The sequence below is a fragment of the Saccopteryx bilineata genome, chromosome 1 (assembly GCF_036850765.1).
Source record: "Saccopteryx bilineata isolate mSacBil1 chromosome 1, mSacBil1_pri_phased_curated, whole genome shotgun sequence".
NCBI classification, from domain to species: Eukaryota; Metazoa; Chordata; class Mammalia; order Chiroptera; family Emballonuridae; genus Saccopteryx; species Saccopteryx bilineata.
Genome location: NC_089490.1, coordinates 108,631,698 through 108,773,869, shown reverse-complemented (window position 1 = coordinate 108,773,869; position 142,172 = coordinate 108,631,698). Strand labels below are relative to the sequence as shown.

Sequence of the window (142,172 nt, the reverse complement as noted above, 5' to 3'; positions counted from 1 at the left end):
ATCCCCAAAACAGGATTTTATTTAAAATATAGAAAAGAAGAATGTATTGGGATATGTAACAAATAGTGTCTGGTACAATGTTATTTCCAAAAGCTTTTAAAAATAGTGTATGTGCAGTGGCCAAGACATGGAAACAACCAAAAAGCCCTTCAATAGAAGACTGGATAAAGAAGATGTGGCACATATACACTATGGAATACTACTCAGCCATAAGAAATGATGACATCAGATCATTTACAGCAAAATGGTGGGATCTTGATAACATTATACGGAGTGAAATAAATAAATCAGAAAAAAACAAGAACTACATGATTCCATACATTGGTGGAACATAAAAACGAGACTAAGTGACATGGACAAGAGAGTGGTGGTTACCAGGGGTGGGGGGAGGGAGGATGCAGGAGGGAGGGAGGGAGAGAGTTAGGGGGAGGGGGAGGGGCACAGAGAAAACTAGACAGAGGGTGACGGAGGACAATCTGACTCTGGGTGAGGGGTATGCAACATAATTTAATGACAAGATAACCTAGACATGTTTTCTTTGAATATATGTACCCTGAAATATTAATGTCATCCCATTAACATTAATAAAAATTTATTAAAAAAAAAATTGGAAAAAAAAATAGTGTATGTGTATGTGTATGTGTGTGTGTGTGGGGGGGGTAATTTACTAATTGCAAGACACAAAGAAAGATGCAGCACCAATACTCCTCACACGCACTATAACAGAGTCATAAAAAGAAACCCTTTCTGCTCAGCTTCAGCTGAAGTATCAAAAGTTAACAGTAGGACTTGGCCGGTTGGCTCAGTGGTAGAGCATCGGCCTGGCATGCAGGAGTCCCGGGTTCGATTCCCAGTCAGGGCACACAGGAGAAGCGCCCATCTGCTTCTCCACCCCTCCCCCTCTCCTTCCTCTCTGTCTCTCTTCCCCACTTGCAGCCAAGGCTCCACTGGAGCAAAGTTGGCCCGGGTGCTGAGGATGGCTCCATGGCCTCTGCCTCAGGTGCTAGAATGGCTCTGGTTGCGACAGAGCAATGCCTCAGATGGGCAGAGCATCACCCCCTGGTAGGCATGCCAGGTGGATCCCAGTCGGGCATATGCGGGAGTCTGTCTGACTTCCTCCCCATTTCCAACTTCAGAAAAATACAAAAAAAAAAAAAAGTTAACAGTAATTCAGAAGTATCAAGCACCTCTATAGCCAGACGCTCTGTCACCTCTGCAGGAGTTGCTAAGAGACTATAAAATAAAGTTGATGTACTTGAATCCATGATTCTCATTATGAGTACAAAGATATTTAAGTAAAAAGTATAAAGTAAAATGTATTTGGAAAGAGTTGTCATTATGCTGTGCATCATCATTGTGATCCATGGTGAAGGTGGGAAACTGTTTCCCACTTATCTCCAAACAAGTGAGAAGAGCTCTGAAGAGACCACTCAATGGACACAAATATGCTTCCTGGAGTTTGAATGGAGTAGTGACCATTATCTGAGCTTACCTACGGAAGTGTAGACACTGCTTACAGAGTAACCTGAAGCGGCAGAGAAAAGAGATAAAGGACTGCAACGCGTTAACCTACTTTTACCAATCACAAAATGAAACCAGATGTGCGTCCCACCCAGGGAAACCAGGTTGGGTTGATTATAAAATGTATCTAATACGGATTTAATGTAGTCCTTATCAAAATGCCACCAGTGTTTTTTTATAAAAATATAAAAATCTATCTTAAAACTCATATGGAAACTTAAAGCCTCAAATAAACCAAACAACTTTGAGTAAAAATAACAAAGTTGGATGGTTCAAACTCTTTGATTTTAAAATTTATCATAAAGCTACAGTAATCAAAACAATGTGCTACTGGCATCAAGACAGACCTATTGGCCAATAAAATAAGATAGAACACCCAGAAATCAATCTTCCCCCATATGTTCAAGTGTTTTTAATATGAAGGTGAAGAACATTCATCAAGAAAATAACACTCTTTTCAACTAATGGTGTTGGGGAAACTAAATGTCTATATGCCAAAAATTGAAGTTGAATCCTTACCACACACTGTAAATAAAAATTAATTTAAAATAGATCAAAGACCTAAATGTAAGGACTAAAACTATAAAACATTTAGGGGGAAAGCTTCAGGAAGCTGGATTGGCAATGATTTCTTAGATATGACACTAAAACCTCAGGCAACAAAATTAAAAATAGTTGAACTATATAAAAAGGTTTTTTAATCTTATGCATTAAACAATATAATCAAAGAGTAAAAAAAGCAAATTATAAAATGGGAGACAGTATTTGCAAATCATATATAAGATAAGGTATTAAAATTTAGAATATATTCTTTAGAAACTTCTATATCTTAACAAGAAAAAAAAATCAAACCTTATTAAAAAATAATTAGCAAAAGACTTGAACAGATGTTTCTCCCAAGAAGACATATAAGTAATGAAAACTACATGAAAATATGCTCAACATCAGTATTTATGAGGGAACTACAAATCAAAACTGCAATGAGGTAAGACACTATTAAGACAGCCATTAAGATGGCTACTTTCAAAATATGGAAAATAACAAGTATTATGAGTGTAAAGCCAGAAACCAGGGCTACCACTATCAAAGCAGCCCGGCTCATGCAGGTTCGCATTGGATTTGGACAGTCGGTAAAGAAACAACAGAGCCAAAAACTGATGGGCTGTCATCTTTAATTCTAGCTTGCACCCGGTGGGCAAGTAAAACACACACTGGGCTCCAAAACCCACTCACATTCAGTGCTCACAAAGCTACTGACTTATCCAAGTTTCCTAGAATCAAAGGTTTCTAGCTCACCAGACTTTATTCACCTCTGTTCCCCATCTCCTTCCTTCTCCCTGCACAAACTGCACTAACTGGCTTCTCACTCAACACTTCGCCATCTTGGTTGCCTCTCCTGGCCTCCTCCACGTGGCCTTTCTCTGCTCTCTGCTCTGCTCTCTCCTCTAATGCTAATAATCCCAGGAACCGAGAGAGCAAGCTCTCGTTCTGCCCCTATTTTATAGTGTAGAAATCCAAACCTTTAATCCAATATACAAAATAGGGAAGTCTCTAATACAAAGTCACTTATCTGGGGCATGATGGGATTGTACCACCCCACATCAAAAAGGGTGGGAAAGGCTTAATCCCAAAACCAAGCCCCAGGCTACAAGGATTCTGCCTGCCCACAGCCAGCCCCCAACACACATTAATATCACCTAGGCAATGGCCTCCACGTGGGCAGTGTCATCTTTAACAAAGTGAGCATAATACACTTTATCTGCCCAACAGTGAGTATGTGGATAAATTAGAAACCTTGTGCACTATTGGTGAGAATGTAAAATAATACAGCTTTTATGGAAAACAGTATGGTGTTTTCTCAAACAATTAAACATTGAATTATTGTATGATCTAGCAAATCTACTTCTAAGGATATACCTTCAAAGAATTAAAAGCATGGTTTTGAAGAAATATTTGTAAACCTGTGTTCATAATATTTCTGTTTACAATAGCTAAGCTATGAAAGCAACCCAAGTATCCATTGATTGATGAATGGATAAACAAAATGTGGTATATACATATTGGGCAGATAAAATATATTATGCTCACTTTGTTAAAGATGACGCTGCCCACATGGAAGCTGTCACCCAGGTGATATTAATGTGTGTTGGGGGCGGGTTGTGGGCAGGCAGAATCCTTGAGGCCTGGGGCTTGGTTTTGGGGTTAAGCCTTTCCCACTCTTTTTGATGTGGGGTGGTACAATCCCATCATATCTCTGATAAGTGACTTTGTATTAGAGACTTCCCTATTTTGTATATTGGATTAAAGGTTTGGATTTCTATACTATAAAATAGGGGCAGAATAGGAGCTTGTGCTCTTGGTTCCTGAGATTAGCCTTAGAGAGCAGAGAGCAGAGAGAGGCCATGTGGAGGAGGCCAGGAGAAGCAGCCAAGGTGGCAGAGTGTTGACTGAGAAGACAGTTTGTGCAGAGTTTGTGCAGGGAGAAGGAAGGAGATGGGGAACAGAGGTGGATAAGTCTGGTGAGCTAGAAACCTTTGATTCTAGGAAACTCGGATAAGTCAGTAGCTTTGTGAGCACTGAATGTGAGTGGGTTTTGGAGCCCAGTATGAATTTTTTACTTGCCTGCCAGGTGCAAGCTAGGATTAAAATGATGACCCATCAGTTTGTGGCTCCATTGTTTCTTTTTTTTTTTTTTTTTTATTATAATTTTATTTTTTTAATGGGGCGACATCAATAAATCAGGTGACATATATTCAAAGATCAACAAGTCCAGGTTATCTTGTCTTTCAATTATGTTGCATACCCATCACCCAAAGTCAGATTGTCCTGTCACCTTCTATCTAGTTTTCTTTGTGCCCCTCCCCCTCCCTCTTTCCCTCTCCCTTTCCCCCCTCCCCCCGTAACCACCACACTCTTATCAATGTCTCTTAGTTTCACTTTTATGTCCCACCTACGTATGGAATAATGCAGTTCCTGTTTTTTTCTGATTTACTTATTTCACTCCGTATAATGTTATCAAGATCCCACCATTTTGCTGTAAATGATCCGATGTCATCATTTCTTATGGCTGAGTAGTATTCCATAGTGTATATGTGCCACATCTTCTTTATAAAGTCGTCTATTGACGGGCTTTTTGGTTGTTTCCATGTCCTGGCCACTGTGAACAATGCTGCAATGAACATGGGGCTGCATGTGTCTTTACGTATCAATGTTTCTGAGTTTTGGGGGTATATACCCAGTAGAGGGATTGCTGGGTCATAAGGTAGTTCTATTTTCAGTTTTTTGAGGAACCACCATACTTTCTTCCATAATGGTTGTACTACTTTACATTCCCACCAACAGTGGATGAGGGTTCCTTTTTCTCCACAGCCTCTCCAACATTTGCTATTACCTGTCTTGTTAATAATAGCTAATCTAACAGGTGTGAGGTGGTATCTCATTGCAGTTTTGATTTGCATTTCTTTAATAACTAAAGAAGATGAGCATCTTTTCATATATCTGTTGGCCATTTGTACTTCCTCCTGGAAAAAGTGTCTGTTCATGTCCTCTTCCCATTTTTTTATTGGATTGTTTGTTTGTTTGTTGTTGAGTTTTATGAGTTCTTTGTATATTTTGGATATTAGGCCCTTATCTGAGCTGTTGTTTGAAAATATCATTTCCCATTTAGTTGGCTTTCTGTTTATTTTGTTATCAGTTTCTCTTGCTGAGCAAAAACTTCTTAGTCTGATGTAGTCCCATTCATTAATTTTTGCCTTCACTTCTCTTGCCATTGGAGTCAAATTCATAAAATGCTCTTTAAAACCCAGGTCCATGAGTTGAGTACCTATGTCTTCTTCTGTGTACTTTATTGTTTCAGGTCTTATGTTTAGATCTTTGATCCATTTTGAGTTAATTTTAGTACAGGGGGACAAACTGTAGTCCAGTTTCATTCTTTTGCATGTGGCTTTCCAGTTTTCCCAGCACCATTTATTGAAGAGGCTTTCTTTTCTCCATTGTATGTTCTTGGCCCCTTTATCAAAAATTATTTGACTATATATATGTGGTTTTAGTTCTGGACTTTCTATTCTGTTCCATTGGTCTGAGTGTCTATTTTTCTGCCAATACCATGTTGTTTTGATTGTCGTGGCCCTATAATATAGTTTGAAGTCAGGTATTGTAATGCCCCCAGCTTCATTCTTTTTCTTTAGGATTGCTTTGGCTATTCAGGGTTTTTTATAGTTCCATATAAATCTGATGATTTTTGCTCTATTTCTTTAAAAAATGTCATTGGAATTTTGATGGGAATTGCATTAAATTTGTATATTGCTTTGGGTAATATAGCCATCTTGATTATATTTATTCTTCCTAACCAAGAACAAGGAATATTCTTCCATCTCATTATATCTTTCTCAATTTCTCTTAACAATGGTTTATAGTTTTCATTATAAATCCTTTACATTCTTTGTTATGTTTATTCCTAAGTATTTTATTTTTTTTTAGTTGCAATTGTGAAGGGGATTATTCTTTTGAGTTCATTCTCAATTGTTTCATTGTTGGCATACAGAAAGGCTATTGACTTCTGTATGTTAACTTTGTATCCTGCGACCTTACTGTATTGGCTTATTGTTTCTAGTAGTCTTTTTGTGGATTCTTTGGGGTTTTCGATGTATAGGATCATATCATCTGCAAAAAGTGATACCTTTACTTCTTCTTTTCCGATATGGATGCCTTTTATTTCTTTGTCTTGTCTGATTGCTCTGGCTAGAACCTCTAGTACCACATTAAATAACAGTGGAGAGAGTGGACAACCCTGTCTTGTTCCTGATTTAAGGGGGAAAGCCTTCAGTTTAGTGCCATTTAATATGATGTTAGCTGATGGTTTATCATATATGGCCTTTATCATGTTGAGATATTTTCCTTCTATACCCATTTTGTTGAGAGTCTTAAACATAAAATTGTGTTGTATTTTATCGAAAGCCTTTTCTGCGTCTATTGATAAGATCATGTGGTTTTTGTTCTTTGTTTTGTTGATATGGTGTATTATGTTAACCATTTTACGTATGTTGAACCATCCTTGAGATTCTGGGATGAATCCCACTTGATCGTGATGTATTATTTTTTTAATATGTTGTTGTATTCGATTTGCTAGTATTTTGTTTAGTATTTTAGTATCTGTATTCATTAGAGATATTGGTCTGTAGTTTTCTTTTTTTTGTGCCATCCTTGCCTGGTTTTGGTATGAGGGTTATGTTGGCCTCATAAAATGTGTTTGGAAGTATTGCTTCTTCTTCAATTTTTTGGAAGTCTTTTAGTAGAATAGGAACCAAGTCTTCTTTGAATGTTTGATAAAATTCGCTGGTATAGCCGTCAGGTCCTGGACTTTTATTTTTGGGGAGGTTTTTAATGGTTTTTTCTATTTCTTCTCTACTAATAGGTCTGTTAAGGCTTTCTGCTTCTTCTTGACTCAGTCTAGGAAGGTTGTATTGTTCTAGGAATTTATCCAGTTCTTCTAGATTGTTGAATTTAGTAGCATAAAGTTTTTCATAGTATTCTACAATAATTCTTTGTATATCTACGGTGTCCGTGGTGATTTCTCCTCTTTCATTTTGGATTTTGTTTATATGAATTCTTTCTCTTTTTTCCTTGGTAAGTCTTGCCAAGGGTTTGTCAATTTTATTGATCTTTTCAAAGAACCAGCTCTTTGTTCTATTAATTTTTTCTATAGTTTTACTGTTCTCTATTTCATTTATTTCTGCTCTGATTTTTATTATCTCCTTTCTTCGGCTAGTTTTGGGTTGTTTTTGTTCTTCTTTTTCTAGTTCCTTAAGGTGTGAAGTTAAGTGGTTCACTTGGGCTGTCTCTTGTTTGTTCATACATGCCTGAAGTGATATGAACTTCCCTCTTATCACTGCTTTTGCTGCATCCCATAGATTCTGATATGTCGTATTGTCATTTTCATTAGTCTGTATATATCTTTTGATCTCTGCACTTATTTCTTCTTTGACCCATTCATTTTTAAAAGTATGTTGTTTAGTTTCCACATTTTTGTGGGATTTTTTTCCTCCTTTTTGCAGTTGAATTCTAGTTTCAAGGCTTTATGATCAGAAAATATGCTTGGTACAACTTCGATTTTTCTGAATTTGCTGATGTTGTTTTTGTGGCCCAACATATGGTCAATTCTTGAGAATGATCCATGTACACTGGAGAAAAATGTTTACTCAGTCACTTTGGGATGAAATGTCCTATAGATGTCTATCATATCCAGGTGCTCTAGTGTTTTGTTTAAGGCCACTATATCTTTGTTGATTCTCTGTTTGGATGACCAATCTAGAGCCGTCAGCGGTGTATTGAGGTCTCCAAGTATGATTGTATTTTTGTCAGTTTTTGTTTTAAGGTGAATAAGTAGCTGTCTTATATATTTTGGTGCTCCTTGGTTTGGTGCATATATATTAAGAATTGTTATGTCTTCTTGATTCAGTGTCCCCTTAGCCATTATGAAATGGCCATTTTTGTCTCTCAGTACTTTTGTTGTCTTGTAGTCAGCATTATCAGATATGAGTATTGCTACGCCTGCTTTTTTTTGGATGTTATTTGCTTGGAGTATTGTTTTCCAGCCTTTCACTTTGAATTTGTTTTTATCCTTGTTACTTAGATGCGTTTCCTATAGGCAGCATACAGTTGGATTTTCTTTTTTAATCCATTTTGCTACTCTGTGTCTTTTTATTGGTGAGTTTAATCCGTTTACATTTAGTGTAATTATTGACACTTGTGAGTTCCCTATTGCCATTTTATAGATTGCTTTCTGTTAGTTTTGTGTCTTGTTTGATCCGTCTCTTTCGTTTTTCTATCTTTTGTTTTGATTTGGTTGTATTCCATACATCTTTCCACTGTTGCTATCTTTTTTATCTCATGTGCTTCTGTGGTGGTTTTTTCAATGGTGGTTACCTTTAGGTAATGAAAAGGGTTCCTACCCTGTTCATTGTAGCGCACTATTTTGTGAGTACTTTTGCACTCCATCGTCCTTTGCTACTGTTAATCTCCATCCTCCCCCCCCTTTCTTTTTGTTGTTGTCACAGTTTAAATTTGGTTTTATTGTGTTCTTCTTGGAGCTTTTACTTGTGGCTTTATTTTTTTTTGTTCTTTGTATCTGATTGGAGAACCCCCTTTAGTAATTCCTGGAGTGGGGGTTTTCTGATGATAAATTCCCTCATCTTTTCTGTATCTGTGAATGTTTTTATTTCTCCTTCATATTTGAAGAATAGCTTTGATGGGTATAGTATTCGTGGCTGAAAGTTCCTCTCTTTCAGGACTTTAAATATTGGGGTCCACTCTCTTCTAGCTTGTAGGGTTTCTGCTGAGAAATCTGATGATAGTCTAATGGGCCTTCCTTTATATGTTGTATTCTTCTTTTCCCTGGCTGCCTTGAGAATTTTTTCTTTGCCATTGGTTTGTGTCAATTTCATTATGATGTGCCTTGGAGTAGGTTTGTTGGGGTTAAGAAAACTCGGTGTTCTGTTTGCTTCATGAATTTGAAGCTTTAGTTCTTTCCACAGGCTTGGGAAGTTCTCATCTATTATTTGTTTAAGTATGTTCTCCATTCCATTTTCTCTCTCTTCTCCCTCTGATATACCTATTATTCTTATGTTATTCTTTCTGATGGTGTCAGATAATTCTTGTTGGGCTATCTCATTTTTTTTAATTTTTGAGTCTCTTTCTTCCTCTCTCTGTTGTGCCTCAAGTTGCTTGTCTTCTATTTCACTAATCCTCTCTTCTATCTGGCCTGTTCTATTAGCCAAGCTTGTTACCTCGTTTTTCAGCTCGTGAATTGAGTTTTTCATCTCTGTTTGATTTGTTTTTATAGTTTCAATTTCCTTGGACATACATTCTTTGTGTTCATTGAGTTGTTTTCTGAGCTCCCTAAATTGCCTTTCTGTGTTTTCTTGTATATCTCTGAGTATTTTTAGGATTTCTATCTTGAATTCTCTGTCATTTAACTCCAAGGTTTCCAATATATTAAATTTTTTCTCCATAGATTTTTCCTCTTCTATCTGTGTTACCTCTCTTTCTTTTGTATCCATGATATTCAATTTTCTCTTCCTTAATGGCATCTGAGGGTGGTTTTGTTGATAGTATTAATGAGATTTAATAAAAAATAAAAAGTTAAAAAATAAAAATTGAAAAAAGTTGTGTTTTTTTTAAAAAAATTAATAATGAAATAAAGAAAAATAAAATAAAATAAAAATTTAAAAAAAGGAAATTATTCCCCCCTCCTTTTTTTTCCTCTCCTCTCCTCTCCCCTCTTTCTTGAGAAAATCTTGTGGTGAACTGTGAATTATATTGTATTTAATAGAACAAACAATGCCTGTAATGGAGGGCCTGAATTGTGGAAAAGTAATAAAGGGGCAAGAAAAAATAAATAAATAAATAAAGGGGTGGTGGTATGGGCCCACAAAAAGCAAATAATGAAAAAATTTGGATCAAGAATAAAATGATTTGCGTTTAGGTTTTGGTTGATTAAGAGTTATGATGAGAGGAGTAAGAGGGAAACAGGAAAATGGGGGGACAAATTAAAAAATTACTATTGTATTTAGTGGAACAAGAGCTTGATAAAATGGAGAGCCAGGGATGGGAGCACTGCTAGTGAGTTAAAAAGGTGAAGTAAAAACCCCCCAAAATGCCACAAACATAAGTTTGAGTCCCAGATAAAATAATTAGTTTGTTATTGAGGTTTGAATGAGAGGAGATGTAAAGGAAAAAGGAAGAAACTAATATAGAGGGAGAAAAGAAGAGAGAGAGAGAAAAAAAAGAGGGAACCACTAAAAGAAGAAAAAAGAAAAAAGAGGAGAGAGAGAGAGAGACAGAGAGAGAGAGAGTTAAGGGTTTTGGAGTGCAACCCTCATAGAGAGAAAGGAAGAGGAAAGAAAAGATAATGGGAGATGTAACACTTATGGGTAGTGTAGTTCAAGGAGAGGAGAGAGTAAGACCAGTAGGGAGTTAAACGACCAAATTGGAGGAGGAAAAAAAAAAAAGAAAAAAGAAGAAAAAACAAATCAAGGATGAAGATAAGAGAAACAAACGAACAAATATAATAAAATGGGATAGGTTATAAAGTCTGCGGATTATTCTGATTTTGAGAGGTTATCTTCTTGCTTTTTCTTTTCTCTCCCTCTTCCTGGTCAGCGACTCTGTACCCCGGGTTCTGCCCCTTTGGCACGCTCAGGTAGAGGTTTGCAGTTGATAAGTCTCTATGGCGATGTCGTGTATTGTGCTTTAGTCTCGTTGGCAGTGAGGCTCATTAGCGTTTATAGGCTCCGACAGTGAGAGAGTCCGTGTTCCTGGAGCCTTTCTCCTAGTCTTTCCTTCCTCAATTAGTAGCCTGATAATCCAGCTATGGGGTTGCTGCTGCCTCTGCCTGGATAGTAAGAGGCTCAAAGAGCGGTCAACTCCCCACTCTTATTTCCACTCAGCACAGGGCTCTGGGTAAGGCTCAGTCAGTCAGAGCTGCTAGCATAATCAGCTGGGGTTTTCGCCTACTCAAAGACCTCTGGCTCTGTCACTCTGTCCGGTAACACGGGCGGGTCTGTGCGCGCAGACCAGGATGTTAGACCGGAAGTCTTGCCCTCTGAATGAAACGCCCCGCCCGCACTGAAAAGTTCCAATGTTGGAATTGGCTCTCGCTCGTTCCTGTGTGCCGCTCTTTCAAGGCGCTGGGGCAGCCCGTGACTCCGCCCTCGGCCCACACAATGGCCCCCGACTCTGCCCCTCTGTGGGACAACAGGGGCTCCCACTCCGGAGGTGCTGGGAGGAGTCTCCTTCCCACTCTCCATGCGCACAGACCAGGATGTGAGGTCGGAGTCTCGCCCTCTGAGTGAAACCTCCCGCCCGCACTGAAAAGTTCCAGTGTTGGAATTAGCTCTTGCTTCCTCCCCGTGTGCGGCTCTCCCCGGGTGCTGGGGCGGCCCGGAGGCTTTCGGCCCACACAAAGGCCTCTGACTCTGCCTCTCTGTGGAGTAACACGGGCGCACCCTCCGGGGGCTTTGGAAGGAATCTCTCACCCACTATGCGCCTACCAGGGGATCAGGTAAAATGGCTGCTCCGCTTGTCTTTCTTTGTCTGGGTTTGGCGCGAGTGTTAGCTGTATTGCCCAGGTTGCCACAGGAACAGTTTTTCCTCGGCTTGGATCTCTATGCCACAGCCTGGTTCGGCCATTTGTGCCGCAGCCTGGATCTATTCACCCCCTTTGCCCGCCTCAGTTTCTATATTCACAGTTACCAGAGAAAGCCGCCCTGTTTAGGTTAGTGAGGAAGGCGGAGCATTTCTTACTCCCTATTTCCTTCGGGGTTTGGTTATATATTTAGCCAATTTTTCGCTCGATCATACCTTTGGGTGTATTGCGAAACATCTGGAGGCTCCAAGTATAGGTTTTTCTGTTTCTGGTTGAAGATCTTGTTGAGGTTTGGGGGAGATTCATCAGTATCGCTTCCTACTCCGCCATTACTCTCTCCATTGTTTCTTTACTGACTGTCTGAATCCAGTGCGAACCTGCATGGGCCAGGCTGCTTTGATAGCGGCCATCGCCACTGGCTTTACAATACATAATACAGAATATTATTTGGACTTAAAAAGGAAGAAAATTCTGATGCACGTTATAGCATGGATGAATCTTTTTTTTTTTTTTAAGCAAGAGAGAGAGAGACAGACAGACAAAAAGAAAGAGAGAAATGAGAAGGATGAACTTGTAGTTGCATCACTTCAGTTGTTCATTGATTTCTTCTCATGTGTGACTTGTCTGGGGGCTGCAGGCAAGCCAGTGACCCCTTGCTCAAGCCAGCTCCCTTGGGCTCAAGCCAGTGACCATGGTCATATCTCTGATTTCACTCTCAAGCTTGCGATCCTGCACTAAACCTGGTGACCTTGGGTTTCAAACTTGGGTCATCAGCATCCCGGGTTTACGGTCTACCCACTGTGCCACCACTGGTCAGGCTAGCATAGATGAATCTTGAGGACATAATGCTAAGTGAAATAGGTCAATCACAAAAGAACACGGTATGATTTTACTTATATGTGATATCTAGGCTAGTCAAATTCATAGAGACAAAGTAGAATGATGGTTGGCAGGGTTTGTTTGGGGTTAGTGGGGAAGTTGTTACTTAATGGGTATAGAGTTTCAGTTTTGTTTTTAGACATTTTTTAACTTTCACTTTTTAAGATTTTATTCATTTTAGAGAAGAGAAAGAGAGAGAGAAGGGGGGAGGAGCAGGAAGCATCAACTCCCATACGTGCTTGGCCAGGCAAGCCCAGGGGTTTGAACTGGCGACCTCAGAGTTGAAGGTCGACACTTTAACAACTGCACCACCACAGGTCAGGCTAGAGTTTCAGTTTTATAACATGAGAAGAGTTCTGAAGATTGGATGCACAACAATGTGAAAGTACTTAAAATCACTGACTTATAAACATAAAAATGATCAAGATAGAAAATTTATGTATATCTTATCATAATTGTTTTTGAAAAAAACATATCCTAGGGGACTCTAGGCAATGAAACCCTGATAGTGAGTGTTGATAGAATCCCAAAAGCTGAGGAGGAATCAGTTCAAAAGAAGTTATCTCTGACAGGAAGTAAGTAGCAGTCTGATAGGGTGATTTCTGGAAATCCCACAAAATCACTCAGGAAACAGCTTACATCTGTGTTCTCTTCTTCCAGCTTTCTCTTCCCCATGTGGGGTCAGAAACAGAAGCTATTAAGTAGAGGCAGAGGCAGATTAAGGTCGGTTGAGGCCCCAGGCACAGAAGAAAATATCTTAAACAAAATGAGAGAAACAGGGAAAATAAAAATACATGTTAACCATATTTTTAAATAAATAAAAAATATTATGTACTATTAAAGTTAAAATTGCATATATGAAATCAAACTTGGGGTCATTAGAAAAAATTGTAAAGTTGGGATTTTGCGGGGCCCTTCAGAAGTCAGGGCCCAGTGAGCCCACCGTTAAATCCTCCTCTAAACAGAGGATTTGATACAGTTAAAGGAAGCAAGCAGAACATCCTGTAAGGTATTTTCCACCGAAGAAGAAAGCAGGACGTAGCCACCAAGTGTGGACTAGCAAAAGCTTTATTCAGAGCCGTCCCAGACGAGGTTCTCTGGTCCACAAGACAGGGGCCAGAGAAGTCGCACAGCCTCCCCTGCCCAGGGGTAATTTATAGCGTCAGTAGGGTGGTGGTGGGTTGATATGACGTGGCGAAATTTCATTGGCTGACAGACAGTTGCTCTTTTTCAAAGTGCTTCTGGGCTGTTTCTTTTGGTGAGCATGGATGTGGGTGGTTCCAGACCAAAGTCCCCAAACCTGATTCCTTATGTGACCTTCCCCCATTGCCAGCCGACCTCACACATCCCATCCTCTGAATGCTTCCAGATCTGAAATAGTTCATGTAAGAGGAGGGAAAAGGTTTTAAATTGAAGTTTTGGTTTGTATAGAAGAGCTTAGAGTTTTGATATTATGCTTGACATAAAATTCCTGAATGATACTGTTCTTGTTACTGAAAGGGACCGCAAAAGCAATGGTATTGACCCCCAACTATCCAGATGTATGAAAATATAAGTCTCAGAGTGAGTCTAATCAATGAAAGAATCAAATCAATTTCTTTGTGCACATACAGAGCTACAGTCCTTTCAAAACATCAGATTCATCTCTGTTTTTCCTATCCTCTGATGTCTGTCTATAAATTCCTCCCTTCTTACGTGGCTGAGGGTTGTGAATTAATAGTTTTATTTTGACCATAAACTTGGTGATATCAGTTTCTGTAAGGAGGTAGAGAGGAAAGGCAGAACATTAAGAAGTACAGTATATCTAATTTTGTATTGCAGATTTTTCGCTATATTGTGAGATTTTGAAGTATATAGGTATTTTTTCATATTTATTATTTTAATTATTTTTGCAGTAAAATGAGCATTTTCTAGCCTGAAAAATTGAAAACAATATAAAATGAGTGTGGGAAAGGTTAATAACAGTGTGGGAAAGGTCTATAACAGCGTGGAGAGGGTTTATAAAGCCTTAAAATATATATAAATAATAAAATAAATAAAAGGTCACTACTTTGTGGATTTTTGCCTATCGCGGGGGCTCTGAAACCTAACCCCCATAATAGATGAGGGACCACTGTATCTCAGTCATAGAAATAATATTTTAAATAAGTACAAAGTATACTTTTGGGTGAGTGGTCAGAATAAAACTTTCTTCTCATTAAAAAAGTTTTTGCTGCCTATACAATTTAGTCTTCATTTTTCAAACCAATTCATTCATGTATGTATAAGGTGGACAGGTTTAGCAAATTAAAACACAGAATTCCTCATTAAATTTGAATTTTAGATCAAACAAAAATGTTGCAAATATAATAAACAATAAACACAAACAATGCATGAGAAATACACTAAAATAAACATTTTTAATGTGAAATTTAAATTTAAATGTATTATTTTTAATTTTACCTGACAGCTCTGCCTGGGCCACAATAATTTTTTTTATCTTTTAAATTATTAAATGCATGTATATGGATTGATTTGGCATTTTTATCAATTTTCTGCTTACACTTCTCTATGAACCCTTAAGTAGTGATACAGCTCAGGGGCTGGGGACAGGAAAGGAATATGCAATGAAGGAAACATAGATTGCAGCCCTAAAAGGGTGGGAAGGACCCGGAAGAAGGGGAAGTAGCAAAGGATAACATGAGATACTTGGAAGCAGGACCTGAGGAATCCAGTGAAAGTAGTTTATTTGTAAGATGAAACACACTGTAGGAACGAGAATTGAGACAAGGTATGCTATCAAGCAAGTAACCACGGAGACTAACTACAGCTGAATTTAGCAGAGGACTTCTAAAAGCTAGTGTTAATACTGTCATAATGTTTTTCTGTCTTTCCCTCAAGAGTATAAAGTCTTTTTGTTTGTTTGTTTGTTTGTTTGGTGAGGGGAAGGAAGATAGTGAGGCAGACTCCCACAGCCAACCCAACTGGGATCCACCCAGCAACCCTAACTGGGCCAATGCTCAAGAACGAGCTATTTCTAGGACCTAAAGCTGACACATTCGGACCAACCAAGCTATCCTCAACACCCAGGCCCATGCTTGAACCAATTGAGCCACTGGCTGCAGGATGGGAAGAGGGAGAGAAGTGGAAGAGAAGCAGATGATCACTTTCCTGTGTGCCCTACCAGGAAGTCCATACGACGGGCCAACGCTCTGTCCTCTGAGCCATTGGCAGGGCTTCTTTTTATATATATTTAAATTTTGGACAGAGTAGAGGAGAATTAAGTGTGGGTAGGGGTAGAGCAGGAAGCATCAACTCTTAGTTGCTTCCCATATGTGCCTTGACTGAGCAAGCACAAGGCCTTGAATCGGTGACCTCAGCATTCCAAGTCGTTGCTACATCCACTGTGCCACCACAGGTCAGGGAAGAGTATAAAGTTTTTATTAAACTTAACCTGTGGCCTAAGAGGAAAAGTTTGCTGCTTTGTCCCAGTGACTCTTGTTTTATAAGGGAGAAATTTCCAGGTTGAACTTTATGTAAAGACTGCTGTTTATCCTCACCCACCCACCACTTGCAACATAAAAGAAACTTCATAAACTCTCCTATCCTGCTCTCAAACTTTCATATCTGATGAGGTTGGTAAAGTGCCTTCTAGTGGGTGTGATTTACCACTGTGTTTGCAACTCTCTAGAGTTGTGGGCTCTCATGCAAACCCACACTCTGCTTTCATCAACTTGTTAAAAACTTTAGCTGAATTTTTTTATAACAGCTTCTATGAGTTGTTATTTATTACCCTAGGTAAGCAAGTTTTCAAGTCCTGTCTCTCCTTGATGGTCTCTTTGTTTCCTTAGTTTGCAGTTTAGTTGACACCCTGTGACCTCAGAGTTCTGACGAGTTTAAGAAAAGTTATGGGCCCTGGCCGGTTGGCTCAGTGGTAGAGTGTCGGCCTGGCATGCAGAAGTCCCGGGTTCGATTCCCAGCCAGGGCACACAGGAGAAGCGCCCATCTGCTTCTCCACCCCTCCCCCTCTCCTTCCTCTCTGTCTCTCTCTTCCCCTCCTGCAGCCAAGGCTCCATTGGAGCAAAGATGGCCTGGGCGCTGGGGATGGCTCTGTGGCCTCTGCCTCAGGCGCTAGAGTGGCTCTGGTCACAACATAGCGACCCCCCCCATGGGCAGAGCATCGCCCCCTGGTGGGCGTGCCAGGTGGATCCCGGTCGGGCGCATGCGGGAGTCTGTCTGACTGTCTCTCCCTGTTTCCAGCTTCAGAAAAATACAAAAAAAAAAAAAAAGTTATGAACATGCAAATTATCTAGCTTTACTTTGTTGTAAAAGCAAGAATGATGTCCTGTCTAGTTTTCTACATGCTGAGTGAACCTGAGTCTTCCCTTCATGTGGCAGTGCACTCTGGAGCTCCAGCCATGCAACCCTTACACATTGACGGGTTGGCTCAACTAGAGAGGAATAAATGTCAGCCACTCTTTGGAGTCATGACTGGAATAAGAGAAAAGAACTAACTCATCCAATACTGATTTGCATCAGGGTTAGCACCTGTAATTTCCAAAGTAACTGGCTACAGTTGAGTGCTTAAGACAGTCAATGCCAATTGTGCTTCAGTGTGGTCTCAGCTGATAGGTTCTGACACATCCTACAGTTACAGATATAAGAAGTGGGGCTGGTCTTTTCTATGGTGAAAATGCTGAGGAAGCCACATAGAGGAGATGCAAGATTTCCCCATAATATAATATCATCACCAAATGCTTAGAATGCATCCCTTAATCCTGCCAGCAGAGAAGCTGCTGACCCTCCAGCCATGCATCTAACACAACCACTAGCAACATCAGAATTCCTCCCAAGTGTCTGACATACAGCCCTGCCAGATTGTGGGGCATTGCCCCAGAGTGTGATAGGTGAAAGGGTAGCTAAACAGCTGATATTGCTTCTGCATCTGTGATATCCTTTCCTAGTAAATGTTGTCTAAAAAAAAAAAACCAATGGGATTTCACTGTTTGACCATTAGTTCTTATATGTGTTCAGTAGATTGAATACAATAAGCAACAGGGAGACTTCCAGTTTTGGCCATTGACCTGTGGCTTATATCATAAAAAACACCCTACGAACAAAATTATAATAAAATTAGGACAAAATTCTAAAACAACTAAGAAGACAAAACTTGAAGGATGCCAAATGATCATGACTTTATGTGCCTGCAAGAAAATAAGTAATAACCTCTTTGTTGAAAGATATCATTTATAACCTTGATTGTTTTTATATGCAATACCTGGCATTTAATAAAAAATTATGAAGCAGCCTAAAAAACAAATAAATAAACAAAAACCAAATGGTAAAACACCAATGAACAATTCGAAGACTTCAGACACCAGTAATATCAAACAGGAAATTTAAAATAAAAATAATTGGCCCTGGCCGGTTGGCTCAGCGGTAGAGCGTCGGCCTAGCGTGCGGAGGACCCGGGTTCGATTCCCGGCCAGGGCACACAGGAGAAGCGCCCATTTGCTTCTCCACCCCTCCACCGTGCTTTCCTCTCTGTCTCTCTCTTCCCCTCCTGCAGCCAAGGCTCCATTGGAGCAAAGATGGCCCGGGCGCTGGGGATGGCTCTGTGGCCTCTGCCTCAGGCGCTAGAGTGGCTCTGGTCGCAATATGGCGACACCCAGGATGGGCAGAGCATCGCCCCCTGGTGGGCGTGCCGGGTGGATCCCGGTCGGGCGCATGCGGGAGTCTGTCTGACTGTCTCTCCCCGTTTCTAGCTTCAGAAAAATGAAAAAAAAAAAAAAAAATTAAAATAAAAATAATTCATGTGTTCAAATAAAAAGAGAAAACTCTAAAGAATTTCAACAACATGGATGTAATACAAGTCAAATAAGAGTTCTAGAACTGAAATGAAATAAACAGTTGAAATTAAAAATAATTTCATTAAGTGATGGCAAGATGGAATCCAAGAGATAAAAGTGTTGAAGAAGGAAGGAGTAGCCAATGGCATCAAATACTTCTAAGAGAGAACAGCTAAGCAAATGTTATTGCTTCTGCACCTATGATACTGTCCCCAACCAAATGCCCCAGAAAAACTACTTACCTGTAAGTTGAGAAATATTCAATGGATGCAGTGATAATATAGTCTTTTTTGGACTTGGTTTTAGACCCATTTTGTTCAGTGAAAAGAAGAATTCAGATTGGACTGGATTGATAATGAGACCCTACTATCTAGAGGGAGTGTGTGTGATACTTGAAAAACAGGAGAAAATGGCACTTTAAAAAAATAATTAGGACACTGATCCAGACACACATTTGTCTTTGTTACTGACAAAAACAATGCATCTGACAGCACTATTAGTCTTGGATTTATAAGACAATTTGTTAATTTCTGTGGTGTTCCTTATAATATGCCTTCTGACAAAGAAGTTCATTTTAAGGCAAAGGAAGTGGAACAATGAATAACACTTCACTGGATGTGTCCACCACCCAAAAGCAGCTAGCTTGGTGGAGTAGAGGAATAACATGAATGTTTTTTAAGACTCAAAATGTGTTTATAATCTGGGACACAATATTTTAGCAATGTATTACATATAATTTTGTTCAGTTTGCCACAGGTATATTTACTTTATTATATTTTGCCACATAAACAAATTTAACTATTATATTGTCAATTGTATCAATCTTTTTAAAAAAGATTTTATTTATTGATTTGAGAGACAGAGCGAGTGATGTGGGGGAGAAGCAGGAAACAGCAACTCATAGCTGCTAACCAGCGACCTCAGCCCAGTGTTTTCAACCGGTGACCTCGGCATCCCAGGTCAACCCTTTATCCACTACACCACCACAGGTCAGGCTGTATCAATCTTTTGAATGGCTTTTCTTGTCTTGTTTTTAAAGGTCTTTCAGACTAAAAGATAATAAAAATAAATAAATCCACCAATGTGCATTTTCTTCTAAAACGTCAATGTTTCCATTCTTTTTTTAAAAAAAAATTGTTAATTTTTCCATTAATTTGAGATAGAGAAAGAAAGGAAGGGAGAAAGAAAAGCATCAACTCTTTATTTCATGTTTATGTTCCATTTAGTTGTGCCTTATTGATCGCTTCTCATTGTTTTCATTCTTTATATACAAATATATGATCCACCAAGGAGGATAAGAAGAGCCAGTCATATCACAAGAGACATTTATTTTATGTGAGGCATTATTGCCCGTGTATATATACTTGAACTAGGCAGCTTGGGTGAGGTCTCAGTTCTACTTTTCATATGTGTGGTGTCTGATAAGGACATAGCCTCTCTATAGCTCATTTCTCCATCTGTAAAATAAGGGTAATAATAATAGTTCATAGAGCTGTAAAGATAAAACCAGCATTAACAAAGTGTTTAGGAAGAGATAGCTAAGCATTATATGTTTTGCATATCCTTTCCTTTAAATGTTGCTGGCAAGATGTTCACTGTTACATTTTTAGATGAATTTTGATAGGTTTTTATAAAATGAAAAGGGGGAAAAATTATTAATATTTTAAGTTGATATTGAATGTTTAAAAACATTTAGGAGAAGTGATTATTTTCATTTACAAGATCGATGCTTATAAATCAAAAGCATGTTTTCCTATTTTTAATTTTTTCTTTTGTTCAAGTGTTTTAAAGTTTTCTTCATTTTGGTTGTGCATATTTCTAATTATCTTTGTATCTCTGAGTTATTTTTTTTACTTCTTTAGTAGCTCTTGTAAGAGACATATTATTTTACTTTATTTTTACTGTCTACTAGTCCAACACACAATAAGGCAGTTAATTTTTTATTAAATACTTCAAACAAATCTTTACACTTTTTCTTCTGTAAAATAAATAAATAAATAACACCTATCCATTTTATGGCATTTATGTGTGGTAATACCAATACAAATTTTAAGGTGAGATTTGCTAATGAAAAGTAGAAAAAAGCCTGACCAGGAGGTGGCGCAGTGGATAGAGCCTTGGACTGGGATGCGGAGGATCCAGGTTTGAGACCCCGAGGTCACCAGCTTGAGCACGGGCTCATCTGGCTTGAGCAAAAAGCTCACCAGCTTGGACCCAAGGTCACTGGCTCGAGCAAGGGGATTACTTGGTCTACTGAAGGCCCACGGTCATGGCACATATGAGAAAGCAATCAATGAACAACTAAGGTGTTGCAACGAAAAACTGATGATTGATGCTTCTCTTCTCACTCCGTTCCTGTCTGCCTGTTCCTATTTCCTATCTATCCCTCTTTCTGACTCTCTCTCTGTCTCTGTAAAAAAAAAAAAAAAGTAGAAAAAAAATTCTCAAAAACAATCATTCCTCTTTCTTTTAATTTTTTATAACTTTTTAAAAAGACTTTATTAATTTTCCAGAGAGAGAGAGGGAAAGAGAAAGAGAGAGCGAGAGAGAGAAGAGGGAGGAACAGAAAGCATCAACTCCCATATGTACCTTGACCAGGCAAGCCCAGGGTTTCAAACCGGGGACCTCAGTGTTCCAGGTCGATGCTTTATCCACTGCGGAAAACAATCATTCCTCAACCCCAACCTCCACCTTGCATACTTAATCAAGAAAAGAACGAACCTCTGCCTCTTGAGAATGTTGCATCAAGCTTATCGGACACTTACCTGCATAACTCCGGAGACTCATTTCCTTCCTCCTTTTGCTGTTTAGCTGAGAGCTGGCTCAAAAAGATTGAGCCATTCTACAGAAAGACAGCAAAGCTGATCTCAGCTTTCTTGGTCTACAAAGCTATTTCTAGGGCCTTTGGTATACCAACCTTGGCCATCTGTATGCATACTACCTAGCGTGGTTCCTGGCTCCCAGTTGCCTTTGTATATTTCTTAATTACTAGATAAACAAAGTATTCCCTAACTCCTCCTTGACTAACCTGTACCCATGTAAGAAGGTGACAAGGTGGAGCTTTCTCTGGGAGTGCTTTTTGTGTATGTAGTTTCCTCATTATGGCAAACTCCCTCTACTAGAGCCTTTGCCGTGACATGTACAGAACTTCTATGCCAAGCCATTTCTGTAAAGTAGTGAGCGTTTGAAAATTGTGTCCTTTTTATCATTTCTCTGCTTGAAAGTTTGTCTCCAATAAATTCTGTTATATCAGCATCATGTTGCATTAGTGACTCATATCTCCTTGCACAACACTGAAAATGCTCAGACACAATTTTAAAAACTACTCTGTAGTTGGGACATACAGAGAAATAAGAAAAAGGAAGAGATAAGAGGAAGAAGGATATTTCTTCTTGTTTCATTTCAGTTCTCTGTTCTTACATACTCCACAGTAGGGCTGCTATTCATTTGCAGATGTGTGGGTGACTAGTACAGTAGATTTTAAAATAGAAGCTTAAACTTTAGTTTATAAACAGAATTCAAAATCACAGATTCTACTTAACATTCAACTGTTTGTTTACTTTAATCCTTTTTTTTTTGTCAAGCTTTCTTTTCATAGTCATCAATGTCTGAAGAACAAGTTACTTATGCAGAACTAAATTTCCAGGACTCCAGTCAGATACAAAATACTCAAGAGTTTGACCAAGTTGGTTTAAAAGGTAAGATTTTGAGCTATGGATGTTTTGTAAGATGCCAGAAGTGAAATGTAGAAGGTGATAGAAGTGTAAGGGTAGCAGCCCTGCCCCTGATCAGTAGGGAATTAATAATGATCTTTTAATTTGAATTTTAATTAAGTCACTCATTTTTTATCAAGTGTTTATATAAAATTGTTATAAAGAGTTTCTAACGGCACTGCCCTTTTTATGTTCTAATACATTCTTTCCCATCTCCTGTCCTATTAATCCATTTTATACTAAATTTCCATTTCAGAAATCTTTGACTCTCTAGAAATCATAAACCATGTCTTACTTCTGAATTTTGTCTAATTTTCTCATTGTCTAGCTTAAAGTCTACTCCATGTAATATGAACTTTATATTATGTAATATCTACCCTTACTATCCTGTATACATATATCTCTTAATGCACTGTATTTATCCTTGAAAAACTTCAATTGTGCTTTGATTCATAAGATTCTTTTGGCTATATGAGGTCTTTTATGGTTCTATGAAAATTTTAGCATGGTTTACTCTAATTCTGTGAAAAATGCCATTAGAATTTTGATCAGGATGGCATTGATTCTACATTTCACTTGAGCAGAATGGCCACTTTAACAATATTAATTCTTTCAATCCATGAGCACAAAATATCTTTCCACTTATTTGTGTTCTCAATTCTTTCTTTAATGCCTTATAGTCTTTAACATATAGGTTTTTACTTTCTTGGTTAAACTTGTTCTTAGATATTTTATTCTTTTTTATGCCATTGTAAAGAAGATCATTACTTTAATATCTCTTTCTGATAGTTCAAGTGTATAGAAATTCAACATATTTTTGAATAAAAGTGGCAAAAATGGGCATCCTTGTCTTGTTCCTGATTTTAGAGGAGAAGCTTTTAGATACTAATCATTAAGTAAAATGTTAGTTATGTACTTGTCATATATGGTCTTTTTAAAAAATATTTTATTTATTCATTTTAGAGAGGAAAGAGGGGGGGAGCAGGAAGCATCAATTCCCATACGTGCCTTGACCAGGCAAGCTCAGGGATTCAAACCAGCAACCTCAGTGTTCCATGTCGATGCTTTATCCACTTTGTCACCACAGATCAGGCCTGTTCTTTATTATATTGAGATACATTCCCTCTAAACCTACTTCATTGAGTTTTTTTTTATCATAAATCATTGTTGAATTTTGTAATATGCTTTTTCTGCATCATATAATGTTCATATGAGATGATCATATGATCATCCTTTTCTTGTTAATGTGTATCACAATGACTGAAATGTGGAAATTAAACTGTCTTTTGCATCTCTGGGATAATCCCCACTTGATTGTGGTATCTGATTTTTAAAATTATTGTCAAATTTAGTTTGCTGATATTTTGTTTGGGATTTTTGCATCTATGATCATCAGAAATATTTGCCAGCAATTTCTTTTCTTTTAGTAATCTTGTCTGCTTTCAGTATCATAGTAATGCTGGCCTCTTAAAGTGACTTTAGAAGTATTCTTCTTTTTCTATTTTTAGAAAGAGCTTGAGAAGGATTGGTGTTAATTTTTCTTTGAAGGTTTGGTAAAATTCTCCAGTAAAGCTAACTTGTCCTAGACTTTTGTTTCTTGAGAGATTTTTGATTACTGATTCAATCTTCTTACTAGTAATGTCTGTTCAAATTTTTTTTTTATTATAATTAAGTCTTGGTGGGTTGTATGGTTTTAGTAACTTATACATTTTTCTAGGTTGTCTAATTTGTTTGCATATTATTATTCCCAGCATTTTATTATGATCCTTTGTATCTCTGTGGTATCAGTGGTAACATCTCTTTCATTCTTGATTTTATTTAATATAATAACTTATACTATAAAGTCCATAAATCATGTTTTCTAAATAAGTAAATTGTCTGCTTTGGACTTTATTTATCAGTAAAAAGAAAGAATTCAATAAAAGTTTGTTGGTAAAAAACAATACAAAGTTTTTAAAGAGAAAATAATATAGATTTGGCCTAAGATCTGGCTGGCATAAGGACCACCAGAGATATTACCAGGAGACAGCCTATCATTTATGTTCCACAGCCATGATTTCCTGGAGAAAACATAATTAACTGAGATTATTTTCTTTGATATTCCACAATTGTCCACTCAAAGAAGGAATACTCAGATTGACCTCTCTGTTACCTGCTGCTACTCAGTTCCTCCAGTTTTTACAGAAATTTTTTGTGATATTGTATCCAGATTGATTGTTTTACTCACTTCTTGTGTGTGTGTGTGTGTGTGTGTGTGTGTGTGTGTGTGTGTGTGTGTTTCTGAAGCTGGAAATGGGGAGGCAGTCATACAGACTCCCACATGCGCCCAACCAGGATCCACCCGGCATGCCCACCAGGGGGCGATGCTCTGCCCATCCAGGGCGTCGCTCTGCCGCAATCAGAGCCATTCTAGCGCCTGAGGCAGAGGCCACAGAGCCATCCCCAGCGCCCGGGGCCAACCTTGCTCCAATGGATCCTTAGCTGCGGGAGGGGAAGAGAGAGACAGAGACTAAGGAGAGGGGGAGGGGTGGAGAAGCAGATGGGCGCTTCTCCTGTGTGCCCTGGCCGGAATCGAACCTGGGACTCCCGCATGCCAGGCTGACGCTCTACCACTGAGCCAATTGGCCAGGGCCACATCTCTTTTTTAAACTATTTTTTGCCTTTGTTTCTTAAATCAGCCTAGCAAGTGATAAACTCTCCTTGAAAATGTTTGCAAATTAATTAACACAAATATTTTTTACTTTTTCTTGACATATTCTTTAAAAACATTTTTGAATTTCATTCTTCTACCACGGACATGCTAGGAAACAAAAAAAATGCAAAATGAATGAATGAATGAATGCTTCAAATTAAGATGTATACTGTTCACAGGCCTCTGCTAATTTTGCTTTCCACAGCCCCTCCTGCTGCTTCCCATGTGTGGCGTCAAAGAACCTTGGCTCTGACTCTTCTGTGCCTTCTGCTGCTGATTGGACTGGGAGTCTTAGGGAGCATGTGTATGTATTATCCATATTTTGAATGAAAGGGAAGACACCTAGAAATGCATGAGTTGCACAAGGAAATTCACTCTGAATTGAGGCTTTGGAAGGATATAGGTGATATATCAACACAAAGAGGATTTGTAACTAAATCCTCACAGCATGGCAGTTAGTCTCTTTCCCTCACTCCTGTGAAATGAATGTTTTCCTATACCCTTAATATTCCTAACACCATTTCAGCAAAAAGGAGATGATGGTTATATTAAAGGATTAAAATTCTTTATCGTTTTTTCTTTTTTTGGATCTGGAGTTTACTTAACTTCAAAGACAGAAAAGGAAAAATTGAAAAAACTACAAAATTTCAAAAAAGAACTTCAAAGGAATGTGTCTCTACAACTGATGTATAATGTGGATAGTTTCGAGAAGATCAGGAACCTCTCTATCACACTGCAAGAATTGACCACCAAATTATGTTATGAGCTACACAAAAGAGAACCAGGTAATCCTATTGTTCTGTCTGTTAATTATTAGACAGTGAATTAAACCCACGAGTCACTTGAGAATCACTCTTTCCCTACAAAACCATTAATTCGGGGAAAGAATTAAATGTGGTTGACAGAGAACTTGATATTTCTATGCAGTTAAAAAACAACAGGAAAAGTAACAACATAAGCCTCTAAAATTACAAGAGAAGACAGTACTTTAATGAACATTAAACAATACACTTTCTCTAATCTGCCATTCATTAAGTTTTTGGGTACTGGGGTCAATAGAAGATAGGGAGAAAATGATCTCTCTTTATAGATGACCTCATTCCTAAATTTCAGTGAACTTTTAAATGAGCATCAAGAGAAAATCAAGTCAATAAACCTTATCCTTGGAATTGGGAGAAATTGGTCTTTTAATATTTCTAACACTTTCTGTAGCTTTTATAACTAAAATATGTTCTTTGTGTCTTTACAAAAGTCTCCCAAATACTCAACAAGTCAGAGCTAGAAATGGTCTAGTTGGAGAAGGCAGGATTGATGTAGGTTTGTGGGGTTGATTCTTACCACCCAATGTCTCTTGTGATTAGCCTTTATTACTGTGTAGTAATACAAAAAAAAAATTTACAAAGAGAGATGGAAATTAATCAATCATTATTCAGGGCTCCTGAGGTAGAAAAATATACTGGAATCTAAATGTTTAATTTGAAATGTGTTGTTCAAATTATGTTTTAGACATATCATGATTGTATATATATAGGGGCCTGGAACACATGATCCACTTTCTTTACCTTTGATGTAAAAAGAAGGAAGACAAATTTGGTTAATTTACCATACAGGACAATGGGAATAATAAGAATAATGATGATTTTCAGCATATATCAAATGAAACTACATTCTTCTTTCAGAGCACAAATGTAAACCTTGTCCAAAGGAGTGGATATGGCATGGAGACAGCTGTTACATAACATTTAACAATTATTCGACATGGCAAATGAGCCATATGACATGTTCTGTTCACAATGCCAGCCTGTTGAAGATTAAGAACAAAAGTGTATTGGTAAGGTATATGGACCTCTGCTTGTGAGGAAGAAAATCACTTTTCCCAAGACAGAATAAGGAGGAACGAAGCATGTTGGGGAAGAGTCATACTAATCCAGACATGATTCTGGCTTCTTCCAGTTTGGGTATGAGGTGACTGAGACTTAGCACATTGATCTCAGATAGCCAAGGAAAAGCATGGAAAGCTTTAGCCTAGGACGTGAGAATTGGTAGAATCCAAAGGGCTGGGCAGAAGTGTAGGTATGGGGCACCCAGAATCAGGTTTCTAAGCATTTCCAAGCATTAGGATCGACATTCAGAACACAGTCTATGAGCATTTACTGAAAAGCAGAAGATCTGGAAACTATTCCTGAGTTTTGCCAATTTCATGAAATTTACTAAGAGTAAATTCTTTATTTCCACCACTTTGCATCTATGTTAACTAAGAGAAAACCAACATATACTAGAATAAAAAGGTAGTTTGGATAAAATATGAATAAAAAGCGGTATCAAGATGAGATGGCAAAGGCAAGTGCCAAGTGGATATATTGCACAAATTCCCTGAGTCCAAGAAAAAGTGAGTTCTCTGAAAGATGTATTTATAATTGTATATTTTTATAACATCTATATAGTATTTCCATATTTTACTTATTACTCAGTATTTCTAGTACCTCAGATAATCATATACTTTTTTTTCTTTCTTTTTTTTTTCTTTTTGAAAGAGAGAGAGACAGAAGCACAAGGTGAGAGGGTGAGAAGCACAACTCATAGTTGCTTTCATTTTATTTTTTTCTTTTTATTATTATTATTATTAAGTTTAATGGGTGACATTGATAAATCAGGGTACATATGTTCAGAGAAAACATCTCCAGGTTATTTTGACATTTGATTATGTTGCATACCCATCACCCAAAGTCTAATTGTCTTCTGTCACCTTCTATCTACTTTTCTTTGTGCTCTTCCCCTCCCCATCTCCTCCCCCCCCCCCACCCTAGTAACCACCACCCTCTTGTCCATGTGTCTGAGTCTCATTTTTATGTCCCACCTATGTATGGAATCATATAGTTCTTAGTTTTTTCTGATTTACTTATTTCACTTAGTATAATGTTATCAAGGTCCATCCACATTGTTGCAAATGATTCCATGTCATCATTTCTTATGGCTGAGTAGTATTCCATAGTATATATGTACCAAGCTTTTTAATCCACTTGTCCACTGATGGACACTTGGGCTGTTTACAGATCTTCGCTACTGTGAACAATTCTGCCATAAACATGGGGGTGCATTTCTCCTTTTGAAACAGTGCTATGGTGTTCTTGGGGTATATTCCTAACAGTGGGATAGCTGGGTGAACAGGCAGTTCGATTTTTAATGTTTTGAGGAATCTCCATACTGTTTTCCACAGAGGCTGCACTAGTCTGCATTCCCCCCAGAAGTGCAGAAGGGTTCCCTTTTCTCCACATCCTCGCCAGCACTTATTCTGTGTTGTTTTGTTGATGAGCGCACATTCTGACTGGTGTGAGGTAATATCTCGTTGTGGGTTTTTTTTAATTTTTATTTAGACAATTAAATTTAACAGGGTGACATTAGTCAACTAGAGTACATAGATTTTAGGCTAACATCTCCACATCACTTGGACAGTCAGTTATGTTATATACTCATCACTCAAAGTCAAATCATCCTCTGTCATCTTATATTTGTCCCTTTTTAAGTCCCTACTCCTCCTCTATCCCCCTCCCACTACCCCCCCTCCTCCCCTTGGTAACCACTGCACTCTTATCTATGTCCATGAGTCTCAATTTGGTGTCCCACCTATGTATGGAATTATACAGTTCTTAGCTTTTTCTGATTTACTTACTTCACTCAGTATAATGTTATCAAGGTCCATCCCTGTTATCTTAAACATATGTATGTACCCTGATTTATCAATGTCACTGCATTAAAATTAATAAAAATAAAATTAAAAATGTTATTTTAGAAAACAAAAAAAATTATACTATGTCATCTTTTCTTATGGTTGAGTAGTATTCCACTGTATATATGTATTACATCTTCTTTATCTAATCCTCTATTGAAGGGCATTTTGCCTTTTTCCATATCTTGGCCACTGCGAATTATGCTGTGACGAACATGGGGCTGCATGTGTCTTTACGAACCAATGTTTTTGAGTTTTGGGGGTATATACCCAGTAGAGGGAATGCTGGGTCATATGGTAGTTCTAGTCTTAATTTTTTAAGGAATCAGGATGCTTTCTCCCATAGTGGTTGTACTAATTTACATTCCCACCAACAGTGAATGAGGGTTCCTTTTTCTCCACAGCCTCTCCAACACTTGTTATTACCTGTCCTGTTGATAATAGCTAATCTAACAGGCATGAGGTGGTATCTCATTGAAGTTTTGATTTGCATTTCTCCGATAGCTAATGAAGATGAGCATCTTTTCATATATCTGTTGGCCATTTGTATTTCTTCCTGTGAGAAGTGTCTGTTCATGCCTTCTTCACATTTTTTAATTGGAAAGTTTGCATATTTGTTGCTGAGTTTTGTGAGGTCTTTATATATTTTGGATATTAAACCCTTATCTGAACTGTTGTCTGCAAATATCATCTCCCAATGGTTAGCTGTTTGTTTTGTTGTCAGTTTCTTTTGCTGTGCAAAAGCTTCTTAGTTTGATGTAGTCCCATTCACTTATCTTTGCCTTTACTTCCCTTGCTTTTGGGGTCAAATCCTAAAAATGTTCTCTATGCCTAAGGTTCATGAGTTTAGTACCTATGTTTTCTTCTATGTAATTTATTGTTTCAGGTCTTATACATAGGTCTTTGATCTATTTTGAATTAATTTTTATGCAAGGGGACAAACTGTAGTCATTTCATTCTTTTGCATGTGGTTTTCCAATTTTCCCAACACCATTTATTAAAGAGGCTGTCTTTTTTCCATTGTGTGTTTTGGCTCCTTTATCAAAGATGATTTGCTCATATATATGGAGGGTTTTTTTTAGTAGTGTTTGTTTTTTGTTTGTTTGTTTGTCTGTTTTTATTAATTTATTAATTTTAATGGGATGACATTGATAAACCGGGGTACACATGTTCAGAGAAAACATCTCTAGATTATTTTGACATTTGATTATGTTGCATACCCCTCACCCAAAGTCAAATTGTCTTCAGTCACCTTCTATCTGGTTTGCTTTATGCCCTTCCCCTCCCCTCTCACATTCCTCCTCTCGACCCACTGCCCCCCCCTTACCATCACATTCTTATCCATGTCTCTGAGTCTCATTTTTATGTCTCATCTGTGTATGGATTCATATAGTTCTTAGTTTTTTCTAATTTATTAATTTCACTCATTATAATGTTATCAAGGTCCATTCATGTAATTATAAATGATTCGATGTCATCATTTCTTATGGCTGAGTAGTATGTCATAGTATATATGTACTAAGCTTTTTAATCCACTCATCCTCTGACGGACACTTGGGCTGTTTCCAGATCTTTGCTATTGTGAAGAATGCTGCCATAAACATGGGGGTGCATTTCTCCTTTGGAACAGTGCTATGGTGTTCTTAGGCTATATTCCTAAAAGTGGGATAGCTGGGTCAAAAGGCAGTTCAATTTTTAATATTTTGAGAAATCTCTATACTGTTTTCCACAGTGGCTGCACCAGTCTGCATTCTCACCAGCAGTGCAGGAGGGTTCCCTTTTCTCCACATCCTCGCCAGTACTTATTCTGTATTGTTTTGTTGATAAGCGCCATTCTGACTGGTGTGAGGTGATATCTCATTGTGGTTTTAATTTGCATTTCTCTAATGATTAGTGATGTTGAGCATTTTTTCATATGCCTATTGGCCATCTGTATGTCCTCTTTGGAGAAGTGTCTATTTATTTCTTTTGTCCATTTTTTTATTGAATTGTTTGTCTTCCTGGTGTTGAGTTTTACAAGTTCTTTATAAATTTTGGTTATTAAACCCTTAACAGACGTATTGTTGAATATGTTTTTCCATTGTGTAGTTTGTCTTTTTATTCTGTTCTTATTGTCTTTAGCTGCGCAAAACTTTTTAGTTTGATATAATCTCATTTGTTTATCCTGTCTTTTATTTCACTTGCTCGTGGAGATAAATCGGTAAATATTGCTGCGAGAGATGTAGGAGAGCTTACTGCCTATGTTTTCTTCTAAGATGCTTATGGTTTCATGGCTTACATTTAAGTCTTTTATAGATTTTGAGTTTATTTTTGTGAATGGTGTAAGTTGGTGGTCTAGTTTCATTTTTTTGCAGGTAGATGTCCAATTTTCCCAGCACTATTTATTAAAGAGGCTGTCTTTACTCCATTGTATTTCCTTACCTCCTTTGTCAAATATCAGTTGTCCATAAAGGTGTGGATTTATTTCTGGGTTCTCTGTTCTGTTCCATTGATCTATATGCCTGTTCTTATGCAAGTACCAGGTTGTTTTGAGTACAATGGTCTTGTAGTATAACTTGATATCAGGAAGTGTGATACCTCCCACTTTATTCTTCCTTTTCAAGATTTCTGAGGCTATTTGTGTTCTCTTTTGGCTCCATATAAATATTGGAAATATTTTTTATATCTTTGAAGTATGTCATTGGTATTTCAATTGGTATTGCATTGAATTTATAAATTGCATTGGGTAATATAGACATTTTAATGATGTTTATTCCTCCTAACCATGAACATGGTATATGCTTCCCCTTGTTTGTATCTTCCTTGATTTCTTTTATCAATGTTTTATAATTTTTTGAGTACAAGTTTTTAATCTCCTTGGTTAAATTTACTCCTAGGTACTTTATTTTTTTGGATGCAATAGTGAAAGGGATAGTTTCCTTAATTTCTCTTTCTGACAGTTCACTGTTGATGTATAAAAATGCCTCTGATTTCTGTGTATTAATTTTATATCCTGCCACCTTGCTGAATTCATTTATAAGGCCCAGTAATTTTTTGACTGAAACTTTAGCGTTTTCTATATACAAAATCATATCATCTGCAAATAATGATAGTTTTACTTCTTCTTTTCTAATTTGGATGCCTTTTATTTCTTCTTCTTGTCTGATTGCTGTGGCTAGAACTTCCAGAACTATGTTGAATAAGAGTGGTGAAAGGGGCACCCCTGCCTTGTTCCTGATCTTAAGGGGATTGTTTTTAATTTTTGCCCATTGAGTATGATGTTGGCTGTGGGTTTGTCATAGATAGCCTTTGTCATGTTGAGGTATGTTCCCTGTATTCCCACTTTGCTGAGAGTTTTGATCATGAATGGGTGCTGGATTTTATCAAATGCCTTTTCTGCATCCATTGAAAATATGATGTGGTTTTTCTCCTTTCTTTTGTTTATGTAATGAATCACATTGATTGATATGCAAATATTGTACCAGCTTTGCCTCCCCAGAATAAATCCCACCTGATCATGATGTATGATTTTCTTTATATATTGCTAGATCCAGTTTGCTAATATTTTGTTGAGGATTTTAGCATCTAAATTCATCAGGGATATTGGCCTATAATTTTCTTTCTTTGTGTTGTCTTTGCCTGATTTTGGAATCAGAATTATGCTCGCCTCATAAAAGGAGCTTGGAAGTCTTTCTTCTTGAAGTTTTTGAAACAGCTTGAGAAGTATAGAGTTAGCTCTTCTTTGAATATTTGGTAGAATTCACTTGTGAAGCCATCAGGCCTAGGATTTTTCTTTATTGGGAGTTTTTTGATAACTGTTTCTATCTCATTTGTTATAATCGGTCTGTTTAGGTTTTCTAATTCTTCCAGATTAATTTTTGGAAGATTATATGTTTCAAGGAATTTGTCCATTTCATCTAGGTTGTCGAATTTTTTGGCATACAGTTTTTCATAGTATTTTCTTACAATATTTTGTATTTCTGTTGTGTCAATTGTTATTTCTCCACTTTCTTTTCTAATTTTATTTATTTGAGTCTTCTTTCTTTTTTTCTTGGTGAGTCTAGTTAAAGGTTCATCGATCTTGTTTACCTTTACAAAGAACCAGCTCCTGGTTTCTTGATCTTCTGCATTGTTTCTTTAGCCTATATGTCATTTATTTCTGCACTGATATTTATTATTTCCTTTTTTCTACTACCTCTGGGCTATAGTTGCTGTTCTTTTTCTAGTTCTTTAGATGCAGGGTCAAGTTGTTTATTTGAGCTTTTTCTGGCTTCTTAAGGTATGACTGTAATGCTATGAACTTCCCTCTCAACACTGCTTTTGCTATGTCCCATAAATTTTGAGTTGATGTTTGCTCATTATCATTTGTTTCTAGGAATTTTTTTATTTCTTCTTTGATCTCATTATTAACTCATTTGTTATTTAATAACATGTTATTTAGTTTCCAAGTGTTTGAGTATTTATCAGTTTTTCTGTAGTGGCTGATTTCTAGTTTTATGCCATTTTGATCAGAGAAAATGCTTGATATGATTTCAATCTTAAATTTGTTGAGACCTCTTTTGTGCCCTAACATGTGGTCTATCCTAGAGAATGTACCATGAGCAATTGAAAAGAATGTGTATTCTGCTACTTTAGGGGGTGAAAGGTTCTGAAGATATCTATTAAATCCAGTTGATCTAGTGTGTCCTTTAAGTCTGCTGTTTCTTGTTAATTGTCTTTCTTGAGGATCTATCTAGTGATGTTAGTGGGGTATTAAAATCCCCTACCATTATAGCATTGCTGTTGATCTCACTCTTTACATCCATCAAAGTCTGTTTTATATATTTAGGTGCTCGTATATTAGGTGTGTAGATATTTATAACGGTTATATCTTCCTGTTGGATTGATCCCTTTATCATTATGTACTGACTTTCTTTATCTCTTAGCCTTTTTTTAAAAGTCCATTTTTTCTGATATAAGTATTGCTACCCCAACTTTTCTTTCATTTCCATTTACATGAAATATTTTTTCCATCCTTTTACCTTCAGTCTATGTGCATCTTTTATTTTGAGGTGTGTCTCTTATAGACAGCATATATAAATGGGTCCTGTTTTCTTATTTATGCAGCTACCCTATATCTTTTGATTGGATCATTTAATCCATTTACAATTAAGGTTATTGATATGTTTTTGTTTATTGCCATTTTATTCTTTAAAGCTGTATTTCTCTTTTGCTATATTCTTTTTCATCTTTGATCTGTTTACAACAGGCCCCTTAGCATTTCTGGCCGCATTGGTTTGGTTGTAGTGAATTCCTTGAGTTTTGTTTGTTTTTTTGTCTAGGAAGCTTTTTATTTCTCCTTCAATTTTAAATGATAGCCTTGCTGGATAAAGTAGTCTTGGTTGTAGGCTCTTGTTCTGCATTACTTTGAATATTTCTTGCCATTCCCTTCTGGCCTCAAGTGTTTCTGTTGAGAATTTGGATGTCATCCTTATGGCGGCTCCTTTGTAGGTGATAGTCTTTTTTTTCTCTAGCAATTTCTAATATTTTCTCTTTATCATTTAGCTTTGGTATTTTAATTATGATGTGTTTTGGTGTAGATTTCTTTGGGTTTCTCTTTAATGGAGTTCTCTGTGCTTCTTGAACTTGTGAGAGTTTCTCCTGCATTAATTTAGGGAAGTTTTCAGCTATAATATGATTGAACAGTCTCTATCCCTTGTTCTTTCTCTTCTTCTTCAGGAACCCCTATGGTGCGGATGTTATTTGTATTCATGTTGTCCCAGAGCTCTCTTAGAATTTCCTCAGACTTTCTGAGTCTCCTTTCTTTTTTCTGCTTTGCTTCCATGCCTTCATTTATCTTGTCCTCTAACTCGCTGATTTGATCCTCAGCTTCATCCATCCTGCTTTTAATTTCTTCCATTGTGTTCTTCATTTCTGATATTTTATTTGTCATTTCTGACTGATTCTTTTTTATTATTTCAATGTCCTTTTTTATATTTGCTATGTCTTTATTTAGGTTGTCGTAATGACCATCTATTGTTGTTCTAAGATCTTTGAGCATCCTAACAATTGTTATTTTAAACTCTGCATCCGGTAATTTGGTATATCTAACTCATTCAGGTTCTTTTCTGGGGATTTCTCTTGATTCATTTGTGTTGCATTTCTCTGCCTTCCCCTTTTGTCTGTGTATAAGAAGGTTTTGGGAACTGGTGTCCAATGGTTGCGGCCTTTGTGTTCCCTAGGTGTGGTCTGTCTGCAGGCCCACCACCCCCTCTGCTGCTGCTGCCTAGGGTGTTAGGGTATGGGCCTTGGTGGTGCCAGGCCGCTGGGGCTGTTGCTGCGGTTTCCACCTCTCCTCCATGGGAGGGGCTGTGATCACATGCCTAGGTCTATAAACCTGGGGGCCTGGGCCTGTGCTTTGCCTCCAGGGTGGGGTTATGTGCCACAGTTGGGCCACAAGCCTCAGCACTGCAGGCAGGGGTGAGCACTTTCACTCAGCTATGGGTCTCCGCCTGTTTCCCGGCTTTTTCCCCATCCTGCGGGAGGGGTCCACTCTGGTAGGCTGCAAGCCTTGGCTCTGCAGGCAGGGTGGGGCTGTGCACCCGCACTCAGTTGTGGGAATCCACCTGTACTGAGATTTTGCCCCACCCCACCGTGAGAGGAGCGGGCTCTGGTGGGCTGCCAGCCTCGGTTCTGCGAGCCGGGGGTGACTGTGTGCCCGCGCCCTTGCTCAGCAGTGGGTCTCTGCCCCTTCTGGGGTTCCCACCCATCCCCCGCTCATGGGATTGCAGGCTGGCCTGCAGCTGGGCCTGACCACTTTTGCATGTCCCCCCCACCCCCACCAGGCAAGACTGAGCTTACAACCAGGCCTCAGTCATGGCTAGCCAGTTTCTGCCTTTGCCAACAGAACAGCACTTCCGTGTTATGATGTTGACCACCCTCCAGCGAGCCCTCAGCCATGTGGATGGGGGCGCTGCAGCTCAGACCCTAACAATCAATACTATAGTCCTGAAAGCTCCCTCCTTCTAAGTTGTTTTCACTTTAGGTGGGCAATGATTGCTTCTCTATGTGCCTCAACTGGAGCTATGTCAATGTCACTTTGCTTAAGCCAGTGACCTTGTGCTTTTTGTGCCAGAGACCTTTGGGCTCAAGTTGGTGAGCTTTGGGATTATGTAAAGGATCCCATCTTCCTTCTACCCCCACTGCTCAAACCAGCAACCCTGCACCTATCAGCTTATGCTTAGACTCAGCAACCTGTGGGCTGTGTGACCTCAGCATTTCAGTTTATGCTTAATCTACTGTGCCACCACTGGTCAGGTTCATGTATTTATTTTTCAAGCCAAAAATTCTTTTTACCAAGAGTCTCAACTTTCTTGCTTGAACATCTCTGTCTTTCATAAAAGAGGAGAAAATCAACCCATAGCTCTTCCTCATGTGGTCTTTTTCAAATGATCCTTTCATAGTTATTTATTTTAAAAATGTGTGGAAAAATGTTATTTTGGCTACAAAAATCTGGACTGGTTGTAAGTTGTATTCTCTAACCACTCTCATCCAACTTGCTACCTTTTTCTCCTACTCTTTCTGTTTCTATTAACATATGTTTATAGTGATTAACCATCTCTTTGCCCCCAGACTGTATATTTAATGATCAATCTTTGCATCCTGAAGTTTATGAATTTCATTGACTATAAATTAAGGTTATGCATGGATTAGTAGTTCCTTCTCCATGTGAGATAGTAACAGATGTATAAATTCTGGTGGAAATCTTATAACAAAAGACACTGCCTTAGTTTTCTTTAAAGACATTAAAACCCTATAGTGTGATGTTATAAATATTACATTAAGACAGTAATTTTTAAGAAACTATGTTGTGAGAGAATACACAGAAATGATAGTTATTTTAACAAACCATCTCTATTTCTTCTAGGAATTTGTTAAGTCCTTGAGTTTCAACTATTTTTGGCTAGGACTATCTCCCACTCCCACAATAATTAACCAAAGATACAAGAAGTTGGATGAGACAATTATTTCCTCTGACTGGTAAGTCTCTAGTCTTTTAAAGTTAGCTGATTTGAGTAAAAGAGTTTTCCTCATGAGCACTGTAGGTTACAATTAGAACTGGCTTCACTTAAAATTGCATCTGTAAAGAATTCTTTTCCCTAGCCTTCTTTAATGTATCTAATAATGCAAGAAGCTGCCACAAATATCTTCTCATTATCTTGATAAGTCACAAACAAAAATATAGTAGCTAAAGAAGGGAGAACAGTGCTTTTATCTAAGAGAACTATAGAAGCCAAAAAAATTCACTGGGCTTTAACATGTACTTAAAATGATGCTAAGTTTTGAAATTCATAAATGAATGATTGATTCTACCCTTAGTTACTTAACCATTAAATGTATGATCAGACTGATTTTAAAAATCTACAGATAAAAGAATGTGATAATGCTTCAGTCAAAATAACAAAAAATAAATTTTAGCTTTGAAATTTGTGTTATACCAGACGTCTGAAATGACCATTTTTGAATGGAAATTTTAGAGATAGACTAGAAGACTATTTCTGGTAAAGAGAATAAAGTGAACCTGGGCATGGTATATTGCAGATATGCTGTATATAAAATATTTTGTTGTGTAATATATTTAAAATGTGATTATAAATGGATTCATATGTTGCATTTGTTTTACTTGTAATGGGTAAAGAACAAGATTTACATAAAATAATGCAAATTTAATTTATAGTTTATAATCCCTCGATTTAGGAAACAGACAAGATTAGACTAAAGAAAGAAACCAACATCTTAACCCATCAGATACAGTTGCAAGCCCATAAATTTATACCTGTATGTTAGTTGAGGACTCACCAAACAGCAGTGAACTCAAGACAACTGGGTTGGGGTGCTGCCACACTGAATCTAAACTCTGAGGTTTCCACATACTCACCACCTTGGGCCAGACAGTAAAAAACCTGTGTTGTTGTTTTTTTTTTCTGTCGCAGTCCAGCTACAACAAGTATATACCAGGGTCTCAAAAAGGAAAAGGTATGGAATTGAAATAAATAATAGACAGGGACTTAAAGATATATATATATATATATATATATATATATATATATATATATATATATATATTCAGGAGGATGCCACACAAACAGTCTCTACTGTTCCTTAGCCATAACCCCACGCTCCCAGAAGCACATCCACTTTTATTCATAGGAAAAAATGTGGTCCATCAGCAATTCAATTAAGTTTCCAAGGCAACTCAAAAACAACCTTCACTATACCATCCAAATCGACTTTACACTAATAAGAAACTAGCTTCCAGCCTCCTCCGGAACACATGGGTGAGACAAATGAGAATCAGGTGTAGCTCTTTGTTAACTAGGCAAATGAAGTGGGGTTTGGGCTAAGCACCTCTGTCCAGATTGCAAAAATATCCTGTTTATTTATTTGGTCCCCAACATATCCCCCTTTTTATTTTTATTTTTTAAAACTTCAATTCGTGTGCTGTGGTTCATATTCATCTGAATTCTCATGTTCTGATTTGGAGGCAAACTGGAAAACTATAAAATAAACAACAAAATTGAAATAGCCAATGCTAACAGATACTATAACAAGAGTCCTAATACAAGTAAGTGATTAGATTATCAAGCAAAGTCTTAACCAATACAGAAGGATCTAAAATAAAATTCTTACAGTTTTAAATGTCCTTAACATGTTAATGTAATTTCACCAAGTTCATGTTGACACTATCATCACTTTATATTATTTGTAAATGTAACCCAATCCCACTTCAGTCTGAGAACTGTCCCAGGGAGCAGAAGTCACACACATTCAGGAAAAGGCCACAAGGTACTGGAGTTGTGGTAACATTTCCATACTTTGCAGCTTGAGTCCAAGTCCCAGTGACCACTGCTTCTAGCTAACAATGATTCAGATAGACTGGAAAAGCCATCTGTAGCATGTATGGAGATGGAGCTTCCATTTTCTTTAAACTGGAGAGATTAACCCAGGGTGCCTTTCCCTGTAGCTCTGCAACCATGGCATGGTGAAGAGAACCTTGGGATAAACTATGCTGGGTGGCAGAGGTAAATTCATCTAAATTAGGAGTAGGTCCCCACCTAAAATAAGCATAGGGCATTAAGATAGGAGGAATAAAGGAAACACTATATATTAAACAAAGCATAAAAAACAAAGACCATCAACACCCACAACAGAAATCTTCAAGGGATGAATAAAGACCCAAATATTCAGGCAAGGCATAGTAAGTGGCCCTTGTGTCCATAAGAAATGAGATCAGTTTACCTGCTACTTGGAAGAAATACCTTAGGCTTATTCACAGTGACGTGATATGGGGCAAGTGGCCCTGGGCACCTTTAGCCTTCAGTGGCAAGTCCCAGCAAGCTGGGCAAGGTTAGGTCACAGGTGGCTGGAGCAGGGTTGGAAGAGACTGGACCCTCCCTTAGAGGAGCAAGGGGGCAGCTTACCTTCCAGTGTCCCTTCTTCCCACAGCAAAGGTATGGCCCTAGTAGGGGCAGAAAAACCTGGCAGGCTTTAGCTCAATGACCTTTCTTTCCACTCTTGAAGTAGGGCCCTGATGAGTCCTATGAGTCTCCTTTGGGGTGATGAAGCCTTTAAGAGTGTATGCCAAGAGCTGGTATTTTTCCTGATCTCTTTTGGGCTTTGTCTGCCTTTTCTTTTCCTCTTGGTCATTGCAGACCTTAAAAGCCATGCTCAGAAAATCTCGCTAAGGGTTTTGAGGGTCCACATCCACCTATATAAACTTTTTCTGTATATCTGGAACTATTTAGAAAAAAACAAAACAGCATTATTAGCTGGATCAAATAAAAAAGGGTAGAAGTTTGCAAAAAAAAAAGAGGTTTGATGTCTCCTGTACATCAGCATTCAAAAGAAATTTTTAAAAGTAAATAGAGCACTGGCTGGTTGGCTCAGTGGTAGAGCGTCGGCCTGGCGTGCAAGGGGTCCCGGGTTCGATTCCCAGCCAGGGCACACAGGAGAAGCGCCCATTTGCTTCTCCACCCCTCCCCCTCTCCTTCCTCTCTGTCTCTCTCTTCCCCTCCCGCAGCCAAGGCTCCATTGGAGCAAAGATGGTCCGGGTGCTGGGGATGGCTCCTTGGCCTCTGCCCCAGGTGCTAGAGTGGCTCTGGTCATGGCAGAGTGATGCCCTGGAGGGGCAGAGCATTGCTCCCTGGTGGGCAGAGCATCGCCCCCTGGTGGGCGTGCCGGGTGGATCCCGGTCGGGTGCATGCAGGAGTCTGTCTGACTGTCTCTCCCCGTTTCCAGCTTCGGAAAAATACAAAAAAAAAAAAAAAAGTAAATAGATTTGCAGGAGTTCCAGGATATGACCCCTCCCTCTTTTTTTATATTATTTACAATTGACTCTTAAGCATTTGTTGAGTACACTCCACAACACATTGACCTCAAAAACTGCAAGAAACACCCATCTCAATGCTAACCTTCAAGAAAATACAGCAAATGCACTTTCAAGCAATATTCCCACACCAATCAAAACACTTCTACCCAATCAATCAACAGGCAAAAAAAAAAAATTTATACCTTTGTTAAACAAATCCACCCTGCTTCAAGCTTTGCAGCTGTAGCAACTTTAGCTTGCAGCAGTTTGGCCAAATTAGAAAGTCTTTAGGATCTACATTTCATTTTATTTAAATTTTAATGAGCACGCTGTACTTGCTCTAATTAAAATTTTAAATTTGTAGGGGTGATATTTTATTTTTATAATACTAGAGCCAGCATTTCCAATTTTTGCATGCATAAACTTAATTTACACCTTAAAGACAGACACATTTAGACATTAAACAAAGACTTCACATACAATTACACAAATCAAGAATGAAACGAGGGATTTTAGAGATTAGAATGTGGCCTGCTAGATCTTACATGTAGAGCTATTTTTTAAAATTTTTTTTTAATTTTATTTATTCATTTTTTAGAGAGGAGAGAGAGAGGGAGAGAAACAGAGAGAGAGAAGGGGGGGAGGAGCTGGAAGCATCAACTCCCATATGTGCCTTGACCAGGCAAGCCCAGGGTTTCGAACCGGCGACCTCAGCATTTCCAGGTCGACGCTTTATCCACTGCGCCACCACAGGTCAGGCCTGTAGAGCTATTTTAATAGGAACATGACAATGATAAATACCAAACAGAAATCTCTCTTGAAAATCTCAAGTCGGCCGTGTGAGATTTTTGTTTAGGCATATCCAAACAGGCTCCTCCTTCGTCCTCTTGCCAGGCATGGAACAGGGAAGAACTAAAATGATCTAGAACATTAAAGAAAATCAGATAATAATACAACTTTAAGAAGCATACCAGTCTTCTAATTATTCTCAACAGAGAAAGGGATGAAAGCATAGTAAAATAAGTGTTATACAATTGTTCTTGTAAAGTAAGTCTCTCATTCAGAATCATGGTGTCTCACCAATCATTCAGGAATCCACTGAGGAGCTTCAGCAGATCTAGGAAAAACACCTCTACAATGTGGGCAGAGGTCCGGGGTATTAAAGGCTGGCCGTCCTTGAGGGAGAAAGACTGATTTCAGGGGGGAGTAGGGCAGTTTCTAGCAAAATGTCCCACACCCCCGCATTGGAAACAATATCTATGGGCAAAAGTACTTCCCTGACTTTCCTTCTTTTGCTTGTTCTGCCTTTTATCAAAGTATTGTCCTGGAAATCTTGCCTTAACGTCTGTGGCAAAAGCAAGACCTTGCATGTATAAAGTCCTAACATTAGCGTATATTCTAATATAGTCCTCTATATCTCCCTTCTTGAAGTGAGGCCAAAATGCAGCCTGACAAGCCAAATTAGCATTTTCGCTAATTGCTTTATTAAAATCTTTCTTACATTTTTATCCTCTACTATTCTTTCAACTGCTTGAATTAGCCGTGAAACAAATTCTTGAGATTGCTCATCTGAACCTTGTCTAATTTTTCCAAATTCTTCTGTTTTGGCCCCTAATATAGGCAGGCATTTCCATGCCTTTGTGGCTGATTAATTATATTATAAGTAATTAGTTGATACTCTAATGGAGTTGCCATATGGGCATATTGTCCTCTAGTTAACATATCTACAGTAACAGCAACCTCTTCTTGCTGATTTTTCTCATCCTGCTTCATGGCCTTTTCATGAAAGTCTGACTTCCACAGCAAATAATCACCCCCAGAGAGACAATCACGAGCAAGTGCCTTCCAGTCATTTGGCAGAAGAGCCTTTGCACTAATAATATCCAATAAACCAAGTGTAAAAGGGGCAGTAGGCCCATACTGAGCACAAGCAAGTTTAAGTTCTTTCAGAGTTTTAAAAGGTACAGGTTCATGCTCTCTCACTAGTTTTCCCTTATCATTCTGTCTTTCTACAACAGGAAAACAGGTAAAGCCATTTATTATTTCCCCTATATTTTGAGCTTGGTCTATAGATTGTTGGAGCGGGGATTGCCCAGATTTTGAGCTATAGACTCCAGAATTAGCCCGAAAAGAAAATGAAGGAGCAGAAGGTTGAATGTAGGAAGCAGCTAAGGGTGGCAGAGGTCCCGCGGTCAAGGCAGCCATAGCCGTGAAATTTTATCCCCCAAGTCATCCTTAGACTCCAAGTTGTTCCCACATTCACATCTCTCCGCTTCTGGCTCACCCTGATAGTCTTTCTCATATGGAAACATTTCTACCGAAAGGTCCCTTATTTTTTATCCTAGCACTCCCATATTTATTTTTCTCTCAAATTATTTCTTATTATAATTTCTCACCAAACTCTACTTAAAAGCTTAACTCTTTAAAAGCTTTATACTTACTTTGTGTGCACACTTCTGGGGGGTTCCATTACCTCTCCTCTTTCCCTTTTTCGATGACCACACGTATGGGCGCCAATTGTCACAGTCCAGCCACAACAAGTATATACTGGGGTCCCAACAGGAAAGGAAAAGGTATGGATTTGAAATAAATGATAGACAGGGACTTAAAAAAAAAATATATATATATATATATATAAAGATATATATATGTGTGTGTGTGTGTATATATGGGTTCGAGAGGATGCCACGGCAAACAGTCTCCAATGTTCCTTAGCTGTAACCCCGCGCTCCCAGAAGCACATCCATTTTTATTCATAGAAAATAATGTGGTCCGTCAGCAATTCAATTAAGTTTCCAAGGCAACTCAAAGACAACCTTCACTATACCATCCAAATCGACTTTACACTAATAAGAAACTAGCTTCCAGCCTCTTCCGGAGAACATGGTTGAGACAAATGAGAATCAGGTGTAGCTTTTTGTTAACTAGGCAAATGAGGTGAGGTTTGGGCCCAGCACCTCTATCCAGACTGCAAAAATACCCTGTTTATTTATTTGGTCCCCAACAGTTTTCTTTTGGTTGCTTTTTCCTTCAGATTGAAATAGTAAGTGTGGGCCTGACCAGGCAGTGGCACAGTAAATAGAGCGTCTGACTGGGACACAAAGGACCCAGGTTTGAAACCCCAAGGTTGCCAGCTTGAGTGCTGGCTCATCTGACTTGAGTGTGGGCTCACCAGCTTGAGCATAACATTGTTGGATTGAGTATGGGATCATAGGCATGACCCCATGGTTGCTGGCTTGAGCCCAAAGGTCACTGGCTTGAATCCCAAGGTCACTAGCCTGAGCCCAATGTTGCTGGCTTGAGCAGGGGGTCACTTGCTCTGCTGGAGACCCCTAGTCAAGGCTATATGATAAAGCAATCAATGATCAATTAAAATAGCCACAATGAAGAACTGATGTTTCTTATCTCACTCCATTCCTGCCTGTCTGTCCCTATCTGTCCCTCTCTTTAACTCTCTGTCTCAGTCACACACACACACACACAAAATAGTGGGTGTAGGAATATGAGTCAAAAAGACAAGGCCGTTGTATCTTTGGTAGTGTGCAAAGATAGGACAAAATAGGGGATGAGTATAAACAAAGGAGAAAAGAATATATAGTGTAAAGATCTCACTTGGAGTGAAGGATTAGGGGTAAAAGTAATGTGTGTATTAGGAGAAAATATAATTGGAATCCTGTTTTGGAAAAGTAAAATTTTTAAGTGTTTATTTGTAATTATTATTAATGGAAAGGTAATGTATAATGAGATGGAAACACAGAAGATAGTTCTAATTATAAATAAATAATTCTGAAATAAAAATTACATAAGGATGTATACATGACTCCCTTTTGTTCTTATTCTTAATGTTATTTCTGAGCTTATTTCTTGAAAGAGATATGGTCAATAACACTTGTATTATGTCACCTCAAATAAAATTTTTTATTTTTGAAAATTTAATTGATAAACTTATCTATTGATTAGTGATCATTATTTATCCACTTAAGTATTAATACTACATTTTTTCCAAAAGATAATATTTTCAACTTACAAGTTTATCTTAATGCATAATCCTTGACCAGTAATCTTGTAGTACAGGTTTGTAGTAATTCAGAATATCAAAGTGAAATCTCTAAAAAGTAACTAGAGGGATATGTCACTTGGAGATGATATCGAGCTTAAGGTATTATACATTAGATTAATTCCTGGTTTTGGTGATTATGAAAAACATTTGAGGAGGACAGTGTAAAAGGTTTACTACTGAATCAGTTAGACTTGAGAATCTAATAGAATTGCATTATTATAAATCATACTAGGTATTAGGGAAGGGAGATGTTATGTCTGAAAGAACAGCAAATATTCCAGACACGAGAAAGAAAAAAATGGCAGAGAAAAATAAGGCAATGTTTGACTATACAGATAGATAGATATATAAATGAGTAACCTGGACATTCTTGATATTCTGAATAATTAAAATTTATTTTAGCCAATGCAGATCTTAGGGCCAATGATGTTGAAAAAAATTTTATATTTGTAAATATGTTTCCAATGTTTGACTAACCAAGTGTTATTCTTTATTTTCTCTTTCAGGTTTACAGGAAACACAAATGACTTAAATGATATTGATAGAATGTATTGTGCACATGTAAATAGCTATCTTTATTATGGTTCTTGCACTGAAGGTAAACATACTGTATGTGAGAAGTTAGCTAATCCAGTGAAGACTGAGAGTATACTAATGAGTGAAAAATGAGATGGTAGAATTAGTTTAATTATTTTGCCTTAGCTCATCCTGCAAGTAAAGGCAACTTTAGGAACATACACGTTGTGGACCACACAAATGGAATAAAGCTGTTGTGAAATGAACCGTCCATGTCTCTAACAATTTACATTTTCAAATTCCTTCTTTCTTTTTATTTTCTAAGTGAAAGAAATATAAAGTCATGCCATATCATTTACATACAGTCCAGAAAATATTAAGCATCAATACAGTATTTTGGGTGAGAATACTGAAAATGAAAGTAATGTTATTCCAACATAAACAAGGTAAATACCAACTTTATGGTGACACAGGAAAAATTGAATCTAAACATATATAGAAGGGTAAGAAGTCATGGCCAATTGGGGTTTATTCTAGTGATACAAATTGATTTACATTTTGGAAAAAAAATAGAGAGAAAATGGAATTGCTTGTCCTGCCTATAGGGCCTCAGCCAGGACTGATATCCATGATCTTAGAGAATATTTGATCAACCGGAATGAAACCTTACAAAATCTCATGTCTCACCATTTGATACACGTTCCAGCATAGAGGTAGAGAAGTGGTCAATTGACCATGGCATACAATTGTCATATTACAAACTAAAGCAGCATAATGCTGGAGGTAGATAGAGCAATGGAAAGGACTAAGAGCAGTTTGGAAGCATGGATGTAGAGTCACCTCAGAGTTAGTATTTTTTTTTTTTTTCTGAAGCTGGAAACGGGGAGAGACAGTCAGACAGACTCCCGCATGCGCCCGACTGGGATCCACCCGGCACGCCCACCAGGGGCGAAGCTCTGCCCACCAGGGGGCGATGCTCTGCCCCTCCGGGGCGTCGCTCTGTCGCGACCAGAGCCACTCCAGCGCCTGGGGCAGAGGCCAAGGAGCCATCCCCAGCGCCCGGGCCATCCTTGCTCCAATGGAGCCTTGGCTACGGGAGGGGAAGAGAGAGACAGAGAGGAAGGAGAGGGGGAGGGGTGGAGAAGCAAATGGGCGCTTCTCTTGTGTGCCCTGGCCGGGAATCGAACCCGGGACTTCTGCACGCCAGGCCGATGCTCTACCACTGAGCCAACCGGCCAGGGCCTTTTTGACAACATAATGCCATCTTACACAATACAGTGTATACTTTAAGTCAATAACCTTTATATGGTGCTGTGTCCTCAGTAGGTAGGATACATGGGTCTGGATACAAAGGGTGGGAGCAAGAGTGATCCTGCTTACCATAATTTCCAGTGACCAATTTAGGAAATGAGTTCCCTTCATCAGACTAACTCTAAGTTCCATAAGTTTAGAAAACCTGTTCCCTAAAACACAAGTTCTTTCGCCAGGACACACATCTCATGAGATGAATAAGTGCCTTGGAATGGACAAATGACTGATCAACAAGAGAAGGCGGGGCTGCTCTTCACAATAAGGACAAGAGGAAATGGCACCCAATTGTCCTATTTGAGTACACCTTTATTTTTCAATTAAAGTTGGCATACAATGTTATATTAGTTTCTGTTCTTCATATCCTCATGACTATTCTATAATAACCTATTTGTACATCTTAATCCCTTCACTTAGTTTATCCAATCCTCCAACCCTTCCCATCTAGCAGTCATTAAAATGTTCCATGTCTCCTCTCTTTCTACCAGTCTCTATGTGGCATCTTTTTTAAATTCCTAGTGGTAGGGCTTCCATTCTGCTCAATTTCTGAATAATGGTTGTTCTGCAGTTATAATTTAGATGTGGGTGTGGGAGGATTTGAATACCACATTTACCTATGGTGCCAACTTGATTAGAAGAGAGTATATCTTTATAATCCATTATTTATTTGATGATAAATAGACAAAGGCAGCAGTCACAGCTTAAGAATGGTATGAGGAACAGGAGCAGTGGTGGGATTCAACTGGTTTGCACCAGTTCGGCAAAACTGATACCTAATTTTTTGTTGAGTTTGGTGAACCAGCTGTTAAAATGGCACTTGTAATCAGGGTTCTATCTAAGGTGGGTGCCTGGGCAGCTGCTCAATGTGGAAATCACAAATTTACATTCTTTTTTTTTTTTTAACATTCTTAACGTTCATCTGCACAACATTGTATTCTAAGTGGTTGTAGTTCTTCCATAGGTAGAAGAATGGGATTTTACTCCTACAGTAAAAAGATGGTAAGGACAAATCACACAGCCAATGATGCTTGGATAAAAGCAAAGAAAATTGCAAGTGAGGACACCAATCAAGAAGCAATATGAAACTATCTTAAATAATAGTTTTATTGTTTTTTATCAGGTATTATTTAATATTTTTTCATTAATATTTTAACTCTTATAACAATCTAGTTTTATGTATCTCTTTTATTGTTCTTATTTAAGTATTAAATAAATGAAATAATAAACTACCTTTTGGTATATTGTTCTTTAATACCTTAATGGGCAGAGAACTGGTTGTTAAATTATTTGAATCCTGCCACTGAACAAGAGCTCAAACCTCAAGTAGATGACTAAGAGGTGCTAAGAGAGAGTGAGAGGAATCTATATAGAATGAATAATAAAGGAGAGAGAAATAAGATTGGCTGTGATTCTGAATTCAGCTATAGCACCAGGGGCTATAATTCAATTCCTCACATCTTCTTCTTACAAGTTTATCCCAAAAGAAGAGACACACTTTTAATCTATATTTGTTTCATTTTTATGAAGCAGTGGATCTAGGCTGAGAAAAAGTTAAACTGTAGTGAACTGTCAAAGTGATACACAGGTTCCCCTTTCAGGACTGAGGGTTTTTCTCAGGTGCTGGGAGAACTGTCAACATACAATGATCAAGTGTGAGTCCTTGCTTCTATTAAAGAGAATTAACTCCCTGAGGGTTGTGTTCCATTCTATGGTAGTTCATATCCAAGGACTAGTTCTGCCGGAGTATAAAGACCTGGCTGCCTTGCTTGAACTAGGGAAAATTCAAAAGGTATATTCCAGCTTCAGAGCTCTGTCTGGGATTGACTGAAGCATCACTGAGGAGCATCAGAGCCCAAATTTTCTTCTGCCCAATCCTGTCTCATTCCCTTCTGTTCCACAGGTGGCAAAACCAAGTGTGGTCCCCAATAAATCTTCACATGCTAATCATAATTTCAGAGTCTGCTTCCTGGGAACCATGCCTACAAGAGTTCCTGACAAATACTAAAGAAAATCTTAATAAGGGGAGAAATGACCATATACTCGGATTAGCACATTCAATTCTTGGGCAATGTCAAGTTTTCCAAATTTACCTATAGATTCAATACAATCCCCCAAATATTTCAGATGGACTTTTAGGGGGATGTGACATGCTAATTCTAAAGTTAAGATAAAAATGCCTAGCATTTAAAATAGCTGAGATAGGCTTGACCAGGTTGTGGCACAGTGGATAGAGCATCGAACTGGGATGCAGAGGACCCAGGTTCGAGACCCTGAGGTCGCCAGCTTGAGTGCAGCTCATCTGGTTTGAGCAAAGCTCACCAGCTTGGACCCAAGGTCGCTGGCTCGAGCAAGGGGTTACTTGGTCTGCTGAAGGCCCATGGTCAAGGCACATATAAGAAAGCAATCAACGAACTACTAAAGTGCCACAATGAAAAACTGATGATTGATGCTTCTCATCTCCGTTCCTGTCTGTCTGTCCCTATCTATCCCTCTCTCTGTCTCTTTAATAAAAAAAAAGAGTGAAAAAATAAATAAAATAGCTGAGATAATACTGAAAGAGAAGAATATTTGGAGAAATTATAGTGCTGAATATCAAGATTTATTCAAAAGCTACAATAAAGAACATCATTGATTTGATACTAAAATGTGTCAGGTATCCAAACTGTGCATACAGTTACTTTATTTATATATAAAAAAAAAGGTGTCACTGCCATTAGAGAAATAAAATGATGGCCTTTTCAATATATAGAGCTGAATCAATTAGATATCTTCATGGAAAAAAATATAATCACCTCATGCAATACATAAATATTAATTCAAAATAGATCATAAAACTAAATATTAAACTTTAAAATAAAAAGATTATAAAACATTAAGGATATTTTTATGGCTTTACAGCAGTGGACAAGATTTTTTTAACAGGACTAAACACCAATAATAAAAAAGGATATTTAAATACTATAAATATATATAAGTTGTTCAACATTACTATCTTTTTTTTTAGTGTGAGAGAGAGAGAAAGAAAGATAAGCAGGGACAGACAGACAGGAAAGGAGAGAAATGAGAAGCATCAAATCATAGTTGTGGCACCTTAGTTGTTCATTGATTACTTTGATTACTTTCTCATGTGCCTTGACCAGGGTGGGGGCTCCTGCTGAGCCAGTGACCCCTTGCTCAAGCCAGAGACCTTGGGCTTCAAGCCAGCAGCCTCTGGGCTCAAGCCAGTGACCAATGAGCTATTTCTATGGTCCCACGCTCAAGCTGGTGAGCCCACACTCAAGCCAGATGAGCCCATACTCAAGCTGGTGACTTCAGTTTTCGAACCTCGGACCTCAACATCCCAAGCTGTCGCTCTATTCACTGTGCCACCACCTGGTCAGGCTTAACATCATTTTTAACCAGAAAAGAATTTTAAATAAAACTATATGGAAGTACCCTCCAGAATAACTAAAATTAGTCTGGCAATGCTAAATGTTAGCAAATTGTAGAATGTATTGAATTTTCTGTGGTTGAACTAGCATCACATTTCTAAGTCTGAAAAACATATTTTCCAGAATCCCTTGACTTCTTTAGGTCTTGGTAAGAACTGGGCAATGAAGGGAACTCATGGAATAATTGCGAGGCAAAATTGAAACAGATCATTACTTTCGAAAGGTTGCTGCCGTCAAACAAAATGACAGGTGGAAGCTGAAGTGCCTGTTAGGACTCAGATCACCTTTTCCCTCTTTCTTCCTACATCCAGCTCATCTTGCTGACTTCTCAGCCTGCTATCCCATAGTAGCCCTAGGTCTATCAGCAGATGCTTGGCTGTAGTCTTGAAGAAACAGCTGCATTCTTGGGGGGAAATGAAGTGAGTGATTTCATTGTAACTTTATGTGGTGAATGATTTTCACTTGGAAATAAATGATCCACGTTTTGAGATACTGAATTTTTGTAAGAAGAGTTTGCTCTCCTGTTGTAATTGACTCTTATTGTTATTGATCCATTTGTACACGGGTTCAATCCTCAGGCTGGCTGACTGTGAAGATCAAACCCATACCTTAGTGTACAAGCTAATGTGCAGGTGCTGACCACCCAAAGCAGAATTTGCCTCATCAGGGACTGCTGCCTGCCTCTATTTCCCACTGGATATCCTGCCTGTGAAGCTAGTCGGATCTTGCTCTGATGTTGTCTGAAGCTGGCCACTGAGTATGTTGGTTCTGGGCTTTTTGGGAGAGACTCTGGTGCAGGCCAATGTCAGACGGGGTCTGTAATTGTCCCTGGCAACCTGTTTGAGGCTATAAAGTGATCCACATTTTGTGGCTACCTTTACTGGGCCTGGGGGTACAAAGCTACATGCCCAAACCAGCTTTTGCCCTGCTCCCAATCAAGTTACTGGGAAGGGACCAGTGGATACAGAGTCTGATAACTCTCTTTGAATAAGATGAAAACACAGTATTTGGCATATTTCCTGCCTTTATCCGATGTGGCAAGGGTCAGGTTTGAGTCAGAAGTTAAAAATAGGGAAGTATGATGAAATTTATAAGAAAGGGGAAACTTTTTAAGTAACAAAAACCTCTGAAACTAAACATCAAATAACTTACTTTAAAAAATTATTCTGACTCTTAATGATTTCAGTGACTAAAAGAGATAAGCATAATGGTATTGAATTGGCATATTTTTATAAAATAATATTGTTTTTGTTATTCTCTGACTGCCAAATGACAACTCTGCAGAAAGGCATTTTATGAGTAACATATAAAAAAAACCTCTTATTTAAAATAAGACAAATTGCCTTACTTGTGGTGGTGCAGTGGATAAAGTGTCGACCTGGAAATGCTGAGGTCGCCGGTTCAAAACCCTGGGCTTGCCTGGTCAAGGCACATATGGGAGTTGATGCTTCCTGCTCCTCCCCCTTCTCTCTCTCTGTTTCTCTCTCTCTCCCTCTCTCTCTCCTTTCTAAAATGAATAAATAAAATAAAAAAATTAAAAAAATAAATAAATAAAATAAGACAAATTCTTTCTCTGTCACCCTGTCTTTGATCTGGTTTTATTTTTTTCTATAGCACTTATCACTACTTTATATTATATTACTTATTTATGAATGAATATATAAAATATGAAGATGCAAGTATATATTTTCAAATAAATACACAATGTATATAATAAAGGCTACATTAAGGGAAAAGTGTTTCAATCATTTGCTCTGGAATAATGTGCAGTAGATAATAAAGAGATACTCAATTAATTTGTTGAATAAAGGAATACATGCATAACCAAGTAAATGTTTTTAAACCCAGAAGTAAATATCTTTATTTTCTTTTTCACAGTTAAACAGGCAAAATACATCTATGAATAAAAAATAAATCATCTTTATATCTCAAGAGACAAAGTTTAATTTTATTTAAAGGGATGGGATGGAAATCTGTATCTGTAAGCAGGAGGTTAAGCCTTTGAAGATTTAGGATGTAAATTACTACTCAAGGTTTCACAAAGAAGATTAAAATATTGAATCACTTTTTCTTAGGTAATTGCCTACTAATAAAACACATTTATGAGGCGTTCAAAATGCCTACTGCTGCAGAGCAAATTAAAATAAGTGAAAATTCTGAGCTTCGTGGTGAGAGTCTTTGGTCTTTTGCATTTCTTCGGGGCTTGTATATCAACACATGGTATATCAGAATACAGAGATATTGTCTTTCTCAACACTGTGAAATATTTTTAACTTTTATCTTTGTAGTACTTTTATTGTACTCCATGTTTACCCAGACGCTATCCATCATAAGCACAATATTTTCTGTTAAGAGAGAAATGACAATCAACTTGCCTTCTGATTTCTTTATCTAAATAAGTCTAGAATTTCAATTTTCCTTTTGTTTAATATTTATCTCTTTTATCATTTGTCACTCTTAAAAATAGCAATGAGGTGACGATGCAGGTGCCTAGTCCTTTCCCTATCTTTGTGTCAAGTCCAAACAGTCAAATTACTGGCTCAAAAGAAATCATATTTTAAGAGCGCAAAGAAACATTTATATGATGTGAAGCTGAGCATCATATAACTTTAGAAAAATAGGTTAAAAACTTCAGGTCAATCCATTTCATTTTTTAAAAATAAAGTGAGGCCTAGAAACTTCCTTAATTTACTTAAAAGCAAAGAAAGTATATACTAAAGTTCATGTTACCCACGTATTTCCTCCTCTTGTCTCTGACTCCATCACCAGCCCCCAGTCAGAATACAGTTTCTCCCTCTGTCATAAGGAAACGCTAACTGTATTTGTACTTGATTGCAATGACTTATGAGTATTCCTTACTGGCTATATGTGTTCTGTTTTTAAAATATGTTTCAAACTCTCAGGTATAAGGTAATGTTTTTTTCCTTGTGTCAATTTTCCTAACACAATCTTTCTTAAATTTACTCGTTATAGTTTGTTTTGTTTTTAATTCTGTGGGAGGTGGCTCTGTCTGCCTAATTGCATAATGCCCAATCTTTCTTAAAAGTCAATACAGGTGTTTTTTTGTTTGTTTGTTTGTTTGTGTGTTTTTTTTTTTCATTTTTCTGAAGCTGGAAACAGGGAGAGACAGTCAGACAGACTCCCGCATGCGCCCGACCGGGATCCACCCGGCACGCCCACCAGGGGCGATGCTCTGCCCATCCTGGGCGTCGCCATGTTGCGACCAGAGCCACTCTAGCGCCTGAGGCAGAGGCCACAGAGCCATCCCCAGCGCCCGGGCCACCTTTGCTCCAATGGAGCCTTGGCTGCGGGAGGGGAAGAGAGAGACAGAGAGGAAAGCGCAGCGGAGGGGTGGAGAAGCAAATGGGCGCTTCTCCTGTGTGCCCTGGCCAGGAATCGAACCCGGGTCCTCCGCACGCTAGGCCGACGCTCTACCGCTGAGCCAACCGGCCAGGGCCAATACAGGTGTTTTACAATAAGAATATTTAATAGTTGATTTTCACTGAGCAATACTGTGATTCTTTATGAATGAATTAATAATTTATCTATTTACAGATAGCGATTAAACATGTATCACATGGTTGTCACTATGCTCGATATTCAGGACACAGGGAGCATGCTCTTTTTTTTTTTTTTTTTTTTTGTATTTTTCTGAAGTTGGAAACTGGGAGGCAGTCAGACAGACTTCCGCATGCGCCCCACCAGCATCCACCCGGCATGCCCACCAGGGGGCGATGCTCTGCCCATCTGGGGCGTCGCTCTGCCACAATCAGAGCCATTCTAGCGCCTGAGGCAGAGGCCACAGAGCCATCCTCAGTGCCTGGGCAAACCTTGCTCCAATGGAGCCTTGGCTGCGGGAGGGGAAGAGAGAGACAGAGAGGAAGGAGAGGGGGAGGGGTGGAGAAGCAGCTGGGCGCTTCTCCTGTGTGCCCTGGCCGGGAATCGAACCCGGGACTCCTGCACGCCAGGCCGACGCTCTACCACTGAGCCAACCGGACAGGGCCCAGGGAGCAGGCTTTTGAGCAAGGCACTTGGTCTCCCCATCTCAAGTCTGCAATCTTTAAAAATAGGTTAATATAAATATTAATACATAGCCTACCTTCCTCTCAGAATGCAAGTAATTAGAATTCAGATACTAACCTGATGAGTACACTCTAAGAACTGCCACTTTAAAATACATTTCCTTTCTCTTCACTGGCTGCTTTGTGTGTATGTTGGTGGGGAGGAATATCTAATTACCATAATTCATAATAGCCTCCTATTTTTCCTCCTCTTTTTTAGTACTAATTATTTCTTGATTTTTTCTTGTCCATTAATATTATGATTTTAACTTCTCAGGATTTTTTTCAATCCAGAAAAATAGGAAGGAAAAATGTTGTTGAAACCTAACTCACCTGTGGTTTCTGGTACTGCACGCGATTATAACACGGTTTACACAAGCACAATGTGATTAACAACTTTGTCTATGCAGAGATAAATATACATGTATTTACATTTTCTCAGGGTGGTCTCGAGTCTTGAGATCCCTATAGTTTTTTCCACAAATTACAAAAAAAAAATTTTTTTTTTGCTTAAAATCCATATTTTTCTCTTAAGACCGTTTCTTAAATTTGTAGTTTTACAGGAGGAAGTTAAAAAAAGACAGATAAGACATGAGCAGAAGTAAGAATAATGCAGTTCTGAAATTGTTAGTGGAACAGTTCTGTTTTTGACACCTATTTTTTTGCTTGGATTCTACAAGGTAGTTTACTCAACTTCGTCCCAGCGTGCACTGATCGTCCAACAACAGCAGCTTCTGTGAACTTCAGATAGCACAGCAAGCAGAGCGACTGCATTGTGCTTCATTTCTTCAATGATGCCTGAGGAAGTGGCTTATGCTACTCTCAAATTTCCAAATCTTTCCAAGTCAAAGAAAATCCAGGAGAGCCACAGTCTCAAGAGAACAGGTAAGATGTTCTATGCAGGAACAGACAGACCAGAGAAGAGATTAGTCAACTATACTGGCAGGTGGTCCTGTCTTCGACTCAAAGCTATTAGACTCTTTTAAGATTAGATTATGGAGTGCTAGTTCATAGTAAAATTGCTATTCCAGAGTCTAGTTTTATCTATTTTATTTCATTTGTAAGATCATTATAGTGTGTAAAACAACAACAACAAAACCTGTGGTCTAAGCTTCTGGAAATCCAGATCTCTAGTGTCACCAAAATACCATTTCTTATATTTTTCAGAGATTGTAAACTATTAGGAGAATGAAAAACAGTAATAGCATGAGAATAACTCTCCAGGCTCTTTATTTAATTGCTAAAAGATATAAAATAGACATATGCTACAAGATTCATAGGACCCTGCTCAGTGATGTCATAAACATTTATTTATTTCTGAGAAGGATTAAGACTGAAGGTTTCTTATTTCAACAAAATATAATTCTGGGTCACATAATTGCAGTCTTTTATTTGGCAGTTTAATTCCTAGGAAGCTGGAGTAATAATGAAACAGTAAGATGATTTTTGAAAACATCAAAATCAAATTTACTAAAATGTCTCCATTGCAATAGGATACATGGTTTCTTGTGCATTCCTGAGACTGTTTTTGTTATTTATAATTTGCTGTTTACATATTTTAATACTTTTGTATGTTTGTTTTTAAGTCCTTTTGATCTTAATATAATATAATTATATCTTCTATAAATATGTGTAATTTTTAATTAACTTACCCCATTCCATATAAGCAAATTTGATTATAGAATTTTAGGCATCAGGTTAATATATTATGTTTTAGAGACAAATTTCCCTAATAGAGTCATCCTCTCTATGATGTTTTATGAAGTTGCTGAATGTATTTAGGGCATAGTATTACATCGTCACCACCCAATCAATATCATAAATAACTGACTTCAGGAGCTTATAGAACTGAAGAAGAGATTTATGTTGTCACATATTTCCCCAAAATTAACAATTGTTATTAATATTCTTTTATAAGAATTTTATTATTTTACATACTTCTGGGTAATTGGCTCAGATTTTATTTTTGAAAAGGGTCGCAAGAGTTTGTCTTATTAAAAAGAAACCTCTATCATCAGAATCAAGTCAGGAATATATGAATAGTTAGAAAGTAAAAAGAAGACTGGAGAAAACAATGATTTTTTAAAAACACCTTCACTTTTTACCCCTGAAAAGATAATCAGGAAGCGCCAGAATTGGAGCTGGATGGTACAGTGGAGCATGGACCAAGGAGAGTTGAGAGCACAGCCAAGGCGGCGGAGAGCAGAGCCGTGAGAGGTAAGATCTATTCTAATAAACAGAGCCACTGAGTCAGGAAGAAAATGAAAAAAATGTGGGAGATGTTAGAACATAAAACTAGAGGGTACTTTTAAAAATAAAAGATAAAAATTTTTTGAAAAATTAGAAAGGAGGATATATTGAAGGTGACTAATTTGTCCTTTAGTTATAAGAAACTATCTCTTTTTTATTATTTTCTCCATCTACCTCGAAAAAGGTTTTTATATCCTTTTCTGAATTTTTCTATTTTCGTAATTTTAAACCTCATTGACTAAATTTCTTTCTAGTTTTTAAAATAATTTACCCTTTTGTTACATTTCATGGATGATTTTCTTGAATCGCCTTTTAATTTTTTTATCAAATAAATGTGTTCCTAGTATCATTTTGGTTCAACAAATTCTTGTTGTCTAAAGGCTTCTTTTATAACATTCTATCTTATGTGTGTATGAAAAATTTTACTTCTCGGATGGTTTTTAAAAATTGTATTTTTAAGTCAATCTTATTGAAGTATGATTTAAATACAAAATAATATTCTCAATTTAAATGTTAAATGATAATTCATTATATTTAACAAATATATACATATACCTCCAAAATTAAAATTTAGAATATATCAGTCATCCTCAAAAAATAAGTTGTGTGCCTTCTGAGTTATTCTCACCATCAGCACCACCAACCTTAGCTGCAGATAACCACTAACCTTCTTTCTATAATCTTGGACTGTTTGGCTTGGTCTAGAATTTTATATATCAATAAATAGATTCAAATAACATATACTCTTCATGACTGACTTCTTTCATTAAACATACTGTTTTATGAGATTTATCTAGGTTGTGTGGATCAGTAGTTAATTCCTTGTCATTGCTGAGTGTTGGGCAGATAAAATGTATTATGCTCACTTTGTTAAAGATGGTGCTGCCTGACCTGTGGTGGTGCAGTGGATAAAGTGTCGACCTGGAAATGCTGAGGTCGCCGGTTCGAAACCCTGGGCTTGCCTGGTCACGGCACATATGGGAGTTGATGCTTCCTGCTCCTCCCCCCTTCTCTCTCTCTCTCTCTCTTTCTCTCTCTCCTCTAAAGTGAATAAATAAATAAATAAATAAAAATTAAAAAAAAAAAAAAAAGATGGTGCTGCCCACGTGGAGGCTGTTGCCCAGGTGATATTAATGTGTGTTGGGGGCTGGCTGTGGGCAGGCAGAATCCTTGTAGCCTGGGGCTTGGTTTTGGGATTAAGCCTTTCCCACCCTTTTTGATGTGGGGTGGTACAATCCTATTATGCCCCAGATAAGTGGCTTTGTATTAGAGATCTCCCTATTTTATATATTGGATTAAAAGTCTGGATTTCTACACTATAAAATGGGGGCAGGACAGGAGCTTGCTCTCTTGGTTCCTGAGATTAGCAGAGGAGAGAGCAGAGAGCAGAGAAAAGCCACGTGGAGACCAGGAGAAGCAGCCAAGATGGCGGAGTGTTGAGTGAGAAGCCAGTTTGTGCAGAGTTTCTGTAGGGAGAAGGAAGGAGATGGGGAACAGAGGTGAATAAGTCTGGTGAGCTAGAAACCTTTGATTCTAGGAAACTCGGATAAGTCAGTAGCTTTGTGAGCACTGAATATGAGTGGGTTTTGGAGCCCAGTGTGTGTTTTTTACTTGCCCACTGGGTGCAAGCTAGAATTAAAGAAGATGGCCCATCAGTTTTTGGCTCCATTGTTTCTTTACCGACTGTCCGAATCCAATGCGAACCTGCATGGGCCGGGCTGCCGTGATAGCGGCCCTGGCCACTGGCTTTACACTGAGTAATAAGTTCAATGAATGAGTACACCACAATATTTATCCATTCACCTATAGATGGATATTTTAGTTGTTTTCAGTTTGAGGCTAGTATAAATAAAGCTGCTTTGATGTGCAAGTTTTTGTATAGACACTTTTAGAAATTTTATTCTATAAATATCTACCTAGGAGTAGAATTCTAAGTTGGATTGGGGTATGTTTATTAGAAACTGTCAAAATGGTTTCCACATTTACACTTCCATCAGTGTAATTACAGAACTTCTGAAGTTTTCTGATTGTTTTATCTCTGTTTCTTCTAAATTCTTCTTTTCTGTGTTTATTTTTTTTCTTCAGTCCTTCATGTTATAGCTTTCTTCAGCTATCTGGTGATCTCTGGTTGCCTGTACTCATTTTAAGAGTGTGATATCAAGTCAATTTTTTGAGACCCCCCTTGTATATGAGATGGGCTTATTAAATTGTAGCCTTCATGGACTAGGACAATTCACTGAATAACTTAATTATCAATATTTGTGAAATTCCCCCCTCCTTGGGCCAGTTATTTGCTCTGGAGACATATCATCCAATATACTACCTTGGGCAATCTTATGAGAATAGATAAGAGAGGGTAACTCACTTTTTTTTGGGGGGGGTATGGGGTGAGAGAAGGTCTACCTGTATTTTCCTTCGATTTTTAGGTACATTTTTAGTTTTCAAGTCACTTATACCTCCACGTGGAAATTACCAGATACCACCAATTCTTGGAGCTTTGGGGGGTTCTTAAATTAGAATCGACTTGCTTTTGTTTCCTCCATGCTGACTTCAGTTCAGTTTCTAAGGGTCCATGAAGTTATTAGTGCCTTTTGTGTCTGTTATCTACCTTCCAGAATTCCATTTCTTTGTTATTCTTTTTTCTTCTTATTATAAATATATGTTTTCTGTGTTTTTTTGTGTGTGTGTGTTTTGTTTTTGGGGGGTGAGGGGGTTGTGTATATTTTTCTGAAGTGAGAAGCAAGAGGCAAAGAGACAGACTCCTGCATGCACCAGACCGGGACCACCCGGCATGCCCACCAGAGGGTGATGCTCTGCCCACCTGGGCCATAAATACTATATGCTTTTTTGGTCATGCTCCTCATGGCGCCATCTCTCTGACGTCCCTATATGCTTTTACAAACCACTTTCTATATTTTCTTGGAGTTTTAATCAACATTTCAGTCAACCCAAATGCACTTTGAGTTCTGCCTTTCTTTTTTTTCATTTCTTATCAAATACCTCTCCTAAATGGAGCTAGTATAGGCGGGGCATTAAAGGTCTAAAACTCTTATGAGGTTCCAATGAGGAGAAGGGGTGATGGATTTGTTCACTTCTGTGCTAGTTAAGGAATTCACAGAATAGAAAGTTGAAGGGAAGATTCAAGACTCTGTGATTTATCACAAGGGCCTAGTGTCTCGATATTATTGAACTCAATAGAGAAAAGGTGGTGCCAAACTTTTCGTATTATCTCTGGAAGACTTGTTTGTCTTTCTGGCCTTAGAGGATTGGTATACAAACTAAACAGGCATGCAAAACAGGTCCTCTATAATTCTAAATCATAGAGTGTGTTAGACTTTGCATCTGAGAAAACTTTGAACCAAGTGTCCTTTTTAATGAGATGTAGAATTAACAGATTGTCATCTGGTATGCCACTGACACATAGTGAAAGAACCATGCATGTGTGTTTTCCATCACACATAGTTTTGATGCTTCTCAAAGTACTCCAAAGCTTGATCGCAAACACAAGAGTAAATAAAACTAAGACAAAACAGGTAAAAATAGCTACTGATTTTAAGAGCCTCCAAAGCCAGAGGAGAAAACAAAAAGCCAAAGACCCCAAACAGTCCCTGGAAGAGAAAAATAACTAAAGTAAACAACCAACATAATAACATCATTTATGATATTAAATTATGGCCCTGACCGGTTGGCTCAGTGGTAGAGCATCAGCCTGGCATGCAGAAGTCCTGGGTTTGATTTCCGGCCAGGGCACACAGGAGCGGCGCCCATCTGCTTCTCCACCCCTACCCCTCTCCTTCCTCTCTGTCTCTCCCTTCCCCTCCTGCAGCGAGGCTCCATTGGAGCAAAGATGACCCGGGCGCTGGGGATGGCTCCTTGGCCTCTGCCCCAGGCACTGGAGTGGCTCTGGTCGCAGCAGAGCGACACCCCGGAGGGGCAGAGCATCACCCCCTGGTGGGCAGAGCATCACCCCCTGGTGGGCAGAGCGTCACCCCCTAGTGGGTGTGCCGGGTGGATCCCGGTCGGGCGCATGCAGGAGTCTGTCTGTCTCTCCCCATTTCCAGCTTCAGAAAAAAAAAAAAAAAAAAGATATTAAATTATGGCCTCACAGATATTTAAATTGAAATAAATTGACTTTCACTGTAATTATTTAAGTAGATGAGTTAAAAGAAAAGGTAAAAATCATTAAGGCCCAACAGAATGTCATGGAAAATTATACAGAAGAAATGATTCAAAAATAAATAGGTATAAAAATCATGATGGACTTCAATAATAAAACAAAAGTGATCTAATATGTAAATAATAAGATTCTATAAAGAACAAATATAAGTATGGAAATAATTAAAGGACAATCAAATATTCTCTAATACTGAGTAAATATGGAGAAAAAATAACTTCCATTTATTCAAAACAAATTCAGAAAAGATATAGTTCATTCATGCTAGCAAAATAAAAACACATCATACACCATACCTGAGAAAAATACTTGAGAAAATTTCTAGATACAAAGGAATTAATAAGGTCTCAAAACAAGAGAAACTTTAGAGTCAAGTAAAAAAATAATAGCTGATGATGGGGTGATTACAATAAAATTTAAAAAATAAGTGTTACATTATTTTTGCAATAAGATAAATATATTGCAAGACAAAAATCTATAATAGTCTAAAAAAATTTTACTAAATTCTCACATTAAAACCTAGGGTCAGAGAGAGAAAAGGAGAAGAAATAAAGATATTATAAAAGTTCAACTTGGACAGTGGGATTGATAATTATATATTGGTATTATATTATTGTAACTCAAACACTGAATTACTAGAGCACTTGGGTGGATGGAGTAAGGTTGGTGTCTTATTTCATAACATAAAAGATTTAGCTAAAAGCTACTAAGAGGCTAATAAGACCTAGTAAAAAGAAAAACATGTAAATAAAACTGCTAAATTACTAAGGAAAAAAATCAAATATAAATAAATATTGTCTCAATTAAATCAGGAAAAAACTGTGTTAAGTAATGATCAAATATATAGTTGATGAAGTAAATTTAAAAACCATAAACATATATGCACCAAAAATGCAAAAATTATTAAGAGATTCAAAGAGATTTTATTGGAAATAAATTTAACTCACAGTTTTGATTTACTACTTGTGTTATGATAAAATACCTAACAAAAAAATCTAACATATATGAAATATTTCAGTAATTAAATTAATATATTTAATTGCTATAAATACACATATTTTATATGATTGAAAATACTTAAGATAGTGTATCTTTAGAGCAGAGTTGGTAATTCATTTTTAAAAACCTATCAAATAGTAATTTACAAAAATTAATAGACCTTTATCTTTGTGATTATAATACAATAAAATTAGAAATAATAATATTAGGATAACCAAATAATCTTAAATATTTGGGAAAAATATATTCCCAATAATATTTTTATCATAAAGAAGAAAACAAATGAATCTACATATTTAAAATGTAATGCAAAAGAAAAATTTTTTTTGAGAATAGCAAAAGTTATTAAAGAGAAAGATTTATAACCCCAAATCTTTCATTATCAAAGAAGAAAAATAGCCAAACAATACAAATGTTAATAAAAATAAAATTAATGGAAAGTCAATGAATTTAAAAGCTAAAATTAAAAATATAAAGTTTTTGAAAGCAAAATTTTACCTGAAGACTGGTCTCATTGAAAGGAACCCAATAGAAAACTGGAAAGCCACATGCAAAAGAATGAAACTCGACTACAGCCTGTCCCCGTGTACTAAAATTAATTCAAAATGGATCAAAGACCTAAATATAAGACCTGAAACAATAAAGTACATAGAAGAAGACATAGGTACTAAAATCATGGACCTGGGTTTTAAAGAACATTTTATGAACTTGACTCCAATGGCAAGAGAAGTGAAGGCAAAGATAAATGAATGGGACTACATCAGAATTAAAAGTTTTTGCTCAGCAAGAGAAACTGATATCAAAATAAACAGACAGCCAACTATATGGGAACTGATATTTTCAAACGACAGCTCAGATAAGGGCCTAATATCCAAAATTTACAAAGAACTCATAAAACTCAACAACAAACAAACAAGCAATCCAATAAAAAAATGGGAAGAGGACATGAACAGACACTTCTCCCAGGAAGAGATACAAATGGCCAACAGATATATGAAAAGATGCTCAGCTTCATTAGTTATTAGAGAAATGCAAATCAAAACTACAATGAGATACCACCTCACCCCTGTTAGATTAGCTATTATCAACAAGACGGGTAATAGCAAATGTTGGAAAGGCTGTGGAGAAAAAGGAACCCTCATTCACTGTTGGTGGGACTGTAAAGTAGTACAACCATTATGGAGGAAAGTATGGTGGTTCCTCAAAAAACTGCAAATAGAACTACCTTATGACCCAGCAATCCCTCTACTGGGTATATACCCCAAAACCTCAGAAACATTGATACGTGAAGACACATGTAGCCCCATGTTCATTGCAGCACTGTTCACAGTGGCCAAGACATGGAAACAACCAAAAAGCCCTTCAATAGAAGACTGGATAAAGAAGATGTGGCACATATACACTATGGAATACTACTCAGCCATAAGAAATGATGACATCAGATCATTTACAGCAAAATGGTGGGATCTTGATAACATTATAAGGAGTGAAATAAGCAAATCAGAAAAAAACAAGAACTACATGATTCCATACATTGGTGGAACATAAAAATGAGACTAAGAGACATGGACAAGAGTGTGGTGGTTACCAAGGGTGGGGGGGGGAGGGAGGACATGGGAGGGAGGGAGGGAGAGTTAGGGGGAGGGGGAGGGGCACAGAGAACTAGATAGAGGGTGACGGAGGACAATCTGACTTTGGGCGAGTGGTTTGCAACATAATTTGATGACAAAATAACCTAGACATGTTTTCTTTGAATATATGTACCCTGATTTATTAATGTCATCCCATTACCATTAATAAAAATTTATTAAAAAAAAAAAAAAAAAAAAAAAAAAAAGAAAGGAACCCAATAGCCAAATTAAAAGAAAATGATGAAAGCAAAATTATCAGATATTAAGAATAAGTTTTGAAACATAGCCATAAACTGGAGGAAAATAAATATGTATGAGAATAGTCTATGTAACTTTGTAGAAATAAATTTGAAAGTCTAAAGGAAATAGATGATTTCCTAGTAATATATAGTGTGTCTGTAAAGTCATGGTGCACTTTTGACCGGTCACAGGAAAGCAACAAAAGACGATAGAAATGTGATATCTGCACCAAATAAAAGGAAACCCTCCCAGTTTCTGTAGGATAATGTGGCAGCATGTGCAGATAATGACGTAACACCCTGTATACAGAGGAGCAGCCCATGTCCATGCCAGTTGAGATGTGGACGGTACAGAGGAAAGTTCAGTGTGTTCTGTGGCTCGCTAAATTCGAATCCATGACCAAAGTGCAACGTGAATATCAGCGCGTTTATAACGAAGCACCACCACATAGGAATAACATTACTCGGTGGAATAAGCAGTTGAAGGAAACTGGTAGTTTGGTGGAGAAACCCCCTTCTGGTAGGTCATCAGTCAGTGATGAGTCTGTAGAGGCTATACGGTATAGCTACCTAAGGAGCCCTGAAAAATCTGTGCATGAGCCCACATCGAACTGCACTGAATAGGTATGAAACTGGGAGAGTTTTCCTTTTATTTGGTGCAGATTTCACATTTCTATCATCTTTTGTTGCTTTCCTGTGACCGGTCAAAAGTGCACCATGACTTTATGGACACACTGTATTAAAGAGAACACTTGCAAAGATCAGTCATGAGAGAATGAGTTGGAAATGGAATTAAATAGTATATTTCAATACTAGTATAGAAAAGTAAAGAAAAATACCTAGCAATTAGTCAACACTGATTGTATGGACATGAGAAAGTAGACCAATGAAAGCAAGATTAGGAAAGTAAGAAGGGAAGAAAACAGTGCCAAAATATAAACTAGACAGGGTTCATAAAAATACCCAGAATATGTCATATAATTGCACTTGTGTAAAATTGTTTTTAGGGGTAGATGTGAATGTAGAGACTAAACATAGACAAGGACTGCTTGACTTTGCAAACTTTTTTTTCCATTACAAAAAAACAAAATAGAGTTCATGTCTTAATGGCAGGGGTGGAAAAGTTAGAGAAAGAAGAAGAAACATAAAGTGTGTTCTTCATGTCATTTTCCTGAATTTGTGCTTCCTAATAGGACATTCTGGTCCATTCAAAGTATGGGGCCCTGTTGCTTTCATTTTGCTGATGCTGAATTTGGTAGTGCTGGCTGGACTGGGAACCCTGATCTTAACGAGTAAGTTTCCACTTTTCCGTGAGGCTGTCTTGTGGTTTATTAGACACACTGCATTACTCTGATAACGTATCATTTAACATTTTGAGTACTAAGGTTTTCTCAAGGTCTTCACACGCACTCTTATTTAATCTTTACCCCAATCATATCCTATAGTTACATTTTTCCTCAATTTCTAGGGTCAGAGTATCCAAAGTATTTTTTAAATTCTGTGTGGTTAGTAAGTGATCAGTGGAGAATATTTGATCATACATCTATAATTCTATTTTACACTTTATGGTTTTAATATCTCATTGCCTGTCTTTCATGTTTCTATCTTTGTTATACTGATCATATTTTCTTCTCTTCCTTGAATACTTTCCCAACCCCTGCAATAATTTGTTTCTTTAAATATCCATTAATTGTTTTTTCAAGAATTAAAAGTGGGAAATGCTCTCTTCCTCTTTTTTTCCTCCTACAATAGTAAATATAAAAGTATCCTAAGGAAAAAAGGGGATGATTATTATAATAGTTGCTAACATTTCTTAAATGTCCATTCTTGCTAATTTTTATCTATTTTAATGTTAATCCTCATAAAACTTACATTAAAAATTAAAAATTGTATTAATTTGCAGGGCTGCCAGGTAAACATCAGTCTACCAAGAAAAGCTAGATTATGTTGTAATACACAAAACAAATAAATTAGGAAGCTTCTAGATTTTCTGAAGTTCCTAGAGACTTGATTCTTGTCTTTCAAATTTTTTCCTTTAATTCTAATGCTGGTGTTTACCTGTTCTCCATCCTTAAATTATGATTATATCTTTTCAAGAAATTCAAATTCACAATACATAGGCTCTGCTATATATTCTGATGCCTCCTAGCATCAAAAGTGTGATTTGCATTTTTTATAAACTAAATACCAATAAACCGTCTTTTATTTTGAGATCTCTGCTTTATATGGATCTTTTCTGCTTTGCATTTAAACTTATTTGAGCATTTCCTTAAACAAAAAACCAGTGTTCATTGAGTGGCATAAATCATTTTATTTCAATTAATTCTAATCTTAAAAGTATGTAAGTGTGGTATTCTACATGTGTAGCTATGATTTTAATAAGTTTTCCATTAAATTGTTAAATGATTAGCTATTATAATATTAATATAATTTATTGAAAGACTTTGTGTGAAGGTCTGATTAACCTCTCCCATGAATTATAGATCACCAGAAACTCTTCTTCAGCAACAAAACAGCGTATGACAGTCCACAAAGCATAACAGAACAGTTGGAAAATAATATAACATTATACATGAATATGTATAGAAATGTTTCAAGTGAGCACACTGCTCTCAAAGCTATGTTTGAAAACAAATTAAAAGAGTTGAACAACTCTATCTCAAAATGCTATGAAGACTTACAGCAGAAGAAAAATGGTGAGTAAAATCATCTATCTGTTTCATGTAGTCTCATTAATAACTCAGGGTTCTTTAATTTTCCCCAGCCTTTTCACTGGGTTCAAAATCATGAAATATTTCTGAAATTAAAAAAATGAGAATATAGTAACCATTTATAAATTCTATAAAAATACTTTCTTGACATAGTTTCTTTATATACTGTTTAACGGTTACTTTTATCAACATATTTCTTTCTCTCTCTCTCTCTGGTTAGATTCAGTTTTCTTTTATCCTTTCTTGTTTTCTTCCCTTTACACTCCCATTTATTTACACTCTCATTTTAGTGCACTTTAGCTGGCTATATAAGATATATATGCCCAGCTAATACTTGCATGTATTAGCTTGTATATAGCTTGCAAGCTGTATACTTGCATGTCGGAGAAGGTCTTTATTTTGGCTGGGTAAAAATTTGAAGGCTAAAAATAAGTTTTTTCAAAATATTAAAAAGGTTGCTTCAACTTCTCTAGAAAACAGTGTTGTTAAGAAATCTGTTTCCAGTGTGCTTTTCATTCCATAAAAATGACCTGACTTTAGCTTTTAAAATACTAATTTTGGGGAGCTGAAATTTTAAGATATTCTGGGTGTGAGTGTTTTCTAAACATTTATTTGCTGTGCTGTGTACTCTGTAAGTCTTCTCAATCTAAAAGTTTAAGTCTTTCAAATTTAAGGGAAATATGTGCTATTACAAATCAGTTTTCTATTTTTTTTATTTTTATTTTTTACTTCATTTTCTCTGTTCTTCTCATGAAGTCTCTGCTTCAAATGTTGAGTCACAGATTGTCATGTTTGTTTGTTTGTTTGTTTGTTTTTTGTATTTTCTCTTTCTTTTTTTGATGTTAGACTTTGGGAAATTTTCTAAATTTATTTTTCAATCTTTCTATTTATTATTTAGACTATCATTTTTTTTTTAAAGTTATAACTTTTTTTTTTTTAATTTTATTTATTCATTTTAGAGAGGAGAGAGAGAGGGAGAGAGAGAGAGAGACAGAGACAGAGACAGAGAGAGAGAGAGAGAGAGGAGCTGGAAGAATCAACTCCAAATGTGCCTTGACCAGGCAAGCCCAGGGTTTCAAACTGGCAACCTCAGCATTTCCAGGTCGACACTTTATCCACTGCGCCACCACAGGTCAGGATAGACTATCATATTTTTTAACCTAATAAAAGTTTATGTGATTCTTGAGAGCTGTTTTTTGTAGGATCCTGTTCTTACTTTTGAAATCATCTAAGTATATTAATTAAAAGAGTCTTAAAATATAACTCTTCTGTCTAAATTTTTTTTGGAGGGGTGGAAAATAAACAGATTTTTAATTCTTTTTCTTTTATCATGGGAATTCTCTTTCATGTGCTGGTGCGCTATACCTTCTAATTTTTGCTTCTCTGTTCATATTTTAAAAAGGGGGACCTGGCCAATTTGCTCACGGGATAGAATGTCTGTCTGGTATGCAAACATCCTGGGTTCGATCCCTGGTGAAGACACACATGAGAAGCAACCATCTGCTTCTCTCCCCCTCCATCTACCCCTTCTCTCTTTCTTCTGCTCCTGCAGCCAGTGGCTTGATTGGTCCGAGCATTGGCCTCAGGCACTGAGAATAGCTTGGTTATTCAAGCATCATCCCCTAAGTGGGGTTACCAGGTAGATCCCAGTCTGGGCACATGCAGGAGTTTGTCTCTCTATCTCCCCTTCTCTCACTTTAAAAAAAAAAAAAAAAGGAAGGCCCTGGCTGGTTGGCTCAGTGGTAAAGTGTCGGCCTGCCGTGCGGAAGTCCCGGGTTCGATTCCCAGCTAGGGCACACAGGAGAAGCACCTATCTGCTTCTCCACCCCTCCCCCTCTCCTTCTTCTCTGTCCCTCTCTTCCCCTCCCACAGCCAAGGCTCCATTGGAGCAAAGATGGCCCGGGCGTTGGGGATGGCTCCATGACCTTTGCCTCAGGTGCTGGAGTGGCTCTGGTCACAACAGAGCAATGCCCCGGATGGGCAGAGCATCGCCCCCTGGTGGTTATGCCGGGTGGATCCCGCTGGGCGCATGCGGGAGTCTGTCTGACTGCCTCCCCATTTCCAGCTTCAGAAAGATACAAAAAAAAAAAAAAAAAGGAAGAAGGAAAGAGTTGACTGGTTTGGATTAACTCTACTGCTATTAAAATAGGATAGGTTTACCATTAGATCTCTTTGGAAGTGAGAAATATATCTGGATTTATTTTAAGAGTAGAAGACCAGGGTGGGATGTAGAACAGACACCTTTTCCAATGAAACCAGTTATAAAGAGTTATAAAGTGTGGCACTAATAGTCATAGTAGAAACCTAGGCTTTGCTAAACAGTTTATTCAGTTTCATGGGAGAGGAACCATGTCTTTTCCCCTGCTGAAAATCCTATACTCTCTCACTGATTTATCTTCTTCCATTCTTCAGTCTTTTCTTTCTTATTTTCTTTTCTTAAAAAAAATTTCCAAGCACTTGGGAAGAGACCTTGAAAATGTAAAGTTTTCTGCATGTTTGAGTTTTAACCTAAAATCAATGGAAAAACTTTGGATTATTTAAAGCAAGCTCTTGTACAATAGAAATACCACTGGAAACTGAGGTGATGAGTTTTCTATAGGAAGTTGAGCAGAACAGAGATGGACCAGAGTCCTGCTGCAGCAACCCAAACATACTGAGGTTTCCACCGAGTGCTTTTCTTCCTCTGGATGTACAATTTATTCTATCTCAAATTGTTTCAGAGTCAAATCTTACTTCATTTCAGGTACATTCTTTTCCTTCTCTCATATTTGGAGCAATCATATCCTTCAACATATAACCTTTGTTAATCATTTCAATAGATAATGCAGGTATTTAGAAATTCTGATATATACATATGTATGTCTGTGCATCCACACTGTGCATATCTTTATATCAATATCAAAGACTTTCCTCATTTGTTTTTCAGAGCTTGAATGTTGCTCATTCTCAAAGTCATGGATACAGTATATAAAGAGCAGAAAGGATTGCTTCTACCTGAGATATGACCATGAGAAAAATGGGAATAGAACTCAGGTCTGTGTTATAATTTGTGCCATATCCATAGAAATTTCTTAGTATTATTAAGGTACAGGTAAGAAGAATTTTAGTGACATTAATCCTTGGCCATTCCTAATACATGGCCTTTATGCCTTTTATGTGTGCCCCCTCTCTCTGAGTGAAGTTGTTGAAAAAATCCTATGTCACAGGTTCAAATAACAAGGATATACAATTATTAGTTACCAGTTCATGAGACATATCATAACAGATAAGTTATGGAAATATATTTCTTTGTTATTTCTTGTTCCCTGTGATTGCTGAGAGCAAGAAGTATTCCTTGTGAGGCATATTTTAATGAACCATTGATGCAGACTAAATCATAAGATTTTCCTCCCCTTTAGAGTTGTACATTGATGAAAAATTATAGTTTTGACAATAATCCATTTGGTGCAATCTTATAACTCATATAACTTTTGGTTCACATGTTACACTACTTAGTGCTATTAAAGTTCAAATACAGCCCTGGCCGATTGGCTCAGCGGTAGAGCGTCGGCCTAGCATGCGGAGGACCCGGGTTTGATTCCCGGCCAGGGCACACAGGAGAAGCGCCCATTTGCTTCTCCACCCCTCCGCCGCGTTTTCCTCTCTGTCTCTCTCTTCCCCTCCTGCAGCTAAGGCTCCACTGGAGCAAAGATGGCCCGGGCGCTGGGGATGGCTCTGTGGCCTCTGCCTCAGGCACTAGAGTGGCTCTGGTCGCAACATGGCGACGCCCAGGATGGGCAGAGCATCGCCCCCTGGTGGGCAGAGCGTCGCCCCATGGTGGGCATGCCGGGTGGATCCCGGTCGGGCGCATGCGGGAGTCTGTCTGACTGTCTCTCCCTGTTTCCAGCTTCAGAAAAATGAAAAAAAAAAACAGCTTAAAGTTACTACAATGCTCATGATTATTTTACTGTTGTTATTAATATTTGAGTGTAGAAAAAATGTTAAATTCTTAACTATAAAATGCTAAAACCCTTACTATCCAGCACAATTTCTTTGTTTACTAGGCAGTAATATAATAGCATGCACTAATTCAACAGATTTTGTTATCAGCATTAACTTGTCTCTTTGGTTTTTGCCCTTTGTGATTTCATTATCTGAATTATTTTTTCCCTTTTGAACTTGATTAATCCAACTCAATTTACAAGTTTCAACTCCATTGCTTCTTTGGAAATGTTATTTCCATCACATTAAGCTCATTTAGTGGCTTTCTCTTGCATAGTCCCACAGTATTATATTTTAGTCAATGGCTATAAATGTATCTGTTCTGCTAGACTTTTAGCTGCTTGAGGTAAAAAAAAATGTGCCATTCATTATTGTATAGTCATTTGTGATACTGAGTACACTTTAAGCCTGGCTGAAGTAATAGATTTCTTCAATAACTTGATTTTTTTAAATTGTGTTCTTTTTTTCTATAAGAAAAAGGAGTACTTAGAATGTCAAAGGGATGACTTTTTATTATTTCAATGTATTCTTTTGATAATTTACTTAATTAAAGAGAGTAACATCTCAAAGGAAAAAAATTAAGAAATAGTTAAGAAATTAAGAAAAATTAAGAAATATTTGTTTTAGGCTAAACTTAATTAGGTATAAAGAATGAAAGAAAGAAGATAGGGTAGACCAGGGGTCTCCAAACTTTTTACACAGGGGGCCAGTTCACTGTCCCTCAGACCGTTGGAGGGCCAGACTATAAAAAAAACTGAACAAATAAATCCCTATGCACACTGCACATATCTTAAAGTAATAAAACAAAATAGGAACAAATACAATATTTAAAATAAAGAACAAGTAAATTTAAATCAACAAACTGACCAGTATTTCAATGGGAACTATGGGCCTGCTTTTGGCAAATGAGATGGTCAGTGTTCAGTTCCATATTTGTCACTGCTAGCCATATAAAGTGATATGACGTGCTTCTGGAGCCGTGACGCATTTGTCCGCGTCATCGGAAATAGTACTGTACGTGAGTGACGCAGTGCTTTGCAGCACTACCACATACAGTACTCCTCTCACTGACCACCAATGAAAGAGGTGCCCCTTCAGGAAGTGCGGCGGGATAAATGGCCTCAGGGGAATGCATGCGGCCATGGGCCGTAGTTTGGGGACCCCTGGGGTAGACTATGATAATTTTGTTTTCTATCTTGAATTATTTATTTATTTATTTATTTTCTTAAGTGAGAAGTGGGGAGGCAGAAACACAGACTCCCAAATGTGTCCTGACTGGGATTCACCTGGCAAGCCCCCTATGGGGCACTGCTCTGCCCATCTGAGGCCATTGTTCTGTTGTTCGGTGACTGAGCTATTTTTGCACCTGAGAGGAGGCCATGGAGTCATTCTCAGCACCCTGAGGCTAACTTGCTCTAACTAAGCCATATCTGCAGAAGGGAAAGAAAGAGATAGAGAGAGAGAGAAGGGCAATGGGGGAAGGGAAGGGGTAGTGAAGCAGATGGCCGCCTCTTCTGTGTGCCCTGACCAGGAATCAAACCTGGGAAATTCACACATCAATGTCAACACTGTACTGCTGAGCCAACTGGCTAAGGCCTTCTATCTTGAATTTATGCACAAGAAAAAAATTATCAGGTATATGTGTAGTATTTTTATGTTTGGAACTGATATTGAATATAAACTTTAATACTGAGTGTCCGATTTATGGTACTTGTGAGAACCACATGAACATAAAATGCAACTGACCTTGGAAGTGAATGGGAAATAACTGTAATGAAGAATTAAAAAAATTATTCACCCATAATTTTACTAAACATTAATTACTTATCAAACATTCATCTATGATTATCATGTTCTTTTCATTGGGAATACCAGATGAAGGAAAAGTATCAATCCACATCATCAAGGGGAATTTAAGTCTGTTAAGGAAGAGTTTTGGTTAATTTAAAAATCAATAGACTGGGTGACAACATTCAAAATGAAGTGGGAGATTGAGAAATCCACATTATAAATGGGGAAAGAAAATAGGAAAACTAGCACGTGTTCAAAAATAAATAATTAAAGAAACAGGGAGAAAAAAGAGGCATGCTTCAATGAGAGCTGATAAAAAAAGAGGAGTTTCAAAAATGATATAACTAACAGTGAAAATACCTCAAAAAGGTGAAATAACGCACAAGTGTTGATAAATATTATATGCCTATAATGAGCCATATGCTGGAAAAGACCATTCTATCTAGTGTTTTATTTTACCTTAAAACAATCTATGATATATCATTATCCCTAAATTTCAGATCAGAAAATTGAAGTTCATAAAAACTAATTTCTTATGGTCACATGAGTAATAAGCCCCAGAATGCACCAGAATGCAGGCTCAAATCTTAGTCTGCCTATTTTTGAAGCCCAAGAAATGTCTAAAATAAAGTGTTATTTAACACTTAAAAGATAACTCTAGTAAGAGTATTATAAATGAAGTAATGTTGGTTAAATATTGATAACATTTTATTATTTTTCAAACAAATATTTCTTGTGCTTATTAAGTTCATCAACATAGACTAAAGAAGTTGGATGTAACAGTAAGCCTTGCCATTCTACATCTTACAGAACTTTTTTTTTAATTTTTTTTAAATTTTTTATTTATTCATTTTAGAGAGTAGAGGGAGAGACAGAGAGAGAGAAGGGGGGGAGGAGCTGGAAGCATCAACGCCCATATGTGCCTTGACCAGGCAAGCCCAGGGTTTCGAACCGGCGACCTCAGCATTTCCAGGTCGACACTTTATCCACTGCGCCACCACAAGTCAGGCCTTACAGAACTTTTTATCTAAGGTGAATCAAAAACAATAAATCAAGAATCATGCAAATGGCTGTTTTAATGCAAGTATGATATTTCTTATATCAAAAATGAAAAATACAATGGTCAAAGAAAATAGTTAGAGATGGTTTAAAATCTGAGTGAGGAAGAAGCAATAAAATAAAGCTTAAGTTTCAGATTTTCTCTTTAGAATCTTTGAATTAATAGAAGTAACCTCTTATATCACTAAAGAAAAGTCATGAAACCAGGATAGTTTTAGGGCATTATTAACTTCAGGTAGGTCCCAATGGAGAGGGAAAGAATAAAAGAATCAAAGACAAGTACTGTAGTAAGTTGGAAAAGAGTTGAGGTTCTCACTAGAAAGGCTAGTCTTGAATGAATGTGAACCCATTCCACAGTGAACACAGAAAAGAAAATTAGAATACTTATAGATGTAGATATGGTGGTATTTGGGGGACTGGGAACTTATTTAATTTGATACTTTCTGGGTTTGCCTATCATCTGCTGAATGTGAAGAGTGTAGTGATGGTGTTAGGTAGGAAACCTGAAAATAAAGGTTTTAAAATTCCACTGAGGGAAAGGGGACAAGAAACCAAGAAAGAAGTAAGATTGTTGAGTGCAATTTTGATGACATGAATATGGTCTGTTGGATTTGCTTTAACTCCCAGTGGTACAAAGGAGCAATAACTGATGTTTCTTTTGTATATAGTTGTTCTTTACATGTCTTCCATCACCTGTCTTCTGGATGGATCTGAATTGTACACTCATTAAGACAAATAAGACAGCAGCGAATGTTTCAGAATCTTGCCTTTTGACCTGTGAGTTAATCTGTCCCTTCTATCTTGTAATAAAGGAAGGTCTGGTTTGCTAATTTTGAATATGTTTCCCTGACAGTCATCCTCCATTTATAATCAAAAGTGAATAAAAAGAAGGCAAGAAATTCTGGGAGCATTTGTCCATACCTCAAGCAATTATTTTTTAGGAAAAAAAAAATCTAGATAGGAGTCCCTTGGAATTAATAGCATGGGAGGCAGAAATTGAGAAGTTTTGCTATACTTCCCTGACTTTGCTTTTGTACTACTGTTCCTTGCTTTTCTAGGACACTAATAAATGGAAAGTGCAAATGCAAAATCAAATCACAGTTAAGGGTAGTACTCTGTGCAATATAAAATAAACTGTCCCCTTGGAGGCAGGAAACTGCTTTGTTTCTGCTACTTTATATGTTGCTTAAGTAAAAATATGAGCTTACATATTTTATTAAAGAACGATTATGCAAGTATTTTTAGAGAGTTATAATCAGGGTAACCATATGATTTAATGTCCAAACCAGAACACTTTTTAGAGTAAAAGGAGGCATTGTTGACAATTATTACATGAACACACTGGACATAAATTAGAAATACCTTAGGCAAGCCAAGATTACTTAGTGAATGAAATTGATGAAATTGAGAATGGAAGGCGAAGAGGTAGCTTGGGGTCCTAGACAGCTGAGGGCTCTTGTGAATTCTTACAGTAGTATAAGGAATCACCATTTTTTATCACTTTTTAAACTAAACTAATCTAACAAGGAAAGAATAATAAATTTTGAATATACAGATTGGATTTAGGAAGTAATAGTCTCTTTTTAAAGATAAAGAATACAATTCATGTTTATTTATTTATTTATTTTTGTTACAGGAGTGGCACCCTTACGTTTCAAGTGATGCAACAGTGAAGTATGCAGCAGTCAATGAAAATGAAATAACTAGAAAATCTAAAGACTCCAATATTTAGATATTTGTGAGAACAAAGTAGTATAGATATGGCACATTTTTAATCTTAGGTAATTGAGAATTGATAGCTTATTAGAATATTACAGGACATAAAAATCACCATGTAAACTGAAATTATGCAAAGCAATCTCAGAACCAAAGGGAAGATTTTGATTGTTTTGTGACCTTCAGTGTTTTTTCTCAAAACATTAGAAACTCTGTTGCAGTGAAATTAATACTACTTAGTACATTATAATGTGAAATATTCAAAACATTGAGAATTAAAGTGGCTTATTTTGTTTTTTCAGAGTGCCATGAACAGTGGTACAACTTCTTGTGTGGTCCAGTTTACTCAACAGATTGAACATCTTTTTATGCAAATGGTCACACTCCTATGTTGAGGTCAGCTTTTCACATTTTATCCTTTGTTATTTTCACTAAAGACCTTAAAAAAAATCAGTATGCCTTTACTGGTTTGTTTTGTGGAGACAGCAAAATCAGGATCCAGAGAGTGATTTTGTCTTTGCCAACAATTTATTTAGCACAAGCTCACTGTGAGAATTATAATAATTTTATAAGCCAAAGCATACAGGATAGTATTTCTTAATAAGCCAAATAAAGAAATAACATACTCCAAACCAGTGACAGATTAATCACACTATTGTTCTGGGCAAGGGGAAATGAGAGGAATAAAGCATAAATTTTAATATGAGGTGTGCCTTTTTATTCAAGGGGTAGGCTCACTTGGGAGAGTCAGTGACCTACCAAGAGGTAACTTGGAGCTGCCAGCACAAAACAGAAGTCTCCTGTTGCTAGCAACATAAAAGTATCCTGTTGTTGGTGCACGTTCCTATGAACAGAGTTGCCAGTTAGCAGGTCAACTGAGCTGCTCTAAGGATTATCACACTTGAGACCTCTCCTTGGTTTAAACATCACTACCGACCAAATCGCCTTGGCCACTGTGGGAGTAAATGTCTCAAAGGTCTTAAGAGACTTTTTAAGTTAGCAGAGAGTCACCTCACCCAAACCAAAACTCTCAAATATTCCTCACAAACTTTCAGTATTTATGGTCTAAATGTCCGCTTGCTATAGTTACTGGCAACCAGCCCCCACCCCTTTAGGGGATTTCCAAAGTCATCTTATTCACTCAGTCAAGCAGTCATGGTTGAAAGGGGCTGGGCTTGTTATGAATAACAAGATACCCATTTCACCATTTCACCTTTAGGGCTGTAAGTTATTTCTCTTTAGTTCTACCAGTTTTTACCTCTCATAATATGTCATGTTACTAAGTACTGTACAGACACATTTCAACTGTTATATCTTCTTATAGAATTGACCATTTTATCATTATGTAATACCGCTTTTTATCCCTTATAATTTTTCTTGTTCTAAAGTCTGCTTTGTATGAAATTAATATAGCTAGTCCAGGTTTCTTTTGATAAAGTTGGATTAATTTCTTCTATGATTGTATCTTTTTTTTCTACTCTTTGAAGTAGTTAATTTTTTTTTTGTTTGTTTTCTATCTTCTCTGGTCATTTTGAGGATTTCATATACTTGCATTTTTCTCCTTTCTTAGACTATCACACTTCTTTTTAAAATTTTGTAGTGGTTGCCTTAGAGTTTGCAATGTGTACATATAAGGCTCTTAACATCTATTCTGACTCTCAAAAACCCTGTCAACATCTAAAGGTCTAGATTTTCTGCCTTCTTAAAACCATTGTTACTCACCACCAAAATCTTTATAAATGCAAATACTCACTGAAAATCTCCTTTACCATTTTGCTTTTAATTGAAACCTACTTCTTTTAGAATCTTTGCAGATATCCCAAGTGTTGGTAGCTTTGTTTCCCACATTCATTACTGTTACATCCCAGGAGACAGACCACAGCAAACCTAAAGTGAATTTTGTAAGTTTTATTGCAAACCTGCGCAAGGACTGCAAGTAACCCCACGCAAGGAAGCACTGCAGTCCCGAGCCTCTAAAATGGCTCCTTTTTATAGGGCGGCTATCTAGGTTGAGTAAGCAAGCAGCATTTACAAGGGCAGAAGAGATGCGATTAGCTTACCTTATTCTTGGCTAAGTCTCTAGGGTAGGGCTTCCTGGATGTTGGGTACACAGAGTTCAGTGGAAAATATTGCTACATTTCTAATAGTTGTTTATCTTTTGCCTCCAGCCATGTACTGGATGTACTCAGTTTTCATGGCTGGTGGCCTGCACCTCTTGCCCTAAAATATCACATTCCCCTCTTCTTACTAGCTCAAACCATTGAACTTTGGTATTGCTCATCTGAACTGGGTATAATCTGGTAGGGCTGAGCTAAGACCATAAGTCTTACAGTATTCTATTCTTTCTCAAACAAATGCTACTAAACGATTGACAACGATTGGTCCACAGGTGAGGACGAGTAGCAGTATTAAAACTGGCCCAGCTAATGCAGTAAGGTTGTTAACTAAGGGGACCAATGAAAAAGATTTTGATACCAGTTATTGTCTTGTTGTAATTCCTTTTCCCTATCTTGGAGCCTTTTTCTTAAAACTTGGATACTTTCTCTAATTATTCCTGAATGGTTAGCATAAAAGCAACAAGCTTCTCCTAGAGCAGCACACAATCCTCCTTGTTTCACGAAGAGTAAATTTAGCCCTCTGCTGTTTTGAAGAGCTACCTCTGCTAAAGAATCTACAGCATGTTCAAGGTATGACATCTGAGTTTGTAAAAGAGATATATCCTTTGAAAAGGTCAAAGATAATTGTTTAATTCTAGTTTCTAGGGTGATGTGAGCAGATACTCCTGTAGCTATGGCTCTAGTGATCCCTAAGGTTGCTATGATAGGTAAAAGTAGGGGTACAGCTCTTTTAGCTCTGTACCTGATGTCGGGTTGGAGAAGGAATTTAGAGTTTCCCCGTATAGGTAAACCTGAGGTACAATATAGGTAGATATACAAAAATCATCAGAGGTGCTAGGTAAGATACATTTGCTGACTCGAGATAAACAAGAAACTCAAGTTCCTTCTGGTGCTTTTAGTACCCACGGTCTTCTGGCTGCTGGTGGACTGATGTGAGGCATGGAGAGACAAGGGTTCTGATATCCAATGGTGGTGGGGTCCGTCAGTTCTCCTAAGGTGAAGCAATGTTCTTTTCCTTGGAATCCGGCCCGAGAGATGCATCCTTCCTGTTTGCACTCAACAAGGGAGTCTGAATCATTTACAGTGACATTCTGAAAAGAAACATTAGCTCCTAATCTAATATAGTAGGGAGGTTGAGGATCCAGGCAGAGCCAACAACTCTTAATAGCTTCAGGTTGGGAGCTATTTAGGACTGGAAAAGCAGAGTCTAGAAGTGTGAAGATAGAAGAACTCTGTTCTAATGTGGGGTCAGGAGGTGCTAAGGTGTTAGCTAATAGGGGTAGCTTTAGTGGGTGATACAGTTTCCGGACTATGCGAAGCAGTAAAATTGGGATTTAATTCTACTTTAGGTGAGTCGGCCTTAGGGGGCTTAAAGGCTTTAGGTAAGGTATGAGTTAATCCCCTCAAGAGAGGCTTGCGAGCCTCAGGGGGTAACTTCTTGATGGTGAAAAAGGTTCCTGGGTCTGAGCCCGTGACATATAATCTTAGGCCCCACGTTTTCCCTGTATTCCAACTTGGGTCTTGGGGTTTCTTAATAGTAATGATGGTGGGGTTACAGTTATCTTTAGCACAATTATCATCCCATCCATCATTTGGTCTTTTTCCCCCTGGTCTCGTTCCTAATCTGAGAAGGTTTATGTCTGGGTCTTGTTTAGGAGGACTCCACTGGAATTCACTAACAAGAGTCTCACAACCCCACTTTTTACAATAATAATCAGTGATAGACCCACAAGTACGGCGCTGCTCAGAAGGGGGTTCAGGACAAGCATAATGAGGAGTATACCATAAGGCTCTATTTTTAACGTGGGGAGAGCATTTGCTACCTATGGTATATGAACTAGGCCAGTCATCTAGGAGGGGGCTTCTTGCTGAATCAGAGTGCCTCCAAGCCGCCAGTGAGTCACAAAATTTCTCGGCAAAAAGTTTAGAAAAATCTACTGACAAGGTGACAGCTGAAGTAACCCAAGTTTGATTCCTGGCAATTACAGACCCATCTTGAGTTCTAATGAGGACCCATTCACTGCGGCTAAGGGTTCCTGCTTGAGTGAAAGTCAGTGTAAATAGGATTACCCCGGTGATGATGTAAACCGGAGCTTTAAGGGGTCTATAGGGTCCTTTTGTACTTTCCATTGTTTGTTCTTAGTGTGTATGTGGTCAGAATGTGCTCGCTTTACTTGGCTGTGATGAATCTAATGTTTGCGGTTCGCTACCTTAACTGCTGTTGGAGTAGCCAGAATAACAAGGTGAGGTCCCTCCCAAGTGGACTGAAGGTTCTCACGATGGAGCCGCTTAACCCAAACCCACTGTCCAGGCTCGAAGAGAGGCTCGCTGGAATGCGGGTGCTGGTTAGGTATTCTTTGGGTGTGGGAGTTGGCTTCTGCTTGCACTGCCTTGATGGCCTGTAAGGACTTAAGGAACTGTAAGTTATCAAAGGGGGCTAACATGCTTGAACTTAACTTGGGCAGGATAGGAGGAGGTCTTCCGAAAAGAATTTCAAAAGGGGTTAAGCCTTTATAGTAAGAACAACACCTGGTATGGAGAAGGGCAAAGGGCAGGAGGCCTACCCAATCATCACTTATTTCCTCTCTTAATTTAGTTAAAGTTTCTTTTAGGGTTCTATTTATTCTCTCTACTTGTCCTGAACTCTGTGGCCTGTATATGCAATGAAGTTTCCAGTTAATACCTAGAGCTTTGGCTAAATTTTGAGAAACTGAGGCTATAAAAGCCAGACCATTGTCTGACCCCAGAGCAAAGGGAAGGCCAAATCGAGGGATAATCTCAGAGGTGAGGTACTTGAGCACAGTGGTAGCAGTTTCATGCAGTCAGACTCCCGCATGTGCCCGACCAGGATCCACCCGGCTACGCCCACCAGGGGGCGATGCTCTGCCCATCCTGGGCATCGCTCTGTTGTGACCAGAGCCACTCTAGCGCCTGAGGCAGAGGCCATGGAGCCATCCCCAGTGCCCGGGCCATCTTTGCTCCAATGGAGCCTTGGCTGCGGGAGGGGAAGAGAGAGACAGAGAGGAAGGGGGGGGGGGGTGTGCAGAAGCAGATAGGCACTTCTCCTGTGTGCCCTGGCCGGGAATCGAACCTGGGACTTCTGCACGCCAGGCCGACACTCTACCACTGAGCCAACTGGCCAGGGCCCCACTGTGTGTATTTCTTGCTCACCGGGTGCAAGCTAGGATTAAAGGTAATGGCCCACCAGTTCTTGGATCCATTGTTTCATTACCCTCTGTCCAAATCAAATGCGAACCTGCACGGGCCAGGCGGCTATGATGGTGGCCACAGCTACCGGCTTTACAACATCCATATTTAATCTCACTAGTTCATTCACTCACCAACTTACCTGCCCAGTTATTTCATATATTTGTCCTTCAAAACGCCATTTTATTCTTTATTCTCATTCACAGCTAATAATCTGATTCTTTTATCACTGAAAAAATAGAAAAAGATAACTTTAACAAACACCCACCACCATATCAATGAAAGTATATGCATTATTGTCCACATATTCTGCCCTCACTTATGTTACTATGGATAGACTATCCATGATCCTAACAAATGTCTCTGCTTTCTCACTGTATTTCTTCCCCAAACCCCTTCACCTACTCAAGGAGTCATGACAGCAGTTTTTTTTCTTTCTCTCCTACATCATCAAATTTGCCTCTCTACTAAATCATTCCCAGGTACATAAAAACATGTATTAATACTTCTATAGCTACTGCATCATTTTTTTTTCTGCCCTTAACAGAAAAATTCTAGAGTTGGAAATACATGCTGTCTTTAATTCTTATCTTCTTCTGAACTTACATTAACCAATTTTTCTACCACAACATCGAGAGTTATTTTTCCAACTCTGACAACAACAAAAAATGAAGTTAGCACTGGCATTAGGGAGAACTATTAAGAGGCAGTTGTGCCATGTCAAAAAATATGAAATAAATTCAGTGACTCAAATACAACTTTAATTTACTAAGCCTGTCAGTGGATGATATAGAACTTCTAAAGTTACTAACAGTAAAAATAAATATGACCTAGTAGAGATGTTACTTAAAAATCTCTTTTGTCTCTCAATTACTTAAAGAATTTAATCTAATCTTGTTTGCCATAATATTAAAAGTGCTTTTACTATCTATTTTTAAATCCATTCTGTTCTGTTCTATTTGATTCTATTCTGTTAATCACATCTAAGTCCTTTTTCTGTTATTCACATTATGCTCTAGAAATAATCTTTTCATCTTTTTCTGTCATTTTTGTTCAGAAATTTTTCTGTTGCAAACAGGTCCATCATTAACAATGTACATCCATGCCTTCTCAACCTGATATACTTCAGTTTTATTAAAGTTGGTAGGAGAAAAAATTCAAAATAGAGACTATTTTATATGTAACTAACTGAATATTAACACATTTCATTAAAAAATGTAATATAAAGACAAGAAATAGGTGAGATAAATTTGTGTTAGAAACTCTATTGAGAGTTCAGTTTTTACCATATGAATGTAAATATTTACATTTAAGATCTCAGAAAAGAAAGCTCATAAAGAGACAGAGAAGAAAAAAGGAATCTTGATATATAAATTTTGAACTATCAATGTGTATATTTATTAAAAATTTATTTGACAAAATGTGTTAAGTAGCAATTTTGTAGAAACCATTTTGAATACAAAGATAAATGTTATAGCCTCCCTTTAAAAGATGTTAGAATTATTATACACAATTAGGTAGTGGTTAAAATAATAAGCATGAAAAATTGAAACTTGCCAAGAATGTAGAAACATAAAAGTTATTAAAGGTGAGTAGATAAGGTGTATGTATTATTAAGGGTTCTACAGAGAAACAGAACCAATAGGATATACGTAGGTAAGAGATTTATTATGGAAGAATACCATGTGCAGTCTGGAGAGCCAGGAAGCCACTGGTGTAATTCAGTTCAAATCTGAAAACTAGAGAAAGCAATAGTTAAGACCCAGTCAGAAGACAAAGGCCCAAGAACAGGGGCACAGGCCACTGGTGTCAATCACAGGTTCTGATGGTCCAAGAAGCAGTCGTACTGATGTGCAAGGGCAGAAGATGGATGTCCCTGCTCATGAAAAGAGGAAATTTGCCCTTCCTCTGTCTTTGGTCTATTTGGGCCATTAATGGATTGGATGATGCCTGCCCTCATTGTTGAAAGTGGATTTGCTTTACTCAGTCTACTGAGTCAAGTATTAATTTCTTCTGAAAATTCCCTCACAGACATATCCAGATATAATTTTTTACTAGCTATGTGGTCATTCCTTAGCCCAGGCAAGTTGATATATAAAATTAACCATCACAATCAACCTAGTACAGAATAGGTGATATGTTTACAAAGTTGCATTGTCAAATATATAAATGAAAGTAAGGGGAAAGAAAACTTAGATGAAGATGATAAATTAATACTTCTATTTAGCAAACTGAACCATAGTCATAGTTGTGCTTCTGAATTATATATTCTGGGAATTATAATGTGAGGCAAGTATATGTTTTCTTATCACAAATATGGCAAATTTTCATGATAAAGCAAGCTTCTTAATGGGTGATTTTATTTATTATATGCATTTCTCACTGTTGAATTACTTCTCAACAAAGTTAAATAGGCAGATTTCAGTTCTAGAACATTTCATGGGATCAGTGGTCCCCAACCCCCAGGCCGTGGACCAGTACTGGTCCATGGGCCATTTGGTACCGGTCCACAGAGAAAGAATAAATAACTTACATTATTTCTGTTTTATTTATATTTAAGTCTGAACGATGTTTTATTTTTTAAAAATGACCAGATTCCCTCTGTTACATCCATCTAAGACTCACTCTTGACGCTTGTGTCGGTCATGTGATACATTTATCCGTCCCATCCTAAAGGCCAGTCCATGAAAATATTTTCTGACATTAAACAGGCCCATGGACCAAAAAAGGTTGGGGACCACTGCTATAGATAACTAATGCATCTGAAATTTTCTCATCTTTAACCTCACTCACAGTGGTCTTATTGTTTCTTTTCTTGAAGTTCTATTTTAGACCTTTGCACATATTGTTTTCTTCATATGCCCACTTACCCAAAGGTAGACAAAATCCACGTCATTATTTCTAGTGGTCTGTTAACCTCCAGAGAAAACTTTTTATCCTCCTGATTGGGCAGTTATTTCTGATTAGTCAAATACAACATCAAACTCAATAAAGACAAGTTTGTATACTAAATTCAATGGAGAAATATGGGAAACATTTCCTACCACAATTTTACCATCTCCTACCAAAGTCAAATAATCTTTAATCTAAAAACTTTATTCCATTCTATATCTATCACATTCTTCACTTTAGCTCATTTTATGTCCTAATCAGCTTTCACCAATAATGAAGCTCTCCATGTCTCCTCCATCCTAATATCCATTTATTAGGTGATTCTTTTGTTAAAAAGAACCTGAAAATGTCCAATTTTAGCACATTTCATAAGGTCATGAATTATTTTCATGATATCAACACAAAGAACTTATGCTCAATTATAAATACATTGTTTTGCCAATGTACATGATCTAAACACATGATCCCTTCATTCTTAATATATTTATGCTATTTGCATTGCAAACCATCAATCTGAGATAACCCACACCCTTGTGACTTTTCCAGTTATTCCCTACTTTCTATTTTATATATAATTTTGATGTAAAATAAGTTTGAGATCTTCCATTCCTTTTTTTTCTTCTTTCAGAACATTCTGTGCATATCTGCCACATAAAGATTTCAATTATATGGGAAAAAAACATATCTTTAATATTCTAATGTACAATATTGTTCCATAAAATAAGTATCTATAATGCTTGCATTCCTAAGACCTACAAACTATCTTATATCAAAGTTTTTGCCTATGCTTCCCCTTGAAACTTTTAATATTATAGTTTATACATGCCAGATTAATTCCTGATTATTCTTCTACACTTATTAATTCCTGATTCTTCTTCACCTTAGTGCAGGTGATTTAAAGTTAGTGGAACATATCAAAATCATGGAACCAATCTAAATCAACTTTAGTCACATTATTGACTAATGCTTGAGGGAGACACAGAATGGTGACCTCTTGCAGCAGTAACAGCAGAAGAAACAGAAAACCTTTTCTGTACTTCATTCTGAATTTCTGAATAAAGAAATAAGAGGGTTTTTGTTTGTTTGTTTGTTTTTGTATTTGAATTTTACCTATCTATCCTCCAAATAGTGCAGGCAAGCTGTTTGTTTATTATGAACAAGCATCTAGACACAATTTTGGTTGCTAATATTGAATTTTTAGGAATGAGAAATGTAGAGCATGCATTTCAGCTTAGTCCAAAAATATGTTTGCTATATACCTGCCTCACTCAGATCTAGAAGAGTTTTTTGGAAATCTAGTTCCTCAAAGAATGGAGTTTTGAAGATGAAGTAACATTCTTACTCAAGCTTTTGTAACCTTTTGTGAAATTAGCAGAGGATGTCAGATGACTTGCTCTTTTTTTTTTTTAGAGAATTTAAACATGTTTTATTGTCAGAGGATGTCATTTGAGGAAACTGCCCATCTCATTACATAGCTCCCGCCAAACCTTTACATAAAAACTGGCTCTTGAAAAGAAGTTACTGGAGAAAATATAAAATATAAATATATCACATTCCAAATCTGCATGTTCTTTTAAGTATGAATTAGCGTTTATACTGAACTATAAAGTAATTAATGGAAGGGTCTCCCTCATCATATCTTACATAATTTCACCCACAATATAGAAAAAAAGGTTTGTTATTAAACCACTAGGACCAGAACTGACAAAGTATAGAAAACCACCGAAATATGCATTAACCAGTTAGGGCTCCGGGTCCAGCTATCTTAAACGACAAAAAGCACGTTTTACCTAAGGCGGGATCTCCATAGCCATCGGCTCCGGTCACTAGACGGAAGACAGCGTCCAACTACAGAAAAGGAAACTCGAACTCCCAGAAGCCCGCGCGGACGCGGGGCGGAGGTTTGCCAGGGAGGATGGCGGGAACTGGAAAAGCGGCCGTGGGCCCTCCGCCCTCATACCCTAGCCCCCGCGACCCGGCCCCTTCTCAAGCCCTCTGCATGGTATCTGTCCCCAGGACTCTCTGTTCTCTTTCCCGCTGCAGCAGGAGCGGCACTACTGGGTCTCAGATAGCAGCGTGGGACGACGACCCGGGGTCTAGGGAGGAGGGGAAACCTGCCCGAGCGAGCGTGCAACGCCGCCGCTGGCCAGGGGCCATGAGCTGTGGCTGGAGAAGTTGGATGCGGGGTTGCTGTTTTGCTGCTGGAACTCAGAGAGGCTGTTGGAGCAGAGGTGGGCGGCAACCCCTTCCCTCTTCATGGCGGTTCCCTCTCTTTGGAAGTCCACACCAGATATTGTGACATTCGAATAAAAAGCTATAAAATATATTAATAGGCTTTAGAAATAACTTCAAAGGAACTAGTCCAGTAAACAGGTGAGCCCAGACTCCCAGGATGGCTAGGAGCTGAAGAGTCCTTGAGATAGAGAAGTCGTTAGACTCCCAGGATGGCTAGGAGCTAAGGAGTCCTTGAGATAAGGAAGCCACAAGAACTCCTAAGACAGTAAATGTAACCACATCCTAGGGGATAGATAGGGATATTTCCAGCTGGAGCTTTCAACTGTATGACTGGTTACTAAGGCACGTGACTAGAATTTAATTTAGGGGAGCCAATTGCTAAATGCCAAATTTGCTTCTGTATGAGGCTTGCTTGCTTAGCTTATAAAAAGATTTAGCTGTGAGCGCTAGGGGGGCTCCCATTTGCAGCTCCTTGTGGGCACGGTGTCTCCGGACATCTCGGGAGTTCGCCCCTGCGCAGGTTAAACTGGCCAATAAAGTAACATCTTAACTCCTGAAAGTCTCCGACATTTGTTCTCGTACCCGGTGGATGCTACAGATATCTTTTAAGGCAGTGGTCCCCAACCTTTTTGGGGGCAGGGACCGGTTTAATGTCAGAAAATATTTTCATGGACCAGCCTTTAGGGTGGGGCGGATAAATGCACAAAATAAAATTATGCGACCAGCATAAAAACTGTGGTATTTTTAAATATAATTGTCGAACTTACGATAGTTATTGGGCTAAGTTAAAGAAGGAACGAGCATGTCCTCATTATTCAGGCTGTATTTAAATTTGTTATTCTGACAACGTTTCATGTCTGACATCAATATGAAATATGATAGGTTCAGGCTCACTACCAATCATGAACCTACGACAATAAAAATAAACATGAATCCACTGTGTACTCATTTGCAACTTTATTAGAAGCGTCCCCTTAACATCGCACCCACAACGTAACATGAGTAACATCCTCTCTGCCTCCAAACACTTTACAGTCGCTATGGTAATGTTTAAACTTGCCTTAAAAATAAGATACAACACAAAAACAAATATAAAGTGCATGAAAAATACAACTCACCATTGTTATGAATATTGTAAGTTAAGGGTTATTTATTATAATGTTTATATAGAATGAGAGATAGTAGCCTATCTCTCAACAACTATAACGCTAAATCAGTGAGAGCCCTGAGCTTGTTTCTCTGCAAGGAGAGGGTCCCATCTAGGGGTAATGGGAGACAGTGACACCTGAAGTGTGTTGCTTATGTCCAGTCTATTCCGTAATTTTGTTTTGGTTGCTGTCACTGCAGAAAATCCTGCTTCACACAAGTAGGATGTCAGAAATGGCAACAGGGTTTTTAGTGCTTTTGTGGTGATCTCGGGGTATTCTGCCATGACTTTAATCCAGAACACCAGCAGAGTTGTAGTCTCGAACATATTTTTAAGGCCACCATCATTTGCAATCTCCAGTAGTTGATCCTCTTCTTGCATAGACACGTTGGATTCACCTGGTTTGTTGACAAATGGGTCGCAGATCCATTCCTTGGCAATTAGTGGATCTTTTGTGGTTGGGAATTAGCGTTCAAACTCTTTTAAAAGTAAATACAGGTGATCATGCACCAGCTGGGACAATGAAGGCTTGGGCTCAGTCTCTTCCAAAATTCCTGTGAATGTTTGAAACATGTCAAATATACCAATATACCCCTGTTCACGTGTCATCCCCACAAATCCAGTTTGGCTTTAAATGCAGCTACTTTATCTGCCAACTTGAAGACTGTTGTCATTTTCCCCTGAAGTGACCGTTTGAGTTCATTGAGGAGGTTAAATATGTCACACAAGTAAGCGAGTTTGGCAACCCATTCCTCATCACTCAAATGTGCTGCTAACGGTGACTTTTTTTCTGAGAGAAATCTCTGCAGCGGCTCTCGTAATTCAAACACTCTGGCCAGGGGCCTCCCTCGGGATAACCATCTTATTGCTGTGTATAAGAAGGTGTCTGTGCTCTGTGTTCATTTCTTCACAAAGCTGCTCAAACAGGCGCGAGTGAAGGGTGTGTGCTTTGATGTGGTTAATAACTAATGACATCATTCAATACGCTGTTAAGTTCCGGTGGTATATTTCGGCTAGCCAGCATTTCCCTGTGAATGACACAATGCATAGACTTGCATTCAGGTGCAACCTCCTTAATCCAAGTAGTTAAACTAGACATCCTTCCGGTCATGGCAGCAGCTCCATCTGTGCATATGCCGACACAAAAAGACCATTTCAGTTTTCCTGATATATAGTCATCCAGCCATTTAAATAGTTCTGTGGCTGTGGTTTTGGTTGGCAATGATAGTGCACATAACATATCCTCATGCACATCCTCTTGATAAAGATAACACACGTAGACAAGTAGCATTGCCTGTTGTCAATATCTGTAGATTCGTCAACCTGGAGAGCGTACCACAGTGATTTATTAATCCTTTCCAACAATTGTGATTCAATGTCCTCTGCTATTTCCTCAATGCACCATGTGATGCCAAAAGAGGCATCTGTGCTATCTTTTTAACCGCAGCCTCTCCTAGAAGTTCACGACAAATGTCTTTAGTGGCTGGAAGGATCAATTCTTCACCAATGGTAAATGGCTTCTTAGCCTTAGCAATACGATTAGCCACCAAGTCTGATGCTCTCAGTGCAGTCGCATTTATTGATGTAGTGTCCACCAGTAATTGTTTCTGTCCTTCTTGTTCATGCTTTTTTCTTTCAAAATACTCAGGGTTTGTCTTTTAAAGTAGGGTGCTTGGTCTCTAAGTGGCAAAGCAGTTTTGAAGGCTTCATTGCCTCATTACTTAGCCGGTCACCACATATTATACAGAGCAGCCTTGGTGCGTGAGAATCACCAGTTGTGATAAATCCATACTTCAAGTAGGACTCATGGTATTGGCTGTTAAATGAAGCCTTCTTTTTCTTCGAGGTCGTAGGTTCTTCTTCTGTCTCCTCACTGGCCCTTTTCCACTTCACAAAAAAACTTTCAATGGAATTTTGTTTTTCACTCATTTTGCTAGTTTATGGGTTTAATTTTAGTGGCAACGTATCACATGACTGAGACAAGCGTCAAGCGTGAGTCTTAGACGATGTAACAGAGGGAATCTGGTCATTTTTAAAAAATAAAACATTGTTCAGACTTAAATATAAATAAAACGGAAATAATGTAAGTTATTTATTCTTTCTCTGCGGACCAGTACCAAATGGCCCACGGACCGGTACCGGTCTGTGGCCTGGGGGTTGGGGACCACTGCTTTAAGGAAACTTCCCTTTTAGAATATGCATATAAACTAACTACAGGGGAGAAAAGAATATTTAAGACTAAATTAAAGGGGAACATGCAAACAAATATATACAAATACATTTGTATTGCTTCCCATTCTAGAAAGTGAAAAAATTTCTTATGTGTATAAAAATACAAAATTTTAACATAGGAGGTGGGAAAAAAGTTAGTTTCTATTTTCATGTTTTAGAAAGGTGTATGCCTAAGTTTTCCATTGAGCATCTTCTTGTCAGTAGGCCAAATATTCTACCACAGACATGTTTTACATAAAAGAAAATGCAGTCTATCTCTGAATACTATATCTTTAATCTTCATTTCTTCCTTTACAACTGTTGCAATTCACTCTAAAATTCTTAAGTAGCACTTTCTTTATACCTTTTAGTCCTATATTGGGGGTTATGGGCTTCACATAGATATGAATTTAAAGATTCTATCATATTTATGACTGCTCTACTGGATGTTGAGAGAATTATTCAATACAAAAGTCTTTTTCTAAGGAATGGAGTAATAACAAATTTTGCTAAATGATGCCAAGTTTTAATGAAGTAGTGGAACAAAACTAATCAGGGAGAATGTAGGAAAAAATATATTTCCCACTGTTAGCTTTGATTTAAAAGCCTAGCCTTTTGTCCTTAAATCAAGATATCCTTCTTACTTTCACAAGGCATAGAATAGTAGAAAAAGATAGAAGACAGTGTGAAAAATTAGTGATGGGAAAGATTACAAGGCCAATCTGAAGTTTAAACCAGAACTAAGGATGGAAGCATAAAATTATGTGGTGCAACAGTGAATTCTATGAACAAAAGTTTCCATTCTCTGTATGTTTAAACATTGGATATATGTTCCCCCTGTTTGCTTATCATGTATTATGTTTTATGGTATTCTTTGAAATAAAATGCTTAATGTTGCAACTTTCTCAAAGTATTGTTGTTATAATTTTTACATTTAGATTTGAATCTAAAGATTAACTTTAAATTAGAGGATCAACCTCTAATTTTACACCATTACTACTGGAATTCTACTCATGTTATACTTTGAAACAATACACCAAAGGATGAGAAGAAAATCATGCTAATGAAAAATTTTTATTTGGATAGTACTTGATATAAAAACAAATTATCAGATTTTTTTTGTCTCACGTGTACCTTATGATTTGTATAGATTATCATTATGAGTCTCACAATAAAAAAAATAAACTTTACAATTTAGATTTTTGTGCCTAAAGTTGTATTTAATACATGGTGAAGCCAAGACATTGTTATAATTTAATTTTTATTATATTCAATGTTCTGTCTTTTCTTACTTTAATACATTACTATAGAAATTACAGAATGGGAATAAATGAAGCATTGTAAATATATATCATTCCATGGCTCCATTTATTTAATAAAAGTAGACATGATTGTGACATAGAAAAAAAAAGTGTTAAGGAAATATTTGGTAAGTAAGAACTCATTCTTTTGAGGTCCCTAGTAAGTAAATTAATTTATCTCCAGGTTTTTAATCAATAGGTTATGATTTTCTTTATTTAGTGTAAAAATGATAATTATGACAATAGAGGTTAACATAAGATTAAAAACCTCAGTGATTTAATACAAGTGCTTTGCATAGGGATACAAGATTAGTTTCAAGGACATATCAAACAAAGGGAGTTAAAGGCTTAGAGTCAAGAATCTGGAAAGCACTTACTTATTTTTTTGATTTCTAAATAGCATTTCACTAATATGCACAACATAGTTTGAACTCAGTCTTATCTCTACAATGAAACTATACTTTCAAAAAGCATCAATGATTTCCAGATTGGCCAACCCACTTTGTTCAGATGGAAAATAACTCAATAATTAAGAAATAATAATAAACTCTGTGTTTCACGTACTCACAATTGTAAACCTACTTTTGTCTCACCCTGTATTTTCTCATTTTGTTATATATTTATTCTTGAAGGCCTTATCTTTGCACATGGTTTTAAATTGAAAATATAGACAATAGAAATAAATGGACCTAAGTAATACTCAAATGAGAAATATGTTGCCTCAAAAATCCAAAGAGGCCTACTAAACATTGTGCCTCATTTTTTATTATAAGACAGCCCATATACAATAAATAATCTTATCATATATTTCTTGATATGCCCTGAACCAATGGACCCCTAGAAATTTTATTTAGAAAGAATAACCCAAATTGTCAAATTTATTTCCCACCTTCTGATATACAAATGTGTTATCAATAAATCGATAGTGGTTATTACTTCTTATCTATTAGGTTCAACCAGCATAATGTCATCAATGTAATGCACCAGTTTGATATCTGTGGAAGGAAAAGGTGATCACAAATCCTGTGAACTACAATATGACATGGGCTTTGAGAGTGAAAATACTCCTGAGGTAAAACAGTAAAGGTCTATTACTGACTTTGCCAGCTAAAAGCAAACTGTTTCTGATTAGTTTTATTGACAGGAATTAGTTTTATTGACAGTGAAGCAAACAAAATAAAACAAATAAACAACATGTCCAGATTGATAGTTTCAAACCAGGCACAAGGGAATGTATTAATTTACTCAAGCAATGCAACCAGAACTTGTAGAGCATCTGTACTAGGAATAATCATCTGGTTGAATTTATTATAATCTATAGTCATTCACCAAGACCCATCTGTCTTCTTCACAGAGCAAATAGGCAGGTTAGAGGGAGATGGGATGGAAATCACCACACTTGAATTTTCCAATACTAGGTGGTAGGTAACACTCATCTCTACAATGCCTCTAAGAATGCAGTATTGCTCTTGGTTTACTATCCCCTACTATCCCCTATGTATAGGCAGTTCATGAGTTTCAGCAGAACCATATCCACAACTCAATAAGAGACAAGAGTCATGAGAGCATGATGGCAATGTACCTTACCCTGACTACCAAGAATCTAAGGTGGAGGTCTGTACTATCAGTGTAAGGCCCTTCCCCTCCCTTCACATTGACAGTCATACTCCTTCCCTAACCAGGGAGGTTCAGGCAGAGGTGTCTGCCTCTCAATAAAAGAAAGCTATAGTGAGTCTGTTAGAGTTGCAGTTAGGCAAGACTCATGGAGACAAAATACCACAGCAAGACAACTATAATAATTTCTGCAGAAGAGTGTGCTGCCACTAGTGAAAGCTGGCCAGCAAGCCTGTGGGTGGCGGGGCCTGAGGGGTTGGGGGTAGTGGGTTCTGCTTTTATCCTTAACACAGGTCTAGGCTGGGTCTTGCCCCATTGATTGAGGTGTTGACCATACAGTCTTACTCTTTCTTGATTGGCTAGTTTAAATGGCTGTGCAAAGAGGGGAATGGGGATTGGGGACTCATTGCCAGATGAAGAGGTTAGGGAATGGTGGAAGAAAAGAATATGAGGTAAACAAATTGTTTTTCCTTCAGTCCCCTCTATTCTTTATACGGCTTCATTCTTTTCTTGAAACTCAATAAGTAGAAGTTGGCTCTGGTCATCAGTGTTCATTACTAGCATCTGGTTAGAGAAAGGGGGAGGGCTCTGCTTGGTTAAGGCTGTCTTGATCAGTCTCTGAATTAGGCCTCGAGCACATGGAATGATGCAGCATCCTATAAGAATCAAGACTCCAATAATAATTATTAGGGAGGTGAGTATAAAGATCATTAATCCTTTCCATTTTCAAACCATGGTTTCATTAAATCAGTGAAGGAGTCCTCTATACCTGAGTTTTCAGCTGATTTATTTACTAGGGTGGTCAGTTCATATAAGGCTTTGGTAATGGTACCATCTGGGGCTGTGTTATTGAGGAAATAGGTACAACATTGGGTTCCAATTATAACACATACTCTGCCTTTCTCTGCTAGTATATCTAGAGCTAGTCTATTTTGCTAGGCCATTTGGCTGCTAAGACCAAGCTTTCTGTGATTCCCTTTGTTACATCCCTAGTGTAATTGACAAACCTGTATTGATTATAATATATACAGTTTATCCAATCTACATTCTTGTTTATGGTTACCCACCAGAACAAGGCTGATTTAAATACAGCTGCAATTTGATTCCATGCCTTGAACTCGTTGGGTACCCCCCAGCCCGCCCTGGGACTCCAGTAGAATCTATACATATATATCTAGGGGTTGAATGACCCACTGGGAGTTATTGTACTTTTGCATCGCCTGTTCTGTAATGAGCTATGAAGGGAGGCAGAGAAGCAAATGCCGAGGTAAAAGAGATGGCCAATTGTATTAGGGAGCCAATGCCACCCCAGTTGAATGGTAGAGTCTCATAGATCCTTGTCCTGCAACATCACAAAACATCAACTCTGGAGATTATAAGAACAGATTGATTTGTCAGCCCTGTAAACTGTTGGCTTTCACTGCACTGAGTTAGATTTTCTACAATGCCCAAATTATCCTTCCACCTTGACTGGCACAAAGAGAAATTGGACATAGGAATAGGCATTCTTGGGGGCTGAAACACAGGGCCTTTGACCTCAGGAAATAGCAGCAATAACAACCAACATGACTTGTTTTGCCAGGCAGTGGTGGCACTTTGGAACAGGACTACCATGCAGTTCATCCCATCAGGATCTGAGTACCACCTGAGTGGAAATGTGACTATCTGAGCCTCTGATCTTTTTGTAGCACAACCATAATAATTGCTTTTGTTTAGGGTGCTAACAAAATATTTGATCCATTCTACCCAGGCATTTGCATCTTGGTATCCTCTTTCTATTGCTAAGGTTTGTTTTAAATCCTTTACCTCTACTACCTGTCTATTGCTATCTTCCTAGCTTCACTAAATCCACTTCTTTGTAACACCTGGGTCAGCTGCCAATTAACGCTAATCCTCAGGATTTTAAATCACCTGAGTTCAGTCCAATGCAAAACTGTTAAATTGGTGATTACTCTTGAATTACTTCAGTTATAAAAGTTCTTTACATTTTCCAAAATAAACTAAGCTAGTGTATTTAGGACTTTTAATTTTTAACTCTTCCAAAAACATCCTATCTTACTTTTTAGATTACTTCACTCCTTTCAGTAGCTTTTTTTTTTTTCTTTGCTGTGATTTTAAACTGATTTCCCCTCTAGTTTCTTCTGGATATTCTTCTAAGTTAGTCCTGGTCTATAGACATTTAAAAATCCTCATCTTCTCAACTCTAACTTCTGCACCACCCAAAATGAAACTCATAAGCTTTTATAATAATTCTTATTAAATTATAAATTATTAAAAATGTAATTTTCTTCTTAGTTCTTTTTTTATTATTAAATTTAATGCAGTGGCATTGATAAATCAGGGTATATATGTTGAGAGAAAACATCTCCAGATTATTTTGACATTAGACTGTGCTGTATACCCCTCCCCCAAAGTCAAATTGTCTTCTGTCACCTTCTATCTGGTTTTATTTGTGCCCCTCCCCTCCCCAATCCCTCTCTCCTTCCTCGCCCCCTCCCCCCGCCCCCTACCCCCTAACCCCAGTTGCTATCACATTCTTGTTCATGTCTCTGAGTCTCATTTTTATGTCCCATCTATGTATGGATTCATATAGTTTTAGTTTTTTCTGATTTACTTATTTCACTCCGTATAGTGTTATCAAGGTCCATCCATGTTATTGTAAATGATCCGATGTCATCATTTCTTATGGCTGAGTAGTATTCCATAGTATATATGTACCAAAGCTTTTTAATCCACTCGTCCTCTGACGGACACTTGGGCTGTTTCCAGATCTTCGCTATTGTGAACAATGCTACCACAAACATGGGGGTGCATTTCTCCTTTTGGAGCCGTTCTATGGTATTCTTGAGGTATATTCCTAAAAGTGGGATAGCTGCATCAAAAGGCAGTTCGATTTTCAGTTTTTTGAGGAATCCCCATACTGTTTTCCACAGTGGCTGCACCAGTCTGCATTCCCACCAGCAGTGCAGGAGGGTTCCCTTTTCTCCACATCCTCGCCAGCACTTATTCTGTGTTGTTTTGTTGATGAGCGCCATTCTGGCTGGTGTGAGGTGATATCTCATTGTGGTTTTAATTTGCATTTCTCTAATGATTAGTGATGTTGAGCATATTTTCATATGCCTATTGGCCATCTGTATGTCCTCTTTGGAGAAGTGTCTATTCATTTCCTTTGCCCATTTTTGGATTGGATTGTTTGTCTTCCTGGTGTTGAGATTTACAAGTTCTTTATAAATTTTTGGTTATTAACCCCTTATCAGATGTATTGTCAAATATGTTCTCCAATTCTGTAGTTTGTCTTTTTATTCTGTTCTTATTGTCTTTAGTTGTGCAAAAGCTTATTAGTTTGATATAGTCCCATTTGTTTATCCTGTCTTTTATTTCACTTCCCCATGGAGATAAATCAGCAAATATATTGCTCCGAGAGATGTCGGAGAGCTTACTGCCTATGTTTTCTTCTAAGATGCTTATGGTTTCATGGCCTACATTTATCCATTTGAGTCTTTTATCCATTTTGTGTTTATTTTTGTGAGTGGTGTAAGCTGGTGATCTAGTTTCATTTTTTTTGCAGGTAGCTGTCCAATTTTCCCAACACCATTTGTTAAAGAGGCTGTCTTTACTCCATTGTATTTCCTTACCTAATCCTTTGTCAAATATCAGTTGTCCATAGAACTGTGGGTTTATTTCTGGGTTCTCTGTTCTGTTCCATTGATCTATATGCCTGTTCTTATGCCAGTACTAGGTTGTTTTGAGTACAATGGCCTTGTAGTATAACTTGATATCAGGAAGTGTGATACCTCCCACTTTATTCTTTCTTTTTAAGATTGCTGAGGCTATTCGTGTTCTTTTTTGGTTCCATATAAATTTTTGGAATATGTGATCTATATCTTTGAAGTATGTCATTGGTATTTTAAGTGGTATTTCATTGAATTTATAGATTGCTTTGGGTAATATAGACATTTTAATGATGTTTATTCTTCCTAACCATGAGCACGGTATATGCTTCCACTTGTTTGTATCTTCCTTGATTTCTTTTATCAATGCTTTATAATTTTCTGAGTACAAGTCTTTAGTCTCCTTGGTTAAGTTTACTCCTAGGTACTTTATTTTTTTGGTTGTAATTGTTAAGGGATTGTTTACTTAATTTCTCTTTCTAATTGTTCATTGTTGGCGTATAAAAATGCCTCTGATTTCTGAGTATTGATTTTATATCCTGTCACTTTGCTGAATTCATTTTATCAGGTCCAGTAGTTTTTTGACTGAGACTTTAGGGTTTTCTATGTACAATATCATATCATCTGCAAATAATGATAGTTTTACTTTTTCTTTTCCAACTTGAATGCCTTTTATTTCTTCTTCTTGTCTGATTGCTGTGGCTAGGACTTCCAGGACTATGTTAAATAAGAGTGGTGAAACGGGCACCCCTGCCTTGTTCCTGATCTTAAGGGGATTGCTTTTAATTTTTAACCATTGAGTATGATGTTGGCTGTGGGTTTCTCATAGATGGCCTTTATCATGTTGAGGTATGTTCCCTGTATTCCCACTTTGCTGAGAGTTTTGATCATGAATGGGTGCTGGATTTTATCAAATGCTTTTTCTACATCTATTAAAATTATCATATGGTTTTTCTCCTTCTTTTTGTTTATGTGATGAATCGCATTGATTGATTTACGAATATTGTACCAGCTTTGCCTCCCCAGAATAAATCCCACTTGATCATGGTGTATGATTTTTTCCATATATTGTTGGATCTGGTTTGCTAATATTTTGTTGAGAATTTTAGCATCTATATTCATCAGGAATATTGGCCTATAATTTTCTTTCTTTGTGTTGTCTTTGCCTGGTTTTGGAATCAGAATTATGCTCGCCTCATAAAAGGAGCTTGGAAGTCTTCCTTCCTCTTGAATTTTTTGAAATAGTTTGAGAAGGATAGGAGTTAGTTCTTCTTTGAATATTTGGTAGAATTCACTTGTGAAGCCATCAGGCCCCGGACTTTTCTTTTTTGGGAGTTTTTTGATAACTGTTTTGATCTCATTTGGTGTAATCGGTCTGTTTAGGTTTTCTGATTCTTCCAGATTGATTTTTGGAAGATTGTATGTTTCAAGGAATTTGTCCATTTCATCTAGGTTATCTAGTTTTTTGGCATACAGTTCTTCATAGTATTTTCTTAAAATATTTTATATTTCTCTTGTGTCAGTTGTTATTTCTCCACTCTCATTTCTAATTTTATTTATTTGAGTCCTCTCTCTCTTTTTCTTGGTAAATCTAGTTAAAGGTTCATCAATCTTGTTTACCTTTTCAAAGAACCAGCTCCTAGTTTCATTGATCCTCTGTATTGTTTCTTTAGCCTCTATGTCATTTATTTCTGCTCTGATCTTTATTATTTCCTTCCTTCTACTACATTTGGGCTTTACTTGCTGTTCTTTTTCTAGTTCTTTTAGATGCAGGGTTAAGTTGTTTATTTGAGCTTTTTCTAGCTTCTTAAAGTGTGCCTGTAGTGCTATGAACTTCCCTCTCAGTACTGCTTTTGCTGTGTCCTATAAATTTTGAGTTGTTCTATGCTCATTGTCATTCGTTTCTAGGAATTTTTTTTTATTTTTTCTTTGATCTCATTCTTAATCCATTCGTTAACAACCTGCTATTTAGTTTCCATGTGTTTGAGAATTTTTGAGCTTTTCTGTTGTTATTCGTTTCTAGTTTCATGCCATTGTGATCGGAGAAAGTGCTTGATATGATTTCAATCTTCTTAAATTTGTTGAGACCACTTTTGTGCCCTAACATGTGGTCTATCCTAGAGAATGTACCATGAGCACTTGAAAAGAATGTATATTCTGTTGCTTTAGGGTGAAAGGCTCTGAAGATATCTATTAAATCGAGTTGATCTAGTGTGTCCAATAAGTCTGCTGTTTCTTTGTTAATTTTGTTTCTTGAGGATCTATCTAGTGATGTTAGTGGGGTATTGAAATCCCCTACTATTATAGTATTGCTGTTGATCTCACCCTTTAAATCCATCAAAGTCCACTTTATATATTTAAGTGCTCCTATATTAGGTGCATAGATATTTATAACAGTTATATCTTCCTGTTGGATTACTCCCTTTATCATTATGTAGTGGCCTTCTTTATCTCTTACTATATTCTCTGTTTTAAAGTCCAATTTGTCTGATATAAGTATTGCTACCCCAGCTTTTTTTTTCATTTCCATTTGCATGAAATGTTTTTTTCCATCCTATTATCATCAATCTATGTGTATCTTTTGTTCTAAGGTGTGTATCTTGTAGACAACCTATGTACGGGTCCTGTTTTCTTATCCACGCAGCTACCCTATGTCTTTTGATTGGATCATTTATTCCATTTACATTTATGGTTATTATTGATATGTAGTTGTTTATTGCCATTTTATTCTTTAAAGCTGTATTCCTTTTTTGCTATATTCTTTTCCCACTTTGATCTGTTTACACCATGCCCCTTAACATTTCCTGCAGCATTGGTTTGGTTGTAATAAATTCCTGGAGTCGTTTTTTGTCTGGGAAGCTTTTTATTTCTCCTTCAATTTTAAACGATAGCCTTGCTGGATAAAGTAGTCTTGGTTGTAGGTTCTTGTTTTGCATTACTTTGAATATTTCTTGCCATTCCCTTCTGGCCTCAAGTGTTTTTGTTGAGAAGTCAGATGTCATCCTTATAGGGGCTCCTTTGTAGGTGATAGCTTTTTTTCTCTTGCAGCTTTTAATATTTTCTCTTTATCGCTTAGCTTTGGTATTTTAATTATGATGTGTCTTGATGTAGGTTTCTTTGGGTTTCTCTTTAATGGAGTGCTCTGTGCTTCTTGAACTTGTGAGAGTTTCTCCTGCATTAATTTAGGGAAGTTTTCAGCTATGATATGATTGAACAAAGTTTCTATCCCTTGTTCTTTCTCTTCTTCTTCAGGAACCCCTATGATGAGGATGTTATTTATCTTTATGTAGTCACAGAGCTCTCTACGAGTTTCCTCAGACTTTTTGAGTCTCTTTTCTTTTTTCTTCTCTGCTTTCATGCCTTCATTCCAGTTGTCCTCCAACTCGCTGATTCGATCCTTAGCTCGATCTATCCTGTTTTTAATTTCTTCCATTGTGGTCTTTATTTCTGATATTGTATTTGTCATCTCCGACTGATTCTTTTTTATACTTGCTATTTCTTTATTCAGGTGTTCATAATGACCATCCATTTTTGTTCTAAGATCCCTAAGCATCCTTACAATCATTATTTTGAACTCCGCATCTGGACGTTTGATTATTTCCATATCACTCAGTTCATCTCCTGAAGGTGTCTCTTGTGCTTTCATTTGGATTTCACTTTTTTGTCTTCTCATCGTCTGTGTTTGGGTGTTTTATTTGTAGAGTTGGTTGAATATAGGCTTGGTGTTGTCAGCCTCCAGTTTTCAGTTGTGTTATTTCTAGGTCTTTTTGGGTTGGTATCAGCTATTATTTGTAGTCCACTTTTGGATTTGGGCAGCTTTGAAGTCTTGATTTGTTTGTTTTCTTAACAGGTGATAGTCTTGTTTACTGATCTCAGCAGGGGGCTTCCTTGAAACTGTATCCAGGAATGCAATGGGTGTAACCTGAGATTCCGAAGGCCTCTTCCACCAACTAATCTTTCTGGAGGCAGGGTGTTTTCTCAGCTTCAGTAGGGGGAGGTGTATCTCAGATCTCCATGGAGACCTGAATTACTGCCCCTCCTCCCCACTTCTTGTTTTCAGCTGTGTCTTGTTGCACTGATTGGAGCTGGAGAGATGTCTGGAGATCTCTGATCCGGAAGCAATTCAGTACTGTTTTGTGGAAGGATCGGTCCCTCCCCCAAGCTATGGCTGCCTCCAGCACAGATGAGTCAGCTTTTTTAGGTCGTCTCCTGCATTCCTTAGCCCCTCACAGTCTGTCCCTCTCTCTCTCCTTTCCACTTGGGAGATAAGCTGGTCTTTTCAACACACCTCACTCCCTGGTCACCTGGCAAGTGGCTGTGAGCAGTATTTTTTGATCTTTTCCCTGGAGTGAGATCCCCTCTGGGCTCTCAGACTCACCCCCCCTCCCATTCCTATAAGCAGGGGAGATTCAGGTGCTCTCTACCAGGTTTGTTGTGGCTTCTTCTTTGCTCCTTGGTTTTTGAGAGCTGTTCTTGTAGTCCAGAGTTGGTTTTTCATGCTGATTTTTCTAAATTGATTTGTATTCCAGTTTGGTGGTGAGAGCTGGGCATCTGTGTGTCCGCCTACTCTGCTGCCATTTTCTAATCCCCCTTCTCCGGCTTTTCTAGTTGAGTGTGGCACCGGGTTCCTGGGGTTCCCAGCGTTTGCCTCACTTTTAACATTAAATTTACAGTCCTGTTCACCTGCAGCCCAGCCTCGGCGACATCTTCTTAGTTGTTTTTGTTCTTGAACTTTGTCCAATCTTTTGGCTTTAAATTTTTCTATCTTCTGTTTTTTCTACTAAATTTTTATCTGTGATCTTAGTTGCTTTGGTTTTATAGTTTGTCTCAATATTTTGCTCTTCTGTTCCCTACCTTTTCAGTTTTAGGTTTTCTGTCTTCTAAAAACCTTAACTTTCAGTGACGACTAAGTTAGTAATTAGCAATTTTATACTGATACTTTTATGAACATATTTCATTAGCAAAGAAACTTATATTTTCAAAAGATATAGCAGAGATAACAGGAACCTTTTATAAACCCAGGCAAAACAAACATATTTTCTGTTAAGAACTTTAAAAGACATTAATTAAATTAAGCTACTAGTAATATCAAATGCTTTTCTAGGCCACTTAGTTAAAAAAAATTAAAACAGTTTTATATTTTATAGTATTGTTAATACTATAAAAGCCCCAGAGAAGACAAGACTAGAGAAGACAAGACCCTGTATTTGTCCTTGGCAGCCTTCTGAGATGACTGAAAAGAAGGGAGGGGATGGGCTACTGAGCCACTTGGATTTTAAAAGTGCCCATCACCCCCTTTACATTGCGGTCATGGTATGACCCTTCCCATTTTTACAAATAGAACAGGGTCTGGAGAATTAATGCTCTTATTATTCTCAGAATCACAATAATTCCCAGGTATGCAGGAGAAGGCTTTAAAATATTTAAATGACCTGGTTTCTTTCCTTTTTTATTTTTATTTTTTCTAAGTTTTACTGTCTGTAAAGGGGAGTGATATCTTTTCCCCACTTTGAATTATTAATTTATTTTTTTCTCAGTAAAATTCTTAATATGAAGAACATGAAAGCTGGTTCATAACATCATAACATAATCAAATTCTAAATATTAGTATAATTTGACATACAAACAAGACAATTACAATACAGAGACACTGGCATGACACATAAATAAAACCTAATTAAACCTCATAGCAGAGTTGCTATTTGGCCCTTAACTCTGAAGACAATGAACACTGAGCACAGTAATTACTATGATAAGACCTTACAGAATACAAAACAAACTTAATTTAGGCCTCAGAAGAGCCACATCAGGCTATCCTAAGTTAATATCATTTATTGCTTCTTTTTCCCTGTTCAAGGATTATAATTCCTATAAGTGAGCATTTGGTCCATTGAAACACTTGGGAGGTTTCATTCCCATTTGTTCGGTACCATTGGTACCATCTTTGTCTCTAGTTTTTATCTTAGAGGTGCGATTTCCTATCCTGACTGGGGCATGACTCCTGAAAGAGGCTCAACCCCTGTCCCTGGAGGTTTCTCACACTCTCGTCACTTGCTTTGTCATCTCCAGCCACTCCACTCCCAAGGATGTTGGATGCCTCTTAGCAATTGGCAGGTCAGTATAAACCCCCGACTGGGATCAAGCACTGCTTGATCAAGCCTTAAGAGGTCACCACAGAACCTCAGATCAGGACTCCACACTAGCCATGTGCCTCAGCAGACACATGTAAACCACCTCCTGCTCCTCTCCCTGACCACCAGGGAGTACCTCGCTGCACCCACAATTTTTCTTATCTTGGCTGGTGCACGGAGTTGCCTGGTTGCCACAGTATCACCTTCCCAGGGTCCCTTCCTTGTGTTGCCAGGAGTCATCTGGGCTGAGTTCTTTTTAATCGAGGGCACTGCAATGAAGCAGCAGGATGCTTCTCCATCCATAAAAGACTGAGAACAAATCGAGGGCAATGAGAATCCTGTTTGAGCCCCAAATTGTTAGAGTTGCAATTAAACAAGACTCGTGGAGACAAAATACCTTGGCAAGACAACTTTAGTAGCTTCTGCAGTTAAATGTGCAGCCACTAGTGAAAGCCAGCCAGCAAGCCAGCAGGCAGGAATGGGGGTGGGGGAGGAGGTTCTGCTTTTATCTCTAACAGGCCCTAAGCTGAGTCTTGCTTCATTGACTGAGGTGTTGACCGTACTATCTTACTCTTTCCTGATTGGCTAGTTTAAATGGCCATATGAGGGGGGGAAGGGATAGGTAGTGATAGTGTTGTATTCATGAAACTGAACAAGGGAATTGGGGAATGGTGGGAGAAACTGGTGAAGGGGGTTGGGGACTGGCTGCCAGATAAAGGAGGTTGGGGAATGGTTGAAGGAAAAAACATAAGGTAAACAAGTTGTTTTTCCTTCAAGTCTGCTATTCCCACCTGGATCTGCAACACAGATCAGTAAAGTGGTTTCCACTTGACTTTTCCACTATAATAGCACTCACTGTACAGATCAGGGAACCTAAGTGGATATTCTACCAAATATGGAATATATCTATTCCAACTGGGCATTCCAGAAAAGGACAAGAACGTGATGGGTTTGGCGATCCACTGGACCCAGTGTGAAAGAGATTTAAACTAAAACCTTATTGATAAACTGACCTGCCTAAGCCCCTAACCTGGCTGTTTGACCACAGTGACACTTGGGTCTTCTGAAATGAGTATCCGTTGTTCAGAGCTAGTAGTTCTCACAGATTCAGCTGAGGCTCTATTCCAACTGCCTTGTATGGATGGATTAATTTCTCCATATTCACGTTGTTTCCCTCACCCTCAAATAAGAGGCTTGGAAATTATCACTGCCACCCAAACAGCAACAGAAATGGTAATATAAGCTGTTGGACAGTTATCTGCTTCTTGTCTCATTTGCTACTGTCAATAGCATGGGGGAGGTCTGGGACTACCAGGGAAGGCCTGGGTTCATTTGCCTGTAACAACAAGGCTAGAGGTTGGAGGAGCAAAGAGGGGACTCTGTCTCACTGTTTAATAAAACCATTCATTACTTTGTTGAACAAATGCACACTTTTTTCCATTTTAAGTTTGTGGCCAATACAGAGGATCCATACAAAGTATATATGCAAACATATGAATCACCTTAATACTACCAAATTGTTTGAGGTGATTGCCACCAAGAAAACTTTGTTCCTCATTAGAGACCACACAAATGGAGGAGAACATGTGGATTATTTACAGGACCAGTGCTACATTGCCTAGAGCAGGGGTCCCCAAACTTTTTACACAGGGGGCCAGTTCACTGTCCCTCAGACCATTGGAGGGCCGGACTATAAAAAAAAACTATGAACAAATCCCTATGCACACTGCACATATCTTATTTTAAAGTAAAAAAAAAACAAAACAGGAACAAATACAATATTTAAAATAAAGAACAAGTAAATTTAAATCAACAAACTGACCAGTATTTCAATGGGAACTATGCTCCTCTCACTGACCACCAATGAAAGAGGTGCCCCTTCCGGAAGTGCGGCGGGGGGCCGGATAAATGGCCTCAGGGGGCTGCATGCAGCTCGTGAGGGGACTAGAGCAGGGGTCCCCAAGCTCTAGTTTGGGGACCCCTGGCCTAGAGTGAGACCCAAGGCAAATTCCAGGAACTGTTATTCACTATGCAGCAAGCCACCACAAGGGCATTGTCCACAGGGACCTGAAGCCAAGGAATATGCTCTGTGATGCTAAGAAGAATATAAACATGACAGACTTTGTTCTCAGCCATAAACTAAACACTTTCTGTGGCAGCCCCTCTTATGCTGTCCCAGAATTCTTTCTGGGGCCAGAACTATGACCACTCCAAAGTAGATACATAGAGCCAGTAAGTGGTTCTATGTAGGCTGTTCACTGGGCACCTGCGTTTTAAGGGAGAGGACCTTTAGACACTTTGGCAGTGGCTACTGAGCTAACAACATCACATTTTATTTTTTAAACCTTTCAGATGACAAAAGCTTTTGAAAAATTGGTGACCCTTAACTCCTAACAACAAAGGCACTTTAAAATAAATTATGAGGAGCCCATGTCTAACCACTGAACAGGAAGAAGAGTTAAACCATATAGTGAGCAGTTCTATGACAACACAGACCCCTGCATGACAGAGGTTATAATGAATATGGGGTTTGAGGAAAACCAGATGCATGACTCATTAAGAGAGAAGAGCATCATGGGCACACAATTAATCCTAAGTACCAAGAAAAGCAAGATGCAGGTCTATACCATTAGGATAAGATCCTTTCCTTCTCCTCACACCAACAGCCATACTCCTTCCCCAACTGAGGGGGTGGGGGGTGGAAGTTTCAGCCAGAAGTCTCTGCCCCTCAATAAAAGCTGCTGTGAGTCTGCTATTCCCACCTGGATCTGCATGACAGATCAGAAGTTTGAGGTCCAAGAGTCAGGGCAGAAGGCTAAAGAGCCTGCCATGCCTCTAACCTGCTCAGAGTTTAGGACCAGCATTTCTCATCCAGCCATCTAGCACAGACCTAGGGGTTCCCCAGAGGGAAGCAACTGTCCCCAAATGTGTCCTACAAGGAAATCTCCTTCTACACTGAACACTGATGGTGTGACCACAGCTTCCTACTCTGGTCACATTCAGGGTTGGCCAAATTGCAGGGTGAGGGAGAGAGGTGTTTCTGGGAAGTTCTTAAACTTTAGGTTATAAAAGTTTTGCCTTAGGTCAACCAGCAAAAATCAGCTTGGAAAAAATAAAGTAAAGCCTATGTGACTTGTAGATGGCCAAATCAGAGCCACAAAGACTCTGTGGGGAAGTCAAGGTGGGCTCCCTGTATTTAAATGCTGAACTTGAAGATGCTAAGTCCCAGGGATTTTGGCCACAGCCATGTGGGGTGAGAGACTGTCTAGGACTAGACGCAGAAGGGTTAGAAGGGTACAAGGGGTGCACACTCTGTGTGCAGGGACCCTGGGCCAGAGGACTTGCTCTAACGGATGATGAAGGGATGCAAACTGCCACAACATTCTGTGCATGAGATTCGAATCAGGAGGGGATCATGGCCTTCAGAAGCATTGCATCCAAATACGTGGTGAGATGGAGGATGGCCTGGAGCCCGTGGGAGAGGAGAGGAGAGGCCACTGTCACTTTCACTTAGCCCCAACTGGGTGAAACTTCAGAGCCTGGACTGCTGTTCCTGGGTCCCTTCTTCCTTCCCATGCTCTTTTTTTCTTCCATATTTGTGGGAGGAGGACAGTTCTTATTAATATACTTGATTTTTCCAAATCTTGTCAGAAACTTGATGCTTCAGAAAAAATGTTTTGGATGCTCTGTTTTGCAGTCTCCCTGCATGGAGTTGGGCCTGTGTAGCCTCCAGTTGAGAAGCACATAGTGATATAGTATGTGGACTTATTCAGAGCAACTAAATGGGGAGGAAAAAAAAGAAAATCATCATGGTGACTCCTAACAGCAACAAATGTAGGAAAAGGCTGTAAGCCACACTGCAGGGCAGAAATGCAAAATTGTCTGTTCCCTTCCTACACTCACATTACCTAATACTTGCAGAAGGACCCAGGGGAGCTTTTGGTCCTCAGGCCTGTGTTAATTACAACAAAGAGGTCCAAATAGGGTAATGTAGTCCCATGAGTCCCACGACCCAGCCTTTTTGGGAGTCAGAGTCATGGGTGTGGGCTCCCAGTGGTTTAGGGTCATTTACCTGGGCAGCTGAGTTCCTATGATTCAGGAGTCGGGCTTTTCCCCCTTCCCCATCGGGAAGGGGCCCTGAAGCATGGGTTTGACCACAGGAAGTAGAGTGGGGTTAGGAAGAAGCTGGAGTGCTAGGCTCATACAGGACAGAGTTTGGAAATGAAACTGGGTGGTAGAGGCTTAGACCCCTTGCTCCCAGGACCACCTCCACTGTTGCATTTTGCTCTCTGTCTTCACACTTAAATATGCCCCAGCTTAGGGCCTAGAAAGCAGTCAGCTCTGATGACCTGATGCTCTATGAAAGACTTTCTCCTTCTGTGAGCTCGGACCTTGGCTGGCTGGGCCAGTGGCTGCCTCTGATCTCCCTTATTAGGCCCTCTCAGTTCCGTAAGAAGGGCTTTGGGTTTTGTTCTAAAGAGCAGGGGATCTATAAGCAGGGAGTGACATGACCAACTTCCACTAGACAAGACACTCGTGGCTGCCTGTGCACAGTGGGCCTGGGTGGGAGAAAAACCTCAGAATCAGTAATGGAAATCCCACCAGCGATTTGCCAGAAAATCTAATGAAATATACCCACCAGCTCATGATTTTTAGCTGGTTCCTGAATTATGAACTACTTAACACAACTTATCTGATGTACAATCTTTCATAACACATAAACCCAGAAAAGGGAGTGGTCAGGTGGTGGAAAGGAACATTTAAAAAGGTATGGCAAATACATCCAGTGTCTCCCAGTAGCAGAGGGAGCAGGGAAAACTGTGGGCAGGAGCCTTGATAGTTGTTTCTACAGAAGAAGCAAGGAGCAGATGAGGCAGGCTAAGGAGTGGCTGGTTTGAGTTAATTTCATGGATTTTTATGACACAGAAGCTGTCTCATGTTGTCTGGTACTTGTCCCGGGGTGCTTAGGGCAGAGAGATAGTGTCAGGCATATGGTAGTTCTAAGAGGAGGTGGATGGCGTGTGAACAATGGATTGGTTGTTAATACTTGAAAAGTGGGCCTGTAGAAGGAGAAATTCACCTGGGGGCAGGAGGGAGGTGGCCAACAAGGGTTCACAAGGTCAAGTCAAGGTGACTCAGGATAAGCTGGGTCCAGCATACACGTACAGGGCAGATGATTTTACAGAAGCCAGAAACATCGTCTATACAAAGGCTCGGCTCAAATGTCACCCTTTAGAGGAGCCTTCCCTGCCTATGCAAACTACAGTGACAGTCTCCCAGTTATGACCCACTTCATTCCCATCATAACATTCAGTGTTCAGCCCCCTGCTCAGCACCCCACTGTGGCTCCCCCAGCCAGAGGAAAAGTCCTCACAGGGGCCACCAGGCCCTGCATGATCTGAGCGCACAGACTTCTCTCATCTCTTCTCCCATCTGTCTCTCTTGGCCCCCAGCCCTGCCTCCAGATTCTCCTAAGCTCTGCTCTTCTCCATGGCACTTGTCCCTTCTAATGTGCTGAGCTGTGTCCCCTCCACAATGTCAGCTCCACAAAAGCAACAGGGTTTGTTTTTTTCTCTTTCACTTCTGTGTCTACAGCCTAGGTCAGTGCCGGGCATTTAACTGGGGCTCAGGAAATAGTGCACAAACAACTTATCACTACCTGAAATGTTCTTGTCTGTGGTCTATAGCGTTCACTCACCCAGCCATTCACTGAGGACCTACTGCATTCTGGGCCAGTTCCTGACACTGAAGCACAGCAATGGGTGATACAGGCAGAGGTATTGGTTCTCATGCGGCTGACAGCCTAGTGGAGGACACAGAAAAAAGTAAAATATATGCAAATTCTGGCAGTAATATGTAACATGGAGAAAAATTAAGTTAGAAAGAATATGTGAGGAAATACCTGAAGATGTTTGGGTAGCAGGCAATGCAGAAAGCTAAGTATTTCAGGTTGAGAACAGCAAGTGCAAAGGCCCTGAGGCCATGGTGGGCTGCTCATTGAGAGTCTTAATAATTAGTGTGGATTCTTAGTTTTGTCTCAACTCTATATTTTGCTTTTATCTTTAATCCTTAGTTTTGCCTTTCTAGCTAATTAACCTGAGCCTGGGTCATTAACCTATCAAATTCAGAAAATTATATCACAATGATTTAAAGTGAAAACAGGAGAATTTGGGTCAAATAGGCACATGTTTAGAGTGGCTTCCCTGGGCCCAGCAGTGTAGAGCACCAGCAAGTTGTGAAATGAATAGCCCAGTCCACCCTGACAACCCTAGTTAATGAATGTCTAGATGTACTCAAACTCTTTCCACTGCACCCCTGCCTCATCTTGTCTAGGTCTCAAGCTCAGAACCTGACCCTATGTAACACCTCTTTGTCCCTTATGTCAAGCTCCTTATTCTGGGAGATTTGTTCTTGATCCTCCTGTCTAGTGCCCATGCCCCCCAATTTCACACTCAATTCTCTCCACACTATCTCACCTAATTGTAAATGCTGGGGATGACCTGTCTCCTGGGCATGTGGGCTGCTGAAAACTAGTTCTCCAGTTGACTTGGGTCTCTGACCCCTGTGCCGTGGCCCTTCACCCATGAAAATATTTTATGAGCTCTGATGATCTGTCTGTCTGGCTGGCTTGTCTACATTTGTTCTGTGAACACCCCTGGAGTAGGCCCCTACCTTTTCTCTGTATACTTTGAGCCTGCACACTGTGGATCTTCAAGACCCAGTGGTTCTCAAAGTATGCTCCAGGGTGCACTGGTGTGCCCTAGAAGATTTCCAGGTGCGCCCTATGGTATTCCAGAGAAATATGTGCCTGTTGAGGACCAAAAAACTAACAGGGTTTTTGGAGTTTAGATTTGGGGGGACAGAGGTATGGGGAATTGGCTGTAAGCTGACAGTCTGCCCAAACCCCCACCTCACTTGCCTGATTATGTTGCAAAAGGCTGTTAAGCTGTGGTGCTAGATTGTTTACACTATCCCCCATGTTCTCCAGAAAGACTGGAGGCAAGTTTCTTCTATCCTTTGTTTGGTGTCAAGTTAAGATGATATGTAGGGTGGGGGGTTTGGATTGATGATTAAACATAGGAATTGTCTCTTGAAGCCTTTTGGATTTCTATAAAAGAAGAATATGTGACAAAATCTAAAAAAGCTTTGAGACTGACCTGTGGTGGCGCAGTGGATAAAGTGTCGACCTGGAAATGCTGAGGTCGCCGGTTTGAAACCCTGGGCCTGCCTGGTCAAGGCACATATGGGAGTTGATGCTTCCTGCTCCTCCCCCTTCTCTCTCTCTGTTTCTCTCTCTCTCCCTCTCTCTCTCCTTTCTAAAATGAATAAATTAAATAAAAAAATAAATAAATAAAACAAGTTCTCATTAAAAAAAAAAATTTACTAAAAAAAAAAATAAAAAAATAAAAAAGCTTTGAACATTTTACTATAATTTTAAACATCCTATTTATGTGAATGAGGATTTTCTACTCAACACAATTAAGAGTAAAAAAAGAGGAATTCTTCAATGTATTGATAAGGAAGTGAGAGTTTGCCTTTTATATATGCCCAAACATTAAAGAAATTGCTAGGACACATCAGGCTCATGTTTCTCATAAACACAAGAATGAAAACACTTAACACATTCATGCCAGGACCTGACAAATTTACTAAATCTTACTAAGAATGTATATATCTATATATATAAAAAGATAACTTTTCTGTTTTTTTTATTTTTTTAACTCCTCTTTTTTACAAATTCTAAAAAGCATAACTCAAAAATATAACATAAAAATGTTTTTTAATGTCAGAATAAATTTAATTTTATCATATTTATTTCATTTAATTACCATAAAAGCATGCTTGGACTTTATATTTTTTTTCTTTAATATTTGACTTACTTATTATAACATATTTCTCAGAGATTTGTATATAGTGCACCTACAATTATATGTAGCATTTTAAATGCGCCCGACTTCAAAAAGTTTGAGAACCACCGTCAAAGGCTTCACCATCGCCCCTGCCCTCCCATGGCCAGAAGCCTCCAGCCATCAAAAAATGTGCAGGTTCGCTTTGGCCCAAGCATTGCTTCTGGAACCCGAGGGTTTTTAGAGCCTTTTCATAGTAAAGTGTGAGGTCCCAGCTGTCAGATCTCACCGTGAGCATGTGTTCAGGTGCCAACCTGTTGCTTTTGTCAGCTCTGCTCTCTTGCAACAGCCAGGAGAGGCCACAACGCAGAGAAAGAAATGTAGAAGCTAAGTTTTAAGGAAGTGATGGATACATCCCATTTCAAACTGAATGAGGTTCTCTGCATATTCTGGAAAAGACCCCTGGTGTGCAAGTAAGAAGTAGGGTCTCCCAGGACCCAACAAAAGGAGATGTCCTTTGGTATGGTGGGGAGTGAAGTCTCTTGGCCTACCCTGTCACAGTTCCAGATGCCAACCTGTGAATGGGAGACTTCCCAGGTGGTCACATGAGCACAATTATCTCATTGCCAAGCAAAGCATGAGAAAGGGGTACCAGGTGTCTGGGAACTAGGAGGATGTGACAGTGCTGATGAAGGAAGGTCACCTTCCTCCCTTAAGTGTGAACTGTTTTGGAGAGTCTCCTGATGACCAAATCTCAGGAATCTACAGTAACCTGGGCCTGGGCCTGGTCTTGGGCCTGGACCTGGATGCCTTAGCTCCCATCACATGAACAAGCCACACCATGAGGCTTCCCAGAGTGAAGGCATCAGACTGTGTTTGCAGTCTGACTCCACAGCTTGCCATGGTGGTCCGGTCACTTCCCATCTCTGAGCTTTAGTCTTGCCCTCTAAAATGAGGACATCAGCTGCTACCTCAACTGGGTTAATCCCTGAGGATTAATTTGGTGATGTGAGTGGCCCTCAACAAATATTGTTTGAATCCGTTTGAATCTCTAGATTGAACTAGAGCTTTGCAGTGTTATCTGAATATACTTCCTTAAAGATCATTTAAATCTTAGTGCTGCAGCTCCAAGGTATTCTATTTAGCAAGCTGTCAGGATTGTTTTGATAACCAGTGACAGAAATCCCAAAATGACTTAAAGAGGCAAACAATCAAAACAGGAGGAAATGGTTTACAACTCAGAAGTTTAAATGCAGGTAGCTTAAGGCAAAACTGTACCTGGGTGCTTGAGGATGTCACAGGAATCATCTCTCCAAACCTCTTGGCTTTGCTCAATTCCCTCTCTGTTGGTTGTCCCTCTGGTGTGGGATTACCTTTCATGGCAGCAAGATAGCCACCAACAGCCGCAGGCTGGTAGCACTCCAACAGAAATAGAGCTTTTCTTTCCCCATGATTCGACCCATAGGAGCTGATTGGTCACATGCCCACCTTATTAATATGTAACAACAAAACAAGAAGAGAGTCTTTTATTTGAGAGCAAAGTCAGTAAAATGATTCGGAGACAGAGTAATAGGGCCCTAAAAGCGCTATTTCCCTACATTTTCAACAATAATCAGAACATTGGATCAGGAGGCATCAGACGAAGAGACAGAGAATGTTCTGTGAAGCAAATTTATTTTACTTGTTGTAAGGTACTGTTGGGCAGATAAAATCTTTTATGCTCACTTTGTTAAAGATGGTGCTACCCACGTGGAAGCTGTTGGAATCCATGGGAGTCCGAAAGACCAGAGTAACAGGCTTTATTGAAAGGAAGAAAGGAACCCTGCCAGCACTTCTCCTGGGGAGAAGAGCACCGGTTACAGACTAGGGGCAAATTATATAGTGTTTGGGAGAGCCTGAGGGGATACTGAGGCAAAAGTTCTGGTATGTCCGGAATGCCCCTCCTTGGGGATTTCCCAGCTTCTTGGAATTCCTCTGCCTCAGGAGTGATAGTCCAGTAAGGGTGAGGTCTGACAGATAAGTGGAACATCAAGAGGGCAGTTTGGAATTCACGTATCTATCATTTCTCAATTCTGTGGTTACATATAAAAGAAAGGCAGTTATTAATTTTATAATATATGGTGAGGGGTGATGAGGAGAAAAAATTGGAAAATTATTGCTTCTTCTGGAGAGAACACAAGAAGGGAATCTTGCCAAGCCAAGTCCCTCATCCAGTTAAGGAGGTCGTCAATTTCCGTGCTGTAAGGTCTGAACCAGGCAATGTCTTCAAACACCTGAGTAAGGAAGTAAAAAAATTTTGCAAGGTAATAATTGTGAATTGCTTGCTGCGAGTGCCGAGTGGACAGAGTGACATGGTGATACATGGTCTCCTGGATGAGCCTCATGAGACGTGCTGGTCTAGTTCCTCTTGAATGGGAGGACATGTGGAGATTTTTAGAGACAGGGAACCTATTGGTGTACGTTTTTAGAAGGACTGAATATGTGTGGTTTAAAAGAAAGGGAGTTTGGAGAACATTCAGGAGGTAACTTCTCAGGCTGAGGGGAGGCTCTTGCTGCTGTTATCCCTACCTATTTGATATTTCCCTCATGAAGTTCTCCTTGGGGTATTGGGGAATAGGAGTGTAGGAGCATTTGATTGTAGGTAATCCTAGGGATTTCTCTCATCTGGGCCTGTAGAAACTTGATAAAGAAAGAGGCAAGTATTTGGAGATCAGAAATGCAGAGATAAGGAGGGTTGTATAGTGGGGGGGGGGGGTGTGTGTGAAAGTTCTTTCATGGTAAAGTTAGAGATATTCTTTCCTGGCAGCCCTGGAGAGAGCAGTAAGCTTGAGCTAAAAGAAATGTTTCATGTTCATTTGTAGGTTCTTCTTCAGCCAAAAAGATCCAGCGATCTTGTCCCCTTACTATGTGAAGGGTAAAAAGACTGAGAAGCATTAAGAGGTAAATGCTATTCATTCTCCTAGTTCTTCAAGGATACGGGAGAGTTTTAGGGTTAGGGGACTTGTAGGAGTTGAAAGATAAGATTTAGGAGGTTTACTGATATAGGGTTTCAGATTTTTCTGTTTCGTGAGGGCAGGTTTCAGGGTTGGTGTGTAGGGTTAGGTAGATTTTTCCAATTTTCTGATTGGCAAAGGTCTGCATGCAGTTCTGTAAGAAACTAGTGAACAAGCATAAAAGTCAGGTTCCAAAAGTTAGAAAAATAAATAGGAGAATGAGTGGACCATTAAAAGGCAACAGTCAAGATACCCAGTTTGTGCGAAACCACTGATTCCATGTTTAGAATTCGCTGGGCTTCAGAGAGAGAGAGAGAGAGAGTAAGAATAAGACAGGGAAGTGGCCAGTCCCCCTGCCCCTAGACCTACTTTTGTAGAGGTTTCTAAAGCAACAAGAAGAGGATTACCTGTAAGCTTGTTTGGTCCATAGATTGACAGGTAGTGTACTGGAAACTGGAAGAGGCTCATGGGGTGAAATTAGGTTGATATTTGGGGTGAGATAGATTAGGATACAGGTTTCTGTCCAATTAGTGGGGAGACACATATAGGTGTTGGTCCCATATGAGTAGAAAACCCCTGATTGGGTGAGGCAGGCTGAGAGGTGAATAGAGAATAGAAGGACAAGGGGTCAGTTTTGTTTCTCTGTTTCTGAGCTCCAGATGGTCAGGGTGGAGAAAAGAGTCATCACAATAAGTGGGGAGAGTACAGGATTTTTAGTTAGAGTGACTAATTAAACTTTCTTTAAAAACCCCATTTCTGTGCAAATTAAAACCACAATGAGATATCACCTTACACCAGTCAGAATGGCGCTTATCAACAAAACAACACAGAATAAGTGCTGGCGAGGATGTGGAGAAAAGGGGACCCTCCTGCACTGCTGGTGGGAATGCAGACTGGTGCAGCCACTGTGGAAAACAGTATGGAGATTCCTCAAAAAACTGAAAATCGAACCGCCTTTTGACCCAGCTATCCCACTTTTAGGAATATACCCCAAGGACACCATAGAACGGCTCGAAAAGGAAAAATGCACCCGCATGTTTGTGGCAGCATTGTTCACAATAGCGAAGATCTGGAAACAGCCCAAGTGTCCATCAGAGGACGAGTGGATTAAAAAACTTTGGTACATATATACTATGGAATACTACTCAGCCATAAGAAATGATGACATCGGATCATTTACAATAACATGGATGGACCTTGACAACATTATACGGAGTGAAATAAGTAAATCAGAAAAAAAACTGAGATGAATCCATACATAGAAGAGACATAAAAATGAGACTCAGAGACATGAACAAGAATGTGATGGCAACAGGGGCGGGGGGGTTGGGGGAGGGGGGAGGGGGTGAAGAAGGAGAGAGGGGTTAGGGGAGGGGAGGGGCACAAAGAAAACCAGATAGAAGGTGACAGAAGACAATTTAACTTTGTGGGAGGGGTATACAGCACAATCAAATGTCAAAATAATCTAGAGATATTTTCTCTCAACATATGTACCCTGATTTATCAATGTCACTGCATTAAATTTAATAAAAAAATATTAATATTAAAAAAAACCCCATTTCTGATTGTTCAAATCTTATTTCTCAGTACAAACCTCCTACAACCTGCACAAACCTTCTACAACTTACATAAACCTACAACTTTCATGAACTTTCTTATCCAGAAATAACTGGCCTTCATTACAACTTGCTTTTCCTTTTTCTTTCAAAAGTATTTCCATAACTTATACCTTCTATTATCAAAACCATACAATTCCTTTCTAGTCAGAACTCTTGATTTAAAAATCTTTAACCTTTAGTGACAATTAAGTTGACTTTCTTTTTATCCTAGTTTCCCTTTTCCCAAAGTCTGATTAAAAGAGTCCTTAGTTTTTCATATATTTGCCATACATAGACCAACCAGCTTCTGGTTTGTGATTGGAGTAAGGCATGCCATTTTTCTATTTTAGCAGCAGTGGGAGTGGTCAGGATTATGGTGTGTGGACCTGTCCACATGAAAGTCAGTCCTTGGGTGATGTACTGCAGGAAGTGCCTCTTGGACAATCTTTGAACAGTTTGCTGAGTAACCTGTAAATCCTGCAAGTGCTTAGGGAGAGGGTGGTTACATTTCTACACTTTGCAGTTAGAGCTGAAGTCCTAATGGCCACTGCTTCTAGCTGGAATTAGCAGCAGGTCCCAGCCTACAATAGGCACAGGGCATTTAAACAAGAAGAATAAAGGAGAAAGCAACAAAATCAGACTGTCAATACCCACAGTAGAGATCTTTAAGGGATAAATAAAACTCACAGGCAAGGCATAGTAGATGGCTCTTGTGTTTACAAGAAATGAGATCAGCTTATTTGCTATTTGGAAGAAATACCTTAGGCTCATGAACAATGTCCTTGGGCCCTCAGTGGCAATTCCCAGCATGCTGGGCAAGGTCAGGTCACAGGTAGTTGGAGCAGGGCTAGAAGAGACTGAACCCTCCCTCCATGGAGCAAGGGGGCAGCTTACCTTCTCGTGTCCCTCTTTTCACAGCACAGATGTGTCAACCAGTGGGGCTGGGAAGCCTGGCGGCTTCAGTTCAATGACTTGTCTTTCCACTCTTGAAGTAGGGCCCTGATGGAATCCTATGAAGCCTTTTAGGGCACTGGAGCCAAAAGCTGGTATTTCCTGACTTCTTTTGGGCCTTATTTGCCTTTTCTGTTACTTCCTTGGTCATTACAGACCTTAAAAGCCATGCTCAGAAGATCTCACTGAGGGGCTTGACTAAGAGAGCAAAATTGAGAATTCAGTGTCTAAAGAAGCCTATTAGACTGAGAAAAGAAAAGATGTGATTTGTGGTGGTAGATATTTGGAGACTGTGGAGGGTCTGAGTTCAATCTTGGGTGAGACCTTAGGTGGTGGGGGTTAAGGTGATGCCCAGATAGACTAGGGACTAAGAATGAAGTTGAACCTTAGCCAAGAAGACGTGATATACCTTTACAGTGAGAAAGTTAGGAAGGGTGGTGGTGTGTCTCCTTGAGGCAGGCAGGGAGGGGCTGCAAAGGAGTAGGTTATTTATATATTGTAAGAGAGTACTAGTTTTGAGATTGCATGCTGCTAAATGCTGAGCTAGTGCCTGTTGAAACAGGTGTGGGCCTTTTTGATACCCTGAGGTAAGACAATCCATGTAAATTGCTGGGTTGCATTATTGTCTGAGTAAAGGTAAACAGAAAGTAAGAGTCAGGGTGTAGAGGAATGGTAAAGAAGTCATTCTTGAGGTCTAGGACCCTGAAGTGAGTAGTGTTTGAGGGAATGTGTGACAGTAACTTGTAGAGATTAGGGACTACTGGATAGAGAGGAATTACTGCCTCATTGATTAGGTGTAAGGCTTGTACGAGGCGATAAGCCCCTGAAGGTTTTTGAACAGGAAGGGTGGGGGTATTACAGGGAGAGTCCATGGGGATGAGTAAGCCTTGGTTTATGAGGTGGGTAATTACTGGTTTAAGGCCTTAGACACAGTTACACATTAAACAAAGATTTTACAAATTATGAATTAAGGAATTTAAATGAACATGCTTTACTTAATTCAATTCAAATTATACTAGAGATATTTTCTGATAAACAAAGAGACAACATGGATTACTCACTCACATAGCTTAATATACAATTCTGCTTTTTAAAATTTTTCAAGATGACAGAAATTTGCCAGCATAGAGGAGAGGAAGAGAGAAAGCAGATGGATGGACAGTGTGAGCAGCTGATGGAAAAGAAAGAGGGTCAGAATCTGCAGGAGGAGGAGAAGGTTAAAGTACTGGTGTGGCGCCACGTGTTCAGAGAAGTCAAAAAAGATTTAGAGCTCTGAAGAGAGGGGAGAGGGTGAGGAGGAAAGAGGTACAGTCACAGTTTGTAAGGAGGGAGGAGAGTCGGAGAATAGACAGACAAAAGTGCAGTTTGTAAGGAGGGAAGAGTCAGAGAAGAAACAGGCACCGCAGCCAGAGCCACAGCTTTAAGGAGGGGGGAGGAGATGAAGAACACAGTGGAGAAGGGAGAGGGCTCTTGGAGGGAAGAGACTCCAGTGGAAAAGATTTTCAGAGGGAACAGAGAGGGGTCCAGAGAGAGGGGTGCCCTCGGGGGTCAGGCAGGAAGGAGAGAGTTGGGAGCCCGCTGAGAAGGAAAGATTAGGAGCAGAGGTTTTAGGAGAGGTTTCTCTGCCAAAAATGGCCTGCATGTAGAACAGAAGGCACAGAAATTAAGGATAGGAGAGAAGGGAGAAGAAAAGCCTGCACGTAAGGAATCTCTGATGCCCTCCCCGTCCAGTGGCAAAAATTGTCAAGATCTCTTAGGATATTGTAATCGAATGTCCCATTTTCAGGCTAATGGGAATCATTGTCTAATTTGTATTGGGACCATTATGTGTTACAGAAGAAAATGAAGTTTTTTGGCTTAAGGACAGAGAGGCCCAATTTAGTGAGGTTTTTTATGAGACATCCTAGAGGGGTTGGTCAGAAGGCTTAGACTCTGAAGAGCCATGGAGACAGGTGAGCAAGAGGGGGCATCCCCGCCTTTGTCACTGTCCCAAGAGGAGAGAATCTCCATGTAGGGAAGTCGTCCCTGATAGTGGTTGTCACCACCTGTCAGGGAGCTCCGAGGATGAGAAGTCGAAGAGGTGGAGAAGTTTGGCTAGGTGCCTAGTCTTTCATGCAGTCTGCTGAGACTGAAAGTCAAACCCCTCAAAATGTGAGACATGTCAGAGAAAACTGTACAACCAGGAAGGGGTGTTTTTAAAGAGAAATTTAGAGGCCAACCTGGGAAGGGGAAGGGAGAAACTCCTTTCTGGTCCAGCAGGGGTTCAGGGCAGGGTTAAACTGTCGGCCAATCGACCTACAACTACACGTCCAAACAGAATCATGGAGTAAGCCTGGGACAAGCTGCCACTGCCCACTGCTTCCCTGGTTGTAAGTTTGGATGGCAAAGAGGGATCATTCAGGCAGTTAGTACCCTGTCCAGGGTTTCAGCACCAAATGTAAATGTTGGAATCCATGAGAGTCTAAAGGATCAGAGTAACAGGCTTTTTTGAAAGGTAGAAAGGAACCCTGCCAGGCACTTCTCCCAGGGAGAAGAGCACCGGTTACAGACTAGGGGTGAATTATATAGTGTTTGGGAGAGCCTGAGGGGATACTGAGGCAAAAATTCTGGTGTGTCCAGAATGCTCCTCCTTGAGGGGCTTGCCAGCTTCTTGGAATTCCTCTGCCTCAGGGGAGATAGTCCAATATGGGTGAGGTCTGACAGATAAGCGGAACATCAAGAGGGCAGTTTGGAATTCACGTCTCTATCAGAAGCCTGTCTCCCAGGTGATGATATTAGTTGCCCTTCCTGCTTGGGATGGGCATGATTATATTAATGTGTGTTGGTGGAGGGCTTTTGAGCCAAAAGGTTTTAAAAGGAAGAGAGATCACGTTGTTCCAGGAGAAGAGTGATTGCATTCTAGAGGGAGGACAGAGAGCATGGAGGAGAGCAGAGTAAGGCCACATGGAGGAGAGGAGAGGCATCCAAGATGGCGGAGTGCTAAAGGAGAAGCCAGTTTGTGCAGAGTTTGTGCAGAGAGAAGGAGATGGGGAACAGAAATGAATAAGGCTGGTGAGGTAGATACCTATGATTCTAGAAAACTTGGATAAGTCAATAGCTTTGTAAGCATTGGATGAGTGGGTTTTGGAGCCCAGTGTGTTTTTACTTGCCCACCAGGTGCAAGCTAGAATTAAAGATGATGGCCCACCAGTTCTTGGCTCTGTTGTTTCCTTACCGACTATTCAAATCCAATGCGAACCTGCATGGGCCAGGTGGCTCTGATGATGGCTGTGAATACAGGCTTTACAGGTACCAAAAAGCTTCAAAATTAATATTGATATTCTAGAAAAAAAAGGTCAGGCTTTCCTATCCTTTCTTTGGAAAACGGAGGAAAAAGAATATAGAAGTCTCCTGGAAACTAAGAGGACTCTTCAACCAAGGAACACTGAAGAAGCCACACCAAGACTGGTAGGAAAAGCAGAAACACGGAGAGGGCTGCCCAGCTCCCCAGAGCAAACAGCAGCCGGGAGAGACTCGCGTGGCAGGAAGTGAGTTTAGCAGAGAGGGAAGGGTCCTGAGCCCCAGGAACAAAGCCCCAGCCTGCAGCCCTAGAGCCTAGAAGAGGCGTAAGGTCAGTATTTAGCTGGAAACAAGTCAGGATACTGTTTGTGAGAAAGAGTCTGATTTCTCAGTCCCAGGATTTTTCTTAAAGGGACCGCGCAGAACACCTCTCTCACAACCACTCACCCGGGGCTCCAGGGGATGGAGAGAGAGGAGAATACTAGAGTAGCAGGAAGAGAGTGTAATCTAGGAGGCATAGGGAGAAACATTTTGGGAGACAGCCACCCTAACCCATGGGTTGAGTCACTCCCCAAATCTGAAGTAAATATTTCCCCCAGGAACAGCAATACCAGCAAAAGGAAGCAGGAGAGCAGCCAAACAAGCTCCCCCGCGGCACTGAGAGCAGAGTTGCTTAAAAGGAGGAAGCTTTCAAGGCTACAGTAGTGAGTGTTAGGGTATGAGCTGCAGCGCCCGCACCCCACATGGCTGAGGTCTCGCTGGAGGGCAGGCGGTGGCGGGACACAGAGGGGCGGTTCTGTCAGCAGGGGCAGAAGCCTGCTGGCCGCCACTGGACTCACATGTGAGCTCAGTCTTGCCTGGCTGGGGAGGAGTAGGCATGCAAAAGTGGTCAAGCCCAGCTGCCGGCAGCCTGTAATCCAGCCTGTGGAAGAAGGGCAGGAACCCTGGAAGAAGTGAAGACCAGCCCTTGAGCAAGGGCGCAGGAGCACAGCCTTGCCCTGCTTGCGGAACCCAGGCTTGTGGCCTGACTTGGGAGCTGGCACCTCCCACAGGGGTGGAGCCAAAAGCCAAGAACAGGCGGAGTTCTGCTACTGAGCTGAGTCTGGGCACGCAGTCCTGCCGGGCCTGTAGAGCCAAGGCTAGCAGCTGTTCCATGAGCGGGCTCCTCCTGTAAGGGCGGGGCAAAAACCTGGAAACAGGTGGACACACACAGCTGAGCAAAGGTGCTCGCCAGTGCACTCAGGACCGAGCATAATGCCACTCACAGGGGTGGGGCAAAGGCCAAGGACACCAAGGTTTGTGCAGCTGAGCACGTGAGCACAGCCACTCCTGTGAAGGAGAGATGGAAACTACAGCAACAGCCCCAATGGGCAGGCACCAGCAATGCCCAAACCCAAAAGCCCTAGGCAGCAACAGAAGAGAGGGTAGTGAGCCTGCAGACAGACCATACCTAGGGAATAGAGGCCATACCCAGTGGACTCCAGGGGCCAAAACCTTCCTTTACACAGAAAAAATGCAGAGGCAGAGAAATGCAACACAAATAAACCAAGAGAAATCCCCAGAAAAGGACCTAAATAAATCAGATATAACCAAATTACCAGATGGAGAGTTTAAAATAACGATTGTTAGGATGCTCAAAGATATTAGAACAACAATAGATGGTCATTATGAAAACCTGAATAAAGAGATAGCAAATATAAAAGAAGACATTGAAATAATAAAAAAGAATCAGTCAGTAATGACAAATATAATATCTGGAATAAAGAACACAATGGAAGGAATTAAAAGAAGGATGGATGAAGCGAAGACTCGAATCAGCAAGTTAGAGGACATGATAAATAAAGGCATGGAAGTAGAACAGAAAAAAGAAAAGAGACTCAAAAAGTCTGAGGAAACTCTTAGAGAGCTCTGTGACAACATGAAGAGAAATAACATCTGCATCATAGGGGTTCCTGAAGAAGAAGAGAAAGAACAAGGGATAGAGACTTTGTTCAAGCATGTCATAGCTGAAAACTTGCCTCAAATAAGGCAGGAAAACATCTCACATGTTCAGGAAACACAGAGAATTCCATTAAGGAGAAACCCAAAGAAATCATCACCAAGACACATCATAATTAAAATACCAAAGCTAAGTGATAAAGAGAAAATATTAAAAGCTCCTAGAGAAAAAAAGACTATCACCTACAAAGGAGCCCCCATAAGGATGACTTCTGACTTCTCAACAGAAACACTTGAAGCCAGAAAGGAATGGCAAGAAATATTCAAAGTAATGCAGAACAAGAGCCAACAACCAAGACTACTTTATTCGGCAAGGCTATCATTGAAAATTGAAGGAGAAATAAAAAGCTTTCCAGACCAAAAAAAACTCAAGGAATTCACTACAACCAAACCAAGGCTCCAAGAAATGCTAAGGGACCTGTTGTAAATAGATCAAAGGAGAAAAAGAATATAGCAAAAGAGGAATACAGTTTTAAAGAATAAAATGGCAATAAACAATTACATATCAATAATAATCCTAAATATAAATGGATTAAATGATCCAATCAAAAGAAATAGGGTGGCTGTGTGGATAAGAAAACAGGAACCATACATATGCTGTCTACAAGAAAAACACCTTAAATCAAAAGATGCATATAGACTGAAGATAAAAGGATGAAAAAAATATTTCACGCAAATGGAAATGAAAAAAAAGCTGGGGTAGCAATACTTATATCAGACAAATTGGACTTTAAAACAAAGACTATACTTAGAGATAAAGAAGGTGACTACAAATGATAAAGGGAGAAATCCAAAAGGAAGATATAACCGTTATAAATATCTACGCACCTAATATAGGAGCACCTAAATATATAAAGCAGACTTTGATGAATTCAAAGGGCGAGATCAACAGCAAAACTATAATAGTAGGAAGTTTTAATACCTCACTAACATCACTAGATAGATCCTCAAGAAAGAAAATTAACAAAGAAACAGCAGACTATTGGACACACGAGAACAACTCGATTTAATAGATATCTTCAGAACCTTTCACCCTAAAACAGCAGAATATACATTCTTTTCAAGCACTCATGGTACATTCTCTAGAATAGACCACATGTTAGGGCACAAAGGTGGTCTCAACAAATTTAAAAATATTGAAATCATATCGAGCACTTTCTCTGATCGCAATGGCATTAAACTAGAAATCAACCACAACTGAAAAATACTCAAACACTTGGAAACTAAATAGCATGTTATTAAATAATGAATGGGTAAACAATGAGATCAAAGAAAAAATTTAAAAATTCCTAGAAACAAACGATAATGAGCATACATCAACTCAAAATTTATAGGACAAAGCAAAAGCAGTCCTGAGAGGGAAGTTGATAGCATTATAGGCATACCTCAAGAAGCTAGAAAAAGCTCAAATAAACAACTTGACCCTACATCTAAAAGAACTATAAAAAGAACAGCAAGTAAAGCCCAGAGCTAGTAGAAGGAAGGAAATAATAAAGATCAGAACATAAATAAATGACATAGAGGCTAAAGAAACAATACAGAGGATCAATGAAACTAGGAGCTGGTTCTTTGAAAAGGTAAACAAGATTGATGAACCTTTAACCAGACTCACCAAGAAAAAAGGAGAGAGGACTCAAATAAATAAAATTAGAAATGAGAGTGGAGAAAGAACAACTGACACAACAGAAATACAAAATATTGTAAGAATATACTATGAAGAACTATACGCCAAAAAACTAGACAACCTAGATGAAATGGACAAATTCCTTGAAACATATAATCTTCCAAAAATTAATCTGGAAGAATCAGAAAACCTAAACAGACCAATTATAACAAATGAGATTGAAACAGTTATCAAAAAACTCCCAACAACAAAAAGTCCTGGTCCTGATGGCTTCACAAGTGAATTCTATCAAATATTCAAAGTAGAGCTAACTCATATCCTTCTCAAGCTATTTCAAAAAATTCAAGAGGAAGGCCTGACCTGTGGTGGTGCAGTGGATAAAGCGTTGACCTGGAAATGCTGAGGTCGCCGGTTCGAAACCCTGGGCTTGCCTGGTCAAGGCACATATGGGAGTTGATGCTTCTAGCTCCTCCCCCCTTCTCTCTCTCTCTGTCTCTCCTCTCTCTCTCTGTCTCTCCCTCTCCTCTCCAAAATAAATAAATAATAAAAAAAAATTAAAAAAAATGTTTAAAAAAAAATTCAAGAGGAAGGAAGACTTCCAAGCTCCCTTTATGAGGCGAGCCTAATTCTGATTCCAAAACCGGGCAAAGACAACACAAAGAAAGAAAATTATAGGCCAATATCCCTGATGAATTTAGATGCCAAAATCCTCAACAAAATATTAGCAAACCGGATCCAGCAATATATGAAAAAAAATCATACACCATGATCAAGTGGGATTTATTCTTGGGAGGCAAGGCTGGTACAATATTCGCAAATCAATCAATGTGATTCATCACATAAACAAAAGGAAGAAAAAAAACCACATGATAATTTCAATAGATGCAGAGAAAGCATTTGATAAAATCCAGCACTCATTCATGATCAAGACTCTCAGCAAAGTGGGAATACAGGGAACATACCTCAACATGATAAAGGCCATCTATGACAAACCCACAGCCAATATCATACTCAATGGGCAAAAATTAAAAGCAATCCCCTTAAGATCAGGAACAAGGCAAGGGTGCCCCCTTTCACCACTCTTATTCAACATAGTTTTGGAAGTCCTAGCCACAGCAATCAGACAAGAAGGAGAAATAAAAGGCATCCAAATTGGAAAAGAAGAAGTAAAATTATCATTATTTGCAGATGATATGATATTGTATATAGAAAATCCTAAAGTCGCAGTCAAAAAACTACGAGGCCTGATAAATGAATTCAGCAAGGTGGCAGGATATAAAATCAATACTCAGAAATCAGAGGCATTTTTATACACTAACAATGAACAGTCAGAAAGAGAAATTAAGGAAGCAATCCCCTTCACCATCACAACCAAAAAAATAAAGTACCTAGGAATAAATTTAACCAGGGAGATTAAAGACTTGTACTCGGAAAATTATAAAACATTGATAAAAAAAAATCAGGGAAGATACAAACAAGTGGAGGCATATACCATGCTCATGGTTAGGAAGAATAAACATCATTAAAATGTCATATTACCCAAAGCAATTTATAAATTCAATGCAATACCAATTAAAATACCAATGACTTACTTCAAAGATATAGAACACATATTCCAAAAATTTATATGGAACCAAAAGAGAACACGAATAGCCTCAGCAATCTTGAAAAGGAAGAATAAAGTGGGAGGTATCACACTTCCGGATATCAAGTTATATAAGGTCATTGTACTCAAAACAGCCTGGAACTGGCATAAGAACAGGCATATAAATCAATGGAACAGAACTGAGAACCCAGAAATAAATCTACACTTTTATGGAAAACTGATATTTGACAAAGGAGGTAAGAGCATACATTGGAGTAAAGACAGCCTCTTCAACAAATGGTGTTGGGAAAATTGGACAGCTACCTGCAAAAAAATGAAACTAGACCACCAACTTACACCATTAACAAAAATAAACTCAAAATGGATAAAAGACTTAAATGTAAGTCATAAAACCATAAGCATCTTAGAAGAAAACATAGGCAGTAAGCTCTCTGACATCTCTCGCAGCAATATATCTGCTGATTTGTCTCCACAGGCAAGTGAAATAAAAGACAGGATAAACAAATGGGACTTCATCAAACTAAATAGCTTCTGCACAGCTAAGACAATAAGAACAGAATTAAACAACAAACTAAACAATGGGAGAATATATTTGACAATGTGTCTGATAAGGGGTTAATAACCCAAATTTATAAAGAACTTGTAAAACTTAATACCAGGAAGACAAACAATCCAATCCAAAAATGGGCAAAAAAAATGAATAGACACTTCTCCAAAGAGGACATACAGATGGCCAATAGGCATATGAATAAATGCTCAACATCACTAATCATTAGAGAAATGCAAATTAAAACCACAATGAGATATCACCTCACACCAGTCAGAATGGCGCTCATCAATAAAACAACACAGAATAAGTGCTGGCGAGGATGTGGAAAAAAGGGAACCCTCCTGCACTGCTGGTGGGAATGCAGACTGGTGCAGCCACTGTGGAAAACAGTATGGAGATTCCTCAAGAAATTAAAAATCAAACTGCCTTTTGACCCAGCTATACCACTGTTAGGAATATACCCCAAGAACACCATAGCACTATTTCAAAAGAAGAAATGCACCCCCATGTTTATGGCAGCATTGTTCACAATAGCGAAGATCTGGAAACAGCCCAAGTGTCCATCAGAGGATGAGTGGATTAAAAAGCTTTGGTATATATACACTATGGAATACTACTCAGCCATAAGAAATGATGACATTGGATCTTTTACAACAACATGGATGGACCTTGATAACATTATACTGAGCGAAATAAGTAAATCAGAAAAAACTAGGAACTATATGATTCCATACATAAGTGGGACATAAAAATGAGACTCAGAGACATGGATAACAGTGTTGGGGTTACAGGGGGGGAGGAGAGGGGGGGCTAGGGGAGGAAAGGGGCACAAAGAAAACCAGTTAGAAGTTGACAGAAGACAATTTTATCAGTCATCCCATCAAAATTAATAATAAAAAAAGAATAAAGAATGTGTTTCCCAGCTAATTCAGGCAGTTAAAAGAATAGTATAAGGATGCTAATTCTGCTTCTCAGGCCACATCCTGCAAAAGGGGCCCCAAGCAAATTGGTGATTTGGCTCCTCTGATTTTGGCAATAGGATTTAAAAAAAATAGGTCAGGAACACCCTGAAATGGAACTAACAATACATGAGCATACATTTAAAGGACTTTTAGATACTGGAGCTGATGTATCTGTTATTTCTAAGCTACATTGGCCTCCTTCCTGGCTCACTCATGCAGCAGCCACAGAATTACAAGGTATAGGGCAGAGTAAATCCCCTTAACAAAGTTCCAGTTTTCTACATTGGTAAGATTAAGAAGGTCATTCTGGATTTTTTAAGCCTTATGTGCTCCCTGGATGGCCAGTTAATTTGTGGGGTAGAAATGTTTTGAAAAATATGGGAGCGTTGCTTGTCAGTCCTAATGGTTTAGTCCAGGGGTCCCCAAACTTTTTACACAGGGAGCCAGTTCACTGTCCCTCAGACCGTTGGAGGGCTGGACTATAAAAAAAACTATGAACAAATCCCTATGCACACTGCACATATCTTATTTTAAAGTAAAAAAACAAAACGAGAACAAATACAATATTTAAAATAAAAAACAAGTAAATTTAAATCAAGAAACTGACCAGTATTTCAATGGGAACTATGGGCCTGCTTTTGGCTAATGAGATGGTCAATGTGCTCCTTTCATTGACCACCAATGAAAGAGGTGCCCCTTCCGGAAGTGCAGCAAGGGCTGGATAAATGGCCTCAGGGGGCCACATGTGGCCTGCGGGCCATAGTTTGGGGACCCCTGGTTTAGTCAGTACTCAGATGCTTGATCAGGGATTTTTGCCCACCAAGGGACTAGGGAAAGAACAGCAAGGAATTCTCACACCCATAGAAGTGGCACCCAATACCAGAAGGGGTGGATTAAGATATCAAAATTTAGCATAGGGGCCTTGGTAGCTCCTGCTACCTCAATAATGCATTGTGCAGATCCAATTACTTGGAAATCAGATAATCCTGTATGGGTAAACCAATGGCCCCTTTCTCAGGAGGAATTTAGGGCAGCTACTCAATTGGTACAAAAGCAGCTACAGCTTGGGCACATTGAACCATCTAATAGCACATGGAATACACTTCCATATTTTGATCTTGTTGCCTCCTGGATTATCAAGGGGCATAGGCGACCCTTACAGTTTATAGGTTTTGAGCCTCAAAATTATTGTTGTTCCTTTTTTCAAAGGATCAACAACAATGGCTCTGGGAAACTTCCACTAAATGGCAAATCACTCTTGCAAATCAATGGACAACTTTATACTGAAACAGTCAACTTAAAATCAGCTCAAAGTCTAGAATTATATGCCATGAGCATGGCTTTTCAGCATTTACCATATTCCCCCTTTAATCTATATACAGACAGCAAATATTAACTTATGGTGTTTCCACTATAAAGACTGCTGTCTAAGGGACAAATGCTGATGAACTATTTCAGCAGTTCCTCCTTCTTCAAAGACTTGTATGTCAACACAGAGCTCCATGTTTTATACGACATACTCGAGCTCACTCCATGCTCCCTGGAGCTTTAGCACAAGGGAATGCCCCCCCCCCTTTTTTTTTTTTTGTATTTTTCTGAAGTTGGAAACGGGGAGGCAGTCAGACAGACTCCCCGCATGTGCCCGACCGGGATCCACACGGCACGCCTACCAGGCGGGGATGCTCTGCCCATCTGGAGTGTTGCTATGTTGCAACCGGAGCCATTCTAGTGCCTGAGGCAGAGGCCACAGAGCCATCCCCAGCGCCCAGGCCAACTTTGCTCCAATGGAGCTTTGGCTGCGGGAGAGGGAGAGGGGTGGAGAAGCGGATGGGTGCTTCTCCTTTGTGCCCTGGCCAGGAAGTGAACCCGGGACCCCTGCACACCAGGCTGACGCTCTACCACTGATCCAACTGGCCAGGGCCTAGGAATGCCCTTGGTGATCAAGCTACCCAAAAGAAAATTATTTGGAGCAACCATGACAGATCGAGCAATTCAGTCTCATACTATTCATCACCAGAATGCTGCAGCCCTGTGTAAACAGTTTCAACTTTCTCAGGAAGCAGCATGGCAGATTGGGAAATCCTGTCCAAGGGGTCCTATAGTACAATCTGCCCCTTCATTTGGAGTTAACCCTCAAGGACCCATACCAGTACAACTTTGGCAAATGGATGTTACTCATATACCTTCATTTGGCAAACAGTCCTATGTCCATGTTACAGTGGATACATATTCTGGATTTATAGTAACCTCTGTCAGAACAGGAGAGGCTGCTAAGCATGTTATAGCTCATTGTCTGTATGCACTGTTCTATTATTGGTTTTCCTAAACTGGTTAAACTGACAATGCTCCTGCATATGGAGCAAAAGCATTTACTGTATTTTGTCATTCTTACAATCTTTAAAGTCAAGTTATTATTAAAGTGTACCCAGCAAATATTTTAAGGTCAATTTAAAAAAATTTTAAAGGGAGGAGTCATATCCTGGAACTCCTACAGGTCTACCGTATCATGCTTTTTACTTAAAATTTTTTTAAATTTTCTTTTGAATGCTGATGAACAGGAGACACCAAATCTTTTTCTCCTGCAAACTACTACCTTCTTTATTTGATCCAGCTAATAACACTGTTTTGTCTTTTTCCAAATAGCTCCAGATATACGGAAAAGATTTATATAGGTGGATGGGGATCCTCAAACCCCTCAGCGAGATCTTCTGAGCATGGCCTTTAAAATACCAAGAGGCAGAAAAAGCCCAATAGAGATCAGGGGAGCTACCAGCTTTTAGGATATGCCCTTAAAGGCTCCAACACCCAAAGGGGTCTCATAGGATGCCATCTGGATCCTGCTTCAATAGTGGAAAGGAAGGTCATTGAGCTCAAGCCTGCCAGACTTACATGCCACTGCTGTGAGGAAACAGGGACACTGGAAGGTAGACTTCTCCCTTGCTCCTCTCTAATGCTAATCTCAGGAACCGAGAGAGAGCAAGCTCCCAGTCTGCCCTACTTTACAGTATAGAAATCAAAACCTTTAATCCAATATACAAACAAGGAAATCTCTGATACAAAGTCACTTATCTGAGGCATAATGGGATTCCTCATGAGAGTGCATCACCCTAAATCAAAAAGGGTGGAAAAGGCTTAGTCTTAAAACTAAGCCTTAGGCTATAAGAATCCTGCCTGCTTACAGCCTGTCCCCCCATATCCAATGCAAACTATAAGCGAGCAAATATATATATATATCATTATTTACAAACTTATTTGACCAGCAGTCACTTTTTAATCTGTTTTTGGTTCTAGTAGGGTAGCTGACTCCTTCCTCACATGACTTTAACCACAAGTCCCTTACGTTTTGGTGAGTTTGGAGAAAGCCTGCTAATCCATATCTTTGATCCTTACTAATGTGGCTGTCTTCTCACAAATCCATGAAATTTCAGCACTGCAGCGGGAAACATAGATATTTCCTTTTTGAAAATAAGCACATCCTTTGGATCCATTGATACGGGCATATTCGTTAGTACTAAATCTGAAAATTAATAAATTCAAAATTAATTATAAATTTTAAAAATTATACATTAAAAATTTAAATTTGATCACAATTCAGTGTTACCAAATATCATATATCTGAATGTTGAGAGACTTTTGCTTTCTCAACACAACAAAATCCTTAAAAGTGGACATATGTGTGTTCTTTATTTCAAGTTAATTTTAATTCCAAGTAAAATTATTTAAGAAGACTACTTCAATTCTGGGCTAAGAATCTGTATTTCCTCCATAATCATGGTAGAAGCTATCCAATGCAGATTATATTAGAAGCACTAGATTTTCTTTACTTTGGAACTTTATGAAGAAAAGCCAAAAAAAAATCATATTCTATGGAAAAAGTTGTCATATTTTATTATGCACAAGTATAATTTTATAACTTTGTGGGTATATATATATATATATTTTATTATTTATTTATAAAGAGTAAAGAGAGAATAAGATAAAGTTTGAAAAAAAAATGAATGTGGTCCAAATATCAGTTCCTATTTCCTCAGAGAAGAATTGGTGATAACTCTTAAATAATGTCACTAGAAAACTATGCTCATCAGGTCTAAATCTTCTGTGTGCCCCAAATTATAGGAAAACTCAAAAGTTAAGAACGTAGCTTTATAAAGAGTAGTTTTCAGTTATAATAAATAGGATTTAGGAAATAGTTAATTGCTTGCTATTTTTTCTTAATGGCTCCCTGGCCTTCCCCTTTGAAATGTGGCAAGAAGTTGATCTCTGCAGGAAGGTCTGAGAAGCCTCTTTAGGAGCTTACACCAGGGAGGAACCTGAAGGTTATGAGAGTTTAAATCACAATGGCTTTTTGTAAGAGCCTAGCCACAGAATTTCCTATAAAGAGTAAGGCCTTATAAATAGCTAGAAACTTAGTTCACCAATCTTAAATCTTTACTTTGTCTCCCAAGGAAAGTAGGAGGTCTCTTATACATATAATTCTCAGAGGCACCAGGCCCTGGCTATTCCTCAGAAACACCTGACCCTGGCTGTTCCATAGATATTACCAAGGACACCAAGTAGACCCATGCTTACTGGACCTGTGTTAACATCAGAAGAACTTGCTGGAGAGACACTGCTGCCTACCAAACCCCTACCTTCTGCACATTGATACTTGACTAACTGTACAGACTTTGCATCATTAATAACAGCCCCTGAACTCAATAAAAAGAGCCAGCACCATGAGAGTATAAGGCAAGATTTGAATGCATTTTCAGGCTCCTGCCTTCTCAGGTTGCTTGCAATTTGAATAAAAGACACTTTTATACCACTTAGACCCTGCTTCTGTGACTAATTGGACTCACCGACAATGGGCAACTAGAACCCTGGCTTGTTCCAGTAACATAAATTGCTTTTTTACCAAATGATTTGCATTACACTGCAATATTTTTTTCTTGCTTCAGGGCTGAGCTTACTAAATCTTATTCCAAATATGTGCTCAGACTGGCTTTTACTCAGTAGGAAATTGCTCCACCTCATTACCCCAGAGTTACACACTGGTTTATCTGACAGCTGCAGTCTCAGGGAACCAGGGTCCACAGGCTCTGAAAGTGCTGTGGGGGCCACCTCTGCCCTACTTCAGTTAGGTGTGAATGGAGGGGCCAGGGATGATGAAAACTTTGTTGGAAAGAAGAAAAAATCTTCTTAAATTCCCAAAAGGGGATAATTAAAGTTGCATGGTGTCTTGGTACTACTCCTGTGAACCCTAAATTAGTATCAGTTTCTCAGCATTAATTTGTAATCACCCTATGCTCAATATTTACAGTATTCTTTAATGTTTGTGAAATATTTATTTACAAAGATTAACTATCATAGTTTGTGTTTATTATTTTGCATGAGCTTTTTTCCACTATTATCTGTATGAAACCAGATTAGTAGATTTAATATGCTGAGTAGTGGTGATTAGAGATGGGAAGATTGGTGTTGATTAGAAAAGGCCAGGACAGAATTTTGAGAAATTAATGAAGGTAAAGTATATCTAGAGAAAAAAGCATAGAATATTGTTTGTTATTAAAGGGAGTTTATGAGTCACAACTGAACCTCAGTATCTTTGACAGAAAAGGAGTAATTATAATTCAGGTTAAGGAAACTTTGACAACATGCATTATTAAAGAGTAGAATATGGCCTGACCTGTGGTGGCACAGTGAATAAAGCATCAGTGTGGAATTTTGAGGTCGCTGGTTTGAAACCATGGGCTTGCCTGGTCAAGGCACATACAAGAAACAACTACTCCGAATTGATGGTTTTTACTCCTCCCCCTGCCTCTTTCCCACTCTATCCTCTCTAAAATCAGTAAGTAAAATCTCTAAAAAAATAAAGAGTGAAATAGGAGTGGAATAGATTAATAACTTGATAGAGAAGGTGAAAAAAATCTACTATCCCAGAAAGATGACAATGCTTTTAAATTTCATCTAATTTACAAATACCATATATTATATTAAAAATACAAATATAATTGTATCATTTGAATATGATTGTGATGAGAGGTATTCTTTATAATATTTGGTTTTATAATCAGTTGCTAAGAGAATTTTGCAAATTATGTGCTCTTGACACACTTTTAAGTTGACAACTATTTTTTTCATATCTTTGAATGAATGCCAAAAACGCATTTTTCAAAATATTACAATTACACATTCTGGAAATACTTGAATGTAAAGTGGTTTGTGTTACTGCATGAAAAATATTTCCCATACAATTTAATTGGCAAGTCCTCACATAAAAAAGAATTAATGGTTCAACTGATCAACTAATTTAGACTTACTTTTTATTAGAAAATAGCTGACAATTGTTCAATTTAAATATGTGTTAATACATGTTCTTATAATAAAATCTTTTGTTTTCTGGATTGTAATTACTGAAGAGCCTGGGTAGCTGAGAGATGAGCTCATGATTACGGAATTAGTCTTGATTTTGCCACTTATGAACTGAGTGACCATGGGCAAGTTATTTAATCTCTCTATGACAATTGTTTATCTATATAATGGGAACATATCAGTGCTTTAATCTGATATTTAATCTTTAATTGGGCTAATGTTTATAAGTACTTTGAGCATAGTAAGTATTATTTGTATTTGTTAAATTAAAAAATTTAAGTTAATGGATGAGGTTCAATGTATTGCTATGAGTTTGTCAAGCACACAAAAGCAGAAAAAGAGTTCTTTTGGCATTTGTCACTCAAGCTCTCTTTTCTTTGTAGGCTCTACTCTTTTTTTGTATCTATATTTATAGTTCTTAAAATTAACTTTTTTATTGAGGTAACATTAATAACATATATGCTTCACATATGCAATATTATAATTTGATATCTGTATACATTATAGTGTGCTCACCACCAATATTTTTTTAAAAAATGCTTAGAGGATCTGAATAGACATTTCTTCAAGGAAGACATTCAGAAAGCCACCAGGCAAATGAAATTAAAACATGTTCAACATCATTAATTATTATGGAAATGCAAATCAGAACATTTATCTACCCTGTATTCCATTTCTTAGTGTTCTCAGCTTGGATTTGTTTTTCAAAGAGAGACTTACAAGGATGGAGAGAGGATAGAGCCATCCTCCCATAGCCAATTTCTATCAGATGGATTCCATGATAATCCCAGCCAGAAGAAAGAAAACTTATATAATGGTTGTGACTTCAGAAAATCCTGAGAGAGTAAAAAGGAAGAATATTATGTGAGAACCATGTTTCTATTTTCAGAAAAAGATATATGGGAACAATTAAATTAATTTATTAATTCCCATTCAAAATGCACTGGATTTCTACTTTGTGAATCAAAAATTGCATTTGTTTACTTTCCATTACATAGCTAATTTCTATAATCAGGAAGAAAGATTCAGACCTTTTCTTCCAAGCTCTCTAGCTTCACCAAAGTAGAGTTCTTGTCCATGCAGCTTTTTCTACTATCAGTCCAGTTTTTCTCTTCATTTGTTGCAAAATAATAGCAGCTGGTTTGGTGCCATTGCCACATCTTAGGACAAGGATTACATTTGTGGTCTGAAGAAGAAATCATACCCAAAAGTACAAACTAAACAACACTGGAGTGATCAGGGAAGGCTTTGGAAACTAAATTATTGAATTTGATAACAGATTTGATACCCAGTACCTTGAAAACATGCTGCTTTAAGAGCCACTAAAAATGAAATCACCTTGATTACAGGTTGGGACAATGGTGATCGAAATTCTCTTTTTGGGAACTTAGTCCTCTTGCCTTAGAATTATCCATTATACTTTTAACTTCTTATAACAACAAGATCTCACAAAAATAGCTCATAAAGTGAGTAGCTTTGTATCCAGATTGATATTGTTCTACCTTGCTTCCTCAAATTTGCTTTTGTGGTTTCAAAAATAGTAAGTAAATGTATATCTTCTCTTGTCTTTTGTAAAATTAGTGCAACATCATTAAGGGTCATTGGATAGCATAACTCTCTCATACTCCCAGAGGTGGTGCACATAATTTACCTAAATTGAGACAACAGATTTAATCTGACTGGTCACCAGGTCCTGCTTACCTGAAGTGTGAATGACTAGCTCCTGACAGAGCTTAATGGCCATTTGTCCCTGCCTCTTCAATAGATTGGAGATCTGTAATTTGAGAAATTCCTCCTCCTTGGAAAAGTTCTTACAGTTGCTCAGCTGCTGGGATAAGTTATGCTGCTGTTGGTGGATGGTTTTCTGAAGTCGACTCAATTTCTCTGAATCTGAGTTAATTTCATTAGAGGTCTGCAAAACTCCAACACATAACAAGAGACAAGTTCATACATTCTTCCATTCTCATGAGGGCCACAAATAATTCACTTAACACAGAAATATAGCTTAATTGTTTAAGATTAACAGTTCCTCATAATGAAAGTATCATGGAAGAAAAGCACTAGATGCCTTTCTATTTAAAATTGTTGAGAGCTCATCCTTATCATTTTATTTATATTTTAATTATTATTGTGGTTGCATTAAAATAATGAATTAATAATTATATATCTCTGACATTTCATCTAAGGCAATGCCAGTCATTTTGTCACTTATTTGGTGGAAATTTTGTATTTTTTTCTATTTGAAGTTAATTCACGTAATTGTTTTAATAGGAACAGACCCCTTTGGGGCAGTGGGTGTCTCAGAGTATGGTCTGGAGGCCACATATGTCAGAATTACTTAGGGCATATTTTTAAGGCAGATTTTTATGCCATACTTGAAATCTGCATTTAAAATAAGCACTTTAGATGCAGAATGAATTTTAAAACATTGCACTCAAAGCACTGCACTTTAGGGGAAAAATGCATTCATCCTATGGAGAACGAATGAATACATGCTGTACTTTCATTTTTTTTAAACATACATCATTGTAGAAGGTCAACTGCTAATCTACATAATAATTGGCTACTGATATTTATTACTGCTGCTAGAATATTATATTACTTTTCAAAAGAGCAACTTACATCATTAGCTTCTATTTATATGTCCAAATAGGTATGGCTAAATCTTAACTATCCATGAAATTTTACATATATATAAAAACAATGAAAGTAACAGAGGAGATGTTGGTATCATTCAGCAAATAAATTTTGACTGAAAATCTCCTGAAATTAAACACTGTGCTAACTCACTACTCTGTACATTACATAATTAACAACATATTACAAAGTGGGTATTATCAGGATGTTTTTGTATGTGTTAGTTCAGGATTCCCTATCCTGTCCAGCCCTAACTGCCTAATGATGGGTCAGAATAAAGCTTCCATTGTTGAAGGTGGTTCATCTTTTTATCTGCTGGATAAAGTATATCAGGCAACTCTTACTCCTCATTGTATCACTTTTTTCATTTATAGCAGTCAGGCTGTTACTGGTACTTAGAAGTTTTCTCTACTCTAGAAAGGTCTTGGATGAGCAGATTAAGTCAGTTTTGGACAAAGTCTTAGACATAAATAAAATGGCATGCTCTTCATTGAATCCACCTTCCTTGGCTCTCTGTGTCTCACCATTGGGATAAGTGGATGTGTTTCTATGCAGAGAAGAGGCTCCTTATTCCAACTAATCACTGGAAAAATAAAAGTTGTCCTCATAATCCAGTCTAGTTTATCAAGAGAAAGCAACAGACTTAGGACAAAAATTCTCAAAATAATGTTTTCCTTGTTGATTTACCTTGGAGACATGGAGAATGAGAGAGATATGAAGTAACAGAAAGTATTAAAGTACTCAGGATGTACCACCTCTCATTTAATCCAACCTGAATTTACATAGTTTACAATTGTATTTCTTAATCACCTTTCTTGGGCTTGATGCAAGTATACTTACACATAATCCCCAAGGTCATCAGCCCACTCAGCAGCAACAGACAAAGAGTTAGCAGACTCAGGGCTGCCCAACGCCATGTGGAGGATGGAGCTGGAGTCCATGAAGAAAGCCAACAGAGGAATGAGCAAACAGAACTGCCTTGTGGTTTACACATGATTATTTATTTTTCCCACTTAGAAAGCTTCCTAAGCTTCTTTAATGCCCCTACCCAGAAAACACCTAAAACAATGTGCTTTAAGGGTCCCGCCATCTCTTTTTCTTTTTTCTTTGTTACTTTATCTCTCTCTCTCTCTCTCTCTCTCTCTCTTTTACCCTTCTCCTTTCCTTTAAGAGTAAGTAATTTCTACGTTTTGGGTTTTTATTTTACATCATCACACACCTTTCCTCTTCAAGTTTACTAAATTCACAAGTAAGATGTTGTGAAAAATGGTTCTTTGAATGTTTCTAACAATAGAAGAGATCCAAAATTTTTTGAAATTCCAAACTTCTACAGGACAAGTGTTATTATAGATTTTATTTTTACCCATTACCTATTTAATTTATCACTTACTAGATAATGAATGGTGAATGAAAGAAGGAATGAATTACAAATCTAACCTGCAAACTACAGGAAAGACCAGAAAGCCAGTGGATAACTCTTCAAAATTTAATATTACATATACAAGGTAAGGCAAAAATAGTTTTGCAGTTGTTCAGAGAAAAAATAATATAATAGCCGACTAAGCATTGGCGCAGTGGGCAGAGCATCGGATTGGGTTGCAGAGGACCCATGTTCAAAACCCTGAGGTCACCAGCTTGAGTGTGGGCTCATTTAATTTAAGTACAGCTCACCAGCTTGAACCCAAGGTCACTGGCTTGAGCAAGGAGTCACTAGGTCTGCTGTAGCCCCTGGTCAAGGCACATATGAGAAAGGAATCAATGAACAACTAAGGTGCTGCTACAAAGAATTGATGCTTCTCATCTCTCTCCCTTCCTGTCTGTCCCTATCTGTCCCTTTCTCTGTCTCTCTCTCTGTCTCTGTCACAAAAAAAGAAAATAATATGATAATTCATAAACAATAAAACAAGCATAAACTGTTTCTCATACTTACAACTGTAAACCTATTTTTGCCCCACCTTGTAGACTGCTCACAAAAATTAGAGGCTCAGAAAATGTGCAGATACTCCAGTACTTTCAGCCTTTTGTATAGTGCATTTTCACCAATGAAATAAAAGTTGGTTTTGCATCTCATTTGCATAATCAAACAACTTTCTTTGACTTGTAGTTTGCTTTTCTGATGTTCTTGTTTAATAAAAAAAATCAATTTTTTATCACTTCATATTCATTTTGAAATATCCCCTAATTTTTATGAGCAGTATATATATCACAGATGTTTATCTTATTTACTTCACTTTCCTATTTCTTAATTCAAGATCTAATGGCATCTACGCCAGTATTTCAGACTGATTGATGTAATCATTAGGTGCACTATCACGTCTACAACTTCCTCCTTCTCAAGTATTAGAGTTAAATTTTCCTAAAAAAGAATGTATGGCCAACTATACTAGACACATGCAAACTCTGCTCCCACCCTCTTTTTGTGTATCAACCCCTCTTTGACACACACACACACACACACACACACATATTTAAACTAAAAAATAAATCTAAAGAGAACATAGTTCATATATTTTGGATGTTTCAGGAAAACAACCTGAACTGTCAATTGATTCTTGAAAGTGAGGGAATAGTCTGATATATTAAATTGGATTCCTGACCGCAAAGGTCTCTATTTATTCCAACGGGTATAAGGAAATGAATGATGGCTAAAACTAAGTCTGGACTCCATCACATAACAGTTGTATAAACTTGGTTAAATCATTTAATTTTTTTCAGCCTCAGTTTTCTCATTAATACACTGGAATAAGTACTAAAATTATTTTACTTACTTTATAACTATATTTTATGCATGATGTAATATACTTCATATAAAATACTAAAAAGATATTGTTATTATTGATTCAACACTACTAATTATATTAGGAATTTCAACTCCCTAATTCTTTTAAATACTATAAAACAGAAACTATTCCTTAATTTTTAAAAAATACTATAAAACAGACACTATCTCTTGTCCATTTCTGATTCAATCATCCTCCAGTTTTTCTCTTTAGCTATTTATACCTTTGGAAAGAAAAATTTCCTCAACCTTCTCTACTTTAAAAGTCTCTAATATGCCTTCTATAAAGAATATTCCTCTGGCATCTCTTACAAGGTATAAGCATCAAGGACAACATTTATAAAAAGGAATTTTTTAGTCCCCAGTCTCAATCTATGGCATATCTAATCAAAATTTTTCATTATAACAGGGTTTCATGAAACATAGTGATATTACACAATTTTTTCCTTAAAATTGGGAACACTCTCCTAATATATCCCACAACTTTGTCTCCACTTCAAAGCTTCTGCACATCTCTCTCTTTAGCACAGGTATCAAAGCCAGCACATCAAAGCATTGAACACCTGTCCATCCCCAGAGGTCATGTCTTGCTTTCTCTGAATCCTTACCTCTTTTCCTTCGGTTATTTCTATCCAGATTATTCTGTACACCAACAGAATCCTGAAATGCGTGTGCTTCAGAAGTCACTTCTTCAGACATTTTAGAAGAAAGCACTACTCTAAAATCTGTAATTAATGTTTCAGTATCTTCAGGCCTGAAACAAGATGTTCTTTTCAAGGCTGGGAGATTTATGTAGACACTCAACTGACCCAGGACCCATCCCACTGCATTCTCTGTAAGGACAGAATGACAATCAGCTTTTCTGCAAAAAAAAAAAAAAGTGAGAGAAGTCAAATATTCTCCTTAGAAATCAAAATATTATAAATTTTAAACTGCTCTTTCATCATTGTTTTTTGCTATGAAGCAAAGAAGTAGTGCTTGGGAGTCAGTGCAGGATGGGGGTTTGAAATCCCATGATTCTCAATGTTTTAATAACGGGTCAGTTTGTCCTCTTTATATGTGTTAAAAGTCAGCTAATTATGTATAGACTCATTGGTTGTGGTTATACTAACGTATATTAGATAATAGATAGATACACATACCAAGACAGGAAGAGGTATGTATTCACATGTACTGAGAACTGTATATAGTTAAATACCACCCATACCAGGCTGTTATTTTAAGAAATCCATACCCGGCTGCTGTTTTAAGAAATCCAAGTGTGGTACGAAGGGTGGGTGCAGCTGTGTTCCTGTCCTGCCGGTTGGGTCTGTCCCTCTCTCCGGGACCAGCTGGTGACATTTTGCACACATATGTGGAGGATGTGCCTGTGACTGGGGAGAAGGCAGCAGTGGCAGGAGAGGGCACTGGAGTGTAGAGAGGGCACCCACTTCCTCCTCACCACCTTCCTAGCTTGGGACCATCCTGGTGCCCTCACACTCTCCCCCAGTATGGCCACCCTCCCTCTCTTCTCTCTACCATCCTCACAGGCAACCACCCTTGCCCAGTGCCACCGGTCTGTTTAGCCCTCCAGGCCCTTCTCCAGCTGGTCCCCTACATTTCCCAAAGCCAAGCTGGTTTTAGAAATGCCCTTACAGTAACAAATCTTCATCTTGGATGCTGTACTTCACAAAAGTGGTAAATAATAAATATCAGGGATTCCAGGATGGAACGGAGTAGGCAGACACAGACTGCCACCTTCCACCACCAAACTGGATTACAAACTAATTTAAGACCAATCATTGTGAAAAGCCAACTTTGGACATAAAGAACAGGACTCAAAAACCAAGGTGTACAGAAGAATCCACACCCACCCTGGTAGGGAATGCAGGGGCATGGTGGGGCTTCCCCACTCACAGAAGCAAGGGGAGGCTGAGGGTGAGGGTCCAGAAGAGCTCTCATTGCAAAGAGAGAGACCCCAAAGGTGGGGGGTCCTCAGTCTTAGGACCGGAGCCCCAGCTTAGAAACACAGGGACTGGGAGAGACAGCCTGACAGTATTGAGTGGGGAGAAGAGCAAGAGCTCTGTTTATGGGAAGTGGCTGGTGAAAAAAGTGCAGCCTTAAAGGGCCAGCATAGAAAATATTGCTCACAGCCAACTGCCTGGCACTCCTGGGATGAGGAGGGCTGAGAGGACTGGCACTGCATGAGGAGAGTGGGAGATCAAGACACAGGCATGCTCTGACCTGAGCTGAGCTGTCATTCTCCAGTGGCCAAGATGGCCATAACTGGGGAAGGGGTCACTCCCTCTGCTCTGCACAAGTCTAACATGGAACAAGGTGACCCACCTCCAAAAAGCTCTCCAGCTCCAATCAGCATGAAAGGTTGTTCAGAAAGGAGGAAGTAAAGGGGAGGGGAAGTGACTCAGGTTTCCAAGGAGACCTGAGCTACACCTCCTCCTTCATACTGAGAACATTCCCTGCCCCCAGAGAGGCATTGGGCAGAAAACACCTTCAGTTTCTCAGAGGCCACATCCACCACATTCCAGGATACAGTTTCAACTGGAGTGAAAAAACAAACAAACAAACAAACAAAAAAAAGATACGCTCACTTCCCCCCTCTTAAACAGAGAATCAACCTGCTGGAATCTGCAAACAAAGATGCTTCCTGCTGGCCTCAGCAAACAAACAGTGGGAAATTAAGACTTTTAAGAGGCTCTACTAGTTAAAGAGAATTAAAATCCAAGCAACCAGCAGAGGCTGAGGAATAAAGTCCTGGAGAAGAAGCTACATTCCATAAACCAACCTCAGACCCACAACTCTAACAAGCTTGCAAACCACACACAGAAAGAATGGGAAGATGGGAACATAAACCATATGAATCGACAAGAAAAATCCCCAGAAAAAGAACTGAATGAGATGAAAGTAATCAAATGGCCAGATGCAGAGCTTAAAATAATGATTGTTAGGATGCTTAAGGATCTCAAAGCTACCATGAATGGACTTAATGAGCACCTAAATAAAGAAATTGCAAATATCAAAAAGGACACTGAAATCATAAAAAAGAATCAATCAGAAATGGCAATTACAATATCAGAAATGAAGAATACACTAAAGGAATCAACAGCAGACTGGATGAAGCAGAGGATTGAATCAGCAAATTTGAGGACAAGATAAATAACACACAGAAACAGAGCAGCAAAAAGAAAAGAGGCTCAAAAAGTCTGAGGAAACCATAAGAGAACTCTGTGACAATATGAAGAGAAATAACATCCACATCATAGGAGTTCCTGAAGGAGAAGAGAACAAACAAGGGATAAACTGTTTGAAGAAATCATAGCTGAAAACTTTTCTAAATTGATGAAGAAAAAAGTCACACAAGTTCAAGAAGCACAGAGAGTCCTGATAAAAAGAAACTCAATGAGGCCTAAATCAAGACAGATAATAATTAAAATACCAAAGCTAAGAGATAAATAAAAAATACTAAAAGTAGAAAGACAAAGGAAGTCAATTACCTACAGAGGAGTCCCCATAAGGATGACATTGATTTCTCAACCGAAACATTTGAGGCCAGAAGGGAATGAAAAGAAATATTTAAAGCAATGCAAAACAAGAGCTACAACCAATACTTCTTTATCCAGCAAGATTATCATTTAAAATTGAAGGAGAAATAAAAAGCTTTCCAGACCAAAAAAAACCTCAAGGAATTTATTACAACCAAACAAGTACTGCAAAAAATGTTCAGATGCCCTGGCCAGTTGGCTCAGTGGTAGGGCATCGGCCTGGCATGCAGGAGTCCTGGGTTCGATTCCTGGCCAGGGCACACAGGAGAAGGCCCATCTGCTTCTCCACTCCTCCACCTCTCCTTCCTCTCTGTCTCTCTCTACCCCTCCTGTAGCCAAGGCTCCATTGGAGCAAAGTTGGCCAGGGTACTGAGGATGGCTCAATGGCCTCTGCCTCAGCTGCTAGAATGGCTCTGGTTGCAACAGAGCAACACCCCAGATGGGCAGAGCATCGCCCCCTGGTGGGCGTGCCAGGTGGATCCCAGTCAGGCGCATGCAGGAGTCTGTCTGACTGCCTCCCTGTTTCCAACTTCAGAAAAATACAAAAAATAATAATAATAAAAATAAAAAATGTTCAGAGGCTTGCTGTAGAAAGAGCAAAGAAAAAAAGAAATGGAGAAAAAGAGGATTATAGATCTAAAGAATAAAATTGCAATAAACAACTACATATCAATAATAACCTTAAATGTAAATGGATTAATGCTCCAATAAAAAGACATAGGATAGCTGCATGGATAAGAAAACAGGACTCATACATATGCTGTATACAAGAGACCCACCTCAGAACAAAAGATACACATAGACTGAGAGTAAAGGGATGGAAAAAAATATTTCATGAAAACAGAAATGGAGAAAAAGCTGGCATAGCAATACTAATATCTGACAAAATAAACTTTAAAACAAAGGCTATAGTAAGAGATAAAGAAGGTCACTAAATGATAAAAGGAGCATTACAACAGAAAAATATAATTATTATAAATATATATGTGTCTAATATAGGAGCACCTAAATATATAAAACAGATTTTGATGGACAAAAAGGGCAAAATCAACAGCAATACTATAATAGTAGGAGATTTCAATACCAGTCTAACATCAATGAATAGAACCTCCAGACTGAAAATTAACAAAAAAACAACAGCTTTCAATGACACACTAGATAAACTGGATTTAATAGATATCTTTAGAACCTTTCACCCCAAAGCAGCAGACTATACATTCTTTTCAAGTGCTCATGGTACATTCTCTAGGATAGACCACATGTTAGGACACAAAACAAGTCTTAATAAATTTAAGAAGATTGAAATCATATCAAGCAACTTCTCTGACGACAACAGCATGAAACTAGAATCAACTACACTAGAAAAACGGAAAACAAACACTTGGAGACTAAATAGCATGCTATTAAATAATGAATGGGTTAACAATGAGATCAAAGAAGAAATAAAATATTCCTAGAAATGAATGATAATGAGCATACAACAACCCAAAATTTATGGGACACAGCAAAAGCACTCCTGGGAGGGAAGTTAACAGCATTACAGGCATACCTTAAGAACCAAGTAAAAGCTCAAATAAACAACTTAACCCTGCTTCTAAAAGAACTAGAAAAGGAACAGCAAGTAAAGCCTAGAGGGAGTAGAAGGAAGGAAATAATAAAGAAATAAATGAAATAGAGGCTAAAAAAACAATACAGAAGATCAATAAAACCAAGAGCTGGTTCTTTGAAAAAGTAAACAAAATTGATGAACCTTTGACCAGTCTCACCAAGAAAAAAAGAGGGCTCAAATAAATAAAATTAGAAATGAGAGAAGAGAAGTAACAACTGACACAGCATAAATACAAAGGATTGTAAGAGAATATTATGAAGAACTGTATGCCTAAAAATGGGACAACCTCAATGAAATGGATAAATTTATTGAAAAATATAATCATTCAAAAATCAATATGGAAGAATCAAAAAACCTAAACAGACCAGTTACACCAAAAGAGATTGAAATAGTTATCAAAAAACTTTGAACAAACAAAAGTCCTGGGCCTGATGGCTTCACAGTTGAATTTTACCAAATATTCAAAGAAGAACTAACTCCTATCCTTCTCAAGCTATTTCAAAAAATTCAAGAGGAGGGAAAACTTCCAAACTCCTTTTATGAAATGAACATAATCCTTATTCCAAACCAGGTAAAGACACTATAAAAAAACAACTATAGGCCAATATCCATGATGAACTTAGATGCTAAATTTCTCAACAAAATATTAGCTAATTGGATCTAGCAATATATGAAAAAAATCATACATAATGATCAAGTGGGATTTATTCTAGGGAGGTAAGGCTGTTACAATATTCACAAATCAATCAATGCGATTTATCACATAAACAAAACGAAGGAGAAAAACCACATGATAATATCAATAGATGCAGAAAAAGCATTTGATGAAGTCCAGCACCCATTTATGTTCAAAACTCTCAGCAAAATGGGAATACAGGGAACATACCTCAACATAATAAAGGCCATCTAACACAAGCCCACAGCCAACATCATACTCAATAGGCAAATATTAAAAACAATCTTTTTAAGAACAGAAACAAGGCAGGGGTGCCCCCTTTTACCACTCTTATTCAACATAGTCCTGGAAGTCCTAACTACTGCAATCAGACAAGAAGAAATAAAGGGCATCCAAATTGGAAAAGAAGAAGTAAAACTATCATTTGCTGATGACTTGATACTGTACATAGAAAATCCTAGTCTCAGTCAAAAACTACTGGAACTGATAAATGAATTCAGCAAGGTGGTAGGTTATAAAATCAATATTCAGAAATCACTGGCATTTATATATACCAACAATGAAATGTAAGAAAGAGAAATTAAGGAAACAATCCCCTTCACTATTACAATAAAAAAATAAAGTATCTAGGAGTAAATTTAACCAAGTAGGTTAAAGAATTGTTCTCAAAAAACTATAAAACATTGATAAAAGAAATCAAGAAACATACAAATAAGTGGAAGCCACATACCATGTTCATGGATTGGATGAATAAATATTATTAAAATGTCTATACTACCCAAAAGCAATATACAAATTCAATGCAATTCTTATTAAATTACCAATGTCATACTTCAAAAATATAAAATATTCCAAAAATTTATATGGAACCAAAAAAGAACACAAATAGC

At 38.4% G+C, this 142,172-nt stretch overlaps 3 protein-coding genes and 1 long non-coding RNA gene across 10 annotated transcripts; 2 read left to right on the top strand and 2 right to left on the bottom strand.

Annotated features, from left to right (window-relative positions):
- Positions 1-21,807: 21,807 nt before the first annotated feature.
- CLEC12A (C-type lectin domain family 12 member A) lies at positions 21,808-44,672 on the top strand. Of its 3 annotated transcripts, XM_066253149.1 has the most exons (8): positions 21,808-22,070; positions 24,983-25,081; positions 25,374-25,562; positions 26,457-26,608; positions 27,312-27,340; positions 27,995-28,112; positions 36,390-36,502; positions 44,397-44,672. In XM_066253149.1, exons 1-8 carry the CDS (start codon positions 21,977-21,979, stop codon positions 44,557-44,559), a joined length of 957 nt encoding a protein of 318 aa, XP_066109246.1. In that variant the 5' UTR covers positions 21,808-21,976; the 3' UTR covers positions 44,560-44,672. The 3 variants fall into 3 exon arrangements, with proteins under 3 accessions (XP_066109246.1, XP_066109247.1, XP_066109248.1); XM_066253150.1 differs by lacking the exon at positions 27,995-28,112 and having other exon boundaries at positions 27,312-27,332; XM_066253151.1 differs by lacking the exons at positions 27,312-27,340; positions 27,995-28,112.
- Positions 44,673-53,868: 9,196 nt separating this feature from the next.
- On the top strand, positions 53,869-75,972 carry LOC136327158 (uncharacterized). 2 transcript variants are annotated; one of them, XM_066264068.1, is made up of 7 exons: positions 53,869-54,091; positions 55,322-55,423; positions 63,693-63,791; positions 64,983-65,195; positions 68,137-68,243; positions 72,710-72,818; positions 73,678-73,806. In XM_066264068.1, coding segments are annotated over exons 1-7 (726 nt in total). In that variant the 5' UTR covers positions 53,869-53,997; the 3' UTR covers positions 73,680-73,806. The 2 variants fall into 2 exon arrangements, with proteins under 2 accessions (XP_066120165.1, XP_066120174.1); XM_066264077.1 differs by lacking the exon at positions 72,710-72,818 and having other exon boundaries at positions 73,678-75,972.
- A 140-nt stretch (positions 75,973-76,112) lies between these two features.
- On the bottom strand, positions 76,113-83,850 carry LOC136327168 (uncharacterized). 2 transcript variants are annotated; one of them, XR_010729576.1, is made up of 4 exons: positions 83,764-83,850; positions 80,764-80,820; positions 79,224-79,310; positions 76,113-78,282 (listed from the first exon to the last, which is right to left on the bottom strand). It is a non-coding gene; the product is annotated as an uncharacterized lncRNA (long non-coding RNA). The 2 variants fall into 2 exon arrangements; XR_010729577.1 differs by having other exon boundaries at positions 76,113-78,273.
- Positions 83,851-110,317: 26,467 nt separating this feature from the next.
- On the bottom strand, positions 110,318-136,177 carry CLEC12B (C-type lectin domain family 12 member B). Of its 3 annotated transcripts, XM_066253147.1 has the most exons (7): positions 136,063-136,177; positions 133,520-133,614; positions 131,744-131,962; positions 131,074-131,228; positions 130,763-130,878; positions 127,032-127,208; positions 110,318-110,403 (listed from the first exon to the last, which is right to left on the bottom strand). In XM_066253147.1, exons 1-6 carry the CDS (start codon positions 136,155-136,157, stop codon positions 127,058-127,060), a joined length of 831 nt encoding a protein of 276 aa, XP_066109244.1. In that variant the 5' UTR covers positions 136,158-136,177; the 3' UTR covers positions 110,318-110,403; positions 127,032-127,057. The 3 variants fall into 3 exon arrangements, with proteins under 3 accessions (XP_066109244.1, XP_066109243.1, XP_066109245.1); XM_066253146.1 differs by lacking the exon at positions 110,318-110,403 and having other exon boundaries at positions 126,954-127,208; XM_066253148.1 differs by lacking the exon at positions 110,318-110,403 and having other exon boundaries at positions 126,954-127,121.
- Positions 136,178-142,172: the final 5,995 nt, after the last annotated feature.

What these genes read in the sequence shown, in the direction of transcription:
- LOC136327158 (XM_066264068.1), top strand. Translation starts at nt 53,998, where the DNA reads ATGATGCCTGAGGAAGTGGCTTATGCTACTCTCAAATTTCCAAATCTT. An exon ending in CCACAGTCTCAAGAGAACAG is followed by an intron (nt 54,092 to 55,321) that starts GTAAGATGTTCT and finishes ACCCCTGAAAAG; the next exon opens with ATAATCAGGAAGCGCCAGAA. An exon ending in AAAATGGGAATAGAACTCAG is followed by an intron (nt 68,244 to 72,709) that starts GTCTGTGTTATA and finishes TTTTGTATATAG; the next exon opens with TTGTTCTTTACATGTCTTCC.
- CLEC12B (XM_066253147.1), bottom strand. Translation starts at nt 136,157, where the DNA reads ATGTCTGAAGAAGTGACTTCTGAAGCACACGCATTTCAGGATTCTGTT. An exon ending in GCTAGTCATTCACACTTCAG is followed by an intron (nt 131,229 to 131,743) that starts GTAAGCAGGACC and finishes TTTCTTCTTCAG; the next exon opens with ACCACAAATGTAATCCTTGT. An exon ending in TAGAGAGCTTGGAAGAAAAG is followed by an intron (nt 130,879 to 131,073) that starts GTCTGAATCTTT and finishes TTACTCTCTCAG; the next exon opens with GATTTTCTGAAGTCACAACC.
- CLEC12A (XM_066253149.1), top strand. Translation starts at nt 21,977, where the DNA reads ATGTCTGAAGAACAAGTTACTTATGCAGAACTAAATTTCCAGGACTCC. An exon ending in TTAAGAACAAAAGTGTATTG is followed by an intron (nt 26,609 to 27,311) that starts GTAAGGTATATG and finishes TCTTTTTGAAAG; the next exon opens with AGAGAGAGACAGAAGCACAA. An exon ending in CACATTCTGACTGGTGTGAG is followed by an intron (nt 28,113 to 36,389) that starts GTAATATCTCGT and finishes TATTTCTTCTAG; the next exon opens with GAATTTGTTAAGTCCTTGAG.